This window comes from Oncorhynchus masou, chromosome 27 (genome assembly GCF_036934945.1).
Source record: "Oncorhynchus masou masou isolate Uvic2021 chromosome 27, UVic_Omas_1.1, whole genome shotgun sequence".
Lineage (NCBI taxonomy): Eukaryota > Metazoa > Chordata > Actinopteri > Salmoniformes > Salmonidae > Oncorhynchus > Oncorhynchus masou.
In genome coordinates, this window is record NC_088238.1 from 23,618,188 (window position 1) to 23,762,366 (window position 144,179).

Below are 144,179 nucleotides of genomic sequence, written 5' to 3' on the forward strand. Positions count from 1 at the left end.
TAGTTCACTCCTGTAACAGTACAGGATGATGATGATAATAGTTCACTCCTGTAACAGTACCAGATGATGATAATAGTTCACTCCTGTAACAGTACCAGATGATGATAATAGTTCACTCCTGTAACAGTACTGGATGATGATAGTTCACTCCTGAAACAGTATGATATGATGATAATAGTTCATGTCTGTAACAGTACTAGATGATTATAATAGTTCACTCCTGTAACAGTACTAGATGGTGATAATAGTTCACTCCTGTAACAGTACTGGATGATGATAGTTCACTCCCGTAACAGTATTTGATGATAATAGTTCACTCCTGTAACAGTACTGGATGATGACAGTTCACTCATGTTACAGTACGAGATTATGATGATAGTTCACTCCTGTAACAGTACTAGATGTTAGTTCACTCCTGTAACAGTATTTGATGAGAGTTCACTCCTGTAACAGTACTACATGATAGTTCACTCCTGTAAAAGTACTAGATGATGATAATAGTTCACTCATGTAACAGTACTGTATGATGATAGTTCACTCCTGAAACAGTACTAGATGATGATGATAGTTCACTCCTGTAACAGTACTTGATGATAATAGTTCACGCCTGTAACAGTACTAGGGGAGAGTTCACTCCTGTAAAAGTACTAGATGATGATAATAGTTCACTCATGTAACAGTACTGTATGATGATAGTTCACTCCTGAAACAGTACGAGATGATAATAGTTCACTTCTGAAACAGTACTAGATGATGATAATAGTTCACTCCTGTAACAGTACTAGATGATAATAGTTCACTTCTGTAACAGTACTAGATGATGATGATAGTTCACTCCTGAAACAGTATGAGATGACGATAATAGTTCACTTCTGTAACAGTACTAGATGATGATAATAGTTCACTCCTGTAACAGTACTTGATGATAATAGTTCACTCCTGTAACATTACTAGATGATGATGATAGTTCACTCCTGTAACATTACTAGATAATGATAATAGTTCACTTCTGTAACAGTACTAGATGATGATGATAGTTCACTCCTGTAACATTACTAGATGATGATAATAGTTCACTTCTGTAACAGTACTAGATGATGATGATAGTTCACTCCTGTAACAGTACTAGATGATAATAGTTCACTCCTGTAACAGTACTAGATGATGATAATAGTTCACTCCTGTAACAGTACTAGATGATGATAGTTCACTCCTGTAACAGTACTAGATGATAATAGTTCACGCCTGTAACAGTACTAGGGGAGAGTTCACTCCTGTAACAGTACTAGATGATAATAGTTCACTCCTGTAACAGTACTAGATGATAATAGTTCACGCCTGTAACAGTACTAGGGGAGAGTTCACTCCTGTAACAGTACTAGATGATGAGAATTCACTCCTGTAACAGTACTAGATGATGAGAGATCACTCCTGTAACAGTACTAGATGATGATAATTCACTCCTGTAACAGTACTAGATGATAATAGTTCACTCCTGTAACAGTACTAGATGATCAGAGTTCACTCCTGTAACAGTACTAGATGATGATGATGATAGTTCACTCCTGTAACAGTATTTGATGATGAGAGTTCACTCCTGTAACAGTACTAGATGATAATAGTTCACTTCTGTAACAGTACTAAACAATGAGAGTTCACTCCTGCAACAGTACTAGATGGTGAGTTCACTCCTGTAACAGTACTAGATGATGGTAGTTCACACCTGTAACAGTACTAGATGATAATAGTTCACTCCTGTAACAGTACTAGATGATGATGATAGTTCACTCCTGTAACAGTATTAGATGATGTCACACCTGTAACAGTACTAGGGGAGAGTTCACTCCTGTAACAGTACTAGATGAGGTCACACCTGTAACAGTACTAGATGAGGTCACACCTGTAACAGTACTAGATGATGAGATCACACCTGTAACAGTACTAGATGATGAGATCACACCTGTAACAGTACTAGATGATGATAGTTCATTCCACCTCCTCCTCAATTGAAGATGATGCTTTAGTAAACAGAATTTGAACTGAGGGAAAAATGGCCAGCATTTTGACAGAATAAGCTTAACTTTTATTGAACACATGACAGTAACTGGTTTTACAATAATAAATCCATACAATATAAATGTAATCCGTTTAAGGATTTCTAAGGCATGAAATCGAACCTCTTTCCCATTACTCTATTTTGTGTTCAAGCCATTCTATTCTGGATGACTGAGGGGTGTCCCTATTCCCATACACACAATCCAACCCCCCTTCCTCCCCCACCTTAGTCCCCCCATAACTGAACTTGGGCCAGGATTCAATCCGACTGCAGGTTGTCGACAATTCAGCTTTTAAAGGGAATTTCTGATTAAGCTATATGTAGCATTTGGGTCCTTCCACAAAATGATAACACTTTGGGCAGTTAAAACTGGTCAAAACAAACTAATTTCACATAAGCGGTTGAATAAAAAAATGACTAAGTGTCTTTAAAGTAACAGGGTTGACCATATAAGGGTTGAGGTTTTCATCTGAAATCAGCCATAAATCCACTTGTGACAGGGGGAATGGACACTTGTGACAGGGGGAATGGACACTTGTGACAGGGGGAATGGACACTTGTGACAGGGGGAATGGACACTTGTGACAGGGGGAATGGACACTTGTGTGCAACAGGGAGGGGAAAATAAATGCAAGTCTCACAACACGTTTGGCTAGAAATGTTTTAACAAATCCAATCTATGGGGAACGTGTATGACGCCCAATTTTTCAGTTTTTGATTTGTTAAAGTTTGAAATATCCAATAAATGTCGTTCCACTTCATGATTGTGTCCCACTTGTTGTTGATTCTTCACAAAAAATGTGCACTTTATTTGTGGAATAACCCATTTACGGTGCATTGTTGACAAACCGCGGTTGGATTGAATCCCGGCCAAGAACACTGATTATAATGATAAAGATGATAATTAAAAAACAATATTGCCTTTGTGCACAAAATGATACAAGGGTGTGTAAATACAAAACACAAAATAAAAAGCTGTTTTGTGACATGTGTGTGTCTTTTTAGAGTATAATTTTGTATACAAGTAATGGGTCTCAAACTGTGTATTTGTGTTCTAAGCTTCGTACTTCTTCCCGGATCGGTGGATCTGCTGGTACAAAGTCATGGAGAAGGCCATACCCAGGAGCTGCCGACAGAAAGTTGCATCAATCACACTGCAACATCATTATATGTACATCTGTATGTCTTCCTGTATGCGCGCGCACGCACGCACACACACCTTACCTGTATGACCAGAACACACATGGCAATGGTTCCCAGCAGGTGTTTATTGTCATCCAGCCACTCCTCCACCTTCTCATAGCAACCCTGACAAGAGAGAAACATACAATTCTGAGAAGTGAAAAAGGACACTCCTACACATGCAGATACACACACTCCCTGATGGGAGGGAGAAGATCAGACACACACTCCCTGATGGGAGGGAGAAGATCAGACACACACTCCCTGATGGGAGGGAGAAGATCAGACACACACTCCCTGATGGGAGGGAGAAGATCAGACACACACTCCCTGATGGGAGGGAGAAGATCAGACACACACTCCCTGATGGGAGGGAGAAGATCAGACACACACTCCCTGATGGGAGGGAGAAGATCAGACACACACTCCCTGATGGGAGGGAGAAGATCAGACACACACTCCCTGATGGGAGGGAGAAGATCAGACACACACTCCCTGATGGGAGGGAGAAGATCAGACATTTTTAAACAAACACAAACTGACCTGTGTCCAGAACTGATTGGTGGCATTGCGCCCACAGTCCTGGTAGATATTCTGGCAGCAGTGGTCAGGAACCACCTTCTCCTGCAGGGCAGTGTGCCAGTCTGTGTACACATTCACCCCACAACAATGCCACTGACAGAGAGAGAGAGAGGAGACAGGATTACATATTGCACCTCTCCCTTGATGGAATGCTATGCTATTAGTGTGGGGTTGTATGGTAGATCATTAGTAGTTAGGTACCGTACCTCTGTCTGTATGGTGTTCCAGGCATTGCGGAGGCCCGCGTTGTTGTTGGTGCTGTACAGAGTAAGTCCCTCTTTCAGGTCCTGTCTGGCGTTCTCACTCACCTGCACACAGTGGATCATGAGAAATGTAGGCAGAGGCACAGAGCACTATGGGAACAGGAACCATAGGTGAAAGGATAACAAGGGGTTGAATTGACAGGTGGCTTCTATGGGAGTCTTACATTGTCTGTGTATACGAAGAACAGGATGAGTAGGATCAGCTCCACCAACAGAATAACCAACAACGTGATGAAAAACTACAGGGAACACGAGAGAAGAGAGAGAGGCAGGTGAGGTTGCCAATGTGCCAAGCAATGTAGTGTGGTGCATCGTGGGTCGTGTAGTTCACTCACACTCAGCAGCAGACACTTGTTCTCCTTGATGGCACCCAGACAACCCAGGAAGCCTGTAACCATGATGACAGCACCCAGGGTGATGATGAGGTTGGCAGCAGAGATGGAGGGGAAGGATGGTGATAGGGTGGCAAAGCTGCCCTGGGACACAGACAACCACACTCCCACACCCAACAAACCACAGCCCCCCAACTGAGAGGCAGAATAAAATACATGAGTGTCATTACTCTAATCATTATTATACATTTAGTATACTATGATTTAATAATAAAATAGAATTCAGAATCAGAAGATCAATTTGTTTGAAAACGATGTGTGCAGTGAGTTTATTCACCCACCCAGAAGAGCAGGTTGAAAAGGAACAGCATGTATTTGACGCAGCAGAGGCAGCCGCGAGCCATAGTGAAGCTGTGACGATCTGCAAATAAAAAGGGCAGTGTTTATTATGCAAAACTTTTGTGAAGAATTTGTTCGTTTCTCCCTTGCAAAATTATCAGCAATCGACTACAATTCAAATGTGAATATCTATATTACTTCAAACACTGCTCAAACTTGTTTCCTTTAAGTCGTTACAACCGAGTGTATTTCAATAGGTACTAGTAAATAGTAATACTGCACTCACCTCACTTGCGAAACTCTTGTAATTCCTCAAGAAACCACCAGTGCTGCGTTAACAAAGTAAACAAATCAAAACTCGCATGTATAGAAGGGTTGGTTGTTTTGCAACAAAATCAACGCTTGCACAACTATAGGGCAAAACACACGGGGTTGGCTTTACATTGCTGACAACATGTAAACTCTATTTCGAATTCACTGTTTATTAAAAACAGAAATACATGTGCACAATGAGCACTTGTTGTCTCTCAAATACATCGTTACAGTTGTTGACTAGCTTGCGAATTTGGGCCATATTAGCATTGACATGAAATCTGTCAAAACAGGACATGGTATCAAGAACAAGCCACTTACGATTCCCCACATGGCACTTCTCATTCTTGCAAGCAATCTGGCCATCCAGAATCACAACAACACACTGACTTCTGCCCCCCATAGAAACGTGCACATTTGTTTTCGTGACATTTCCAGCTAACCCATCTATTAAAACGTCATGTTCTTTTTGCTCGTCCCTGTAAAAAAAACACTTCGTTGATCTCTTGAGGGATTACAACAAACGAGGGCCTACATTTTCCCAGGTGAATGTACAGTTTGACACAAAGATTATTAGCTTCTATCCATCTGTTTGACATTTACCTGTGAAAATATTACCCCGCTGTAAATTCTTCAACGGAAACACAAGAGGGCAGCGTTTGCTCAAGAATTAAAGTGACTGGAGTCCTAAGGACTAGAGCAACGTTTAAATAATTGTGTATGCTATTCAGTTCACTCCTGATATAAAAGTGCTTGTGAGCGTCGTATTTACGAGCACAACGCCAAAACCTCCAGATAGCCCTGGAGAAATAACAGAAAATGCATTTGAAAAACTAAAGAACACAATGAACAGTGTTTTGATTTAGTCACTTATTTCCTGGGAAAGTGCTGCCCCCTTGGGGTTGTGTTGAGGCATGACTATTGATACTATTTGAACATGTAAATTGTTCTCAAAATTCAGAATGATTAAAAGTAATTTCCCTCTCTCTGAATAATTTTACCACTTAGATAAGGAATTATGATGATGCCGTCGAGCTTTCAGCGGAGGGACCTGTAAAATAAAGCACACACACACCTCTTTCATGTAGGCCTACTGTTGTTCTATGTAGTAGTAGTTAAGTTTTTCTGGAAATTATTTTCTTAGCCAATCACAGTGGACACACACAAAGAGCGAGAGATACATCTACCATCACTTTTAGGCCAACTACAGAATAATAAATCACAGATTGCACTCCCCCTTCATCTTTTTTCTACATCGCCACCACAGGAAGTGACATTTGGTCAGGATCGAGAAAGAAGCATTGTTGCTCGCTCTAGAATGTGTTATGTTACTGTTTGAATCTGATAGTGTTATGATGTAACTTCTGTTCAAAGAAAATGTCATCATTGTTTAGCAGCCAGGTCCAATGGTTTTGGCTACACCTCTAATTTAATTCGTTGACGTTGTAAACAGATAACGTTGGTCGTGCGTGAATCTAACATAATTTACAAGCATATATTCTCATTTTTTGTAAAAATTACGGACTGGATTTGATACCCAAAACTGCTGGGATGATTTTAGACTTGTCCTAAACAGCATGGCCGGAGTATCCAGACCAAAGAGATGATTCCGTACCGTAACTGCACCAGCTCGAGTTCAGCTCATCCTCATTTCAACCATCTCCTGACCACTGCGACCGACGTCTATCCGGTTTTCCAGCGTAGAATCCGCGATAACGCAAAAGTTAACCCCGATTGTATTCTTTTTGTAGGCTATATTTAAACTTTCCTGTTGTCGTCAATGAATCACATGCTAAGTATTTTCTCTCGGAAGGGCGGAAACTGGTCTGGTGGCGGGGAGGAATTACGTTTCCGAATGGAACTGCAACGAGAGTATGGGACGTCCTGGGAGATAATGGATCTATTTGACAGAGGTAAAATTTCAATAGCTCTTTAACCATTACTCCTAAAAAATATTATAATTTATAACTTTCAAAACTGGTTGTAGCTAACCCGATGGCATAGACACACATTGCACACATGTTTTGTTGTTGATATACATCTCGCACTATTTAAAATTATTTATTTACATTTTTGAATTTCAATAGCGCTTTGGTCATATGACCTACTGACTTCTAACAAGATTCAGAAAGTACACTCAGTGGCCCTACACAGTGCATACCCTTTAGTTTGTCAATATTAATCTGACGCGTTTTTTTTACATACATTTCTCAAACTTTCAAATTTCAATAGCTCCTTGGTAATGTGACCTACTGACTTCAAACAAGGTTCAGAATGTCCACTCAGTGGGCCTACACATTGCATACCATTTAGTTTGTCCATTTTCATCTCAGGCAATTTTACACGAATTTTCAATGTTTTTCAATGTTTCTAATTTCAATAGCTCCTTGGTCATGTGACCTACTGATTTCAAACAATGTTCAGAATGTCCACTGACTACCCTTATATAGTCAGTGGACTATAGTTATTCCATTGTACTGGATCTAATACATTCTAGCATTTTACATACATTCATAAGTGTAATAATGTTTTATGACATACTGTGAAAAACTCTCTTGGCTGCTGGCACTTTCAGACATGCGTAGAGCAGACTGGAAGGGAAGCTCTTGACTTGAACCCCAGGGGTTCTCTGTAAAGATAGAGTAATCCAAAAGGCACAGACACACCCCTTGAACTACCAATTATTATATATAAATATTAAAGACAAGGGTAAACACATCACTGGACTGAACCCCCTAATTGTCAAACTAATATTCATGTACAACAAAACAGAAGATACATGACTAGCGTTTATGCAATATGGGTGTTTATCCACTGCACGCTTCTTAGGTGTGTAATTGACATGACCAAGGAGCTATTGAAATGTAAAACTTTGAAAAATGTATGTTACATTGTGTGATTTTACAGTACACAAACAAGAGTGTGCAATATATAAGGCTAGTTCGTGGACATTATGAAATTTGTTTGAGTCCAGTAGGTCACATGACCAAGGAGCTATTGAAACTTTAAATGTTGAAAAATTAATGGAAAATCCTGTGAGATGAAAATGGACAAACTAAAGGGTGTGCAATGTGTAGGCCCACTGAGTGGACATTCTGAACCTTGTTTGAAGTCAGTAGGTCACATGACCAAGGAGCTATTGAAATTTGAATGTAAAAAATGTTTGTACTTTGTTTACGCTCCCTAACTAATTCAATTAGGAATATAAAATGCTGCCCACATTTCCACATGTTTATTAGGTTTGGAGAGAAAATGAATGCCCAAATTGTGAAAATAAGACCTGTGCAATGTTGTGCTCAATTGGTTTGAAAGCTATTGAGGTTTGAAAGCGCAAATAGCCGTCGAATATCCAACAAACTGGTCTAATTCTACAAGACATGGTATTCTCTGGAGCATTCCAGGCCCCATTAACTATTGTTGTATTACTATTATTATTAATAATAATAATAATAATGTGTAGCCTAACACAACTGCACACAAATACAAACACGGCCCCAAAGGCAAGTGAGAATTTAATAAAGATAAATCATAACACCACTAATAATTATAAATACTTTGGACATGACTGTACAGATAAACTCCAAATGACAATACAAAATATACAAAAACAGTGAGAGTTTCTTTCATTTGCAGCCCTTCAATATCCATGGCAATAAGCATGGTTGTGTTCCCATGTGTGGTAGGGTCTAGGGTGGGGAGCCAAACCACTTTCCAGTTTCAGTCAGAATCATGGGAACAGGTACATTTGCAGAGGAAACTGGAGCAGCTGGAGCCATGATGGAGTCCTCAGGAATAAGCAGAGTCCAGGAGACATGAAGAGGAGTGGAACTCAGTGCCAACCCTACCAACTCTTGCTTCTTCTTTCTCTCTCTATTTCCCTTTCTCTCTCCTTCCTTCCTTCCTTCCTTCCTTCCTTCCTTCCTTCCTTCCTTCCTTCCTTCCTTCCTTCCTTCCTTCCTCGTTACCCCCAGACCCATCTCTCAGACTGGGATGACTTCAGCTGTACCGACTCACTGCTGTCTCCCTCCCTCTGCTGAAGGATAGAGATACACACAGGGTTAACACACACATACACACACAAACACACATACATACACACACACACACACACCTTGTTGGCGATGGCCCTGAGCTTGCCGAGCAGTGAGGGTTTGTGGGAGTAGACCACGTCATCCTCAGGCTCCTCCCCCTCGGCCAGGGCACAGCTATCTGCCACCGGCAGCTCACACTCCTTATTGGCTGACATCACCAGCCGAGAATACTTATACTCCAGCCTGAAAGGGGGTGCCATAGTGACACAGAAACACACAGGACACAGAGATGCAGGAGTCAGGAACGTTGTACTACAGCCTATGGTTATTTGATTAACAGGTGTCAGTCAATCACCTCTTGTTCTTTTTCCAGAAATAGCAGGTGAGAGAGACGAGCAGCACAGCTAAGAAGGCCCCGCCCCCTACCCCCACCTTTAGCCATAGAGCAATGGCCTCGCAGGGGGCGGAGCTCTTAGCTGGCAGGGAAATGCCTTTGATGCACAGTTTTGGCTCATTCCACACAGACAGAGTCTCCTACAGAGAGAGAGAGAGAGAGAGAAGGCGGGGGGAAGGAGGGAGGAAGTGACGGAGAGAGAGAGTAGAGAAGGCGAGAAACTAGGTTCAATTGAAATACCAAGAGTTGAAAGTAAAAGTAGCATGAGTGTGTTAAAGGAGATGAAGAGAGAGGGAACAGGTTACCTGGGCTCCTCCCTTACAGGCTCCCTCTATCTGGTGATAGTCATCCTGGGTGCAGCGTGGACAGGCGCTCCCACTCTCCCACAGGAAGTGAAACGTACAGCCGTCACACGTACCTGCAGGGCACGCACTGCACGCACACACAGTGGATACATGTAGAAGGAGCTAATGAAAATACACAAACGTTTTCAGCTGAGTTGTTGAGCAGACAGTCAGACAGGTGACGTTGAGCAGACAGTCAGACAGGTGACATTGAGCAGACAGTCAGACAGGTGATGTTGAGCAGACAGGTGACGTTGAGCAGACAGGTGACGTTGAGCAGACAGTCAGACAGGTGACGTTGAGCAGACAGTCAGACAGGTGACGTTGAGCAGACAGTCAGACAGGTGACGTTGAGCAGACAGTCAGACAGGTGACGTTGAGCAGACAGTCAGACAGGTGACGTTGAGCAGAGAGTCAGACAGGTGACATTGAGCAGAGTCAGACAGGTGACATTGAGCAGAGAGTCAGACAGGTGACATTGAGCAGAGTCAGACAGGTGACGTTGAGCAGACAGTCAGACAGGTGACGTTGAGCAGACAGTCAGACAGGTGACATTGAGCAGAGTCAGACAGGTGACGTTGAGCAGACAGTCAGACAGGTGACATTGAGCAGAGAGTCAGACAGGTGACATTGAGCAGAGTCAGACAGGTGACGTTGAGCAGACAGTCAGACAGGTGACGTTGAGCAGCCAGTCAGACAGGTGACATTGAGCAGAGAGTCAGACAGGTGACGTTGATCAGACAGTCAGACAGGTGTGTGTACCTGGGCACTGTGAGTTTCCCGCGGTCCGTCTTCTCTGGGTTGCAGCGTATGGTCATGACCGCACTCCGACCACGCTGGCAGGATCCAGTCGCCTGAGTAGACCTGAGACAGTCAAACACACACGCACAAATCACATTTTATTTGTCACATGCACTGAATACAACAGGTGTAAACCTTACCATGAAATGCTTACTTACAAGCCCTTGACCAACAATGCAGTTCAAGAAAGAAAGAAAATTTTTAAGTAAAAAAAAAAAAAAGTAACACAATAAAATAATGAGGCTATATACAGGGTCAATGTGCAGGTTAGCCGAGGTCATTTGTACATGTACGTAGGGGTAAAGTGACTATGCATAGATAATAGACAGCGCGTAGCAGCAGTGTACAAAAAATACATTTTCCACCCACTTTCAACCACAATGACTGATCTTCACTGGAACCATTAAACTTTGAATGCTGTTCTATGGCATCTAGCTCTACGCTGGCCTACCTGTAGAAGAAGTTGATGTCTGGTATGGTTTTTGAGATGTCAGAGAAGAGTTCTGGTCTAGCGTTTATTCCGTCTAAATCACTGTCCACTGTCGCTCCTGAGAGAGAGACGGAAAGAGATGGAGAAAACAAGTTTCAAATGAAATTGTTGAAAATAAATGTGTTTTTAGATGAAGAGTATACTTTGTACTCTGGCTAGATGACTACTTGTGGTTGTGGCACTGTCCTATAATCATTATGAAGGCACTATTCTATTGCCATCTCACCGAGGAAGGTATCAGCCAGACTGATAGACTGGGATGCCAGAGCCATCCTGAAGCCCCGCCCATCCGCAGGAATGATGGTTGATTGACAGATGAAGCTGTCCACTGAGTTGACGAACTGGGTGGAATCACTCCCCATGTCCTTGTTGGCGATATCGGTGACATTATCTGTGCAGACAGCTGCCATCTTCCCCTGAAACAGAACACACAACGACAACCCTGAGGTATGTGTGTTATCTCGTGTCCACACAACTGATGTGTGCCTGCATGAATGTGTGTGTGCGTGTGCAAATGTGTGTTACCTGGTGTCCACACAGGCTGACGTTGAAGACGTGGAGATACTTTGTGCCTTTAGAGGTGAAGCTGGGGCCGATGGTGAGCGAGGCCACGGGGCTCAGAGAGCTCAGGTCAAAGGTCAGGGTGCGGTTGTTCTCCTTGTGACTGAAGGAGCAGTCGCTATAGCAACGAGAGTGCTCCTAGGAGGGGGCACAATAGCATCAAGTCAACACACATCGCACAAATAGCGGCTCACATGATACACACATGATAGTACCAATGCTAAAAACATTCTTATCCAGACCAGAGACTGTTAACTGTTGATCTGGATGAGAGTAAAACTCATAACTATGGCCCTGAGATTTTAGATTAGGAGGATTTAATGTTATAAAGTGGTTCTAATGATTATAATGGTTACACAAGGTTGGTTTGTAAGGTTGTAACTTATGGTTGTGTGATGATATGAGTTGTGTTTGTGTGTAATATAATACCTTGTTGCTCTTACTCCCGGGGCCACAGGGCAGACACGCGTCTTCTCCATATGTGTGGTGACCAGACAGGTATGTGTTGGGGGGGCACTCCTGGCACCGGTTGGTGTCTCTGTCAATGTAGAACCCAGCTGGGCATGGAATACACGACCCAGGCCGCTGAGAACTCTGGGATAAGAGGGCGCAGGCCCGGCACGCAGATGCCACGCCATCCTGGACATTTGTCACGCTCACCGAGTAGAGTATCACCACGTCACTGATGTACCGCCGCACCTAGATACACCCACGTCAATATATTATAGTGCAGTATGTGTGTGTGTGTGTGAAGTATGTGTGTGTGTAGTGTCACTGTGTGTGTGTGTGTGTGAGAGAGTGTATGTGTGTATGTACTCACGTCCTGAGCCTGGTTGGTTCTCTGGAAGGCCCAAGTGTATGATACGGATGCGTTCCTGGTCATGATGTGTGTGTAACTCTGTCTCTCCTTACTGCCCTCCCATGACTCCACCACCGTGGTGCTCTTCCTGTTCACATCCTGCAGGGGGCGACACACACACAGGGTTTATATGGGAGCGGATCACTCCAGTTTACAATTTACACAGTGACGGGTTTATCTGAAATCTCACTGCTTTACTGTGATTTAGTTGTGTATATTGTGTACTGTGATTGGCTGTGTTTGTTCAAATATACTTTGTTTTAATTTAGATACATGGATTGATTTAACTGAGTCTACTGCAGGGATTATCAACTAGATTCAGCCGAGGGCCGATGTTATCCTGAGCGCAAGAAGCACAAACATAACATTTGACTAAAACATAATAACACTCTATTATACACGGGAACAGATTTCCTAAATTAAAATCACTTGGAGCTGATTTTCTGGTGTTTTAACAGTGTTTATTGTCCAACAATTACATTTTGTCTTATTTCTTTGGGCTCAGAAAATTTGGGGGGCTGCGGGCTGCTAGTTGGGGAACGCTATTCTGCTTTATATGGCTTTACTAACAAACATAGATATTGATATGTATTTATCCAAAAGCGGGATGAAAGAAGGTCACTCATGTATTGGCTATGTCATACTGACTATGTTGGGTTGGGTAATATTGATTTACTGGCTAAAACACTGTTGATATTGTCAGTAACATTTCCCTGAGATCCTAGACACACACTCGTGCAGATGCGAATGAATGATCCGACACACACCATCATGAAGTAGAGCTCACAGTCGGCAGAGCAGATTGTCTCGAAGACGAAGGTGATCCGGCCAAACTCAGTCCCGGTCATCCCAGCAAGTGATGTGGGTAACCTGACAGAACACACACACACACACAGGGCCAATAAAATAATGTTTCACAATAATCATAGCCATGTGTTCATTCTGACCATATGACCTAACCATGAAAAACCTGAGCGCTCTAACTATAATACACAGTCAAGCCAAGACTAACTTGAAGCCAGGAACATGCAGGTTCAGGATGAGGTAATCGTTATCCGAGCCTCCAGCACCGCTGCGGATGTGATCCCCTGCCACCTCCCAGCCTGAACAACAACATATTACTGTGATTACACATTCTATTAAACACACATCTATATTCCTTACAATCTGAGGGACACCACATATCTATTAAAAAGACATCTATGCACCCATCAGTCAGAGAGACACAGAGATAATACATACCCAGCAGGATGTCTATATTAGACATATTTACTATTCACCCATGTGTACTACTACAATCATATCACATATCTCTTGACCCTAATCACCCGAGACATGTTTCTGTCTCACCGTTCATGTCGTCACATTTGGAGTTGCCCACGTTGAAGCAGGAAGTCTTCATGTTGGAAGGGAGGACGTTCCACCATTTATACTCATACCCCAGTACTGGCTCTGTCCCCGCAGGACACTCCTCACACACTGGGACAGACACACACATCCGTCAACAACACATTTCATTATACAGCAATACAAACGTGAGTGGCGTGTGTGTGTGTGTGTACTGTAAGTGCGTGTATGTACACTGTTAATGTATATACACATGTGAATATACATATATAGTGTGTGTGTGTGTGCGTGTGCGTGTGTGTGTGTGTGTGTACCTGAGGTGCCGTCAGAGTGTGTTCCAGGAGGACAGGGGAAGCAGGTGGAGTCGTCGGTGTTGTAGTAACCAGGGTTACAGGGTGGGCAGGCCTCTCTCTCCCCTGTAGGGGGCAGTGCCACAGCGCCCGTCACATTCTCCTCACAGATCCTCGGCTCCACCCACCGGTACATCACCTGCGTCTGTCACCACGGCAACCACAGCAGTTACATCACAACCATAGAGATACTATACATAGAATGTCCTATGTATTGTAATCTAATGTATATGGCCACAGCCTTCTCTCTATATATGCACACTATGTGTGTGTGACTTACCTTTCCCTCGCTGTCGCAGGCTGTGTGGATCTGAAAGTAATCCTTCTCTGAACATGGAGGCCTCTCCTTACACTGTGACCATCCTTCATCTGAGGGAAAGAATGAAAGAGAGAGAGACCGTGGATATTTTTGATACATTTGAATGTGTGTGTGCGTGTGTGTGTCTAGTACATACGTGAGTACTGTGTGTCGGGGCAGGGAGTACAGGAGGCGGCTCCCTTGTTAGATGATGTGTTCCTGGGGCAGGGCTGGCAAGAGGAGGAGCCAGGGGCGGAGCTAAACCAGCCTGGTCGGCACGGGAAACACTCCGAAGTGTAGGCAACACCTAGACAGAGACACTAATTAATTAGGATGTAGATTCTGCTGTCGTCTCACACTGTGGTCTCATTTCCTAGATCTAAGAAGGGCGAGTTCTGGAGTAGGTAAGAACCTGTGATACTACCCTGCCTTGACCAACAACATTACAGAGGCATGCAGAATGGGAGAGAGAATAGAGGTGAGTGTGAAGATAGGGAGTAGGGGTACGAGCGCTCTTTACCCTCAATCTGGATGTTCCTGAGCAACACTGGTTTAACCATCTTCCCTCCAACCAGGATCCCTGTCGTCCTCCAGTACAGTATGTTAGTGCCAGACTTCAGATTCACCTGAGTCACATGTCACACAGTATGTTGCACACAGATGTTACACACATCACACACACCAATCATATAACACACACGTATCACACACACTGCCTTCCTCCTCACCGTGTGTGTGTCCCACTCTCCGTTGGTGGTGAGTTTGATCCACTTCTGATCGTCGGTCTGGGCCATCTCCTGACACTGCTCGTTCTGGACCTGAACACACATCACCACGGTAACCACTCAAAACATTGCATCACATGATGCTCTCGCTGCCAATCTCCTCATGGCAGAAAATCACTCAATTGCCCACATTTACTAATGTAAAGCCATCGATGTAAAACCCATTAATTGTAAAGCCATTGATGTACAAAAATATATAAATGTACAATTAAAGTCTTCCCTGCTGCCGCAAAACAGACCCACTTTTCATCTCTACGGACGTCAACCAGCTAAATAAAAGGGTAATAAATTAACTGATATAAACTTTATCAGGGAGGAGAGAGTCAGACTCACATAGAACTCAAAAAAGATGTTGTTGTCAGGGTACTGGTAGCTGAAGGAGACAGAGCCCTGCTGCTCCAGATGCACAGCGTAGACCAGAGACACGGTGCACTCATCACGACTAGACTCCAGATACACACCCTGCGGCGTCCACGACGAGCTACAGTACAGAGGGAAAGAGAATACAGGATGACTGTGATTTGTGTGTGTGGCTGTATGTGTAGGACAGGTGTGTGTAGTATATGCGTGTGTATGTATGTGTGTGTGTGTGTTTTGGGTTTAACTATCCTTGTAGGGACCAGAAGTTCTCACTAGGATAGTAAAACAAGGAAAAAATGTAAGATTTTCACCACAGGGAAATAGGCTATTTTATGTTTATTGTTACAATTAGGGTTAGGGGTTAAGGGTTAGGGTCAGAATTAGGTTTAGGCGTTAAAGTTAGGGTTAGGATTTAGGTTTAGGGGTTAAAATGAGGGTTAGGAGTTAGGTGTTAAGGTTAGGGTTAAGAGTTAGGGTTTTGAATGTGAATCAACTGTTTGGTCCCCACAAGGACAGTAAAACAGACATGTGTGTTACCTATTACAGGCCTGACTCTCCTCTCCACTGGGTCCTGGGTCCATGTAGGTGGCCAGGCTGGTGAAGCCGGCAGGGATAGTGTCCCATTGGTCGAAACGCACCCCACTGCCCAGCGAATAGGAGCCGGCCGCACACGTCGTGCATTGCTGAGCGGACATCTCTAGGAACTCTCCCGCCGCACACGAGAACGCTGACAGACAGACAGACAGGCAGACAGACAGACAGACAGACAGACAGACAGACAGACAGACAGAGAGACAGAGAGACAGAGAAAGGAGGGTCACACACACAATGTGACAGACACATTCACACCTAGACAGTACCTCTCTCTCATGAACATACGCAGCTATCTTGAACAGGTCTCTCTGGAAAAATAGATTTTTTATCTAAATGAGGAAAACCTGAATAAATAAATGTGAATTAACAAACACACGCGCACTCACACCCGCACACGCGCGTGCACAGTACTCACAGCAGTCTGTTCCTCTGGTGGGAGTAGGCAGGGCTGAGCAGGTGCCCAGATTGTGGGGGATGGCTACCCTCCATCGAGACCCTGCACTGTCACACTCTGTATACTCATAGTAGTAGTCTGTCTGGAAGATACACAATCTCACAGTAGTCATATTAGAGCACACACTCACCTAAAACACAGTCACAATCAGTCACACATGTCCCAGTAGATGAAACAATCTAAGATGCACTTAAATCTGCAGTGACAGAACAGGCTGCAAGGATTTAATTTTAGTGACGCTTCCTTGTCACTTTGTCAATGTGCCAGAACACCCATTCACTCGTCATATGCAGTTGTTTTTCAAGACAGCATGCACCAAATGAATCTAATAAGCTGCATAGATTGTCATCAGTGAGGCTTGGCAGATAAGGAAAACAAAATCAGATGGAAAGAAAAGAAAGCTCCTTTAATAATGACAGAGAGTCACCACCAGGGTCTCTGAGTCAGAGACTGGGGTCGGCTCTGCTGTATGTTAAGTCAATACTCTGGGTTATCACCACTCATCTTTGTCTCAGCCATGTGCATTTGTTTTTCTGTTTGTTTACTACTGAGTAGTAAGCCAGGTGTGAACAGGTCACTTCGGGTAAATAACATTATAACTTCTACCGGAAAAAAACAGTTAATCCACACAACCAAGCATGTGTGTGTGTGTGAGTGTGAGAGTGAGAGAGAGAGAGAGAGAGAGGGAGAGAGAGAGAAAGTTAGAGAGAGAGAACGTTAGAGAGAGAGAGACAGAGAGAGAGAGAGAGAAAGAGAGAGAACGTTAGAGAGAGAGAATGTTAGAGAGAGAGAGAGAAAGTTAGAGAGAGAGAGAGAGAAAGTTAGAGAGAGAGAGAGAACGTTAGAGAGAGAGAGAGAGAGAGAGAGAGAGAGAAAGTTAGAGAGAGAGAACGTTAGAGAGAGAGAAAGAGAAAGAGAGAGAGAACATTAGAGAGAGCGAGAGAGAGAAAGAGAAAGTTAGAGAGAGAGAACGTTAGAGAGTGAGAACGTTAGAGAGAGAGAAGAGAAAGTTAGAGAGAGACAATGTTAGAGAGAGAGAGAGAGAGAGAGAGAGAGAGAGAGAGAGAGAGAGAGAGAGAGAAAGTTAGAGAGAGAGAAAGTTAGAGAGAGAGAAAGTTAGAGAGAGAGAACATTAGAGAGAGAGAGAGAGAGAGAGAGAGAGAGAGAGAGAAAGAGAGAGAGAGAACGTTAGAGAGAGAGAAAGAGAAAGTTAGAGAGAGACATTAGAGAGAGAGAGAGAGAGAGAGAAGATTAGAGAGAGAGAACGTTAGAGAGAGAGAAAAGTTAGAGAGAGAAAGTTAGAGAGAGAGAACGTTAGAGAGAGAAGAGAGAGAAGAAAGTTAGAGAGAGACAATGTTAGAGAGAGAGAGAGATAACGTTAGAGAGAGAGAACGTTAGAGAGAGAGAGAGAAAGTTAGAGAGAGAAAAAAAAAGATTAGAGAGAGAGAACGAATTAGAGAGAGAGAAGAGAGAAAGAGAGAGAGACCCAAAAGTTAGAGAGACAATGTTAGAGAGAGAGAAAGAGAAAGTTAGAGAGACAATGTTAGAGAGAGAGAGAGAACGTTAGAGAGAGAGAGAGAGAGAGAGAACGTTAGAGAGAGAGAGAGAGAAAGAGAAAGTTAGAGAGAGACAATGTTCGAGAGAGAGAGAGAGAACGTTAGAGAGAGAGAGAGAACGTTAGAGAGAGAGAGAGAGAAGTTAGAGAGAAAGTTAGAGAGAGAGAAAGTTAGAGAAAGTTAGAGAGAGAGAGAGAGAGAGAGAGAACGTTAGAGAGAGAGAACGTTAGAGAGAGAGAGAGAGAGAGAGAGAGAGAGAGAGAGAGAGAGAGAGAAGATCCCCACAGAGAAAAGGCATAAGGAGACTGGATGGCCATCTTGTTTTGGAGGCCATGGTGGTTTGTCTCTAAGCATTCTAACTGCAGCCAGTCATGTAACACTTCACTTCCACCACCATGTTGCTCACCATCCCCTTCCCCCTTCCCCCATCCTCCCAAACCTTCTGTTCACCCAGCATTGCCATGGCAATCATTCAGGACCACCGACAAACAGCTCACTGCCACCCAAATCATTACTGCATTCAAAGTGGGATAGTGTGTGTATATACTGACTGTATGTGGTTCTGTTAATGTTAAATGTGTGTGTTTGTTTGTGTGTGAAAGAGTGAGAGAACGAGAGTGAGTGAGTGAGTGAGTGAGTGAGTGAGTGAGTGAGTGAGTGAGTGAGTGAGTGTGAGAGAGAGAGGGGTGTAGAATCTGAGGATGGAGAGAGAGAAGGGTGGAGAATCTGAGGATGGAGAGAGAGAGGGGTGGAGAATCTGAGGATGGAGAGAGAGAGTGAGAGACAGTTTAAGGTTGTGTGTGGAGTATAGATAAGCCTGCGCTCTTTTGTATAGATCATCATCTCTCTCTCGTTCTACAAGTATTGTTCTTGCCATTTCCACACAAATATTGGGAACATGGGCACACACACACACACGCAAACACACGCATAACAAACTCTCAATAGGTGTGGCCATATATTAGGATTCAAGCCGACAAGAACCCCTTTCAAATGGACTGCACCTGCTGGTGGGTAAATGTTGGTACTGTGGTGGATATGGGCCTTGTGCAGGGGAATTGGAGGTAGATAAAAGGGGATTGAGATTAATGTGCATAACTTGTCTCCTTGTGACTCATCATGGTCACCATGGATACAGAGGAGACCATGTGCCACAAGATATTTAGTGCCAGAGTGACCTATCCATCATCCATGAATCCATCAGAGAGTGTGTGTGTGTGTGTGTGTGTGTGTGTGTGTGTGTGTGTGTGTGTGTGTGTGTGTGTGTGTGTGTGTGTGTGTGTGTGTGGATCTGGCAGTGTAATGGGACACACTCTGGGGCACAAATCTGACAGCACTCAATAATTTTCAGCTCAAATAATATGGAGAAGGCTGGGACAGAGATGGCTTCCTGGCAGCTATTGTCCTTAGAGAGCTGATATCATAGCCATAATATATACATCTAACCGGATAACGCAATGCCAGGCCCTTGCTGTTCAGCTGTCCTTCCCCCTTCCCTTACTCAGCGGTAATATTACTCCCGCACATCGATGGAAGGCAGCACGGACGAGGATGGATGCCAAGTGATCGGCTCAGTGCGCCGCGTCATCATATTATGGAGCCTTATATTTTGTCAACATGCTTAGGATTTAAGCCGATAAGAAGAATAGGCGACCAACACATTTTAAATCCCACCATTAACAAAGAAGGCCTCCATAACATCGTATATTTCAACTCCATTTCACGCCAATATGTATTTTATAACAACGATTGGCAGAAGGTTGTAGCCTATAATCCCCTGGTTAATGTTTATTCTTGACCCTTATGATAACGTTCGTAACATAAATATGATAAATATGGTTGGGACATAGAATAAGATGATTACACATTGTGCGTGCAGCGCACTTGGTGGCAATGTCATGGCTTGCTTATTTATTGTAGTTTAATAACAGTGTTCTAAATAACAGTGACAGCCGATGCCGTTCGTGTCGAGCTGCGCGGTCTTACCTCATTGCACGGGCGCAGGTTCCTGCTCGCGGACACCCATTGCCGGGCGCTGATGATGAATAAAAAACATTTAAGAAAACAGAACCCGCGTGACTCTTCCCTCATCCTCGTTTTGTTTTAAGAAAGTCCGTCAAAAGCTTCAGATGAAGACCAAACGCATGAATGACAGTGCGTGATTTTGGTTATGGTACCCACTCGTTATGAATGCGCGCGGTTCTCTCCACCCACTCCGCTACGCCGCGCTCAAGAGCCAACCAGTCAGAGGCACGCGGCGACGTCACTCTGCTAAAGTACTGGCTTTGCGTTATTTTAAGACAGCTAATTGACACCGAGGTAAAGTTGCTTTTATACTCACACATTCGTACATTCAACAGACATTCATCAGACATTCGCCAAAATGCCATTCACAAATGTAAAAATCAATAACTAATTCACAGTTTGTCACAGAATCATCAAACTAGATATGATGTATTCTATAAATGTCTAGCAGGCTTTTACAACCTTTGTTTTGAATACAGATGCCAGTTTAGATTTGATAGAAATACATCAAATCTATAAAATGTCATTTAAAGCTGTATAAATCAATAACTAATTCACCCTTGTCACAGAATCTTCAAACTAGGTATGATTTATTCTGTAGATGTCTAGTATAATTGTACAACCTTTGCTTTGAGTAAACATTCCAGCTAACACAACGTGCCATTGGAACACAGGAGTGATGGTTGCTGATAATGGGCCTCTGTACTCCTATGTGGATATTCCATTAAAAATCAGCCGTTTCCAGCTACAATAGTCATTTACATTTCTGATCAATTTGATGTTATTTTAATGCACCTTTTTTTTTGCTTTTCTTTCAAAAACAAGAACATTCCTAAGTGACCCCAAACTTTTGAACGGTAGTGTACATATATACTGTATATATATATATATTAGGTAGTGAAAGATAAGAGGGTGGATGACAAAAAAAAACACTAATATAAGAAGTGGACGGTACATGTTTTGTTTTTGGGCTAAATGTATACATTATGATTTGCCTCTGAACTGTATGTGAACCCCTCTGCAATCTACTGGCACTAACCATTAAAAATGAGGACTTCAACCGGGCTGTCCCTATGCTATTGGCTCGCTTTCTCTCTTAAACTGCTAGCACAAAGCCTACATCAAAATGTGTTTGTTTTTTCACAAAAGATCATGAAAAAAAAAATCAGCTGGCCCAAATCAGCTCTTCATAATTCAGCAGGGAGGTGTGCAACTACCACACATTATACCCATTATACCAGTGGAAAAATATGTCACCTACATAGGTATTACCATATCCCTTTCCATTCACATTCCTTGCAGAAATAACTATTTGCAAACCTTTTGAAAACGTCCATAAAGACAGTGGTCTTAGAAGGGTATTTGTTCTTTAAAAGACAGACTTTATGTGAATGGATGTGGATGAAAGAATTCTGCCAGTGTTTTAAGGTCCTAGTTTAATATTTGTTATCTTTACCTCCAGCTATATATATCCAAGTGAGCCTATGAGGACCTCGGGGATCAGATTGACTTGATTAGGTTCACCACCGTATTCACGAAAATAAATTGCTCCTCCATACACCAAGTCCATAGATGTTATATATTTCTATCAAGTCAAAGCTGGAATGCTTACTCAAAACAAAAGGATGTAAAAGTATGCTAGACATTTATAGAATAAACCATATTTATTTGTATGTTTCTGTGACAAACAGTGAATTAGTTATTGATTTATACAGCTTTAAATGGATTTTTGGTGTATATCTGTTGAATGTCTGTTGAATGTCTGATGAATGTCTGTTGAATGTCTGAATGTGTGAATATAAAACCAACTTTACCTCGGTCTAATTGACAGCAAGAACAATGTGTTTTGTTATTAAGTCCACCATCTGTGTATAGACCTTTTACCATCAGTGTTCACTGTTCAAATATATTACTTTTTATTTCCATAAATGATTAGGCGAACATTCCAAAAAATCTTCCAGCAGCCCAATAACATGGAATGGCGTGAATGTTGGTCAAAATGGGGAGTCTGAATAGGCAGACAGATGGGTCAAGCATTGGGTCAAGCAGCAGACCCTGGCACAACACACCACTTTAAATGAAGCACCAGGAAGCAACCTTAACTGGGACACATTTAGGCAGTTTTGCCCTGGAAACATGTATGCCATACATGTATGCATAGGAATACAATTTCTATGGTATGATACATGGGAAGGAGGTGCCAGATAGTTGTCTGTAGAGGTGCAGCAAGCCACAGTTCTGGGGCAGTGTTTATAACGTGTGGACACCTGACAGTCCAGCTCATAGGACCCATATAGGGTAGACCCATTGCAGGTGTGAATATCTGTTGTAAGTCCCAGCCTGAAGTAGTTGGGTCTGCCATAGTGTCGTGTCATCACCCATCCCCCCTCCTACCAACACACACACACACACACACACACACACACACACACACACACACACACACACACACACACACACACACACACACACACACACACACACACACACACACACACACACACACACACACACACACACACACAAGCTGCCTGCCCCTATACATGGCCATCCGCATTCTTTAAGAGTGCAATCAGCCATTATCTAGACTTGTACTCCCTCGATGAGTGTTTTTTCCACGGAGCAGAAGGGTGAAGAATGCAGAAAGTCTCTCTGTTTTAACTCTCCCCAAAACCAGATGCCCCCGAGAAAGAGAAAAGTAGAGCGGCAAAATAGTCATGCCAAACAAAAATATCAGATTCAGCTTCCTACTACTCTACTGTTAAAATATGATTTAAATATATATCATTGGTACTCCAAAAGGCCTACTCAGCGAAATGCAAAACAGTTACATATTTCATCACTGGGTAATGCTTGCCTCCAGTCCATATAGCCATTAAGTTAACAGTAAAATACTGTATCCTACATCAACCACCAATAAACATGTCCTTGTTGGGTAGGCGCAGCCTGAGATTGGAGGCTAGATGAGCTGTGTGTTGGTTGCCACAGAGGCTATACACTGATATCTTACTTCATTGCAAGTTTATGTTGTTGATAGCTGGAAACTGTGGGATTTAATGTACCTGGTTCCCTGAAAATTTCGGGAAGCAAAGTATAGGAACATGTATTACGGGTGGCTTGCACCTGTCGATGGCAGGTAGAGTATACCCCAAGCCAGCTGGTGGCAGCAACACATCTTGTACCAATCTGCATGGCATTGTCTTTACACGAAGAAGAAAACAGTGGTTTCCGGTTGAGCAAGCAAGTGACGCAACCCACAGGATCAAAATAGGAAATATGCTGCTAATTTCTCCTCAAAAACCAACTGTAGCTTTCTGCAGATTATCTCGACAATGCAAGGAAAGTGTGTTACCCAATATAAACATCTTAAAATTGACCACATGGTCCAGCAAAACATCTTCTTTGGATGTACGTCGAGATAATACCTGGTGTTTTTGAAAGATAAAGTGGCTAGCAAGATTTCCAAGTCACTCTTAGCCTCTTGCTAGCTAGCTAGCTAGCCAGCCCACTCATGACTGAGTTGAAATTAAACAGGCATCATCCAGACGTATGGGCTGAACATTACCATATATAGGGCTGGTGACTGCGGTGCGACTAGAGTTGCAGACCACCCCTGCGCCTGAGAAATGTAAACTGTGACAGGCCGTCATTAACAGATCGAGGCCGGAAGAAGACAGTCAACAGAACAGATCACTTGACAACATTAGCTAGCTAACCCAACCACTAAACATGTCATCTGAACAAATAATCGTAATTGTCATGGATGACAAAACGTACAACGTCAACAAAGGCAAGTTGATAGAAAAAAGCGACTACTTCCGTGCACTGTACAGCTCTGGGATGCGCGAGTCCAGAGAGGATTCAGTGCAACTGCAGGGGCTGAGTGTGCCAGGGCTCGAGCTGGTCCTGGAGTTTATCAACACCTCCAAAGTGAAAGTAGTCAACGAGACCCTGGAAGACCTGATTGAGACTGCATCTTTTTTGCAAGTCACCTCTATCCTAAAACTCCTTTCGTCTGAAATTCGACAAGAGAATTGTGTGGAACTCTACAGCCTATCTGAGGTATATGGAACTCATGATCTACGCAACGCTTGTCTCAGATATATGAGCTGCCACTACCACCCAATGCTGCGGAGACCAGAGTTCAGCGACTTACCTGCGGCCCTGCGCAACCAGGTTAGAGATATGCGTATGAAAGGCACAGCCACTCTGGTGGCTATCGGACTTTTCACCTGTCTGGCTCTGGACCTACCAGACCAGGACGAGCCCTGGTCCATGCTGAGGTATGGGGAAGTAGAGCAGCGTTGGAAGCCACTCGCTAACAACCTGCCCTCTGACATGGTCAATGTGAGAGGCTACGGCTCGGCCGTGTTGGACAACTACCTGTTCATTGTCGGTGGGTACAGAATGACCAGCCAGGAGATCTCAGCGGCACACTGCTACAACCCCTGTAGAAATGAATGGAACCAGGTAGCCCCCCTGAACCAGAAGAGGTCAGTACAGGTCAGCTATATGAATAGATCTCTATGCAGTCTGTCCTAGTCTTGAGTTCCAATATCCAGTCTGTTCTGATGTCTTGAGCTTCAATCTGTTTTGATGCTGAGCCAGCAAACTACATAGGCTACAGTATGTCTCCGTCCTGTAATGTTGTTGTATATCCGTCTCTCCTCCGGTCAGGTCCAACTTCAAGCTGCTGGCGGTACGAGGGAAGCTGTATGCAGTGGGAGGCCAGTGTCAGGGCACTGTGGAGTGCTACAGCCCTGAGCAGGACTGGTGGACCTGTGTGTCGTCACTACCCGACCCCCTGGCAGAGTTCTCTGCCTGCGAGTGCCAGGGCATGATCTACGTCATGGGAGGATATACTGCCAGAGGTTAGTGGGGGTGATTTTCATTCCCAGCAGAAGTGAGAACATTTTCTAAAATGTCCAATGTATACACACAGCAGACATAAAGAACTGTAGGCTACACAAATAGTGCTTGTCCATTTGACAAAATATCAACTGTTTTTTCAATTATTTGAACAAATGCTGTTCTCTCTCTCTCTATCCATTAGACAGGAATACTAGCGTACTCCGCTACTGCCCCACCTCTGACAGTTGGACAGTGTTCCGCTCCTGCTCGGCCCACGTGCGTAAGCAGCAGATGCTCTCGGTGGAAGATACCATCTACCTGGTGGGGGGGTACACCCACGAGCTGGAGCCGGGTCCGGGGCGGCGGGCCAGCCAGACGGAGGACATGCTGACGGTGCAGTCTTACAACGTGATCACGGGGGAGTGGCTCCACCTGAAAGACAACACCTCCAAGTCGGGCCTGAACCTCACGTGCACGCTGCACAACGACGGCGTCTATATTATGTCGCGCGACGTCAGCCTGCCCACCAGCCTGGAGCACCGCGTCTTCCTCAAGTACAACATCTTCTCAGACGCCTGGGAGGCCTTCAGACGCTTCCCGGCACTGGGCCAGAATATGCTACTCTGCTCCCTCTATCTGCCCAACGTTCTATGAGCGTTGCGGATGGAATGAGAGAGACTACATCATATGCCACAAGAGGCTTGTTTGTGCGTGCTGCGGCTACATAGCTCCCATGAAGAGAAGTGGTAGAGCTGTAGATGGCTGCAGTATGAAACAGTATGGCCAAATCCCCGTTGGTGGGGCAAAATCTAGAAAGACACAGACTTGTTACATTATTTAAACCTTAAAGTAGCTACAAGCACAGGCAAAGCAACAGTCATGCATTGTGGGTCAATGTCTATGTTAGCATAGCAGCATTGGGCTACTATCGAGATCCATTTTCGGATTCTTTGATTAGAAGTAGACTTGAATCATATAGAACATTCCCTATTGTTTACACTGCAAATTAAAAATTAAAGATTTGCAAAAATCTTTGTTTTAGTGTTCACTACAAACCTTAAACGCTAATGCAAATAAGTAATATAATTAATACGCCATATTGGATATTGAAGAAAGTTTAAAGCCAAGAAGTGGCTTTGGTGTTACACTGCTTGTTTTGCAATGTGCAATTGAAGAACTTAAATAAAATGCTAAGCTGATGCCGGACCACAATTAATAACTAAACAAATGTTTTAACTCTTGCGTGAGAAGATATAATGGTAGAATCATGAACGGGCAAAATTGAGAAATTCATTGACTTAATTTATGAACATTGTTTAGAAAACAAATGCTAAACTCAGCAGCAGTACAGTTCAATGAAATGGATAAGGAACGTGCCTTCTCCCTCACCTGGGGGGATTTTGTACAGATGAAGAAGAGTTGAATTGTAAGTGACCAACCAAAACTGTGTATTTTTTCCCAATTCACTGTTGAATTATCAGGAAAGGGCTTTCATTGGGCATTAGGGTCCGTTAAGGACAAATTGATGAAAGACAATGAGAATGTAGTTTTGGTTTAAAGGTAGACTCCGCGATATTATGCAGGAAAGTAAACAACATAGTGGGTCAATTTCCACAACTAAGAAGCGTAGGAGCGTGAGGCTCGACTTCTCAGCTATTTTGGTGCCCTGGCTACCCTGTGAACAGGGTGACGCGATCCCGTGCACAGATACTGTGTGTGACTGTCGCTCATCTCAATATCTCCGGCGCTGCTTGTGGCAACGTAACTTTGCTGAGTCTACTTTTAATTCAAGGGGATTGCAGACCTTTTCTGTGGAGATGGTTTGTCTTTCTGCTGATAATACAACTACGTTGTTTGGCTTCTAAAGATGTGTTGGAGTTTGATGAAGGTACTGTATATTGTTTTGTCACCTCTGGTTATGTTCTGACAGATGCCTTGGACTTTGACTTAGAAGAATAAAGAAAATATTCAGGGAGTAGGTGTCGTTCTGTTTTATTGTAAAAACATTGAAACCATGCATTCGGTGATTGTGCCTTTTTGGATGTAGAAGGCTTTGTCTTTTCATCTCTGCAAGTGAAGCGACATAAAATACTTTGAATCAAATCTAAACTTTCATAGTCTGGCCATATTAAGGCCTTAAGGATCATTTAGTTATCTTTGGTTTGGTCCTCGCTTCTGTACATCCCGGTACTTTGTCCTCTCTCTTCTTTTGTAGGGGGAACTAACAGCCTTTCTGCTGAAACTATTCCCCTCTTCCCCTTTGTAGGCGAAACTAGCGTCCTCTATTCCTAAATTATTTCTCTCTTCACATTTGTAGGTAAAATTAGTGACCTGTTCCTAAACTATTGTTGTCTTTTATTTTGTAGGTGGGACTAGTGTCCTCTCTTCCTAAACTATTCTGCTCTTCCCATTCGTAGGTGGAACTAGTGTCCTCTCTTGTCTAAATGACTCATCTCTTCCCATGTGTAGGTGGAACTAGTGTCCTCTCTTGTCTAAATTATTAATTTCTTCCCATGTGTAGGCGGAACTAGCATTCTCTCTAAACTATTCCCCTTGTCCCATTTGTCGTCAAAACTCTAGCTTCCTCTCTTACAAAACTATTCCCTCTTCCCTTATGGAGGCGGGACTAGCTTCCTCTCTTACAAAACTATTCCCCTCTTCCCTTTATGAAGGCGGGACTAGCTTCCTCTCTTACAAAACTATTCCCCTCTTCCCTAATGGAGACGGGACTAGCTTCCTCTCTTACAAAACTATTCCCCTCTTCCCTTATGGAGGCGGGACTAGCTTCCTCTCTTACAAAACTATTCCCCTCTTCCCTTATGGAGGCGGTACTAGCTTCCTCTCTTACAAAACTATTCCCCTCTTCCCTTTATGAAGGCGGGACTAGCTTCCTCTCTTACAAAACTATTCCCCTCTTCCCTTATGGAGGTGGTACTAGCTTCCTCTCTTACAAAACTATTCCCCTCTTCCCTTATGGAGGTGGTACTAGCTTCCTCTCTTTCTAAACTATTCCCCTCTTCCCTTATGGAGGTGGTACTAGCTTCCCCTCTTTCTAAACTATTCTCTTCTAACATTTTGGAGGCGGTACTAGCTTTCTCTTTTTCTAAACTATTCCCCTCTTCCCTTATGGAGGTGGTACTAGCTTCCTCTCTTAAAAACCTATTCCCTTTCTTCCCTTATGAAGACGGTACTAGCTTCCTCTCTTTCTAAACTATTCTCTTCTAACATTTTGGAGGTGGTACTAGCTTCCTCTGTTCCTGAAGGATCTTTTGCCTTGAGGATGTCCACATCGACAGAGAAGACAAACTGCTCGTAAGCACTGTAATCGATGATATTACAACTTCCCAGTATATCGGTTGCATCGTCAGTCTGTCTGATTGGGGAGAAAGCCCTTATAAACTCCAGGCCTCTGTAGTTCAGAGGTCCACTCCTTCCCTGGGAAATCTGTCACAGAGGAATCAGTCAGTGTTACTGCTGCTCTCGCTATCCTCTTGAGAGCTATGGAACTGGTCCTCAGGAAGAGACATCTTGATCAGGGGAATAGTCTCTCTGGAACATTCCACTATCTCATGTCTGCTTTCTGGGATCCAGGGTTGGTCTAGCTGAAGAGCTATAGTCCAGGAGTAGAGGGTCTGTCTGAAGGTGGATGAGACCCGGGGCATAAGGATGGCCTGTGAGATGGTAGTGGAGGTCTGGGATGCTGAGGGCCACACACTGCAGGTTCTGCTGTGTCAGAGGCTTCACTGCTGTATTGGACAGTCGCACAGTCGTGTTTGTTGGGTAGGAGTTTCCTTCATGAAATCTGCCCAATCATGAAACAAAGAATGGAACTAGGAAATTGTTTGAAATAACCCTGACAGAAAAATAATAAATTGGTGGCTATGTCACAATTTACATAAAACATTTTTTTTATACCTAAATTGAAAGCAGGATTGTCTCCTGCATAGAATGTCAGCCTCATCAGATATTTCTCTGCATAGAGCTAAACCACCTCCATGTCTTGCAGTGAATCAACACTTATTTGAATTAAAATAATTTTTATCTACACTCTTGGTTTGTAATGTCTCTATGGAAACACTCATTTGGAAATCATTCTGAATTCTAATGGAATGGCCCTGCACATTAGTAGACTTCTAAAATAGTGGCCATTAAAACATCTGGAATTCGTCTGCGTCCTTTGAGATTTTAATCTACAACATTTGTGCAACTATGTTTACTATTCTACACAGCTGCAAATCAATGCTAAAAGCACTTTGCAACCCCCACCAAACACATCCATTTAGATTACATTTCTCTTAAACTATGTAAACAAAACTAGGCTGGTCTCAGATTTGTTTGTGCTTTTGGATTTTTAGACAATTCCATAAGGAGATGGCAAGAGAGCAAAAACAGACTGGCGCCAAGGCTAAAACACAACCGCAAATGGCAGTGTGTGAGCGTGCACATCTTCGACAAAAACCCCAATTAACAATCCACAATGGCCAAAGAAAAATATCACCAGAAGGTGGCAGTATATCCCTGTCTGAGTATTTAGAATTTCAATACAGTCCATTTCCAATCAATCACCTTGGGAAGTCCAACAGTCCCATAAATAAAAACTGGTAAACAGGTTAATTGGATATGTGAAAACAATATTCTTTGCAGGGGGACATTTTAAGGACATTATACTCTGTTTGACATGTAAATGTTGAGTACATTTACATGTATTGAGTAGGCTACATGCATTCTTGCTGAACCAGATAAATGTAGTTTATGACTTCACCTGCTTAGCTCAAGGTCAAAAGCAATGAGTTGCAAAATATATATGACCATTTTACTGACACATCAAGGTGCTATTACACCGATGCTCATTGAGGGATTAATTTCTTGCCTTTTGATAGTTATATATAGATGAGGTTATATATATATAAATGAGGGGGGTCTGAACTGAAGGGGTTTGTGAATCTCATGCTGGAGCCTGTTCATTTATTCATGGAGCTTGATTGAGTGGAGATCAATGCTGGAGCAACCACAACAATCACACACACTAATCACAGGCACCAATCACAGACACAACCGTAGCATAGGTGCCGGAACCACTGAAAACCCAGGGGAACTAAATGACAACGGGTTAGAACTCAGCTAAATACACATATAGCTGACCGAGTGGATCCCTCAATGTGTTATCCATCACATAGAACTACCACTGTACAGGAGTCTCTATTGGTTGACTGCATTATGACATGTTACATCTCTGATGTTCTATAGCAGCATGTTCAGCATGTCAGCCAGGGCAGAAAGGTATTCCAGCTCTGTGTGTGGAGGGGAGGGAGGTAATAAGAAGGCAGCTGGTTGCTTTTCTACTTCTTTGTGTTTCCCCCCCTCACTACCGAGAACATGTGGGTGTCGTGTTTTGAAACTAGGCGAGATGTTTGTGTGTGTGTGTCAGAGTGTGTGATGGAAAGAGGGCTTGGGGGGATGGACAGGGGGTGGGTATGTACTCCTCTAGAGAGCAGCAATGAGAGAGGAAGAGACAGTCACAGAGAGAGAGAGAGGAGATAGAAAGAGAGGAGCACAAGCGACCAGAGAGAGCACAGAGAGAGCCGAGAGAGAGAGGAGAGAGAGCGAGAAAGAGGGGGGGAGAGAGCAAAGAGAGAAAGAGAGCGAGACAGAGAGAGCGAGAAAGAGAGGGGCACAGTTTGCTCCTGCAGCGCTGCAAGGACAGACTCCACTGACAGAGGAGGGGACACACACACAGCCCAGCCTGAAGAGAGACATGTCTACATAACAGGACCATCAGCACACTAATCATTTCTGGACACTGACAGCAACACAGAACACAAATAGATGCCAAGGACTAGCACCTCAAAACAACCTCACCCTCACAGAGAGGGAGGTCACATTTTGAAGGTGGAACAGTTTGAAGACGGACACGGTAAAGGTGAGGGAAGACATTTGTTCTAGAAGAGACCAACTAAAACAGGAGTAATCAACAGTATCATCTCCTCTCTGCGATCTAGCTCTTGGAAGTGAAAAGGAGAGACTTTACAGTACAGGGCACTGGGCTGTGCTGCTCTGCCTTCAACACTCATACCCTTCTGTGCCGCTACTGCTGTTCCTGCTGTTCCAAACCAGGCTACATCAGACAGAGGTACGCTGAACTGAGCAGCTCTGCTCTACACTCTAGCTAGCTGTACTGCACTGACTAACGGATTGACTGACTGACCATGAGTGAGTCGAAGAAGGGTGATCTGGCTATCCGGGATAAAGCCATCCTGGGCCAGCAGAGGCGTCTGAAGCAGGCCACCCAGTTCACACACAAAGACTCAGCCGACCTGCTGCCCCTGGATGGGCTCAAGAGACTGGGCACCTCCAAAGATCTGGTGAGTGGCTGTCAATGTCCCATTGGGCTATTCTTATTCTGTTATTGGTGGCACTGTCACTTACATGAGTTGTATCTATTAATGCCCACTGTAGCAAAATGTTTTGCAAGGAAAAACGTCTGTTTTGTGTTGTAGAATGCTTTACTACAGTGTGCCCTGCTCTTATTGAACAAGTTCAAATAGTCCCTCCCTGTTACAGTCTTTACCTAATGAATACGACCCTGGTCAGTGGCTGTCTGAAAATCCCATTAGATCACACTCTATTGCTTGTATTGTGTCACTTTGACTCTTAGTGGTGGTGGCTAAATGCATTTTGGATGAGACTTGGCAGATAGAAGATGTTGAAATAAGCTTATTTGGATAGTTAGTTGAAGAGGCTGTCCTCTGCTTGCCACCAGCTGCTTATCATGGATCTACCGTTCACTGTTATCGCTGCAACATCAACTGCAATTTCCATTATCTGAGGAGGTGTAAAGAGAAGAAGGTAGGCCTTGTAAGAGACTCAGTACAGTAGATGAGAGGACTGCCTGTCAAACCCCGTCAGAGAACATGGAGCCTCAAAGACACAGTGTGGTCGTCACACGTCTACTTCCATCAGTACACTAGCTATGAGGCCAGAGGGACAGAACAAACAGAGCGAGGCAAGTTAGATTAAGATGTAGGCGCACACCCACACAGCTACCCACGCAGCCACCCACGCAGCCACATTCTTCTAATCAATGCATGACACAGTGACAGAACACACTGTAAGACAGAGCGACAGTCCCTGTTAGGAAGTGTCCGCCCGTCCCCCAACACCCTCCCACTTCCTGCTCAATCAGTCCTCTCTCTCCCAGTCCTCCTCTATGGACACAAGGGCTTCCTGTGATAATGGCTTCGTTGCCCCACTGTCAACTCCTGACACAGTCTTGATTAGATGGCTGCCTCCCAAATTCCCAGAACTCACTCCAAAAATCTCCAGAATGACTGGAGCAGAGAGCATCAGAAGTGTGCTGTGTGTGTGTGTGTGTCTGTGTGTGATTACACTGTGTATTTAAAGACAGATTTCGCAGAAGGCAGCAGCATCTCCATGACGAACTTCCATCTCTCTCAACCCTCTCACGTTATATCTAAATCTATTTCCCTTTGCTCTCAGAGTTGAATTCTCTCACACGAGCATTGTGGGAGGATAACAAGCTGTTATTTAGAGCAAAATTAAATATTTGTTGGAGCCTGTCTGGTGCTGTGGATTCTATTTACACTCTGAGAAAATATGAAATCCCTATGCAGTGAGAGAACCTGAAGGTAACCATCTTCTGTATCCTAAATGGACCTCTATGCCCTATACACATAAGGCTCTAGTTCAAAGTAGTGCACTATATACAGTAGGAAATCAGGTGCCATTTGGGATTCACCCATGGTGTCTGACTTGTAAACGAGTGTCTCCATTCTTCTGAATACAAACCAGCAATACTCAGGGGAATATTTGATTACAAGGGTGACAACAAGAGAGGATGATGCCACTGACACACTCAGGCTCTTCAGTGTATTTACAGTCACATCTTTAACTTCATGCCACTTTGTCACGATGTAATGCAGTCAGAGCTGAATCTGTTCTGCATCACCTCCAACATGCAGACCACATCTCCTGAACGGCAGCATTTAATTCATCGACGCAACTGGGATAAATCCCTCTTATGCTAATACCAATTATCTGCTCATAGGAAAGAGAAAAGAACTCGCTCTGATTCATACCTCATCTGCTAGAAACCCCATTCGATGGAGGCAACAGGCCCCAGGGGTTACAGAATGATTTGCATGTAATCTCACGGCCCTGCTTCGCATTGTAATGGCCTCGGAGCCTGGACGGCAGAACGCCAGAGAGGCAGCCATTGTCACAGCTCCCCCGCCGTGCCTCGCTCTCCGTACTGACTGTCAAAAGCAATCACGCTCCAAGTGGAGACATGGCTAAAGTGAATTGTAGAAGAGCAGCAGGAGTTTCCCTAAGGTGCGTGGGGCTACTCTGAGATAAAACAGAAGCCAGCTGATGGGCACCAACAGAGTAGTGATGTCACCTCACAACTGAATAGACAAAGTATGTGTGTATATTTTTTATTTATTTAACCTTTATTTAACGTTGCATTGTCAGTTAAGAACAAATTCTTATTTACAATGACGGCCTAGGAACAGTGGGTTAACTGCCTTGCCCAGGGGCAGAACAACAGATTTGTACCTTGTCAGCTCGAGGATTCGACCTAGCAACCTTTCGGTTACTGATCCGACGCTCTAACCACTAGGCTACCTGCCGCCACATATGTGGGTCTGTCTGTCATTCTGAAATAGTGTTCATATCTCAAGAATGCTTTACTATCAGTCTCATGGGTTCCTTCCCTTATTAAGGAATGATGAAGACATTTGTCCTCATTATCATTCTCAAGTCATTAAAATAGAACTAATCCTGGTGTAAAAGCGCACATTGAACCACGCAGGGCTTCTTTAGATGTAGCCTGGTTTGCCCCTCCACTTCAACTGAGCCAGTACATCATTTAACAGTAAAGGGCCAGTTATATAAGAGTGAATGTGTTTGGTCTCTCTCTCTCTCTCTCTCTCTCTCTCTCTCTCTCTCTCTCTCTCTCTCTCTCCCTCCCATCCTCATCCTAGATCAGAGCCAGGGAGCAGTGATCATGAAAAGGGCAAAGACAACCCACAATTCAATCGCAAGAGCGAGGGAAGGGAAAAGCAGAGTGGAGGAGGGTGGGGACAAGAGGGGAAGTGGCAGACTGTGGCCCCTTTTAGCACAAGTGTTATTTATATCAGAAAGCCATGAGTTCTAGAAAAACAGTGAGGAAGAGAGGAAGCAGCATCCCTCTCGCCACTCCTCAGTTATATCCCTCCATCTGCTCTGCCTCCCACTCTTTTTAACTTTGTGTGTGTGAATAAGCTGTGTGTGAGTGTTTCTGTGTATCCTCTTTCCTGACACACCCAGTGAGGCTTGTCTAAATGGGAGGCTCCAGGTGTCTCTGTCAGGTCGGAGCCGGGCTGCAGCGTCCGCATGCTCCAGTGTGGAGCAGAATGTAGAGCACCTTCCCTTCTCATCACCTCACTGCAGCATGAAGCTCAGAGGAGTGCATTACAGCACCAGGCAAACAAACCCAGCAGGGCATATCCTTCTCCACATCAAGTGGAAGTTTCTGGGCTTGGATTTAATTGGTGGTAATTATCTCATTAAATTGTTTATAACATCCAAGGACGACAACATTAGACCGAGTTCTCTCCCAGGCGGCGACATGGCACCTTCACTCACTCAATGGGATCCCTTGACATTTCACTAAGAAGTTTGAGAAAAGTGCCCTAACTCTGACTGTGGAGGGCCATGGCGAATTGATTCAGGAGACATCTCAAGAAGGTTCTAGTGATTACCATTAGAACCCAGCACTGAGCCAATTAGCCTGGCTGACGAGAGCGGAGGTGAGGACCCTTCTCTCTATCCCTCCACCCTCTCTCCACACTCTCTCTATCTGTTTCTCTCTCTCTTCTCTGCACTCTCTCACCTTCCCTGCTCTCTCTCATCCACTCTTGCTGCCAGTTGTCAGAAGCTTTGATGGGCGGCAGCGTTGGTTCACCCAGAGCTGGTCCGCGCTCCGCAGACAGACAGCCGGCTAAAAATACCTGGGCGAAACAGACCGGCACAGAGACCGAGGGGATGGCAGAGGGAGAGATCGAGAGTAGAAAGAGAGTGAGATGAGAGAGAGAGTAGATGTGTTGCTGGCTACACCCTGATGGTTTGTATGACAGGAAGCCAGCGGCTGGGGACCTTGATCCGAATGCGAAAGCAGGCATTAGCAGAGTCATGTGACTTCAGCCATGACAGAGAGAGGAGCCTGTTGCAGTCAGATAATTAGCCCACACGGTAATTAGGCTCTAATCTCTCAGAGAGAGTGAGAGAAGATAAGAGGAAAGAGGACATGCCATTACAAAAGGGAGGGAGAGTGAGAGAGAGAGAGAAAGAGTGAGCATCATAGTGACCGGTTTGAACTGGAACACTGTGGACATGTTCCGAGGGAGGTCACTGCAGGACACTCAGCAGCAGAATCAGCAGTCTGCAATATGTATTAAGAACACAGAGGAACAGTGTGTGTGTGTATGTGTGTTTGAGGAGGGCTTGAAAAGATGCTAGATGGAATGCTAGAATATGACAGACAGGATACAGACAGGAAAGGACAAGGTCATTGATATTCTATAAACATCCCAGTTTGTTTTTCCCCTTTACCTATTGTGCCATGTCTAGTGGTTTGACTGGACTGGTTGTCTAACTGGGTCAGTTTGCTTCTGTATCTAGTCAATTCAAATATAACATTTTTTATAAAATAAACAATGGCCATCTAGCCTACAGAGGACAACAGTTGGCCTTCATCAATAGTGTCATACAGTGTTAACAGGGACGCCAATTCCAAGTGAACCACTTAGCCAATAAAGACTACCACCTTACAGCCATAAAGGTTATCCCAGGGGGGATTCAATAGGGGTAACTCCATATTTAGTGTGTCATATGAAATAAAAGCCTTGTATGAGCTATTTGGCAAATCGAGACAGTTTTACATGTACTCATGCTTTTGCCATTTGACGGTTGGCACAAAAGTGATGAACATGTCCACGGTGATAGCTGAAATTGAATAGATAATCAACGTTCATTCGCGGCATTCGGTCAATATCTTATTTTGTTGTTGTTGCAAAAGCCCTGAAATCATACTGCTTACCTTAGCACGCCATCTTGTCTCTGAGAATGTCATGGCTAGAAAAGAGGCCAGACAGATGCAACATCAGACATTATTATAATCTTTGTCTCCAAACGGGTTATTTTTTATAGCCACTTTCATCCCTGTCCCTGAAACCAGGCAAAAGACTAAGCACATCCGCCAAAGTGGAGCGCTAGAACAGTGAATTGCATTTGAACTTTATAAAAAGGCCAGGGCACCTACTGTATGGCAGTTCACAACCACTGCACACAGGCCGCTTGTTGTGGACAGAGGATCTGCATCCAAACAGTCTGACCTCGCTGTAGCTGCAGGGCAATCGGAACCTACAACAGCCAGCTGCCTCCTCAGTCACACGGAGTAGGGGGAATTACATTGGGTACACTGCAGTCAGCTTCAATCTGCTCTGCTCTTTGCCAGTCAGAGAGGAGCACTGAGGAGGGGAAGTATGGGTAATGGAGTTTTTCGATAACTGATTAATAATAATGGGATTTAAAGGAGGGTTTTCCCCTTGGGAGGGGAGGCAGGCAACCAGGCAACTCTCTCTCTCTCTCTCTCTCTCTCTCTCTCTCTCTCTCTCCCTCCCTCCCTCGACTACTTAATGCTTGTCAAAGTGTCAAAGAGAAATATGTTTATTTCTTCATTTTTTAAATCTCCTCCCAAGAACCAAACAAAAACTCCATAAATGTAAAAAAGTAACACACTGGGACGAAGTCAGATAAATCAGCAGTAACACAGACTGTGTCTGTGTCTGAAATGACACCCTATTGGGATACTATGGGGCTCTGGTCAAAATAGGGAACAGGGAGCCATTTGTGGACGCAGCCTGTGACTCCTCCCTCCAGACTGTGACTCCTCCCTCCAGACTGTGACTCCTCCCTCCAGATAAACCTTTAGGAGTTCGCCCAGGGAAGCCCCTCCATCAGCCAGCCAGCCATTTACCTGGGTTCATTATCTCCCTGTGTGTGTTTCCATACACATGCTGTTCATTACAGCAGGAAGGAGCGGGGTGGATACGTGTTGAAGTACCCTTAATCATTGTCGGATTTAGATAATAAATTATCTGATCCTGCAAGCTTTGAGAAATGTAAATGAGAAAAATTTGCTGAAATGACACCTTTTCTGTGTTGCCTTCAACAACGCTCGTGCTGATGGAAGATAGAAGACTGAATGGTGGGGGTCAAACACACAGTACACTGCTGGTTTTCCAATGACATCTTTGATAAAGGGCTGCGGACATCGAGATAAAACCCGTCTCTATGGGTGTTGATAGCTGGGAAGGTGAGTGTGAGGTCAAAGGAACCACATGGAGCTTGATTTGAACGGTTGTCAGATATGACAGAGTCAGAAAACACTGTCCCCTTCGCTCCAGGACCAGAAGGGGGTGAGTATGATTCAGGCCTGGTCCAAGTGACCCTGTTGATTGATGGGGAGTGGTGTGGAGCGGACGTCGAGCTGCTCATTGTGAAAAGACTATTCTGCGGCGGACTCCTGTGGAGAGGCCTTCTTCACAGCTTGTGTCAGAGCTGACTAACACAGCTCAGCCTAGCAACTACATGATCAGCTAGAACTGAGGCTGGGTTGGGAGGACAATTCTACAGACTGGTAGCTTCTAAAGTACCCAGATCAATTGTGTAATGCCCAAACTAGTTGCTTTGGAACAATACAGAAGGATTTTTACACGTTCCATGTCCTCTGAGAGTGATTGAATACCCCTCACATCTTACCCAGTCGGTTCCCGTATCCACAAACCTTGGCTGGACTATGAGGTAGCAACAGCAATAATATACTTTTGCCTTCGCACTGGCAGACAACAGTGAAGGAGGGGAGAGATGGAGGCAAAATGGTAGGAGATGTGGGAGGGGGGGATAACGGGATGACAGGACTGGGAGAGGAATACAGTGTGATCCCTAGGTGACCTCTAGGATGACATGGTGTGTTACTGAGAGACAGATGTCAACCAGTGTTGTGGAGCAGGAGGAAAGCCATTATAAACACAGTGTATACACACACAAACACACGGGAGTACATGAGAGGACAATATTATAGCCAGGATCTACTGGGATCTCTCTATCCCTCTTATTCTCTCTTTCTCTCTCTCCCTCTCTCTACCCTCCTATAATTCTCCCCTCTTATCTTCATTCATATTGTAAACAGACAGAACAAGCTGCAGCTTCCAGCCCCGTGTAGAGAATGGTAAATTAGCCCTGCACGTTGCACAATACAAAACAAGGATGAAATGATGATGAACACAATACAATCAGCTGAGAAAAGAACGGGACAAAATACCAGCGTGGCATTTATCCTCCTCATTCCTCTCCGTCTTGCTCCATCTGTTCCTCAGGCTATTGTGTATGATTGCACAATCGCAGTATTTGGACAGTCAACCCTCTGGGGATTTGTGCTCTTCGTATCTGGGTGCAATACAATACAATACTGTGATTACAGGAGTGGGCCATGTAATACTTCATTTATGTGCAGAGAAAGGATACAAGGTACCAAGGTTTTCTATTAACACAAACATACGGAGGAAATGTAAAATTTACATGATTTGTTATAGAAATATAAAATAACTCTATCAGTGGCATTGTATCACAACATAGTAATGAGGCTGTTTGTGATGTGATGTCCTGCAGCTGCTCTCAGTAATAGTATCTTTTAGAGGAGGCACTAGACTACAGACTCAAGGCTGTATACACAACGGACACCTGCTCGTCTACTGAAGGTGCTGAGGAGGTCAAGGGTCATGTCTGTGTAAACTCTCACCAGACACTTCCGGTGTGACACAGAGCTTTTAGAGAAACTGCAGTCTCCCACAGTACCAGCAGCAGAACCCACCTACAGATGTAGGATCTTAATTTGAGCCTACTCCCCTAATGCAATTTAGCTGACTTCACAGTAGCCATCACTTAAGAGATTTTGAAAGGAATCGTGAATAATGATGAGAAAGTTATAAATGCACAAATATCATACACCCCCCCCCCCCAAAAAAAAATGCTATTATTGTAATTGTTAGCTTGACATTTGTGAGTCAAACTTTCTCACTCATAATTATTCATGATTAATTCAGGACTATCCGTAATCATGGTATCATCCACGTTAATGTAGAAAGTGTTTAGAAACATATTCTATTCTTATTTACAATAAAAGTGACTCCAAAATGACACAATATATTATTTACCATTAATTTCTTTTGGGCACAAAATAATCTGAAATGCAACCAAAACAACCAGCAAATGCATCCAACAAGTTTGTAGAGTCACAAGCTTGATGTAATCATCGCGTGCCGGGAATATGGGACAAAATAATAACCTTTTGACTACTTTAATACACATAAGTGAATTTATCCAAATTTATCCCTAAAATGGGGGGACTATGTACAAAAAGGGCTGTCATTTCCAAAACAATTCACCCGATATGGATGAAAATATCCTCAAATTAAAGATGACAGTCTGTATTTTAACCTCATAGTCATTGTATCATTTCAAATTCAAAGTGCTGGAGTACAGAGTCAAAAAACAACAAAAAAGCCACTATCCCAATACTTTTGGAGTTCACTATATACAGTATACCCACTAAATGTCTCAGAAAAGTCAGAGCAAACAAGCTTCTTGTTTTTGTTAACCACATGAACATGGTCAAATGAATAGGTTATCACACATACGCAGACTTGCTTCTGTGTGCGTGTGAGAGTGTGTGTGAGAGAGAGTGAGAGAGAGAGTGCATATCTGCCTGTTTACAGTGTCAATAAGCCCTATAACAGAGAAGCTCTTAGCAAAACTGGCCCCTCCAGAGAGTACTTCCTCCCTGATCAATAGAACGCCTACCCACAGAGGTATACAGAGGCCTGATACGATCTATTGTGTGAGCCAGTGTGAGAGCACTGACCAGTCATCACTTTGATGGGCTGACAGGGAGAGCTGGAGCACAGGGTGAAATGAGCCCAGGAGGAGACTGACAGACAGTTCGGCTCGGCTCTGATATGCTCTGATGTTGTGGTCATTACCTGAAACCTTCAACACCTCAACTGAACTCACAATGAGGCCCCAAAGGTGATATTTGAGACCAGCAACTGTGTGATACAAGCAGAACAACTATTTTGTAGGCTACATACTGTACAGACATGCACAGTGCAGATAACACAGATTGGAGGCGCGCCTACCCACACATAAGCGCGCACACACGCTATTTACAGCTAACGATGTGCCTCTGGCATAGAGAGAATGGATGTTTCCATCCCGTCAGTAGCAGCACCGTTTTTCAGCAGCAGTTATATCTGAAATCACTGACATCCTCCATCCTCAGACACAGATTAAGCCTCGTCCAAGACTAAAAAGCACTTTCAATGGAGATTCTCTAGTGACATCATTTTGAGTCACCCTGCCCCCACCCCAATGGACATTTATCATTGCCACAGTTGTAATATGTATATATTATTATTTTATTATCGATTTGTATTCATTTATTTTTCTCTTTGTCCAGCATTGTTGGAGCTCGGAGCGCAATCATTTCACTGTACCCTGTAATTACATCTGCCAGCCTATACATGTGACTATAAACTCTCTAATCTAATCTAGTTCAGGACTAGGCTTAACCCAGGCTTAACTCAGCCCTAAATGCATAGCTTTTTTCTGACTCCCCTGAAAATGTTGTCTGACATCCCTCTACCTGCCCTGTCTCCTGGTTACAGCAGCCCCACAGTATCGTGCAGCGCCGCCTCATGGCGGGAAACATCACACAGCTGCGTGGCGAGGCCCGCGTGGGGAGACCCTCGCCCCTAGTCGACAGCAAGGAGGGGGGCGCCGGCGACGCAGAGGAGAAGAGCGAGAGCACGGCTGACGACTCCACGGAGGAGAGCGAGAGGAGCCTAGAGACGAGGTCGGACGAGGAGGAGGACAGCAGCGAGGCCGGGGGGAAGACAAGCAGCACGGCGGGGAACGATAAAACAGAGGAGGGGAGGAAGGAGAGGCCTCTCACTACCCTGCTGGTCCAGTGCAAGGTACGCTTGAACACCCATCCTTCCTTCCTTCATTTCGGCGTCATGTTTTTTTTTTATTAACCTAAATGAAATCTCAAATACTATTCAGTTCCACTCCATATGAAGATAAAAGAGGAGTGAAAGGGGGAGATAAAGGGATAGGAGGAGAGAGAAGCACTCAGAGAGAACACAGTGACTCATCATTTATCCAGATGATTTATTCCCTCATTTTATTCCACTGAGCCCGGTCTCGACAATTCTAATTGGCTATGATTCTAGGGTTTGTAGAGTCCCCATATCGACCCTCTGCACCCCTCAGACACTCTCGTCACACTGTGTCTGTGGCTAAATGAAGAGCTAACGTAACACACTGTAACAGTGACTCCTCCACATGCAGGATCAGCAACAGACTCATAATGAAGTCAACACACAGCTGAAGACCCCATCATACTAACATCATAAGATAATCATACGAACAACATTGGTAGAATCAATCTATATGCAAGATGGGAAGACAAACCAGCAATGCAAATGCATTGAGTTCACTGGCAGCATCATTCATTTCAGTGAATGAATAGCAGTCATTAAGATGTTATTAGTGAACATGAGCAAACGTACCATCCCAAGTCATTTCTGACTCAGTATGTTCAGGCTATATTTTTTCTGCAGACAACCCACGGACAACCCACCTACTGCAACATAATAATTGGACTAACTTTAAAACACCATACTGCAAGTATTGATTGTCTGGAATACAGGTTCAGACTGATGAAACAACACCTACATACACGAGACTAACCAGGCATCAACTCCACTGAGAGGTACGGAAATATACCCCCAAATAAAGGAGTTTGACCTTGGGGAGTGGGTGGGCGGGCGGCAGAGACTACTGTGTTCTTTCCCTCCTCCAGATCGCCTCACCTGAGTCACATGATGACTGCCACACAAAAAAACACCCACTCAGTTGCATCATTTCTGGCTGTCATCTCAAGGTAGTGTTGTGTAGCATTTTAACTGACTGGCTTTCTGAATCATACCTGCCTGAAGCAGGTTCCAACAAATCAATGTGATTTGGGATAGATGTTGATGAACTCATACACATACAGTGTCTTCAGAAAGTATTCATTCTTGACTTATTCCACATTTTGTTGTTGAAGCCAGAATTCAAAATGGATTAACTACAATAAAAAAAAGAAATTGCACCCATTTACACACAATACCCCATAATGACAAAGTGACATTTTTGGGGAAAATGTTTGCAAATGTATTTAAAATCAAATACAGAAATAGCTAATTTTCATAAGTATTCACACCAGAGTTTAATACTTTGCAAATGCACCTTTGGCAGCGATTACAGCTTTGAGTTGTCTTAGGTACAGTTGAAGTCGGAAGTTTGCGTACACCTTAGCCAAATACATTTAAACTCAGTTTTTCACAATTTCTGACATTTAATCATAGTAAAAATTCCCTGTCTTAGGTCAGTTAGGATCACCACTTAATTTTAAGAATGTGAAATGTCAGAATAATAGTAAAAACAATTATTTATTCCATCTTTTATTTCTTTCATCACATTCCCAGTGGGTCAGAAGTTTACATACACTCAATTAGTATTTGGTAGCATTGCCTTTAAATAGTTTAACTTGGGTCAAACATTTCGGGTAGCCTTCCACAAGCTTCCCACAATAAGTTGGGTGAATTTTGGCCCATTCCTCCTGACAGAGCTGGTGTAACTGAGTCAGGTTTGTAGGCCTCTTTGCTCGCACACGCTTTTTCAGTTCTGCCCACAAATTTTCTATAGGATTGAGGTCAGGGCTTTGTGATGGCCACTCAAATACCTTGACGTTGTTTTCCTTAAGCCAATTTGCCACAACTTTGGAAGTGTGCTTCGGGTCATTGTCCACTTGAATGACCCATTTGCGACCAAGCTTTAACTTCCTGACTGATGTTTTGAGATGTTGCTTCAATATATCTACATAATTTTCCTTCCTCATGATTCCATCTATTTTGTGAGGTGCACCAGTCCCTTCTGCAGCAAAGCACCGCCACAACATGATGCTGCCACCTCCGTGCTTCATGGTTGGGATGGTGTTCTTCAGCTTGCAAGCCTCCCCCTTCTTCCTACAAACATAACGATGGTCATTATGGCCAAACATTTCTATTTTTGTTACATCAGACCAGAGGACATTTCTCCAAAAAGTACGATCTTTGTCCCCATGTGCAGTTGCAAACCGTAGTCTGGCTTTTTTATGGTGGTTTTGGTGCAGTGGTTTCTTCCTTGCTGAGCGGCCTTTCAGGTTATGTCGACATAGGACTCGTTGTACTGTGGATATTGATACTTTTGTACCGGTTTCCTCCAGCATCTTCACAAGGTCCTTTGCTGTTGTTCTGGGATTGATTTGCACTTTTTGCACCAAAGTACGTTCATCTCTAGGAGACAGAACGCGTCTCCTTCCTGAGCGGTATGATGGTCCCATGGTGTCATGTGTGGTCCCATGGTGTTTATACTTGCGTACTATTGTTTGTACAGATGAACGTGTTACCTTCAGGCGTTTGAATATTGCTCCCAAGGATGAACAAGACTTGTGGAGGTCTATAATTATTTTTCTGAGGTCTTGGCTGATTTATTTTGATTTTCCCATGATGTCAAGCAAAGAGGCACTGAGTTTGAAGGTAGGCCTTGAAATACATCCACAGGTACACCTCCAATTGACTCAAATGATATAAGAAGCTTCTAAAGCCATGACATTATTTTCTGGAATTTTCCAAGCTGTTTAAATGCACAGTCAACTTAGTGAATGTAAACTTCTGACCCACTGGAAATGTGATACAGTGAAGTATACTTGAAATAATATGTCTGTAAACAATTGTTGGAAAATGTACTTGTGTCATGCACAAAGTAGATGTCCTAACCGACTTGCCAAAACTATAGTTTTTTAACAAGAAATTTGTGGAATGGTTGAAAAACGAGTTTTAATGACTCAAACCTAAGTGTATGTAAACTTCCAACTTCAACTGTATGTCTGTATCAGCTTTGTACATCTGGATTTGGGTATTTGGGTATGCAGATTTTCACAAGGTCTGTTAAGTTAAATGGGGAGCAGCAGTGAACAGCAATCTTCAGTTCTTTTCACAGACTTTCAATGGGATTCAAGTATGGGCTTTGGCTGGGCCACTCAAGGACTTTCCCATTCTTGTTCTGAAGCCATTCCAGCGTTGCTTTGGATCCATGCTTGGGGTCATTGTCCTGTTGGAACGTAAATCTTAACCCCAGTCTAAGGTCATTTGCACTCTGAACCAAGTTCTCATGAAGGATTTGCCTGCTGTCATGTGCCTTTTTCTTAGGGGTGGCTTCTGCTTAGCCACTCTCCCATAAAGCCTAGATTGGTAAAGTGCTGTAGAGACTGTTATCCTTCTGGCAGGTTTTCCCTTCTTGGCCAAGGGAACTATGTAATTCTGTCAGAGTGGTCATTGGGTTCTTGGCCACCTCCTTCTTGCCCGAGTCTGGGTAGTTCCATATTTTTTCAGTTTCCCAATGCTGGAGACCCCTGTGCTCTTGGAAACGTTGAACACTTTATACCTTCCCCAGATATATGCCTCCCCATATTTATATCACAGAGATCTACAGACATTTCCTTGGACTGCATGTTATAGTTTATGCTCTAACATGCAATGTCAACTGTGGGACCTTACTGTATATAGACAGGTGTGTTTCTTTCTATATCATGTCCAAACAATTGGCCACAGGTGGAATTCATCAAGGATGATACAAGGAAATTGGATGCACCTGAGCTCAATTTGGAGTGTCATAGCAAAGGGGTGTAAACACATACCAGTCAAAAGTTTGGACACACCTTCTCATTCATGGCCTTTTCTGTATTTTTACTATTTTCTACATTGTAGAATAATAGTGAAGACATCAAAACTATGAAATAACACATATGGAATCATGAAGTAAACAAAAAAACTATTAAACAATTAAAAATATATTTTGTATTTTAGATTCTTCAAAGCAGCCACCCTTTGCCTCGATGATAACTGTGCAAAGCTTTCTTAATTTGTGCTCTTGAAAACCAAACGCAGAATCAAACTGAAAACACATTTGAAACCTTTAGACATGCCTCCTCGTCCTTCATTTCAAAATGTTAAGCATAAAAGAAAATGTCAACAAAGTTGAATTTCATAGTGGTTTTATTAACACCATAAATTTGCCAAGTGCAAGATGAATTATGATATGCTGAGATAAATTCATGAAGTGCCATATGAAAAAAGAGTTATACAAGGGACAATAAAAACATTCATTAATCATTATCCGTAGGCATTAGATAAACAAGTATGAAAAGAGCTGTGCAAGGCAAGATAAAAAAACACAAGAATTATGCAAATATAAAATCAGGTAAATGTGCATATGAAGGTGAACTGTGACAGACAAAAAACACCAATCAAGAGTTATGCTTAGATAATAAGGCAGAGCTTTACAAGACAAGATATATGAGCCATTTAAAAACAGAGAAGTTTAAGGCCCCTAGATACCACATAGATGAACATATTTGGAGCACAGGGTTGGTCTGCCTGACTGGAACTCATCTACTATCCTTGGCAGCATGTGTGTGAAATAGAATGCCTTTAGTTTAGGGATAAGATCAGCACAGAACTTCACATCAAAAGGCACATCAATAACAACCTGCTCAGATGGAGCCCAGACAAGCAGTTTGCATCTGTACGAATATTCAAAGATAAATACACAACGCAGAGGACTAAAGGTCAAGAGGGAATTCATTATCAATGGAAATAGTTGTTTTTCTCTAATGGGGAACTGAAGATTAATGGGTCAGGGACACGGAAGGAATTTCAGTCTGGGACTCATAGCTCCATGTGTCAAGTTCTCAATGGTCCGAATTGTCTAAACATTGAGCCTGAAACAGGATATTTGTTATTTGGCCATTGGCCCAGTTTTATTGCAAGACATTCTAATTGGTCAACCACGGGCTAGGGTTGGGTTATAAACTCCATCCAGTCTCTTTGTTCAGAGGAGAAACATTGAGGACAGGGAAGAATAAACATCTACCATCTACTTTCAACTATGATTTGTTCTCTTTAAATAAATATATTTTTCTCCCCCTGATTTGCTTTGGGGTCTGTGTTATTGAAGAATAACATCAACTGCTAGCACATCTCTTCAGTCCTGTGCAGAACATGCCCATTTGCATCTGCATGTAGTACCCACAGGCTCCATTAGGTTGAGTAACCCCATGCACCAGCTTCACATCGGTGAGTTTGCCAGAGAACATTTCAGTCAGAGACTCACACTTCTTAATCAGAAGGGGACATTAGATTTCTAATAGTTCTTGAGAGTTTAAACACTCGATCTGGGCTTGCAGAAAAAAAACATGGCTCCTTGACACTCACTACTGTGCCTCCACTCTCCAGACTAAACCCTCAGCTCTCCATCCATGTGTAGGCCACCTGCTCGTTCTCCTTGCTATATGTGGTTGCGGAACCCGGGGGAAGAGATGCTCCCGCACAAAGAAGTCTGGATTTGTTGAGGTGCGCACAGGAACCTTCTTTGCTGAGCTAGCAGTGATCCAAAGCTAACGCGCATCATACAATACATGGGAGGCATTCTGTGCTTTAGTGACCTCCTCCAAGCTGGCACATTTACACTCCTCCAGCTTAACATAGATGCCATAATATGACAAGCATTTCTGACACTGCATGTTGATGCCATGTTCACCATAAGGCTGTTGTAGCTGTGTGGCTGCTGCTGGAACCTAATGACTGTTTGGTTAAGCTTTGATGCACTTGTGTAGAAAGCTCAACACTGGAACATTGGCTCCTTTCAAACTTTTAAGTGCGTTGTGGGAATGGCATCCAGGAGTTGGAGTTCGAGGTGGAGAAGCGGCTGTGGTGCTGTCAGAGAACTCGTCACTTGTGACGTTTGAAACAGATCTCGCTCAACCTTTTTGGAGCTAAATTCCGCTGCGTCCCCGAGTTCCACTGGTATTGCTCATCTGTACAGGACACCCCTGTCAATCCTCCATACACAGCATTCTGCACCTTCAACAAAACACTACTGTTAGAATAGTCAATTACAGTACAGAACACTAGTTTACATGGTGTTCACAGCTGACTAGTTTACAAGGTCTCCTTTTAACTAGTAGATTTAGGTTATGCTGGTAATTTTATATTTGATTGTAAAACTCACCTTGATTCTGTACCTACCTCATTGCCATTCGAGATTAGACTGATATACTTACACAATGAGCCTGTAATAGTTAACGTTATCAGTCCTGGTCAGTGATATGGTATCATCCCAATTATTTAGCTAGCTAAGTAACTAGCTAACGTCAAACATATCATTCATAGAAAGGGTTATGATAAACAAAAAGCCAGCCAGCTAACTACCTTCCATAGTATTGCAGCTGCATGACTGCAAGACTTCCTCTGCCCTGCAACACAAGAACACCCTGTAGTCTCCACCTTACGGACAGATGATACAAGAATCCAGGCAGAATGATGGTGTGTTTTGCTCTGACTAGGCTGGACATCTGCTTTGAAGAACACCAGGTTTTCATCCTCAAGACAGTGAATAAGCACCCGTCCAACTTTGCCGCTGCGGAGGTATTGATATGCCTCTGCGGAGGTATTGATATGCCTCTGCGGAGGTATTGATATGCCTCTGCGGAGGTATTGATATGCCTCTGCGGAGGTATTGATATGCCTCTGCGGAGGTATTGATATGCCTCTGCGGAGGTATTGATATGCCTCTGCGGAGGTATTGATATGCCTCTGCGGAGGTATTGATATGCCTCTGCGGAGGTATTGATATGCCTCTGCGGAGGTATAGCTCCTCACCTCTGATTCATCCACACCGAGATACGAGACTAAATATTTGAAGATGTCTTCATAGGTGATATGTGGCCATTTTTTCATATCGCCCTCCTACCCTTGAATAATCCATGGATGTGGCACAGACTTGCCATTAGACTTTGAAAGGTTTTTCTTGGTAAGATCCCACGACATTTTGAGCTAGCTAGCTAACGATCACAAAACGGCAAGAACGCCACAACGAAAGTCCTCCACAAAACAGAACATTCGGACATTGTTTTGTTTCCGGGTTCTTAAATAAGGTGAATACTTAAAGCCTCCTATGGCTGCGGTCCCTGTACAGGTATCAAAATCAGCGGAAATTCCAGAGCGCCAACTAATAGTACTCGATACAACTCAAACTTTCATTAAAACACACATGCAGGGTACTCAATTAAAGCTACACTCGTGAATCTAGCCAACATGTCAGATTTTTTAAATGCTTTTCGGCGAAAGCATGAGAAGCTATTATCTGATAGCATGCAACCCCCAGAAATACACGAAGGGGACGTAAACAAAAGAATTAGCGTAGCCGGCGCTACACAAAACGCAGAAATAAAATATAAAACATTCATTACCTTTGACGAGCTTCTTTGTTGGCACTCCTATATGTCCCATAAACATCACAATTGGGTCTTTTTTCTCTCGATTAAATCGGTCCATGTATACCCAAAATGTCCATTTATGAATACGGTCAGATCCAGGGAAAAAACTCAGTTTCAAAACGCAATGTCATTTTTTTTAATTAAAAAAGTTGTCTATAAACTTTGACAAAACACTTCAAACTACTTTTGTAATCCAACTTCAGGTATTAGTAAACGTTAATAAACGATCAAATTGATCACGGGGCGATCTGTATTCAATAGCAGCACGTCTTGAAATCATCGTCCATATTCTACTTTTCATAACTTCCTCCGGTATACCCGACGACAGGAAGTGCCTATTACTCATTTGACCAAGGATGAACTTCAATACAATTCACAACACTGGCGACATCGTGCGGAAGCTGTAGGAACTGTAAACCGGTCGCTATCTATTTTCCCTTGCCATAGAAAATACAGAGACTGGCGGATTGATATTTTTTTTCGTGTTTTTTTGTGAACAGTTTTCCTTGGGATTTTGCCTCCTACACACGTTCTGTTATAGTCACAGACATAATTTAACCAGTTTTATAAACTTCAGAGTGTTTTCTATCCACACATACTAATCATATGCATATATTATATTCCTGGCATGACGTTGAAATTTTGCGCGATTTTTAACAAAAAGCTGCGAAAATTTGCAGCCTCCTTAAGAGGATTTATTAAGCAATAAGGCCCGACGGGGTGTGGTATATGGCCAAAATAACACGGCTAAGGGCTGTTCTTATGCACGACGCAACGTGGAGTGCCTGGACACATCCCTTAGCCGTGGTATTGGCCATATATCACAAACCCCAGAGGGTTCATTAATTGCTTATGGTTCATTGAACAAGCATGGGAAACAGTGTTTAAACCCTTTACATTGAAGATCTGTGAAGTTATTTGGATTTTTACGAATGATCTTTGAAAGACAGGGTCCTGAAAAAGGGACGTTTCTTTTTGTGCTGAGTATATATCCTCAAGTTACGTCGCAAATAGTACGGTTAGTCTGAGTATGCGAACACAGCTACTGTGTATGTGTTTGAAGTAAGTGGTTCGCCAGGGAACATTCCATGGGGCTCAGCTTATCTTTGTTTAATTCTGTTTTTAAAAGCGGTTACACGCTCCATATTTACCCATTAATTCCGGAGCCATTTTTAAACTTCACAGAAGGGAAGGAATTTTTCACCACTCAGGCAGAGACAAAAACGTACGTTCGCAGTTCGCAGGCCTGCTGAGAAGCCTGGCCGTGAGAAGCCTGCAGGGATTAAGAGGGAAAGCTCAACTATCACCATATTGTGTGTCGGGGACTACATTTTTACACCCAGCCACAGCAATGGGATTTGATGTCCTAGTGGGCTTTAATCTAGGGGGTAAAAAACACCCTAAAGCCAAGTCGATGTATGTACTGTGATACACAGTGATAATATGGCAGGAAAAAGACAAGTGAAAACATGCTTTTCTCAGGATGTTTTATCCATCCATACATCTAGGATCCATTTATCCACCCATCCAACCCTTATTCATCCTTCCATCCATCTACCAATCAAACCATTCATTCAAAACATGGTGGATGTTCGAGAAGGCTTGAGATTAGGTACACTGTCTCAGAAACCACAAGGTAGTACTGCTGACCTAGCAAGGACACAGAGGTTGTCACTGGGTTGTGTTAACTCGTGTTCAGGGAAGCATATCATTATGTGTCCACTCGGCGTCTTTCCCTCTCCATCGAGAGGGGGCGGGTGTGACATCTTGTTCCGTTCTCACTCACGCAGATCCACCATATGCTGTGAAGTGTGAACATGTTTTAAATCCTCCCTCCAGAGTTGCATGTTTTCAGCAACATTGCCTGTTCTGCCTTCCACTCGCAGAAGTATGATATGCTAACTGACTTGCCTAGTTAAAAAAAAGGTTACATTTAAATGCAATATTCTAATAAGAGCCTTGAGATTTACAACAGAAACTTCATTAAAGAACATTTTACATTTATGGGTTTAAGTGCCTTGCTCAAGGACACATCGGCAGATTTGTCACCGAGTCCGCTCGGGGGAATCAAACCGGCGCTCTTTCGGTTACTGGCCCATTGCTCTTACCACTAGGCTACATGCCGCCAGGCCTCTGCAGTCATTAGAATCTGCCGCAATGTCTGCTTCCCCTTTACCATGAATCACTGCATTGTGACATGAAGTGCCCTACGACAGAACCACTGGGAGATGTGGAGGAGGATAAAGGACCACCACCCTGGCTGTTAGCAGCTCTGCTGGGTGGGTGAACACACACACACTCACACACACACACACACACACACACACACACACACACACGGGATTGAGACAGATAGGATGCTTTAGGCACCCAGGAGAAGACAGCCCTGCTGGGTGGGTGAACACACACACACACACGGGATTGAGACAGATAGGATGCTTTAGGCACCCAGGAGAAGACAGCCCTGCTGGGTGGGTGAACACACACACACACACACACACACACACACACACACGGGATTGAGACAGCCCTGCTGAAACACAGGATCCTCACTTCAGAAGTATTGTTGTGTTGTTTACTGTTCTATGGTTCTGGCTCAGAAGACAACAGCATGTTGCTCTTGTACAGAAGATGTTGCCCTTGAGCATAATGGTTTTGGACGAGCACTATTTTCAAAACAGGAACTGACCGGTTCGCTGATTAGTTGAAGAATATTCCACAGGCTCTGCTGATTGGGCTAATATTTCACTGTCTAGTAATGTATTCAGGATTATAAAAGCATGGACAGGCCTCAGATAAGATCTCTCAGATCTTTTTCAGAAAACAAAACACAGTCTTTGGCTCTAATGGTTGAACTAATAGTCAACACATCCACTGGAGTGAGACTAATGATTTCATAGGTGTTTTTTTCTAAAACAGTCATGGTTGGTTTGGTATTATCTCTAACCATGAGGCAGAATAGCTAAAGTCCTGCAACATCAGCACAGGCTTCATGATCTAATAGTCTCTGACTCAGACAGAGGATCAATACAAACGTGATTGCATATAAACAACTATGCCAAACCTAGAAAACACCTAGTCTTAAACACTACCTGTAATTGGTTGGGACATGTGGCTTAATAATGGACTACTAGCACAAATTTGACCAAAACTCTAGAGTCGGTAAGCCTTTAATTCAGACTTTATATCGTAGTTTGGCAGTTTTTTTCAACAGCAGAGCTGTTGGGACCCATATGGTGAGAAGCCTTTTGTAATCAAACTGATATATTTCCCTATAGCTGCAGGATAAATATACGCGTTCCTGTCTGCTGTTCTCTCCTTTGTGGGAGTATAAGTGTGTTGACTATACACTTATACTATCAGTTAACACAGTAGTTGTTATGTTGTATTTCCACAGTGCTGCGACACTGAGGTGAAGGCTTCCATCAACACCGGGAGTCAACACAACCGCATCTCCAGCTCTTGTTGCAGGAGGCTTGGGTGAGAGGCCTTATTCTCCCTCGCTATCTCTCTCTCCGTCGACCTCTACCACACCCACGAATACCACACCCATCACATAACACTCCTGGGTCCAGGTTTGCCAACTAGCACCGAAATACAGAGCCCCAACAAACACATTTGAGTTTCACAGGCACTCACACAACCACAACCAACATCAGACTGCATCAGCATCAACAAACTGGCCTGTGAGAGACAGAACAAAGTAGCGTCCTAATAACCTCTACCATGGCCGTGTTGTGTGTTGCCAGATTGGATCCCACCCAGGAAGGTCCACCCTGTGAGCAGGCAGAGGGCCAGGGCTCTGTGAGGGGCCTGCAGCTGCAGCTGGGCAGACAGAGTGTCCAGGTCTCTGCCCACGTCACCGGTAAGGAAGGGGAGACCACATATTACGTCACATAAACATTTAAAGCAGCATTGCAGCCAGTTGTAATGACTGTCAATGAAGCAAGAGAGAGTCCACTCATACAGGGTAGGAATACAGGTGTTATGGCAGTGTCAATGAAACACTTTCGTTCAGCATTATCTGGACTGAAGGCGTGGCAAACAACATTGAATCGAATAATGCTATGGATTGGATAAGTAAACTTGATTTCATAAATCGCTGGGGTTAAACAGTAATGTTCCTGTCAGTGATCAATACAAAACGTCTGGGTGCTCTCTCACAATGACCACAAGCCATTTTCCACACCGTCAAGATTACTTCCCTTTACCAATGTCAATACAAATCCCCTTGGTAAAACTCCCCCAACAAATCAGTGCCTGGGTACAAAGCGGTGTTTAAGACAGTAACATTAACAGATGGTAATAGATTTGCTTACTGGCTGTGTCATTTCTGAATGCTTGCTCTAAAAAGGCAGCGGTCTTAAAAGGTGTTGGAGATGTGATTGTCAGCCAATGTGTATGTGACAGCGTGTGTGTGTGTGTGTGTGTGAGAGAGAGAGAGTGTGTGCGTGTGCGAGAGAGAGTGTGTGTGTGCGAGAGAGAGTGAGTGTGTGTGAGTGTGTACTCAGTAAGCAGCATGTGCTCCTGACCTTTCCTATTCAGCAGCCAGGGACAAATCACAAAGACAAGCAGAGAGAGACTAATACCTTAATGGTTGAACACACACACACACACACACACACAATGCAGATGGGAAAATGGAGATGTGCTGATGATTCCTGTTAGTTTTGAGCTCATTTATACAGTGTTAATTAATCAGTCAGTGAGAGACACGGCAGGTTAGAAATTCACTGTTTCTTATTCTGCTCCCTCTCTCCTCTTTATCTCTCTCTTCCTCTCTTTGTCTCTCCTCTCCATCTCCCCACAGAGGATGAGGTGTTTGAGCTGTGCCTGGGTCTTCAGACTCTGCAGGAACTCAAAGTAAGTCCTCATTAGTGTCGCAAATATGTAAATGCTGTGTTTGATCTGCCGTCCTACGTCTTATTTACACACTTTATTCGAATATTTATGAAATGGTTATATTTGGTAGCACTTGTTTGTTTTTCCTTTCGCCTCCAACCCCTTTCCATGCGTGGAACGGATGTGGGTGGGGCTAGGTCTACCTAAGGGTGCTGATTTTTAAAAACTCACAAAAGCTCTGACGGAGGCCGTGAGGCCGATACGTAAGCTTATTAAAGATCAGTGATACTATCAAGAGCAGTATGCGGTTTCCTTTTTCATTCATCTTGATCAACTGTTGCCATGCACCTGCAAAACGTTTGCTCAGATGTGCGAGTGCCTTTAGTATTTTGAATCTGCCATCCTCCCTAAATCTCTCCCAACTTGAACTTCACAGATAACGGAAACTGCTGCTAAAAATAATCATAGGGAAAAAGGAGGCAGACATTGAGCTGTAGCGATTAGACTAAGCAGAGACCTTAGTAACACAGTTCCTGTCAGAACACATCAAGTAATGCCAGGTTAAGACAGAGGTAGAGACAGACAGGTTTGTGTTATGTTATCTGAGGGTTACGGCTGCCCTGCTGGCGCTTCCTGGTGAGGACAGGGCTGCAGGTGAAAGCAGACAGATAAGACAGACTTCAGATCAACACATCTCCCTGAGGAGGTTTAGAATGCTGCCATTTCCCCAGGATATCCCAGGAAATGGCAACACAATGTGACCGTCAACAAACAGAACAGAAGGGGAAATTACATGGACAGAATTCTGTCTTAGAGGGTCTGAGAGGGAAAGTAGAATTAGGCACGAGACTAATTGCAACCATTTCTCACAGAGAATCTAATTAGACTTTAAGGGTGCACTGCAAACCAGATCTATGATTACGCAAAAGCACCCCAGGGGATCTGCGATACCGGAGACAATTTCCCTTCCAAGTGCACCCAGTCTCAGTATTCTGCTCCCTCGGCAAAACTCAAGATGGGAACATTAACTCAGTTTAATCATAGCTGAAAACTTTTCAAAATACTCCTTAAATAGACCGGTGGCTTGGAAAAAAGGGTGAATCCTAATTTAATTATCACGTATGCCTGCAAGGAAAGATACCCATATATGGAGATGGAGGAAGCCTGGAGTTAAAGTTAAAGACAACTGTTAGAACAGAGACAAAATGTTCAGTTTAGTCCCTGGGCCGTTCTGGTGACCTGGAAGTAAAACACAAAGCTCAGTGGAGTCTGTTAGGCCCAATGGAAAGCAGAGAGCTAGACTCAGGTGCATCTCAGAGCCAATGTGTGAATTGTGATGACATATGCATGCGCACTGGGGCATATTTAATGTTGTGCCCCTCAAGAGAACCATTTGGATGGAAAAGTACATAACTGAAAAAAGTACAGTGTCTCCCTTTAATGTCACCATGTGCAGACCGATTGAACTGCTATTTGGAGCAGACGAGGCGACCTTTCCAAGGATATTGGTTTACATAACATTATTAACCCTCTGTTGTCTAAAATGGCACTTTGTTGGATGATGGCAGTACTACAAACAAATGGCGTTTCCATGGCACTGCACTCTATCTGTAGTAGAGTTGATGTTAAACCATGTTTTGACCCTATAGTCAGTCACGGTCACCCATCTGACGTCTCCCTTATCCATCCTTTATCTCCAGTGCTGTGTGGACCTGAGCAGTAGAGTCCTAAAGCTCCAGGGCTCAGGGGAGGAGCTGCCTTTCCTGGAGCCGCCATTGGTCAGCCAGTGCCATCACCAAGACAGCAATGAGAACCTGTGACGCTGGCGTGTCACAACCTCCCAGCCAACCCACGCCCTCCTCTGATTGGCTGGAGCTGAAAAAACACAATGCGGTCTGGGTCGGGACTGTCCAATCAGTGTCTCGCACTGCCAGGAACATGGTTGACCACCCCAATTCTCTTCAGTTTACACCATTGTGTTTGTTTCTGTGGAATTAAGACATTACCATGATGTTACCCCTGTATTGAATTAGACTAGTTTTATTGAGCAGATGGAGCTCAAGGATTGGGACAATTCTATGTAACAATCTTCATAATTATGTACTTAATCAAGGTGTTTTTTATCTGCCAGACAGTGCATCATTGTTCAATGCACTCATGGAAAAAAGGAATCCAAAAGGGTTCTTTGACTGTCCCCTTAGGAGAACTCTTTCTGGTTCCAGGTGGAACTATTTTGGGTTCCATGTAGAATCCTCTTTGTAAAGAGTTCTACATTGATCTAAAAAAAAAATGGAACCAAAAGGTTTCTACCTGGAACCAAAAAGGGTTCTTCAAAAAGTTATCCTATGGGAACAGGCGAAGAACCCTATTAGGTTCTAGATAGCACCTTTTTTCCCCTAAGAGTGTACTGAAACATACGGAGGAGTCAGACGATTATTATCATTTGAAATGAACATATTGTGATTTGGAGGTATAAAATAATTTACATTGATCATCAATTAAATGCTCAAACTGTTTAAAATCAAAATCAGTTCAGCCTAGAGGAAAAAAATTGTATCTCCCTCACATCCCTTTACAGAGAGATAGTCTTCTAGATGTCCTCTCACACGTGCTCAAGAGAAACGGTGAAAAAAACCCAGGTCTTATGAAACCTTTGAATCTGCCTGTTAAAAAATCTAATTGAGAGTCAGGACAGACAGGGAATTCTGGAAGAGATGTGAGGAGACTACTGCTACTCCTGAACTAACTGCCTTCAGCCAAGTGAAGACTCTCTCATTTATTTTCCCAAATGAAGAGTGCTCCTAAGAATGTCACGATGACCCACATCAAAACTAGTTCTCAATAATTCCACTTAAAATGTTAAGAGTCCTGGAGCTAGTTGTGTGTGTCAGACGGACAGCACAGCAAAAAGATCCAAACATTCCATAATTCCGCATGATTTTTGTAGAAGTCTGCTTTTGTATACGTCTGGATGTTAGTGTTCCTGTGAGTGTGTGTCAGTGTGTGTGACTTGGAGATGTGCGAGTGTGTGTACGTACTGGTAGATGTGCACTTTGTGTGTGTGGGTGTGTTGGATGCATGTCAATCGAGGGGCTTTTCTGTTTTGATATGGTTAGTGGCTAGTGTTTCACATGGGAAAGAAAAAGGGATGAATTCTATTTACTTCTCCTCCTCCTACTCCTCCCAGCTGCTCCTACTCCTCCCAGCTGCTCCTACTCCTCCCAGCTGCCCCTACTCCTCCCAGCTGCTCCTACTCCTCCTCCCATCTCCTCATACTCCTCCCAGCTCCTCATACTCCTCCCAGCTCCAGTCAGAGGGAGCTGCCAAAACGGAGCTGACCCCAGCTGCCTTCCTTCCCTCGTCTTCTTCGGGGGACATTAATCACTCTGCTCTGAGGCTGCTCTTTGGGCCAAGGCCCTCATAGATGTTTGTTTAAGCATATTCTCTCGCTCTCCCTTAATTTTTTATGTTCAGGAAACAAATCTGCTCGGTACATTTTACCTCTTCTCATTTGGTACGTTATTCACTTCGACAAGCCTTGCTTGCTGATTTGGTATTTTACTAGGACCGGTGCAGCAGCACAGAATCATCATCAGGACCCTGCTTGTTGCCTGACTGACAGTTTCAAAACAAGTCACATTTTCTTAGTCACATGCGCCAAATACAAAAGGAATGCTTACTTACGAGCCCCTAACCAACAGTGCAGTTTCAAAAAATACATATAAGAGACAAAAGTAACAAGTAATTAAAGACGAGCAGTAAAAAATAACAATATATACAGGGGGGTGCCGGTACAGAGTCAATGTGCAGGGGCACCGGTTAGTTGAGGAAGTATGTACATGTAGGTAGAGATAATTAAAGTGACTATGCATAGATGACAACAGAGAGTGGCAGTGGTGTGGAGAGGGGAGGGGGGCAATGTGAATAGTCTGGCAAGCCATTTGACTAGATGTTCAGGAGTCTTATGGCTTGGGGGTAGATGCTGTTAAGAAGCCTCTTGGACCTAGACTTGGCGCTACGGTAACGCTTGCTGTGTGGTTGCAGAGAGAACAGGCTATGACTAGGGTGGCTGGAGTCTTTGACAATTTTCAGGGCCTTCCTCTGACACCGCCTGGTATAGAGGTCCTGGATGGCAGGAGATTGGCCCCAGTGATGTACTGGGCCGTTCGCACTACCCTCTGTAGTGCCTTTTAGTCGGAGGCCGAGCAGTTGCCATACCAGGCAGTGATGCTCTCGATGGTGCAGCTGTAGAACCTTTTGAGGATCTGAGGACCCATGGCAAATCTTTTCAGTCTCCTGAGGGGGAATAGGTTTTTTCGTGCCCGCTTTACGACTGTCATGGTGTGCTTGGACCACGTTAGTTTGTTGGTGATGTGGACGCCAAGGAACTTGAAGCTCTCAACCTGCTCCATTGCAGCCCCGTCGATGAGAATGGGGGCGTGCTCGGTCCTCATTTTCCTGTAGTCCACAATCATCTCCTTTGTCTTAATCACGTTGAGGGAGAGGTTGTTGTCCTGGCACCACACGGCCAGGTCTCTGACCTCCTCCCAATAGACTGTCTCATTGTTGTCGGTGATCAGGCCTACCACTGTTGTGTCATCGTCAAATTTAATGATGGTGTTGGAGTCGTGCCTGGCCATGCAGTCATGAGTGAACAGGGAGTACAGGAGGGGCACCTGAGGGGAGAATCAGTGTGGCGGATGTGTTGTTACCTACTCTTACCACCTGGGGGGCGGCCCGTCAGGAAGTTCAGGATCCAGTTGCAGAGGGAGGTGTTTAGTCCCAGGGTCCTTAGCTTATTGATGAGCTTTGAGGGCACTGTGGTGTTGAACACTGAGCTGTGGTCAATGAATAGCATTCTCACATAGGTGTTCCCTTTGTCCAGGTGGGAAAGGGCAGTGTGGAGTGCAATAGAGACTGCATCATCTGTAGATCTGTTGGGGTGGTATGCAAATTGGAGTGGGTCTAGGGTTTATGGGATGATGGTGTTGATGTGAGCCATGACCAGCCTTTCAAAGCACTTCATGGCTACAGACGTGAGTGCTACGGGTCGGTCGTTATTTAGGTAGGTTACCTTAGTGTTCTTTGGCACAGGCACTATGATGGTCTGCTTAAAACATGTTGGTACTACAGACTCGGACAGGGAGGTTGAAAATGTCAGTGAAGACACTTGCTAGTTGGTCAGCGCATGCTCGCAGTACATGTCCTGGTAATCCGTCTGGCCCTGTTATTTGCCTCGAAGTGAGCATAGAAGTGGTTTAGCTCGTCCGGTTGGCTCGTGTCACTGGGAAGCTCTCTGCTGTGCTTCCCTTTGTAGTCTGTAATGGTTTGCAGGCCCTGCCACATCGAACGAGCGTCAGAGACGGTGTAGTACGACTCGATCTTAGTCCTGTATTGAAGTTTTGCCTGTTTGATGGTTCGTCGGCAAGCATAGCGGGATTTCTTATAAACTTCCAGGTTAGAGTCCCGCTCCTTGAAAGTGGCAGTTCTATCCTTTAGCTCAGTGCGAATGTTGCCTGTAAACCATGGTTTCTGGTTGGGGTATGTACGTACGGTCACTGTGGGGACGACGTCATCGATGCACTTATTGATGAAGCCAATGACAGATGTGGTGTACTCCTCAATGCCATTGGAGGAATCCCAGAACATGTTCCAGTCTGTGATAGCAAAACAGTCCTGTAGTTTAATATCTGCTTCATCTGACCACTTTTTTTTAATCAATCTAGTCACTGGTGATTCCTGCTTGAATTTTTGCCTGCAAGCAGGAATCAGGAGGATAGATACATTTTTCCTCTTCTCATTCGTTCCACTTTTGCTGATGTACGTTATTCACTTCGACAAGCCTTGCTTGCTGATTTGGTATTTTACTAGGACCGGCGCAGCGGCACAGAATCATCATCAGGCCCCTGCTTGTTGCCTGACTGACAGTTTCACACTACAGGGTCAACTACAGGGCCGAAATGTACTGTGCTGGCTTGAATATCATATTTTCTCATTATCCTTTACAGCACAGTTCCAGTTACTATGGTGGATACGTAACGAGTCCAATCCAGTACTGTACAGCTCGGCTTGGTTCAGTTTGACCCTATGGTGTGAATCAGGCATGTGAGAAAGCCAAAAGGCCACGCTATAATCTTCCCACTAACATGCATTACACTCTGCCTTGATCCATTCGCATTGTTTGGACAATCGAGAAGCGCTTCAGACGCCCTCAAAAAGGTCTTCATACTCTGCTTTTACCATCTGGACCTGTATTCAAAGAGTCTCTGAGTACGGGTTTCCACTAGTTAGCACAGCCACAGTCAAAATTGTCTATATCGGGGAAAAAAATTAATGAAAACAAAAATGAACTTTTTGGTCTTTAATTCAAGGTTAGACATACGTTATGCAGTGTGGTTAGGTATAAAAATCTGATTTCAGGAAGAGACGTAGAAATAGGCTGGGTTTACGACTTTGTGGCTGTGGTAACTAGTGACTACCCCGAGTAGGTGTTGATATCGGATCAGTCATGCCTTTCAGCTCATAATGGACGATATTACATGGACCTGATCCTAGATCAGCACTCCAACTCAGACTTTTTGTGAAGATGGGTCCTGGACAGTGCCATGCTCTCAACTGTGTAACAATATCCATCTGACCTCTAGCTCTTTCTATGGAGGTCACCCACAAATAATTGCTAATGTTTCGTACTAGTGTACTTCCTAATATGCTGTGCGATGGTAATTGACGTATGAAATACATTTATTTTTTGTGTTTTTCTGAACAGTATTTTCTCTGCCTATTAAAAGATGTATTCTGGCTAGCTATGCTTGCAGTTTTTTTATAGGTCTAATTTGCACACATTTACTATGCCAATACTAAGATGTGCCAGTCACATCTTGACAAATGCCTGTTATAACACAAAAACAAGACTAAGCTACAGTTCAACCATTTATCTGCTCAAAACACATCAAACCACAAGCAGTATCACTAATATCCACCACCTGATCAACTGGAGGGAAGAAGGGAGGATATGCAGCGCAAACTAAAACATGAGTCACTGTGCTGCCATTTTCTTTTTTTTAATAGCTCTGATATTCTCATGGTTGTGTTGCTGTGACGTCGTTATAAAAATAACCTTTTCAAGTTGGCGCAGCAGAGAAAGCAGATGTTCCCACAGCGAGGGACTGGGGGGCTGGAGGGATGACTCCTCTGACTAGGGAGCAGGTCCCTGGCTGGCTGCGTCCCTGTGCTAATGCTAACATGTGTAACAGATGTGATCGTACTACGGAACACTTGCATTGTGTTCTTAAACTGTTAAGCCAGAGATCCCAGTTGATTGGTGTTTATTCTGACAATAGACAAGGGAGCACATAAGATATGACGGACAGTAGGTTGACTGCTGTAGATTCGTTATTAGTCATTTGCATGTCAATATCAGACTGGGTATTTTGTAATCAAACGTCATAACAACAAAATGAGTACAAAATACAATAAATGTAAGTACCTGACAAGACACAAGGAGGCACATTAGAAATGCAGTAGCAACAGTATGTTGATGGCTGTAGATTTGTGATTCGTCTGTTAGCATGAAAATAACTGAATAAGCAGGGAGCTAATGTGTCCACTACAATTAGAAAATGCTAGCTAACAACCCTCTTACAGCGCTAACATACAAAAGCAAATCCCAAGAAGCCCGCAATATCTAACAGGTACGCACGCACACACACCGAGTGTACAAAACCCTAGGAACACCTTCCTAATATTGAATGCACCCCCATTTGCACTCAGAACACCCTCAATTCGTCGGGGCATGGACTCTTCAAGGTGTCGAAAGCGTTCCACAGGGATGCTGACCAATGTTGATCCAATGCTTCACACAGTTGTGTCAAGTTGGCTTGATGTCCTTTGGGTAGTGGACCATTCTTGATACACACAGGAAACAGTTGAGCTTGAAAAACCCAGCAGCGTTGCTGTTCTTGACACACTCAAACCGGTGTGCCTGGTACTTACTACCATACCCCGTTCAAAGGTTCTTAAATATTTTGTCTTGCCCATTCACCCTCAGTCAGACTGCTTAGAATTTACGTTTCACGATCTCCCCCTATCTGCAAGCATGACCAATGGCATAACACCTTATTGATATGTAAATTCAACCAACCAATAGGAATACATACACTGAATACATATTTCTTCAGTGGCAAGTGGAAACATAACCAACCCTGTTACGCATGCTCCCACCCCCCCCAAATCAGAGAGGAACCAGGGAGGCAGGCTGCCTCTGTTGGTTAATCCCCCATGCTAGCCCAGCCCCCAGGTGCTCTGCTGAATCACTGCTACCAACAAACAGCCTTAGGACTAGAGCCACACATATTACACAGATGTATCTCTGACTGCAAAGGACTACAAGCTCAAAACAATGCTACTAGCAGAGGTCTCTATGACCAAGTTGTTACCTTGGCACCCAGAACCAATGCTTCAATGTTAAGGCTGTCACAAGAGACTATTTTCTCACTGTTCTCCATGTCCACAGTGCTGATGGAATAAAAACAGGTACTGCAGTAGACAGGATTCAGAATAACATTGCTAATGTCAAATTTGAAAGAGAAATGGACCTCAGCTAAGGAAACTTCTAATCAGATCAGAGTCAATTTAAAAAGCTACTGTCCTGTGCTGCTGCTGCTGTCTGCTGTCTGTTTTACAGATGTATCAGCTGTCATGTCACAAAAACAGCCAAGTCCATTCATCTCATCTGAACTGTCTCTCAGTAACTGTTTCATCTGAGCCATGGGACGTCCCTGGCTTATCCTAAGTTTAAACACAACACGTGGGCTCAAAAGTGTAGGCACACAGAGAGAAGGAACTCTGCGGAGCTACATTATATCAAAGCCAGGTTCAGAACGTCCCCCGAGCACCCTACAGATAACCCAAAGAATAGTCATCTGTGCAAAACTGTAGTTTGCCATCGCAGCATGCTTTGGGAGGCCAGTAGCAACTTTCCTTTGCTATTCATTGACCACAGGCCACATCCTGTCACAGCTCTAAGACGCCATATCATTTGTTCCTCTGCAGAGAACAACGGCATAATTCAGGGGTGTAAACGCTGAACACAGGAAACAGTAATGGTAGTCTCCGTTGTACTTTGGGGCTTGTGACACCTTTGGACCTCCGCCAAGCTATTTTCTTGCTTGATTACTTGAAAACTGCTGTGAATAAAACAGATGACATGAAAATAAATATTGGACAAGACAGCACAGTTGCAGTCAAAATTACAGGCCAGTGTTGACAAGCAGTATTATAATTGACATGTTACCTGCTCCTATTGTCATAGACCTGAGAATAAACAGACAGGGTTGGTGGGGTGGAGTTTGTCGTTTGTCTGTATTCTGCACGCTGTCTGTCTGTATTCTGTACGTCAACTCACAATATGATGATTTGTCTTTCCTGTCAAAAGAGAAATGACTCTCTGGGTTTCGATTCCTCTTCTCTCTCTCCGCGTGGTGGGGGCCACGGGGGAAACAGAGACTAGCCCTCACATCAAGGACCCTTGTGAGGTAGATAGCGGCCGGTGGGCTATCAGTCAGGATCAGAACCCGTCACGGTGACACTGGGATCAAGCTTGAGCGAGAGCGCACGCGCGCGCACACACACACACACACACACACACACACACACACACACACACACACACACACACACACACACACACACACACACACACACACACACCAGCATCAAGCCTAAGCACGCACACACACACACCAGAATCAAGCCTAAGCATGCACAGGGGTACCATGCCAGTTTGGAACAGACTGTAGCCTCCACAGAGACTCAACAAAAGCACAGTAGTACATCTCCATCAAGATGAGTGTTGTCTCATGGGCTAGGGACTTTGTTATGGCTCATCTTTCTAACAGCTCTCATATACTCACAAGGACCAGGACTGATTACAGTACACTACCATGTCTATTCAGGTTGAGACAATGCATGAAGCGTCTGTAAACAACACTACTTCAATATTCAGCCTGTATGGATGCTATTCAGCCTGTATGGATGCTATTCAGCCTGTATGGATGCTATTCAGCCTGTATGGATGCTATTCAGCCTGTATGGATGCTATTCAGCCTGTATGGATGCTATTCAGCCTGTATGGATGCTATTCAGCCTGTATGAATGCTATACAGCCTGTATGGATGCTATTCAGCCTGTATGGATGCTATTCAGCCTGTATGGATGCTATTCAGCCTGTATGGATGCTATTCAGCCTGTATGGATGCTATTCAGCCTGTATGGATGCTATTCAGCCTGTATGGATGCTATTCAGCCTGTATGGATGCTATTCAGCCTGTATGGATGCTATTCAGCCTGTATGGATGCTATTCAGCCTATATGGATGCTATTCAGCCTATATGGATGCTATTCAGCCTGTATGGATGCTATTCAGCCTGTATGGATGCTATTCAGCCTGTATGGATGCTATTCAGCCTGTATGGATGCAACATTGCAGCGATATTATGTGAAAATCAATACGGCTTTATTGTACAAACAGACCCAGATTATGCATGGAGGCTCTCACAGAGGGACTACTGAGCATAGATACATGCATACTTTACTGTTCTATTTCATTCTGTGCTACAGAGGTCAGGGGAGCATGTGGGCGAGTAACACACAGAATGGCACATAAAAACTGTGATATAGAATGGAAATGGGGTAGGTAGGCTTATAGAGATATAAAATTGAGACTCTGCATGCAGACTTCTGCAAAAATATCCTCCGTGTACAAAGTTAAACACCAAATAATGCATGCAGAGCAGAATTAGGATGATACCTACTAATCCAGAAAATAACCGCTAAATTATACAACCACCTAAAAGGAAGCGATTCCTAAACCTTCCATAACAAAGCCATCACCTACAGAGACATGAACCTGGAGAAGTGTCCACTAAGCAAGCTGGTCCTGGGGCTCTATTCACAAACACAAACAGACCCCGCAGAGTCCCAGGACAGCAACAAAATTAGACCCAACCAAATGAGAATGAGAAAACAAAAAGATAATTCTTTCCAATGTGTCAAGTAATTAACAACAAAAAAACTGAGCAAACTAGAATGCTATTTGGCCCGAAACAGAGTACACAGTGGTAGAATACCTGACCACTGTGACTGACCCAAACTTAAGGAAAGCTTTGACTATGTACAGACTCAGTGAGCATAGCCTTGCTATTGAGAAAGGCAGACCTGGCTTTCAAGAGAAGACAGGCTGTGCACAATGCCCACAAAATGAAGTGGAAACTGAGTTACACTTCCTAACCACCTACCAAAAGTACGACCATATTAGAGACACATATTTTCCTCAGATTACACAGATCCACAAAGAAAGTGAAAACAAACCCGATTTTGATAAACTCCCGTATCTACTGGGTGAAATACCAGTGTGCCATCACAGCAGCAAGATTTGTGACCTGTTGCCACAAGAAAAGGGCAACCAGTGAAGAACAAACACCATTGTAAATACAACCCATATTTATGTTTATTTATTTTCCCTTTTGTACTTCAACCATTTGGACATCGTTACAACACTGTATATATACTGTACATAATGACATTTGAAATGTCTTTATTCTTTTGGGACTTCTGTGAGTAATGTTTACTGTACATTTTTATTGTTAATTTCACTTTTGTATATTATCTACTTCACTTGCTTAGGCAATGTAAACTTAGAGTTGAAGTCAGAAGTTGACAAACACTTAGGTTGGTTTTTCAACCACTCCAAAAATGTCTTGTTAACAAACTATAGTTTTGGCAAGCCGGATAGGACATCTACTTTGTGCATGACAAGTAATATTTCCAACAATTGTTTACAGACAGATTATTTCACTTATAATTTTCAATTTTCAATTTCCAAACGCCTGAAGGTACCACGTTCATCTGAACAAACAATAGTATGCAAGTATAAACACCATGGGACCACGCAGCCGTCACACCGCTCTAACACCTGGATATGTTTATTTTTGAACCATTCCATTGTAGATTTTGCTTTATGTTTTGGATCATTGTCTTGTTGGAAGACAAATCTCCGTCCCAGTCTCAGGTCTTTTGCAGACTCCATCAAGTTTTCTTCCAGAATGGTCCTGTATTTGGCTCCATCCATCTTCTCATCAATTTTAACCATCTTCCCTGTCCCTGCTGAAGAAAAGCAGGCCCAAACCATGATGCTGCCACCACCATGTTTGACAGTGGAGATGGTGTGTTCAGGGTGATGAGCTGTGTTGCTTTTACGCCAAACATAACATTTTGCATTGTTGCCAAAAAGTTCAATTTTGGTTTCATCTGACCAGAGCACCTTCTTTCACATGTTTGGTGTGTCTCCCAGGTGGCTTGTGGCAAACTTTAAACAACACTTTTTATGGATATCTTTAAGAAATGGCTTTCTTCTTGCCACTCTTCCATAAAGGCCAGATTTGTGCAATATACGACTGATTGTTGTCCTATGGACAGAGTCTCCCACCTCAGCTGTAGATCTCTGCAGTTCATCCAGAGTGATCATGGGCCTCTTGGCTGCATCTCTGATCAGTCTTCTCCTTGTATGAGCTGAAAGTTTAGAGGGACGGCCAGGTCTTGGTAGATTTGCAGTGGTCTGATACTCCTTCCATTTCAATATTATCGCTTGCACAGTGCTCCTTGGGATGTTTAAAGCTTGGGAAATCTTTTTGTATCCAAATCCGGCTTTAAACTTCTTCACAACAGTATCTCTGACCTGCCTGGTGTGTTCCTTGTTCTTCATGATGCACTCTGCACTTTTAACAGACCTCTGAGACTATCACAGTGCAGGTGCATTTATACGGAGACTTGATTACACACAGGTGGATTGTATTTATCATCATTAGTCATTTAGGTCAACATTGGATCATTCAGAGATCCTCACTGAACTTCTGGAGAGAGTTTGCTGCACTGAAAGTAAAGGGGCTGAATAATTTTGCACGCCCAATTTTTCAGTTTTTTATTTGTTAAAAAAGTTTGAAATATCCAATAAATGTCGTTCCACTTCATGATTGTGTCCCACTTGTTGTTGATTCTTCACAAAAAAATACAGTTTTATATCTTTATGTTTGAAGCCTGAAATGTGGCAAAAGGTCGCAAAGTTCAAGGGGGCCGAATACTTTCGCAAGGCACTGTATATCCACAGTAAAAATGAGTCCTATATCAACATAACCTGAAAGGCCGCTCAGCAAGGAAGAAGCCACTGCTCCAAAACTGCCATAAAAAAGCCAGACTACGGTTTGCAACTGCACATGGGGACAAAGATCGTACTTTTTGGAGAAATGTCCCCTGGTCGGATGAAACAAAAATATAACTGTTTGGCCATAATGACCGTCGTTATGTTTGGAGGAAAAGGGGGGATGCTTGCAAGCCAAAGAACACCATCCCAAACGTCAAGCACTGGGGTGGCAGCATCATGTTGTGGGGGCGCTTTGCTGAAGGAGGGACTGGTGCACTTCACAAAATAGATGGCATCATAAGGAAAATGATGTGGATATACTGAAGCAACATCTCAAGACATCAGTCAGGAAGTTAAAGCTTGGTCGCAAATGGGTCTTCCAAATGGACAATGACCCCAAGCATACTTCCAACATTGTGGCAAAATGGCTTAAGGACAACAAAGTCATGGTATTGGAGTGGCCATCACAAAGCCCTGACCTCAATCCTATGGAAAATTTGTTGGCAGAACTGAAAAAGCGTGTGTGAGCAAGGAGGCCTTACAAACCTGACTCAGTTACACCAGTTCTGTAAGGAGGAATGGGCCAAAATTCACCCAACTTATTGTGGGAAGCTTGTGGAAGGCTACCCGAAACGTTTGACCCAAGTTAAACTATTTAAAGGCAATGCTACCAAATACTAATTGCGTGTATGTAAACTTCTGACCCACTGGGAATGTGATGAAAGAAATAAAACCTGAAGTAAATAATTCTCTCTACTATTATTCGGACATTTCACATTCTTAAAATAAAGTGGTGATCCTAACTGATCTAAGACAATGAATTTTTACTAGGATTAAATGTCAGGAATTGTGAGAATCTTCCGACTTCAACTGTATGTTTCCCATGCCAATAAAGTGCCTTGGATTGATATACAGTGTTTGATAGAGAGGAGACCTTGAAGGGACAATGATGGCTGAACTGGAAGATGAATCAGTCTCAGTCCTAGTGATCAGGGTGCTTCTTTAGTGTCACACAAGTGCTATCTGACCCACAATATTATTATTAGTCGTGTGAGGAGACTGCCATGACAACCAAGTGACCTGATGACAAAGGTGAAGGATTTGAGGGGGATACTCCCTTACACAAAAAACACATGATTCGACATGTGACAAATCACACGATATTTCACGTTGAAATCATGTTTTTGGAACACTTCACGTGATCACATTTTCATGTGTCGGTTGATGTTATCACATGTCGCTTTACACGTTGTCACATGTTATCACACTCATTTCACATAAGATCACGTGAAGTTCATGGGGTTTTTCCGTAAAGGCTGTTTGTACGAGAGGCGGCTGTCAGTTTTCAGAGTAGGACCATATTCTTTTCCCGCATAGAGGAAATACTATTTCCGACAGTACTTATTATTAGCCCCGTCTTTGAGCTTAGATGGGACTCAAAGGGAAAAGTTTTCCAAACCCTTTTATGTTGGCCAAAGCTCTTACAGCCTAATGCCTTCAACACCATATCACATTTTTTCCCCCCTACAGCTTTAACTTCAATTATAACTCGATTATTATCATTTGTAATGACATTCAAATGTACCCATTTCTTCTCAGGTAATTATAGCTGTTGACGCTTTAACCCAAAATGATATTATGTAGTGTAAATAAAATGACATGTTGCAAATCAACTTCAATAACAGCAGACAAAAAAAATCAAATGTATCCTTCATTTACAATGATACAAATACATCCATTATAGTGTGGTTAGAGAAGCCCTGATCATAGCCTCACCATTCTGCTTCATCAGAACAGTTGTTCAACCTTCCTGCGATTACACTAACCCGGTAGCCATGCTCTGTGGAAGCACATGAAATGATAACATTCTCTATCTCTGAGAGAGAGAAAAGAAAGTCCTCTGTCCATTACACACAGTCAAAAGAAAGTGCTGTTTTTCTTATGCCACGGTAACGGGAGCGACAATCAACGTGAAAACATAATCCCCAAACTTGTTGAACAGCCTGGTCAGACCCATGAATATAATGATTAACAGAACGGAAGGAGGACATAGAACACACATCATTCTACAGTCCCCATCGTTGCTTTACTCTATTCCCTAATGAACTTCTGTTACGAGCTCTAACTTCTAACCTGGACAAGTGAGACTAAACAGATGTCAACACTGACTATCAATATACATTGTAAAAACTACAGGAGAGTGGAGACAAGAATAGCTCCCATTGCTTAAATACACACACACACACACACACACACACAGCTGGTGGGGACATTACCCCTGGGTGGTTAGTTCCCAGGGTCATCTGTCTGCTGCTTCTGTATTAGATAGTGTAACATCCACCCTGATGGCATTGGGGAAATATCAGGGCAAAGGTCAAATTCACACAGGAACCATTCCACTCCTCCATGTTGCATTTATTATACCAGGCCAGCTGTGCCCTATGTGGGAAATAAATAAATAAATAAAATATGGAACCAATTGCTGGTCTTGACATTACTCTCTTTGCAGGGGCTTGACACACATCTACATAAAGTAGACAAACACTTAAGAACCTAACATTAGAAGATTTGATATTTTGAATAACCACGTGATGGAGCAAGTACTGGGACTGCAGTCAGAGGCCTTAGTCGGCAGACGGAGTCAAAAGTCGAGACCCAAGTGGAACCCAGTTATAGAATGCAGTGTTTTTCTGTCCCTTCAGTCTTGACGCACAGAGACACAGGTCCTGGGAAGCAGCGTGACACACGGACGTGCCAACCGTTTGACCATTAACGGGCAAAACAGGAACAAGTCTCGACAAAGCTGATAGGAATGCTGCTGACCAATGAGCCGGCTCCATATAAGGGCATATATCAGCGTTGTTTCCCTCATGCCACAGTAACGGGCGCAACGATCAACCTAAAAACATAATCACATAACTTGTTGAACAGCCTGGAAAGACCCATGAATATAATGATTAACAGAGAGGAAGGAGGACATAGAACACAGACATCATTCTACAGTTCCCATCAGTGGTTCATTAAATACCTTTAATGAACGTACAGGAAACTGCCAAAATAAAGGAAACACCAGCATAAAAATGTCTTAATAGGGCGTGGAACTCTATTGGAGGGATGAGACACACCTCCTCCACAAGAAATTCCATCCTTTGGTGTTTTGTTGATGGTGGTAGAAAACGCTGTGGATGGGGGCATTGTCATCCTATGGGGGCATAGCCACGGTAGGCGAAATAATGGCCTGCCCAGATTTTTTTTTTTTTTTACATGACCCTAAGCATGATGTTAAACACTTAACTAACTCAGGAACCACACCTGTGTGGAAGCACCTGCTTTCAATTTCTCGTTGTTTCATTATTTTGGCAGCTACCTGTATGCAACTTCTAACCTTGAGAAGTGAAACTAAACAGATAGAAAAACAAAGTGTCCATGCTTTGGTACACACTGCACTGCAGGGCCTTGGCCCATAAAGGGGAGGGGAGCTCCAGGGTATGATACCCAAGAGACACCTGAGCCCAGAGTCTAGACACACACATACAGTACACACTTGAGGCAGCCACTGAGTCCTCCACTCGTCCCTCCTCATTTATAATACATGAGAACCAGAGTAGACAGACTAGAGGCTGATATAGGATCTTCCCTTTGGGATTAAGGAGGATTCCCCTATAGACCCATCCAGCAGTCAGCCAGCGTTTACGCTTGTTGCCTCGACTTAGAACTCCTCTGCAATACAAAACTGACAAACAAGAGTACAGTCTTGCTGCTACGCTGATGGTCAAGTTACATAACGCTGTTGGTAATTATGTAACAGCAGTACCACTCCAGATCCTTGAGGATCAACGATCACAGAACAAAAAGACAGAGAGAATGGGACTAAAATGGCCGACATTTGGTATAACTTACAAGATGAAAAACCGGGAATAAATATTGGTGGTTGAACCCATCGCTACATTAACTCTGTCAAACCGGCACATTGCCTTAGGGCAGGGAAGGGCCGCAACAAAAAAACTGAACTCCTCATGAAGGACCGCAGTGGCTCGACCGAGTCGCTCTGTATTAAACTCTGTCTTTAGTGGGGTTGAGTCAGAGTGGGTTTTGAAATGTAGATGAGAGCACTGCTTTAGATGAATAAATCACGGCTGAGCCAGTGGAGGAGCTCCCTGCTGCTCTGAGGAGCTATTCTACCAGCATTCACTTAAACTGGGGACTTTAGAATGCATGACCATGGTTGCTTTAGGGAAGGTAAAACAGAAAAAGTGTGACATCATCATGCAGAAGCAGGGTGGCATGCATTACGGATGGACCCTTCATATATCTGGCCCCTTAAAGAAAATGCATTAGGGCAGGATGTTAAATCAAGAGATGCAGACAGGTAGTATGTAGTAGCTGCATGTCTGAGCTTTCTTGTTGAGGGTCCAACTTTGTAAGTGCTGTTCAAACCCATATTTACATAGTAATGACATACTGCAGACAGGTACACAGGTTCACTTAACATAAATGTTTCAGCTTGCCACAGTGAAACACCCGAGAGTGGTGGTACAAAGTAAACTGTACAATCTGCATGGCAATGCCACTGAGAAGACACTCAGGTTATTCATTTACTGCTGAAATAAGCACAAGCAGAGAGAGATACAAGTCCCCATAGGTATAACAACATGCATCTCTCCTCACGACGCCTTGTACAGCAACAGCCAGAATTATCCTGCATTGTCACATTGTGAAGCCAGAGAAAAGAAGATGATAAACATGATAAACACACTGTAGATACATTTACTTTACTCCCTTCCGTGTTATTAAGCAATGACTCATATATAATACCTCAGGTCTGTCGACAGTCAGAGAAGGGGGATGCGTTTGGTTGTTATTTGTGATGGGTGGGTGAAGATGTCTACCATTGTGTGTGGAACTCAGACTTGGTGACAGGCGACAGCTACACACACACAGGCAGCGCTATCTATCAGCAATAAACTGATGTCGCACTGCAAACTGGGTTTAGCCATAAGGACCTCTCTCTCTCTAGCTACAGTCTGTCGCTCCTTTTCTCTCTAACATCTCCCTCTCTTTGAGCCTCTTTCTCTTCCACTCCCTTCTCTCTCTCCCAACCCCCTCTCCCTACTTCTTCCTTACTCTCCCTACCCCTTCTCTCCCAACCCCCTCTCCCTACTTCTCCCTACCCCTTCTCTCCCTACCTCTCCTCTCTCTCTCTCTGTCCCTACCCCCTCTGTCTGTCTCTCTCAACCCCCTCTCCCTACTTCTCCCTTACTCTCCCTACCTCCCCCCTCTCTCTCTGTCCCTACCCCCTTTGTCTCTTTCTGTCCCTACCCCTTCTCTCCCTACCTCCCCTCTCTTTCTCTCTCTGTCCCTACCCCCTCTGTCCCTACCTCCCCTCTCTTTCTCTCTCTGTCCCTACCCCCTCTGTCTCTCTCTGTCCCTACCCCCTTCTGTCCCTACCCCCTTTGTCTCTCTCTGTCCCTACCACCCTCTGTCCCTACCCCATTTGTCTCTCTCTGTCCCTACCCCCTCTGTCCCTACCCCCCCACTCTCTCTCTCTCTCTGTCCCTACCCCCCCACTCTCTCTCTCTGTCCCTACCCCCCTCTGTCCCTACTCCCTCTGTCTCTGCCCCCTCTGTCCCTTCACCCTCTATCTCTCTGTCCCTACCCCCTCTATCTCTCTGTCCCTACCCCTCTCTGCCCCTACCCCCCTCTCTTTCTGCCCCACCCCCTCTCCCTCTCTGCCCCACCCCCTCTCCCTCTCTGCCCCTACCCCCCTCTCTCTCTCTCTCTGTCCCTACCCCCTTTGTCTCTCTCTGTCCTTGCCCCCTCTATCTCTCTGTCCCTACCCCCTCTCTCTCTCTGTCCCTACCCCCTTTGTCTCTCTCTGTCCTTGCCCCCTCTGTCCATACACCCTCTATCTCTCTATCCCTACCCCCTCTCTCTCTCGCTCTCTCTGTCCCCCCCAGCCCCTTCTCCATGACCACTATGTGTCTCATGATGAGTTAGGTAACAGTTCTCTGAAATCGCAGGAAGGAGCACCAACACGCCCAGGGGTTCAATTATTAACACGCCGCAGGAACAGGAAGCTACTAGGCTTAGCTGCTGTTAAAAATAAAATTAAAACATTTCCTATGAATAAGGCCTGAATAAGGCCTGAAATGGCTATCTGCAGAATATGTAATCATTTAGGCGAGCAGTCAGCTCACCAGACCTTTGATTTAATCAAGAGGCTAATTAAGGGATTAATGATCATTTCTTTGGGCGAAATTGATTTACCCTGCTAGTGCTTCATTCTGTTGTTGAAACAGGAGACAGTTCAACAGCGTGTCTGCCCTGTAGCCAGGATGGCAGTGTTTATATAGAAGCTGTCAGTGTCATGCACAGGTGGTTGGTGGTACCTTACTTTGGGAGGACGGGCTCGTTGTAATGACTGGAGCAGAATCAGGGAATGGTATCAAACACAAGGTTTCCAGGGGTTTGATGCCATTCCATTTGTGCCGTTCCGGCCATTATTATGAACCGGCTCCGACAGAGTGGGCCATGCAGAGCAGCGGAGTATAGTACAAACGAACAGTCACATAGTCCGTGCATACGCAGCAACACACACATAAACAGACAGGAAGCTAGCTACTGTATTATGTAGTGCAGTCTATGTCATTCATTGGTGGGACAGCCCAGGGACAGATGGAGATAGTGCTCATGTAGCAGAAAGATAAGCCTGAATAGAGCTCGGCAGCTTGTCGTCCCAAAAAAAACGGAAAAGAGATACCTCTGGTTCGTTTCTTTGGGGGAAATGAATGGGAAAGAACGGGGTTTTGGGATAAACGCCGAAAATAAGGTCTGAGGTTGACACAGGCTTAGGAGATCTTCTACGTTTTGTTCGATGAGATAATATCAGGCAGTAAACATGGCCTTTATGAATTATGAAGCCTTTAATGTGCACTGTGTGCTTTTTTTGATGACATAAATGCTTCAGAATTCACAAAAAAAAGTGATGTTAGCGGATGAAGATCATCTCATAGAACAAGATCTCCTAAGCCTGTGTTTACCACCAACCTTGTTTCATCGCGTATATCCAAAAACTCCATTAATTTACCCATAGGCCTTGCCCAACGAACCATGGCAGAGTGGTGCCTACAAACCAACCACTCCACAAATTTCTTGTTAACAAACTATAGTTTTGGCAAGTCGGTTAGGACATCTAAGTTGTGCATGACAAGTACTTTTTCCAACACTTGTTTCCAGACAGATTATTTCACTTAATCACAATTCCAGTGGGTCAGAAGTTTACATACACTAAGTTGTCTGTGCCTTTAACCTCTTTGAACTCTAGGGGCAGTATTTCATTTTTGGATAAAAAAAACGTTCCCGTTTTAAACAAGATATTTTGTCACGAAAAGATGCTAGACTATGCATATAATTGACAGCTTTGGAAAGAAAACACTCTGACGTTTCCAAAACTGCAAAGATATTATCTGTGAGTGCCACAGAACTGATGCAACAGGCGAAACCAAGACGAAACTTCAAACAGGAAATGAGCAAAATTTTTGAAGTGCTGTTTTCCAATGTCTCCTTATATGGCTGTGAATGCGCAAGGAGAGAATTTCTGCCATTTCCCCAAGGTGTCTGCAGCATTGTGACGTATTTGTAGGCATATCATTGGAAGATTGACCATAAGAGACCACATTTACCAGGAGTCCGCCCGGTGTCCTGCGTCGAAATTGGTGCGTAAACCTCAGCTGCAAGTATTTTTCCATTTAATTCAGAGAAGAAAGCAGACTTCCAAGAACGATATATCAATGAAGAGATATGTGAAAAACACCTTGAGGATTGATTCTAAACAACGTTTGCCATGTTTCAGTCGATATTATGGAGTTAATTTGGAAAAGAGTTTGGCGTTTTTGTGACTGAATTTTTGTGTTTTTTTTGGTAGCCAAAAGTGATGTACAAAACGGAGCATTTTTCTCCTACACACAGAATCTTTCAGGAAAAACTGAACATTTGCTATGTAACTGAGAGTCTCCTCATTGAAAACATCTGAAGTTCTTCAAAGGTAAATTATTTTATTTGAATGCTTTTCTTGTTTTTGTGAAAATGTTGCTGGCTGAATTCTAGGCTTATAGCTATGCTAGCTATCAATACTCTTACACAAATGCTTGTTTAGCTATGGTTGAAAAGCATATTTTGAAAATCTGAGATGACAGTGTTGTTAACAAAAGTCTAAGCTTGAGAGCAAATATATTTATTTAATTTCATTTGCGATTTTCATGAATAGTTAACGTTACGTTATGATAATGAGCTTTAGGCTATAAATAGGATCCCGGATCCGGGATTGCTCGACGCAAGAAGTTAAACAGCTTGGAAAATTCCAGAAAATGACATCATGGCTTGAGCAGCTTCTGATAGGCTAATTGACATAATTTGAGTCAATTGGAGGTGTACCTGTGGATGTATTTCAAGGCCTACCTTCAATATCAGTGCCTCTTTGCTTGACATCATAGGAAAATCTAAAGAAATCAGCCAAGACCGCAGAAAAAAAAATTGTAGACCTCCACAAGTCTGGTTCATCCTTGGGAGCAATTTCCAAATGCTTGAAGGTACCACCTTCATCTGTACAAACAATAGTACGCACGTATAAACACCATGGGACCACGCAGCCGTCATACCACTCAGGAAGGAGACGCGTTCTGTCTCCTAGAGATGAACGCACTTTGGTGCGAAAATACAAATCAATCCCAGAACAACAGCAAAGGACCTTGTGAAGATTCTGGAGGAAAATGTAAAACCAGTCCAATATCGACATAACCTGAAAGGCCGCTCAGCAAGGAAAAAGCCACTGCTCCAAAACCGCCATAAAAAAGCCAGACTACAGTTTGCAACTGCACATGGGGACAAAGATCGTACTTTTGGAGAAATGTCCTCTGGTCTGATAAAACAAAAATAGAACTGTTTGGCATTAATGACCGTCGTTATGTTTGTAGGAAAAAGAGGGAAACTTGCAAGCCAAAGAACACCATCCCAACTGTGAAGCAAGGGGGTGTCAGCATCATGTTGTGGGGGTGATTTGCTGCAGGAGGGGCTGGTGCACTTCACAAAATAGATGGTATCATGAGGCAGGAAAATTATGTGGATTGAAAATTATGTGGATATATTAAAGCAACATCTTAAGACATCAGTCAGGAAGTTAAAGCTTGGTCGCAAATGGGTCTTCCAAATGGACAATGACCCCAAGCATACTTCCAACATTGTGGCAAAATGGTTTAAGAACAACAAAGTCAAGGTATTGGAATGGCCATCGCAAAGCCCTGACCTCAATCCCATAGAAAAATTGTGGGCAGAACTGAAAAGCGTGTGCGAGCAAGGAGGCCTACAAACTTGACTCACCCAACTTATTGTTGGAAGCTTGTGGAAGGCTACCCGAAATTTTTGACCCAAGTTAAACAATTTAATGGCAATGCTACCAAATACTAATTGAGTGTATGTAAACTTCTGACCCACTGGGAATGTGATGAAAGAAATAAAAGCTGAAATAAATGACTCTCTCTACTATTATTCTGACATTTCACATTCTTAAAATAAGGTGGTGATTCTAACTGACCTAAGACAGAGATTTCTTACTAGGATTAAATGGCAGGAATTGTGAATAACAATGTATTTGGCTAAGGTGTATGTAAACTTCCGACTTCAACTGTATATCCCCAGTCTGTCCTGTGCATGTCCACCCACACCCTACAATGAACAGCTGTGTGATGGAACTTCTGTACGTCTCTAGATGTGTCCCTCAGTGTGTGTGTGTGTGTGTGTGTGATGTGTTTGTGAATCTGGGCAGCCCTTTGACAGTGTTGCTAGCCTGCTGAGAGAGAATTCCCCTGGGATATAGAGAGCAAAGAAGAGAGAGGCAGAGAGAGGGAGATGAAGAGAGTGGTCCCGTCCGCTCCACAGGAGTGAATGCGTGGATTCCAGCCTCTGCCTCTATAAATACTCCAGTCACGCATCAGAACAACAGTCTGCTGGCGGGGACAGGTTTTACATACATTTAGACGAGTAGAGGACACACACATTTAATCTGTTTCCCTTACTCTCAGTTAGAGGACATGAATACAGAACAGTACATGCACTGTTTGTGTGTCAGGTAGCATTAGCTGAGTTAATGGGGAACTAAACAAAATGGTGGACAGGGAAAACCAGGAGCTTTCTACCTGGTGCTGTGTTCTAATTAAATTACATGCAAGATTATTTTTGTATTTTGACCTACTTTGCCCACCTGTCGGCTCTCTCTAGTAACGAGCCTGCGGAGGAGGTTAGAACTAACTCGTTTTTTTCCTTGATATGGTTTGAGTGAGAGTAGCTTTTAGGTTTACATTGTTGTTTAACTCCAACTCACCCACTCCCAGTTGCTCCAGCCGGGCCTTGAACTCTGGTCTCTCCTCCAGGACCCTAAGGAGATGGGTGGGCTCCATGCGCTCCAGCTCCACCCTCCAGTACACATAGATCTTGTGGTTGAAGCTGACGTACACCAGACAGGGGCTGTTCTTGCCATCCTTACAGGTGTACTGACCTGTTAAACACCAACATGTAAGGCCGGTTAGACAACAAGAGTTTCCTCTAATCACATGTCTTAATCAGGAAAAACTCCAGGCCCTAGTCATTACAGTAAAATATACATTCAGTGACAATAGGAGAGGCTTAGAAATAGGATTGTTCAAATCAAATAAATAAAATCAGATGTTATTTGTTACATGCGCCAAATACAACAGGTGTCGTAGACCTTACCATGAAATGACAAGCCCTTAACCAACAATGCAGGTTTTTTTGTAAGAAAATATTTGCTCATCACTGTGGCCCTGTGAACACTGGCCCATAATAATGTGTGTTTCGCAAGCAATGCCAACAGTGGTGAGGCTGAACTAATTCACTCCAATAACCACAGAGACAAAGCATGGATGACCCCTGAGTGTGTGTTGTTCACACACCGACTCTGATAGCCCTGTCTGTAGTAGCTTCAACATGCGTTCATCGTTACACATTCTGCATTTATTCCTTGGGGTATTATTATTATTTGTATTATCCTCTGCGCTGTTGAAAAGCGCCCGTAAATTAGCATTTCACAGTTACTCTACACCTGTTGTTTAAGAAGCATGTGACAAAAATAATTCAATTTGATTCTCTCTTGCCCATTTCTTTAATCCTCTTATTAGATAACAATAGGATCTCTCTCTGCTCTCAGAGGCACTGGGGCTCGTGCAGAAATTGGAGAGACAGCATTTGACAGAGAGTGGGAGATAGAGAGGATGTAGCTTGTTTATGTGAGCCTGAAGTCCAACACTGCCATCTAATGGTGACATGAGCTGAAAACATTTTTTTGTATTAATACTGTCAATATCATTTGCTTAGTCATCACGTAAATCAGGTATACATATGTGAGGGATCTGACAAGAAATTGTGGTTCAGAATGAGATCTCACCTGCACAGAAAGCATTGACGATCTCGTCAACCTGAAACCGCACCACCATGCGGTTGTGGTCGATGATGTAGGTCTGACCATCCCAGGCACACGCCACCTCCTCTCTGCCGTCGCCCTGGAGACAGAGGCACAGTCAAAAACCGCACGGTCACAGGCAGTCACTAAAAAAAGCGTATACTGTTTTTATAAACTCACTGTGATGTCCAGCTTCTGCAGAGCAAAAAGCTGGTGATCCACCTGCACTGACCACTTCAACTGCTCTGAACTGTCCATCAGTTTCAGTGTGCCTGGAACACAAAAAAACACACGATCACATTGTTCACATACTAAAATTACCAACATTTTATGCTTAAAATTGTTAATGGCATCAAGAGTATTGTTTAAACTGCATATAATAATAATAATAATAATAATAATAATAATAATAATAATACGACAGTCTGATAAAAAAAATTAAAGAACTAAAACAGCGCAAGACCTGCAGATCACTGGTTCTCACGGGGTTAAGGAAAACATTAAAGCCATAGAAATGGAATTAATTATTCATACGTTTACAGCAGCACTCAGTGCTGGACACCAACATAGTCATCTAAAGATGTATTAGGTGCTCTGCATATGTATTAGGTGCTCTGCATATGTATTAGGTGCTCTGCATATGTATTAGGTGCTCTGCATATGTATTAGGTGCTCTGCATATGTATTAGGTGCTCTGCATATGTATTAGGTGCTCTGCATGTCCAGTGGTATGTACCTGCCAGGAGTGGGTGGAGCCTCCTCCCCCGGCCCTGCCTCAGAGGAGCCCTGTTGTGTCCATGTGCACAGCAGGATGGCAAAGCCACAACCAGGCTGGGACACCATCAGTTCAGGAAGACCCTCTAGGTCTGGGTTTACTGACAGGCTGTCCACCTGTCACAGGAGGAAATAATGGATTAGAAATAGTAGAGTGTACACTTTACAGGATGTGAAGTCATCCAGTGTTATGTGGGGTTTATATGTCGGGCCAGAGTTCAACTTGGGATAACCGGTCATACAACAGTAGCTCAGCTTTTAGCCAGGTCAATTTCTATGGCAACGAATCTTTCAGAACGAACCTGCTCCTGGGCAAGCTAACTCCACTTACCCTGAATGAAATGACTGGGCCACGAGTTGAGGATCAATTAACTCAGATTCACTCCCTCTTGCAAAGACTGCATCATCCCCTCCATTTGAGGAAGACGACTGACTCAATATTTTATTAATCAAATGTTTGTTGTGTGCTACAAAATACTTATGTTAAGATATCACATTTCACATTTAGTAATGATAGAATGCATTTTAAACTTCACGCAATGTAACACTTTTGTGTGACTTAATAAATAACAAATATCAATAGGAGTGGGAAGGTGCTTGTGCATTGATAAACACACCAAAGACGGCCTTAACGAAAAGTTGGAAAATAAAGACGCCGCTTTTAATAGCCTATTTCAAACCATTGCCTGCTGAACTTGCAAGAGAAGTTCTCTCTCAGAACAAATAAAAATGTGTCACTGATTAATTCATAGATGAAGGTTTCAGCATTGTCTCAATGAAAAGTTCGACTAGCCATGTGCGACATGCGCAGTTACTAGCCTGTTAGAGTTAGCGGCAGGCGGACGAGCAATATCCACCGTCGTAGAACGGACCAAGCCTGAGCTGGAATGCAAAGCTTGCTGAAGATGGTCAGAAAACCCTGAGTAGAGTAATCTAGATTACTCCGTAGGAAACCCCTCAGGAGTTTTTCAGCCTTTGATTGACATATCCCATGTTTGTCTATAGACCTGCCTGTCCCTCCAGAAGCCACTTCTTCAGCAGGACCAGCTGTCCAGAGCTCAGGTCTGAGGAATCGGTGGGCTCCTCCCAGCGGAACGCTCTCACCACACGGTCTGTGTATCCCACTACAAGCTCACTGCGCCCATCCCCATCTGCAAAGCGCGCACACACACACACACACACACACACACACACACACACACACACACACACACACACACACACACACACACACACACACACACACACACACACACACACACACACACGGCTGAGAATAAAGCAGTCAAAACAGAAACAGTCAATTGCATTGAGGGTCCCTACATCTAGGATGAAATGGGTGCAGAACAGAGAGGTTACCTATGTCACTAATAAGGATGACTTTGGTGCTGGCAGGAATGTGCTGAGAGAAGCAGGGTTTCTGGTCGTCAGAGAACAGCGCCTCCTGCTGGCTGGATGAATCTGACTTGGCTCCTGCCACTGCAGACAGGTCAAACATGTGAAACCATCCCTCTGCACCCACAGCAACTACAAAGTTCTGATGGATAAGTTAAGGCGGTGAATAGTTAGGTGATAGCACTCATTGGATGCAAGGGGTGAAAAACACAAATATTCCTCATCTGACTGGAGGACTATGCAGTTTCTGCACACCCAGCCTTCCGTTGTTGCAGATGTCTCCAACACCAACACAGGTGAGCTAAAATATAACCAAAAATATAATTCATTAAATATTTGTCTAAATCTGCTAAAATAACAACAGAAATCAGATGTGCAGGCAGGGGTGTTCAAATTCCCTCTTTAACGCCACTACAGTTGTACTTAAATGTGACGATATTTGAACTCAAAGAGAGGTGATCAAATGCCCTCTAAGCAGCCACTTACCATGCCCACACATGTTCTAGTGATCCAAGGCTTGGAGTCATTGTTCTTGTACACATGCAGCTTTCCACTGGTGTCACCCACGATAATTTCATTCAGCTGTTCAAAAATAATAACAATTCATGTCAAGGTTTTGGTGTCAAGGCCATGGGTACAGTCAGGACATTTTGTTTCCATAGATATAAGATATGTTGTCATAAATATGTTGAAGGTCAAGGAATGTGATAAGAGGACTGTTATGGCATCTACTATTTCACTCTTGACCCTCTAATCGTGACCGGAGGGAATGAGTCAGAGACCCTCTAAAGCAAGAGTTGTTATTTACAGTACAGGGACTAGAAAGGCACAGCTGGACAACGAGTGGGCAAGTGGAGAGTGGGCAGAGCAGTTTATGACTTCTGGAAAATTATTTAGAAGTTGCCACGTAGGTGGGTAAATAACTGGCAAAAACCCGAGTTGATACAGGTCATTGGTAGGCTACAGTATGTATAACTGGCCCTAGGAGGTGGATACACTAACGCCGTGAGCATTGAGACTACACACATTTTTTCAATGATTGCCTATGTCTGAAAACATGGACACAATGAAAGATCGCTGAATAATTGTCCAGCTGCTGATATTTTACCGAGTCATTTTCCGCCTCCCCAAGACAAATTGCACGAGGGAAAAGGGTTCCGGTGAAATCCAAACTAACAAGCTGAACATAGCTCAAGGACCGCATATCACCAGATAACAGTTTGACAGCTGAGCTGGACACTGACAGCTGCCATTTGCACCATCCAGATGCAAGTTAGAGAAACGTCAAGTAGTTAGCTGTGTTAAAGCGTATATTTAAGCGTTGCTTCTGCGTTTTAAACTTGGCGTGATAACTATTATCAACCATAACCACTAAAAATAACAGAAAACTATACTAAACTTGTAAGATGTGAGGGTTTGTACGCTCCTCCTTAAACAACGTTCTCATGACAAAAACAGTACGGAAACATACTTGAGACAGACTTCACGCGATATTTATTATAATCCCACAGATATCGTTAGTTATTGAGAAGTAAAGAAAAAATGAAACAGCCAACGGAAATGTGATATTGTAACATAATCCCTGCATTTGTATTTATGCACAAATACTGAATCCCACCTAGCTGATTATTCAATTGTTCATAATATAGACTAATGTCACACTCACATGTAGCCTAGTAATTCCAGAATATTCTATGAGTGTAAATGATCAATTATAATGTCAGTAAACTAAAAGAATAACGTGGTAGACTGCTGAGGGCATTAAATCAAAATATTTAAAAACTAAGTACAACTGCCATCAAGTGGTTACTCGTCGGGGTGCATTTGGGTGATGCACAGTCAATCCTCTAGAGGGTGCTGTTGTACAAGACAAAATATTTTCCAACTATTTGGGGACCCAAGGCCCTTCTGACCCATATGACCCTTTGAGTGAGTAACCCAAGCCACCATTGGTTTGCCTTTATGTTAGGCCTACATGTTTGAAAGACCTACATTTGTTGGTATATTCTCAGAAGTGCGGAATAATTTCAGTGCACAGCCTGTGGATATTTACTGCAGCAGAGCTGCTGTTTTCAGTGATCTCCAGTAAGAATACTTTAAAGTACTACTTAAGTCGTTTTTTGGGGGTATCTGTACGTTATTTTACTATTTATATTTTTGACTACTTGCACTTTTATTTCACTACATTCCTTGAGAAAATATTGTACTTTTTACTCCATACATCTTCCTTGACACCCAAAAGTACTCGTTACATTTTGAATACTTAGCAGGACAGAAAAATTGTTCAATTCATGCACTTATCAACCAAACATCTCTGTTCATCCCTACTGCCTCTGATCTGGCGTACTCACTAAACACACTAATGCTTCGTTTGTAAATTATGTTTGAAGGTTGGAGTGTGCCCGTGGCTTTCTGTAAATAAATAAAAAACAAGAAAATGGTGCCATCTGGCTTGTTTAATATAAGGAATTTGAAATGATTTATACTTTTACTTTGATACTTGTATATTATATATTTTAAACCAAATACTTATAGACTTTTACTCAAGTAGAATTTTACTGGGTGACTTTTACTTGAGTCATTTTCTATTAAGGTAGCTTTACTTTTACTCAAGTATGACAGTTGGGTACTTTTTCTACCCCTGGTGATCTCTCTCTCTAACTGTGTGTGTGTGTGTGTGTGTGTGTGTGTGTGTGTGTGTGTGTGTGTGTGTGTGTGTGTGTGTGTGTGTGTGTGTGTGTGTGTGTGTGTGTGTGTGTGAGTGTGTGTGTGTGTGTGTGTGAGAGTGTGTGAGTGAGAAGACCAGAACAGGTAGTCACGACCCATTAAACAGCTGCACATCACTGGCCACAGACAGGACTGGATGATTGTCCACATAGCCTGTAGGGAATTTCAGATAAATATTCAGTTCAGCATCTCTTCAATAGGCTAACTGCTGAGAGAAGTTGATTCAGATTACTCAGATGCCTTGTGATGGCATGGGTCATTACCATTCACTCCAGATGTTCTTGACAGGTCTCATTAATTAATTGATGCATAGCACAACAGTTTTCTTTTACTCAATAAGTAAAACAAAAGCATCAGATAGATGTTTAAAGTAGCCTAATTTTAAACCTCCAAAACGTTCAAAATTAAAGTCCCCTATACTGTCATGTATGCCAGCGAGACAACACTATGCTATAGTACACTTCAAATGTTTTATTTCAGATATGGTCTTTCATCTAAAACTCTATTTTTAGCCCAATTGAATAGTTAATGCAGCTGAATATAGGCTATACCCTTCAAACTTTTTTATTTAGACCTATTCATGTATATAAATTGCTAGTAAAGATAAATCAGAATTTTGATAACCGTGATCACTGTTTGAATCCTTCAAAATGCATTCAGTAGGGGCTTTTCACTTTATTATAAGACTGATCTGTTGTAATGCACCTGCATAAATGATACAAAGTAGAGTCAGTGCCATGGGCGACCCCAAACGACCACATTATTTAAAAAAATAAACACCACAATTTAGTTTAACAGCGAACAAATTGAAAATGAATCCCGCATATCACATAGGGATTATTTCCCAAGACAAATGGGCCCTTATGAGTTTTGTTTTATGATGTCTCAGTGAACTCCAAAAGCAGAAAGACAGAGGTGTTTCAATGGAGACTCGGGCGCCCAGATGTCATATTAATTATTACACTCGGCTATGACTGGAACCCTCGAATAGAGGGAGCGCTCTGCCTGCCTCTGGAAGATCTGCAGTAGAAACAAGTCTTTACAAAGCGCTAATTGGACTCTGGAACCGCACTGACAGGGGATGGTAGATAGGTTTCAGAAAGCCGACGACGGCGAGGGGACTGGGGGAAACTGAATAGAACCCACGCTTATTTTCTAAACTCTCTTGCTGTGCAAAAAAAAGGAGGAAAAAGAAAAGAAAAGTTGGTGGGGGCTGGGTTCTTCAATGCAGGCTTGATTTTGAATGCCACAGCCAACACAGAAAAATTTCACAATTTACCCCCTCCCCTCAAACACACACACACACACACACACACACACACACACACACACACACACACACACACACACACACACACACACACACACACACACACACACACACACACACACACACACACACACACACACACACACATCCCCATGAGTGGAGTCGGTTGGTTTTGTTCTGAGTGAAAGACATGTTCTATTATGCTGCCCTTTAAAAGAAAACAAAATTGTCGAAATACACTGTGTCGAGTCGTTACTGTAACAAAATAGGGTGTATCAAATCATACACAACACATCCTCGAATGCGTCCTTCTTATGGCCCCTTCTCAGATTTACCCTTCCGTTCCGCCTCTCCGAGGGTGATGATTAGCTCTAGCCTAATGAAAGTGGGAAATTCGCCTCTGCTGGACAAAGCTCCATTCTTCGAAAGACGAAGCATTCAAATGCGGTTGTAAAAGTGTTAACAATAAACTGTGGGTCATCCAAGACTGTGGGGTCTGCTTGTGCCTGCCAACCCGACAGTGTTCCAAACAACTTACAGTCAATGGGGTCTATAAGGTATACCTTATAGTATACTGCCCATACTGTATGGACCGCAAAGACAATGCAAACAACTAAATCTTAACATCTTTGATAAGCGCCTTTAAGGTCCGCCTGAGTTTGAGAGCTGCCTTTCAGCACTACTTTTCGGTCCACTTGAGAAAGTGGTTATCTGCATGCGTAAACAGCTAGTATAGCCTAATAGGTTCGCTTGTATAAGCTAATTTAAAAAAATGATATATTAAAAAAAAATATCAACAGTTGTTTGAGTCACCCATAAAGGGACACGTTTAACTCATTTTACGCATAACATGAAATTACGCCTTATTTGTCTTTTGACCTCGATCTTATTTTATATTCTATCACATTGTGGCCAACTTTTATGAACAAGACCCCCAATCTCTTATTCGCCATGAAACAATTCAATATATATATTATATAAGGTCCATTTCTGAACCAAAGACGATCTATTTTTATGCATTTTATATGAGGAGCATTTTGGAACCTTTGCGCGTCATCATGCGATCCGGTGCAAGATTTTCAAAGCAGAGTTGAATGAAAACTAACATTCTATTAGTGCTCAAAACTCTCAAGACATCTGGAACAAGTCGTCATGCTGCAACCAGTTGTGCTTTGGTGACTGTTTGTTCAGTGGTTCAAGTGGCACGCGACCGGCGTACGCATTGCAACAGCACAGGAGCCAAGGTGAATACAACTAGCACGAGGAGGAGGCGTGGTCAGGTCCAGCGCGTGGGGCTGCCAGTGTATAAGCCTCGCTACTAGCCTTTCTCAGGACTCAGTTCAGACTGAGGAGTGTGCGAGGCAGAAGCCCAGAAGACCGCCCATTAAACACGGCTAAAGTGAGCATTAAACCACACGTGAACGCCACGAGCAGGACGCAACTGCTACGGATCAATCCAAAGAAGAACTCTGAGATTCTCTGCAACTCTTATTTTTTATTTTTCAATACGTGCCAATGGACATCACAGCAAAGATGGAAATAAATGTGAGCCAGCAGCAGTTCATGCCGCCCTCCTGCTTCTTTGCTGCCGCAGCGCAGAGTATCCAGCTCAGCCCTACCAGCAGCCAAGGGAGCGGCAAGTCAGCATCCAAGGTGAAGAGACAGCGCTCATCCTCGCCCGAGCTGCTAAGATGCAAGAGGAGGCTGAACTTTGCCGGCTTTGGGTACAGCCTACCGCAGCAGCAGCCGCACACTGTGGCGCGGCGGAACGAGAGGGAGCGCAACAGAGTGAAACTTGTCAACAACGGCTTCGCCACTCTCCGGGAACACGTCCCCAATGGCGCGGCCAACAAGAAGATGAGCAAAGTGGAAACGTTACGGTCGGCGGTGGAGTACATTCGCGCACTACAACAACTTTTGGATGAGCACGACGCCGTGAGCGCAGCGTTTCAGTCCGGGGTCCTGTCGCCCAACAACTACCCCAACGAGATGAACTCCATGGCAGGCTCTCCAGTGTCCTCCTACTCGTCCGATGAGGGGTCTTACGACCCTCTCAGCCCCGAGGAGCAGGAACTCCTGGACTTCACAAACTGGTTCTGAGAAACTGTATCCTATAAGGTAAAAATGTTTTTATAATAGGCCTATCATTCATATTCTACAAGTACTGTATTATGCTTTGTTATAATAAATATTTGCATTATTAGGTTTTCAAGATCAATTGAAAATAACTGAACTAATGTCTTACCCCCTTTTCTTGTTCGTTACTATAGGAATATGGATCAATTGAATGATGTAAGCTCTCAGCATGGCTCGGGAGGATTACAGAGGAGCTCGCGCCCTCTAGAACAAGACGCACTGAGCTGGCGTTCTGCTCCGGTCGTCCACGACCCAGTCCACCTAAAGGAACCGCCTTGCAACCAGAGAAACTGCGGACATGCAGGCCAGTGTTGAGCAAAAACGCCAAAGGACTAAAAAGAAAACGGGCTCTCCATGTCTGACAGCGTGGGAATCCAACCTTCCAGCACATTCGCCCACGAAAACAACATTTCAAAAGTGATTTTACAACAGCACACAAAACATAATTTAAAATGTTGTTCTCAAACTATGCTTAATCCAATCAAAGAACATCAACCCTTCTTTGTAAACTCATGTGACATTTAGTTCTAAAATGCTTCCAATGTGCGGATTTTATTATATGAAATTCTATATCAAACATGTTTTTGCAATATATCAAGATATTTTTGTATGTAAAGAGATTTTTTTTAGATGTTTTCTTTTGTATATATTTATATTGATAAGTTGCTCTTACCTCTTGCCTATTTTAGACTTGTATAATGCTCTGCAGCTGGCTATTCTGTGTATGGTCATTGATTAATGAGGTTTCAAGAAGGGGTTTGACACTCCGACGTTTGAATTTAGCACCAATGTGTCTTATTTAATAGGAAATACATGTTATTGTACATGGAGTTCACGATGATCAAAGGTTATGCAGCTATTGTCCAAACAGAGCACAATGGCGATTCATTGTCTATTGCTATACTGCCAGCTCCACACTGCCTTTACTTATATCATGTTGGTTGAAAAGAGAAAAGCCTATAACCATATTTTCTACACTCTAGTCTCATAATAAAACATTTTCTAGTATTTCCTTTTGTACCTCAGACATTTTGACGTTTGCATTTTACATTCACTTTTAGTTGCAGTGTGTTTTGACTGGAGATGGAATGGGAGAAAGGATATCGGAGAGGGGGGAATGAAATATATTTCTGTTACATTTTTTAATACAAATATTACCCATTTTACGCACACTTCCACCAACGAACACATTTTATGCGCGTCTCCATTTGCGTAAAAAACGGTACATTCTGTAATATAAGTTATTAACATACAAATAGAGTAATATAACAATAGCAAATTCGAATCCTCAAGAATCAAATAGCCCTGGTTCTAGCCCGAGGATACTTAATGGGGGGATAATACGCCTTGCCTGGCTTTAGGCTAGCGGAGACGTGTCATGAATATTGGAGCGTTCATGCTGCATGTCAATTCTGTTGTGCACCAGCTCAATGCTGAAGCGCGCAAGCGCGTGCATATCAGAGTGAGAAAAATATGTAGCTAAGCCCAGCACCCCAAAATAGCACTTGAATAAGTCGCCGTTGTGACGATGACTCCGTCAGTCCGTCTATGCCATCCTCTTTGTCAAATCCATTACAATAAACTCTAAAAACAACTTTATGTAAACGAAACTGTATAAATAACTGAATGATATCAGTTTAGTATTTTTTTGGAACCTCTAATATATTGTGCAATTCTGTAAAACAAACAATCATATTTCTAATTTAAACATACTTATTTCGTTGGCAAACCATCAATATTAGGATTCTGGATCATATAGAACTGTAGGGTTTTAAGCTCTGAAAATAAAGTTCATTGCGATGACAAGAAAAAACGCTAAGCTTAAAACGTTATTCTTGTTTAGCCTACATGTAAATGATCTCACCTGTAGTAAATTGCAGGTGCCTACAGTGTAAAAATAGACATACAAACAGTTTTGCAAAGAGCACCCATAACATTCTGCTCCATTTCACTCGGTAAAGTGCTAAGGTGACAGTATATTTGACCGTAACTGTGGGCTATATATTGAAACTCACATTAAGCATAATCAAGGAGAAGGAAATCATTTGTAGTTGTTTGATTATATTGATTACAAAAGTTGGCACTTGGTAGTCTTGTTTGCCTTGGTTCATAAGATTTAATCAATGAAACAGAGACTGATTAAATATTTTAGATGAAAATATGTTTAGTTCAGGTACCTATCTATTCCCTGAGGGGACGCGTTTGCTTCGAGGCGCGTGCCTGGTTTAATGAGTGAATGCGGTTGTCTGGTGGTGGAGTGGAGACAGAGCATTGAATTGGCTGACGGCGTGTGCCTTTCCTACAGCAGCGCGCGACGAGCACTCAACAAATGTCCTTGGGAAGAAAAAAACAGTTTGGCTGAAGTTAAACCATTTGTTGCGTGCAGCTGCCAGAGGGAATATCGTCCAAGAGTGCCAGGTATTGTTCACCACTATCTCTAGCTGAAAGGGTTATTGCTCAGCAGTTATGAACTTGTGATGTTACCACAATACAATTCCTTGACACCAAGATAAACATCATAGCTGATGCTTCATTAATGATTTATTCGGTAAAATGGTAGTCACATAAGAACATATTCTAAGGCGTGGCTACTAGGCCTACATATTATTTGAGTGGAGCCTACTATTACATCAAGCCTGTGCATTGTGTATAATGCACCATTATCTAACTCTCTAGAGGGACAAATACTGATTTGAAATATATTGTTGGGACCAAGTTCTTTATAGACAGGACACAACGTGTATTTTCTGATGGTGTTAAGTCAGGTTTCCTTGATATTAGGAAAGGTGTCATACAAGGTTTGATTTTGGCCCTGTATATTTTACTAACTACTGTACAGAAACAATATTGGTTTGTCTGTAAAAAAAATGTTTTACCTTCACTTGTGTGCGCGGGCATACAGTTGTGTGTTCAGCTGCCCTTTCTGTTGACATGGCTCTATCTGATCATCAATCTGCCTTCATTGATTTACAGAAAAACTTTATTGACCTCAAACTAGTATTTAATTATATGTTTTCTAGAGCACATCTACTTTAGATTGTGCTAACATCGACTGTGTCCCTGCATGCAAATATCTGGGCATCTGGATAGACGATGGGATGTCTTTTAAAAAGCATATTGATGATTTAGTGAGGAAGCTGAGAATAAAAATGGGCTTCTACTATAGAAATAGGCCCCGCCTCTCGCTTAATTGTAGAATGCAGATCATTTTATCGACGTTCCTACCGTTCCTAGACTATGGTGACATCTATATGAATGCAGCAGCCACTTCATTAACGCAGTTAAATGCAGTTTACCATAGCGCACTTCGTTTTATTACTGGTGACAGGTTCAATACACATCACTGCCTTCTTTACCAAAAAGTAGGCTGGCCCTCTTTGAAGTCACATTGGTCGATTCATTGCGCTTTTTTAATTTATAAAGCTATCTTACAAAAACTCTGGCCGTACCTAGCATAATTAATAACTTTTAGAGACATGAATTACAGTATCATACCTGGTCTCAGGGATGGCTTACTCTGGAAATCTCTTCGGTCTCTGCTTTAAATTTGTTAGCACCCTATGTATGGAACAATCTATAGAGTTCCCGGATGTGGTGTGGTGCCTCTCGTTCAAATTGTTGATTGGGGACCTCTTTGCTGAGGAATGTGATTGTTTTTCTTGAATGTGTTTGTAATTTTGTATAGGCCTATTTGTATTATATTTTAAATTGTGTATATGCTGGGCTTGCTTGGTAAATAGACCTTGGTCTCAATGGAACTCCCTGTTAACCTTTTACCTCAGTGGGCTAAGTCAGGGTCACACAGTCAGTCTTGGTAGTCTCAAACAAATCTACTGTACTTTGAAACAAAAGTATGCACTTCACACACGGTTATGGGCTTAAACAATAAATAAAAAAATTGGCAACTGAAAACATTAACGCTTTCAGATGAAAAGCGTTAGCGAAAATGTATTACATTTTGACTTTGCATCCCAACATTATACATCACAGAAGACTGAATATATAACAAAACCGTTTGACATAGAAACACCGGAATTCTGGACGTAAAAAACAGAAAATGTTTATTAATTATGAAAAAAATAACATTACACCCATAATTGCTCTAGAGGGCGATTTGATCATTTGACTGCAGGAAAGGGTTACAATAAGATGAAATAAAAATAGAGCTTACCAAGAAGGGCACAAGACACAAAAACGACAGGCAATATGTATAGCTCTCTTTAGTACCCTTATTAGGCATTATAGAATTTCTATGACACAGCTACTCGAAAACAGCAATGAATGGTCCGAACAATTCCGTGACCGCCTGTCAGAGTGCGTTAACGCTTCCCCCCCGACTCTGTCAAGCCTGAGGGAAATTAAAGAAAGAATTGCTGTATCTAATTTGTAATTTCTTGCCGGACCCTCTCACGTAAAGCTGAGGGAGCTGATTGAAAACACATAGGAGATTTAGGTTAGGTCATGCTTCATTTATTTTATTTTCATAATGCCACATTACTCAGTTACTAAAGCGGTGGAGAGCCATTATATTCACCCCTCTATCTGAAAAACCCGCACAAAGGTTTGGCATAAATCATGCATTAAATCAATGCTTGATTTGTGCAAAAGTTCGAAGTTGCACCTGCATCTTGCATTTTAGGATTCGCCCCCCCATGAGCATCAATTGTGTATCCCTTGTCTAACTGGAGTCTAAACGTGTTATGTTCCTATTCAGTGCATTACTGATTCAGCATGAACCGCAACTGAAAAGCCCTGCATATTTCAGTACCATAGACAGCACCCTTCTCAAGCTTAGATGTCCACCTTCAGTAGGCTATTTATCAATGCATATTCCAAAGGGTGTCTCCAAAGCCCTTTTGAAGAAATGTCTCAGAATGTCAACCTTATTACATGAAGTGCCCCCCCCCCCCAAAAAAAACATCTAAAAAACATCTTTAAGTGCATTAGCTAGCATTTTAGAAAGAGAACCCTGGAACCCTGATGCCACAGTGTGTGGTAGCTAATGACAAATAGGGATCAAGCCTGTGTAGCCAATGACAACACAGGTTTCTGGAGTCATCCAGTGGGTTGGCGATGACCGAGTTGTGGATTAGAACGAAGAGGGGCTGGTACGCCAGGAAGTCCAGCAGGTCCAGGGAGCTGATGTGTCGGAGCTCCTGTTTGATGGCTTCTTCTTGTTCTGGTCGGATGCCCCCGGCCTTTAGCTCCACCAGGAGCTGCTCTGCGCTGATACAGCCCTGCTGGGCCACAGCACCCCCTGTCTGCACCTCCAGCAGGAACAGGAACAGCTGCTGTGGAGGGACAAACACCATGGTGGAAAAAAGAGGGGCCCTTTCAATATGTAATGGTGTGGACTTGGTTTAGACAGGGCAGAGGTGTGCGTGTGTGTCTCGTATATGTGTGTGTCGGTCGGTGTGTGCCTCTTCTAGCGCCTCATGTTACATCGGCCTGTTTCTAGTCTTGTATGAGTGCACCTGTTTGCACAGTTAAATGCATTCTAGGTAATAATTGGGGGGAGGGGGTATAATCCTCTGGCAATCAGCCCACTTCTACCCTCCAGCTCCTGCAGCCCTGTTAACAACCTTATCCCTACCACCAGCTCTATAATTACAAAGCCTTCCTCCACCTAGACCAGGCTCAGTTTCCACACCCATGGCCACATGCTTTCATGTTCCCTATGTGCCTTTCAGCAGCCCCGTCGGCCTTCCCTCCCCATTTGAATGCGACGGGCTGCCTTGCCTCTTGTGAATGGCCATCCTATAACCCTGGTCCATCTGAGATGAGTGGTAGTGTGTCTCAGGGCTGATTAAAGGGAGGGAGGGGCGGAGCGGCGCGGGAGGTACACCGCTGGGCACTTTAATGAGATTAAGGCCCCGCAATCCATGAAAGCGAAAAGGAGCCTCTCTCTCTAGCTCTCTCTCTCTCTTTCTATAGATGCATTTGGTCCTTCTGGAAAAAGCTAGTTTTACTAAGATTTCATTTGAAATGCCCTTCAAAGTGTTTACCAAGTCTTTATTTCACTGTAATTACCCCCCCGGGGCCATGAAAGAGGGAGAGGTACCGCAGGTTGGAAGAGATTGTGATGTAAGCATGAAAATACCTTCATGAGAGTGATTATGGTAAATACTAAACTATACTGTACATGGTAAAGATGGGCTTTACAGTTAGGGAGTAAGCAAACTACCTGAATTATATTGAATATTATTACCACATGAATAGTGCCTTCAGAAAGTGGGATTAAAATGGATTTCATTGACATTTTTTGTCAGCAATCTACACAAATTACTCAGTAATGTAAGTAGTCAATACATGTTAGAATCACCTTTGGCAGTGATTACAGCTGTGAGTCTTTCTGGGTATGTCTATAAGAGATTTCCATACCTGGATTGTGCAACATTTACCCATTATTCAGAATTCTTCAAGCTCAGTCAAATTGGTTGTTGATCATTTCTAGACAACCATGTTCAGGTCTTGACATAGATTTTCCAGCAGATTTAAGTCAAAACTGTAACGAGTAAAATTCAATGTCTTGGTAAGCAACTCAAGTGTAGATTTGGCCTTGTGTTTTAGGTCAGGGTTTTCCAAACTTGGTTCTGGGGCCCCCGATGGGTGCAAGTTGAGTTTTTTCCCCCAGCACTACACAACTGATTCAAATAGCCAACTCATCATCAAGCTTTGATTATTTGCATCAGCTGTATAGTGCTAGGGCAAAAAACTAAAAGTGTACCCACGGGGGGCCCCAGGACTGAGTTTGGGAAACTCTGATTTAGGTTATTGTCCTGCTGAAAGGTAAATTAATCTCCCAGTGTCTGATGGAAAGAGACTGAAACAGGTTTTCCTCTAGGATTTTGCCTGTGCTCAGCTCCATTCTGTGTTTTGTCTTTACTGAAAAACTCCCCAGTCCTTAATGATTACAAGAATACCCATAACCCAATGCAGCCACCCCTATGCTTGAAAATAGGAAGTGGTACTCAGTAATGTGCTGTATTGGATTTTCCCCAACCATAACACTTTGTATTCGGGACAAAAAGTTAATTGCTTTGTCACATTTTTTTGCAGTATTACTTTAGTGCCTTGTTGTAAACAGGATGCATGTTTTGTAATATTTTTATTCTGTACAGACTTCCTTTTTTTCACTCTGTCAATTTGGTTAGTTTTGTGTAGTAACTACAATGTTGTTGATCCATCCTCAGTTTTCTCCTATCACAGCCATTAAACTCTGTAACTGTTCTAAAGTCACCATTGACTGCATGATGAAATTCCTAAATAGTTTCCTTCCTCTCCGGTAACTGAGTTAGGATGGACGCCTGTAACTTTGTAGTGACTGGGTGTACTGATAAACCATCCAAAGTTTAATCAATAACTTCACCATGCTCAAAGAGATATTTAATGTCTTTTTTTTTTTTTTACTTACCCGAGGCATTGGAAAACCTCCCTGGTCTTTGAATCTGTGTTTATAAAAAAAAATGTATTTAACTAAGTAAGTCAATTAAGAACAAATTCTTATTTACAATGACGGCCTACCCCGGCCAAACCCGGACGACACTGGGGCAATTGTGTGCGGCCCTATGGGACTCCCAATCACGACCCGATGTGATTCAGACGGGATTCAAACCAGGGACTGTCACCTCTTGCACTGAGATGCAGTGCCTTAGACCACTGTGCCACTCAGGAGCCCGTGCTTGAAATTCATTGCTCGACTGAGAGACCTTACAGATAATTGATAAAGACTATCATTGCACACAGAGTGTCTCCCTGCAAATTATTATGTGATGTGTTAGGCACATTTTTACCCCTGAACGTATTTAGGCTTTTCCATAACAAAGGGGTTGAATACTTATCGACTCAAGACATTTCAGCTTATCATTTTGAATACATTTTTACAAATTTCGAAAAAACATAATTCCACTATTGACATTATGGGTTATTGCGTGTAGGCCAGTGACACAAAAGAAAATCTAAATTTAATATACAGTATACATTTAAAATTCAGGTCGTAACACAAAATGTGGAAAAAGTCAAGGGGCGTGAATACTGTCTGAAGGCACTGTAGACCATCGTTCATACTGAAGATGTTGCTTCAACAGGCATGAGATAATGGCAATATGTGGTTTGTATTACCTTTGCTTTGTAATAGCTTTAATGCCAAAGAATGGAAGTCCATTTAGCTTATCAGGGAACGCTTCTCTACAGTGTCACTGCAGTGTCAGGGTAAAGGCGAGAAGGAGAGAGTAAACAGAAAAACAGGAGTGGTAGCCCAGTTGGTGAGGTCTGGGTCCCTGTGGCGGGTGTTTTTTGGCGGGGCTCTCCCATGTGACGCTGTTTGGGGAGACGTGATGGTAAAGTGTTCTGAGCCCATTGTGGTTGCTCACAGTGGCCTGTCCTCAAAACAATGACCATGGATAAGGGGACATCCCGCCACAGATAACGGATAAAACTGCTCTGGATGGAGACAGTGAGTGGGTGGTGAGGGGTAGTAGGGTTGGGGGGTTCAGTGGAGGTAGATTAGAGGAAGAGGAGGGAGAGACCGGGATCAGGGCACGCTCTGGTGCAATATGACCACTCGCTGACCGGCACAATCTAGTCCCCGTTCAGATAATTAGACAGAGACACAGACGATTGTGTTGGGACAGACCTCTCCTGTCCAGCGTGTGGCACAGCGACGGCCGTCCCCCGGTCTCTAACGAGCCCCCCGTGCTAATGAGCCCTTGTCCCTCCCCGGCCAGGCCCACGCGCTGAATGGCCTGTTAGGGGGAAAGAATGGAATCAGCACTCTGCCATCGAGTTGAGCGCACGCCTGAGTGCTCACAGCTCTGCGATTGGCCCACTTCCCCAACCGGGGCCAAGACGGGAGGGGCTTGATGGGAACGAGGGGAGACAGGGCAGCTAATGATCATTAATTGCACTTGGTTTGCAGTAAAAGAGCCCAAACGACAGTGCAGGGAAGGACAGTCATGATAATGGCCGCCCTAAACATGGGTCCGGGAACAACCAGTGAGGATAATAGCAGCCTAACCCACTTCTTTTGTTGGCCCTCCTACGGCACCCTGCCATGGACAACCACGCAAACTTCGTACTTACGCAATGTCCAACATTTTGGTCACTCCTCCATTAGGGGGGCAGGGGCATGATGAGGTTGGGGGTCAGTGTTGGAATGCAAATGCATGCTGACCCAGTTAAAATCGAGTGACAGGAAGAAATTGAGACTTGTTTTTGGAAGAGGGGGATTTGAGCAGGCCACAGTTGGTCTGAATGCAGTGTGAAGGAAGGAGAGAATTAATAAAAGCATGTCTGAGGGAGAAGAAGAGGAGAATGCATTTGGAGGGACTCAGAAGTGACACAAACACAGGTCAGAGTGAGGAAAGACTACTAGGAGTGAAATTCTAATACAGATCTTCCAGGTTCGGGGGGGGTCCACTGGTGTCCTGTAAGGGAATGCAACCCTGGCTCTGATGGGCTGCTGCTGTATGGAAATGTGTCTCTCAGGTCATGTGACCTGCCCTGAGGGAATTGCAATGTACAAGGCAGGCTGAGAAGCACAGTGTTATACAGGGACAGATGGACTGAGTCAGGGGGCAACACGCCAGAGAGAGAGAGAGACATTGAGAGAGATAGAGAGAGAGAGAGAAAGAAAGACATTGAGAGAGCGAGAGACATTGAGAGAGAGCGAGAGAGCGAAAGATACTGAGGCACAGAGGGGAGAACAAGATTGAATAGTAGAGTGACATTGCGAAGGATATAAAGGGAATTGTGGGGGAAGGGGGAAATAAGGGCATGGTACATCATTATTTGGTATACTCATACTGGTCAATCCTCAAAGGCAACCAGAGAGTAGAATTTTTCGGGTACCGTTACAGATTAGTTTTACGCTAGGACTAAAGTCAACAGGATTAGAGCAGGTAACAGGATCAATTTAGTTCAGCTAGGACCAGATGAGAGACTGACGCTATTTTTTTTTAGGGAAGGGTATTAAGATGACTAATCTTGGTCTTGAAGCTTGTACTTCCATCTAAGGACCTACAGATGAAAATCGGCGGTTTAGGAAACTCTGGAAGTATTACATGCCAGTATTATCTGAGATGTTAATGATTGGGCATGGTCCCTGTTAGAAATATCCAGGAACTATTTACAAGATCCCTGAAAAGAGTACCATTTCCATGCACAGGGCGTTAAAATGAATCACGATCACAATTACTTCTTTCCAGACTAAACACCCCAGTTAGTCCCTCTTCATTTCTGGAGAAGTCAGACAGTCTATAGTCATAGATGGGATTGAGTAGGAACCTCTTCTCCTCTTCACCGGGCAGCACAAAGGGCCCGCCGTAAATCAGGGGACCCATGACCCTGGCCGCGTCCACCCTTCGAGGGAGCTCTCACACTGGACTGTGTCTCCCTGAGCAGCCCCTGACCCCCGGAGACCCCTGGAGCTTCAGGCGGGCCCTGCTCACAGTACTTAGTACGCAGCCATAAACCACGGCCAGAGAGAAACGTGCAGTGTGTGGGAATCTGTGGCATATGGGACATAATGTAGTGACAGAGGCCCCAAACTCTAATCAGTGTGATGGGGTTCTGTATTGGGATCATGACTGCCCGGGTCAGATTTAATGGCCTGACTAGGCGTGTTGTAGTCTTAATATATTCACAGACATACACAAACACACTCAAAACAGTGCACACGCACTGAGGCATACACAGTGGACAGACATACCGATGCACACACAGTGGACAGACATACCGATGCACACACAGTGGACAGACATACCGATGCACACACAGTGGACAGACATACCGTAGTGACTTGGACTACTCACTCCATGGTAGCTATTTTCTGAGCCAGGCTCGCAATCACAGCAAAGAGCCTCAGGTCTGTAAGTTCATCTGTCACCCTGAAATCCACCATCTCCAGGATCTGAGAGAAAAGCCATCATGGTCAAAGTGATACGGAAGGTGTTGTGTGTGTGTGTGTGTGTGTGTGTGTGTGTGTGTGTGTGTGTGTGTGTGTGTGTGTGTGTGTGTGTATTTACCCTGTGGACGTATATCTCTTCTTCATCAGAGGGCAGCTCTGGAGGAATTACCTTCTTTAGTGCCATCGGCACTTACAGGCAGGAGATGTAACCATCAGCATCGATGACAACCTGAAGAGATCATCATGAACATGATCATAATCAACAACAACATCATCATGTAAGCAAAGTTAGGATCACGAGAGACAGGAAGAGTGAAGTGGAGAGAGAGAGAGTAAGAACTAGAGAAAGAGAGAGACAGGAAGAGTGAAAAGGAGAGAGAGTAAGAACTACTTTTTTAATTTTAAATTTTATTTAACCTTTATTTAACCAGGTAGGCTAGTTGAGAACAAGTTCACATTTGCAACTGCGACCTGGCCAAGATAAAGCATAGCAGTGCGGACGGACAACAACACAGAGTTACACATGTAGTAAACAATAAACAAGTCAATAATATAGTAGACAAAAATAATCTATATACATTGTGTGCAAAAGGCATGAGGGGGTAGGCAATAAATAGGCCATAGGAGTGAATAATTACAATTTAGCAGATTAACACGGGAGTGATAAATTATCAGATGAACATGTGCAGGTAAAGATACTGGTGTGCAAAAAAGCAGAAAAGTAAATAAAATAAAAACAGTATGGGGATGAGGTAGGTAAATTGGGTGGGCTATATACCGATGGACTATGAACAGCGGCAGCGATCGGTTAGCTGTTCAAATAGCAGATGTTTAAAGTTGGTGAGGGAGATAAGTCTCCAACTTCAGAGATTTTTGCAATTCGTTCCAGTCGCAGGCAGCAGAGAACTGGAAGGAAAGGCGGCCAAATGAGGTTTTGGCTTGAGGGATGATCAGTGAGACACACCTGCTGGAGCGCGTGCTATGGGTGGGTGTTGCCATCGTGACCAGTGAACTGAGATAAGGCGGAGCTTTACCTAGCATAGACTTGTAGATGACCTGGAGCCAGTGGGTCTGGCGAATAACATGTAGCGAGGGCCAGCCGACTAGAGCATACAGGTCGCAGTGGTGGGTGGTATAAGGTGCTTTAGTAACAAAACGGATGGCACTGTGATAAACTGCATCCAGTTTGCTGAGTAGAGTATTGGTAGCTATTTTGTAGATGACATCGTCGAAGTCGAGGATCGGTAGGATAGTCAGTTTTACTAGGGTAAGTTTTGCAGCGTGAGTGAAGGATGCTTTGTTGCGAGATAGAAAGCCGACTCTAGATTTGATTTTGGATTGGAGATGTTTGATATGAGTCTGGCAGGAGAGTTTGCGGTCTAGCCAGACACCTAGGTACTTATAGATGTCCACATATTCTAGGTCGGAACCATCCAGGGTGGTGATGCTAGTCGGGCGTGCGGGTGCAGGCAGCGAACGGTTGAAAAGCATGCATTTGGTTTTACTAGCGTTTAAGAGCAGTTGGAGGCCACGGAAGGAGTGTTGTATGGCATTGAAGCTCATTTGGAGGTTAGCTAGTACAGTGTCCAAGGAAGGGCCAGAAGTATACAGAATGGTGTCGTTTGCGTAGAGGTGGATCAGGGAATCACACGCAGCAAGTGCAACATCATATATATTTACAGAGAAAAGAGTTGGCCCGAGAATTGAACCCTGTGGTACCCCCATAGAGACTGCCAGAGGACCGGACAACATGCCCTCCGATTTGACTCACTGAACTCTGTCTGCAAAGTAGTTGGTGAACCAGGCAAGGCAGTCATTAGAAAAACCGAGGCTACTGAGTCTGCCGATAAGAATATGGTGATTGACAGAGTCGAAAGCCTTGGCCAGGTCGATGAAGACGGCTGCACAGTACTGTCTTTTATTGATGGCGGTTATGATATCGTTTAGTACCTTGAGCGTGACTGAGGTGCACCCGTGACCGGCTCGGAAACCGGATTGCACAGCGGAGAAGGTACGGTGGGATTCGAGATGGTCAGTGATCTGTTTGTTGACTTGGCTTTCGAAGACCTTAGATAGGCAGGGCAGGATGGATATAGGTCTGTAACAGTTTGGGTCCAGGGTGTTTCCCCCTTTGAAGAGGGGGATGACCGCGACAGTTTTCCAATCCTTGGGGATCTCAGATGATACGAAGGAGAGGTTGAACAGGCTGGTATTTTTTTTATTTTTTTTTTATTTCACCTTTATTTAACCAGGTAGGCTAGTTGAGAACAAGTTCTCATTTGCAACTGCGACCTGGCCAAGATAAAGCTTAGCAGTGTGAACAGACAACACAGAGTTACACATGGAGTAAACAATTAACAAGTCAATAACACAGTACAAAAAAAGGGGAGTCTATATACATTGTGTGCAAAAGGCATGAGGAGGTAGGCGAATAATTACAATTTTGCAGATTAGCACTGGAGTGATAAGTGATCAGATGGTCATGTACAGGTAGAGATATTGGTGTGCAAAAGAGCAGAAAAGTAAATAAATAAAAACAGTATGGGGATGAGGTAGGTGAAAATGGGTGGGCTATTTACCAATAGACTATGTACAGCTGCAGCGATCGGTTAGCTGCTCAGATAGCACATGTTTGAAGTTGGTGAGGGAGATAAAAGTCCCCAACTTCAGGGATTTTTGCAATTCGTTCCAGTCACAGGCAGCAGAGTAATAGGGGTTGCGACAATGGCGGCGGACAGTTTCAAAAATAGAGGGTCCAGATTGTCAAGCCCAGCTGACTTCCTGACTTCCCTGAACAGTTGCATATCGCAGGGACTATTCGATGCCATTGCAGTCCGCCACAGGATGTTTTTGTGCTGGTCGAGGGCAGTCAGGTCTGGAGTGAACCAAGGGCTATATCTGTTCTTAGTTCTGCATTTTTTGAACGGAGCATGCTTGTCTAAGATGGTGAGGAAGTTACTTTTAAAGAATGACCAGGCACCCTCAACTGACGGGATGAGTTCAATATCCTTCCAGGATACCCGGGCCAGGTCGATTAGAAAGGCCTGCTCGCAGAAGTGTTTTAGGGAGCGTTTGACAGTGATGAGGGGTGGTCGTTTGACCGCGGACCCGTAGCGGATACAGGCAATGAGGCAGTGATCACTGAGATCCTGATTGAAGACAGCAGAGGTGTATTTGGAGGGCAAGTTGGTCAGGATAATGTCAATTAGGGTGCCCATGTTTACGGATTTAGGGTTGTACCTGGTGGGTTCCTTGAAGATTTGTGTGAGATTGAGGGCATCTAGCTTAGATTGTAGGACTGCTGGGGTGTTAAGCATATCCCAGTTTAGGTCACCTAACAGAACAAATTCTGAAGCTAGATGGGGGGCGATCAATTCACAGATGGTGTCCGGGGCACAGCTGGGAGCTGAGGGGGGTCGGTAGCAGGCGGCAACAGTGAGAGACTTATTTCTGGAGAGATTCATTTTTAAAATTAGAAGTTCGAACTGTTTGGGCATAGACCTGGAAAGTATGACAGAACTTTGCAGGCTATCTCTGCAGTAGATTGCAACTCCTCCCCCTTTGGCGGTTCTATCTTGACGGAAAGTGTTATAGTTAGGTATGCAAATCTCAGAATTTTTGGTGGCCTTCCTAAGCCAGGATTCAGACACGGCAAGGACATTAGGGTTAGCAGAGTGTGCTAAAGCAGTGAGTAAAACAAACTTAGGGAGGAGGCTTCTGATGTTGACATGCATGAAACTAAGGCTTTTTCGATCACAGAAGTCAACAAATGAGGGTGCCTACAGAAAGAGAGACACAGGAAGAGTGAAAAGGAGGGAGAGTAAAAACTACAGAAAGAGAGACACAGGAAGAGTGAAAAGGAGGGAGAATAAAAACTACAGAAAGAGAGAGACAGGAAGAGTGAAAAGGAGGGAGAGTAACAAGGAGAGAAAGAGAGAGACAGGAAGAGTGAAAAGGAGGGAGAGTAAAAACTACAGAAAGAGAGAGACAGGAAGAGTGAAAAGGAGGGAGAGTAAAAACTACAGAAAGATAGACACAGGAAGAGTGAAAAGGAGGGAGAGTAACAAGGAGAGAAAGAGAGAGACAGGAAGAGTGAAAAGGAGGGAGAGTAAAAACTACAGAAAGAGAGAGACAGGAAGAGTGAAAAGGAGGGAGAGTAAAAACTACAGAAAGATAGACACAGGAAGAGTGAAAAGGAGGGAGAGTAAAAACTACAGAAAGAGAGACACAGGAAGAGTGAAAAGGAGGGAGAGTAAAAACTACAGAAAGAGAGAGACAGGAAGAGTGAAAAGGAGGGAGAGTAAAAACTACAGAAAGATAGACACAGGAAGAGTGAAAAGGAGGGAGAGTAAAAACTACAGAAAGATAGACACAGGAAGAGTGAAAAGGAGGGAGAGTAAAAACTACAGAAAGAGAGACACAGGAAGAGTGAAAAGGAGGGAGAGTAAAAACTACAGAAAGAGAGACACAGGAAGAGTGAAAAGGAGGGAGAGTAAAAACTACAGAAAGAGAGACATAGGAAGAGTGAAAAGGAGGGAGAGTAAAAACTACAAAAAGAGAGAGACAGGAAGAGTGAAAAGGAGGGAGAGTAACAAGGAGAGAAAGGGAGAGACAGGAAGAGTGAAAAGGAGGGAGAGTAACAAGGAGAGAAAGAGAGAGACAGGAAGAGTGAAAAGGAGAGAGTAAGAACTAGAAAAAAAAGAGACAGAAAACAAGGAAGAAAGAGGGAGTGTATCTGAGGCATAGTGTGAACAGAGAGGGTTTAAATCCCCTTTCACTTACCGCTTCAAAAGCCCTTTTGTATTCTGCCAGCTTCTCCTGGCTGAAAATGCAATACTTTGCCAAGAAGTCGACTGCAAGAAAGAAAGGAAGAGGAGAAGAGAGAAGAAGAGAGTAAATACAAACCTCTGTGTTTAACAGGCTCTCTAGCGGGAAGAGAAGCCACACACAACCCTCTGCTATAGTGTTCAATTCAAATCAACTGCTTACAAATCCTCACACATCACCAAACTGAAATATAAACTTAATATTATCTCAAACTGGGTTTATATCTTATTTCATACTGATCACGAAACATCTGTGAGCATTTTGAACATTTTCTAATAATATCTAGATATACAGTATGCCAGGCTTCAGGTGTATGTATGTGTATGTGTGTGTGTGTGAGAGTCTGTTCTTTATCAATGCGAGGCCAGCAGCATCCCTCTGGTGGTGAGTGGGGGGAGGGGGGGGGCAATAAGGGCCAGTGTGTCCACTGGGGTTCCCAGCCGGGCAGGCAGCACACTCAGGGGCCTCCTGTGGCACTTGGCTGCTAAATCTTCATGTGTGTAGAGAGAGAGGAGTTTTTACAGACCTGGGGTCGGCTGAGGTCAATGTATTGTTTAACTAAGAGAAACAGGCATCATAACTCACTTTAGGGGAAACGTTTAATACAAGTACAAGGGGTTGAGCATGTAGTACACGTTTTAGAGATGATATATATGGATGTTAAGGACGCCACAAGTCTACAGTGGTCAACATTTCAGATAGCAACTGAAGGGCTTGTTTGCTATGATAGCTAATCACACATCCACGTCAATTTCAGAAAGCAAATCTGGAGGAGAAGAAGAGAAAGCAGCAGAAAGGAGAAACGGGAGAGAAGAGAAGCGGAGAGAAGAGAAACGGGAGAGAAGGGGAGAGAAGAGAAACGGGAGAGAAGCGGAGACAAGGGGAGAGAAGAGAAACGGGAGACAAGGGGAGAGAAGAGAAACGGGAGAGAAGAGAAACGGGAGAGAAGAGAAACGGGAGAGAAGGGGAGAGGAGAGAAACGGGAGAGAAGAGAAACGGGAGAGAAGCGGAGAGAAGGGGAGAGAAGAGAAACGGGAGAGAAGGGGAGACAAGGGGAGAGAAGAGAAACGGGAGAGAAGGGGAGACAAGGGGAGAGAAGAGAAACGGGAGAGAAGGGGAGACAAGGGGAGAGAAGGGGAGAGAAGAGAAACGGGAGAGAAGGGGAGACAAGGGGAGAGAAGAGAAACGGGAGAGAAGGAGAGACAAGGGGAGAGAAGGGGAGAGGGGAGACAAGGGGAGAGAAGGGGAGACAAGGGGAAAGCACTTTAAGCTGCTTCCACTTCAATTCAGTAGAGATGAGAAAGAATCCACTGAATAATGGATCTATTCATTGGGTAGCAGAAGAAAGTAGCAGAAACAGAGTTTATATCAGTCTGACTTAAACCCCTGGACCTCTGGGTTGCTCCCCGGTTGCAGGGGGCCGTTTCAATCTGCCATTTATCTGCTTAGGCCTAATCAAAACCAGGCCTTCCGCAGCCTCCGCCTTTCACATGCAAAGCATTACATTCGCATCCAGTCAACTTGACTTGTTAAAGCTTGATTGATCAAAACCTGCGGTGGAGCTGTGTACATCTGTTTGCAAATATCTGTGACGAGAAGGGGCTTTCGCTGAGACCCACGAGTCACACGTTCGGTCCCAGAGCAGCATCTGGGCTGGGTATTAGCTAGCCCCCAGACCCCAATCTAACCCTCTTCAATAGACACACACACACACACACACACACTCCACTGCCTGGATCAGTGCACTGATCAATCCAATGAAGTGAATTGACAGCTTATGTGACAGAGTAAATGGATCCCCCGTCTCCTCTCTTTAGCATGGTGGCGGGTTGAGGCAGGTCCCATCAGTCCTGTCCCTGGTAGGTAGTGCTCCAACCCCCTAATGGGGACTCTATTCTACCACACTCCCTCTCTTTCTCTATCCTAGGCCTGCCTCTCTTTCCTGGGCCTCTGCCTTGCACCTCTCAAGCCTGATGTGTGCCCACAAGCACTCACTTTTACACACACACACACACACACACACACACACACACACACACACACACACACACACACACACACACACACACACACACACACACACACACACACACACACACACACACACACACACACACACACACACACGCACGCACACACACACACACGTCCGTGCTGAAGGGAGATCAGGGGGTCTGCAACTGAGGGGGCCACTCCGTCGGGAAATCAGCCGGACAAAAGGTGCAGTGGAGTGAGAGATTGAGGGAGGAAGCGAAGGCGGGTGGAGGAGCGGGACAAAGCCCAGGCACTAAAACCTCCTGCCAGATAGCCTTATCTGATTCCACTCCAGCGCATGATGGGTTTTTTTTCAGATGGCCTTTAAAGCACACAGGTTGTGCCTTTGGTGTGAAGCCTAGCAGAAAATGTTAATCAAGAGAAGGACCGTGGCACAGAAAGGCGAGAGAAAGGGGACAGTCACTCCGCTGAAGCTGTAATCTGTAATGAGAGTGAGGCGATTCAGTAGCGATTTAGGGAGGAACAATGGGGCCACGATGATGATGATGAGCAAGGAGGTTCACTTTTACTGCCGTTTGTTTTGCTTCTTTTTGTTCAGTTTCTTCAGTCACCACAAAGACGTCCACCGGTTCTGCAGACGGCGAAAAGTCACCAGTCACATCTCATTTAACACACACTTGGACATCACTGTCAATGTCTCCAGCTGACAGATGACAAACGGCCTGATTGCTGATCTGACACCGTGTAGGCATTCATGAACGCATGATTCATATTTTCTCACAGAATCACAACCTGAACAAAACAACATCATTCAAAGTGAGAAAGTAGTTTGCATATAACCGTTATTTTATCGAAATCAAGGTTAAGTCAGAATAACTGAAGGGCTGCAACAACATTTCTCAATACCGTACATTATAGTCAGGAAATACAGTTGGAGGTTTACATACACCTTACCCAAATACATGTAAACTGTTTTTCACAATTTCTGACATTCATTCCTAGTAAAAATTCCCTGTCGTAGGTCAGTTAGGATCACCACTTTATTTTAAGAATATGAAATGTCAGAATAATATTAGAGAGAATAATTTTTTTCAGCTTTATTTCTTTCATCACATTCCCAATGGGTCAGAAGTTCACATACACTCAATTGTATTTGGTAGCATTGCCTTTAAATTGTTTAACTTGGGTCAAACATATCGGGAAGCCTTCCACAAGCTTCCCACAATAAGTTGGGTGAATTTTGGCCCATTCCTCCTGACAGAGCTGGTGTAACTGAGTCAGGTTTGTAGGCCTCATTCTTCCTGACAGAGCTGGTGTAACTGAGTCAGTTTTGTAGGCCTCCTTCCTCCTGACAGAGCTGGTGTAACTGAGTCAGGTTTGTAGGCTCCGTGCTCGCACACGCTTTTTCATTTCTGCCCACAAATTTTCTATGGGATTGAGGTCAGGGCTTTGTGATGGCCACTCCAATACCTTGACTTTGTTGTCCTTAAGCCATTTTGCCACAACTTTGGAAGTATGCTTGAGGTCATTACCCATTTCGAAGACCCATTTGCAACCAAGCTTTAACTTCCTGACTGATGACTTGAGATGTTGCTTCAATATATCCACATAATTTTCCACCCTCATGATGCCATCTATTTTGTGAAGTGCACCAGTCCCTCCGGCAGCAAAGCACCCCCACAACATGATGCTGCCACCCCCGTTCTTCACGGTTGGGAGGGTGTTCTTCGGCTTGCAAGCCTCCACCTTTTTTCTCCAAACATAACGATGGTCATTATGGCCAAACATTTCTATTTTTTTTCTCCAAAAAGTAAGATCTTTGTCTCCATGTGCAGTTGCAAACCGTAGTCTGGCTTTATTATGGCGGTTTTCGAGCAGTGGCTTCTTCCTTGCTGAGCGGCCTTTCAGGTTATGTGGATGTAGGACTTGTTTTGCTGTGGATATTGTCACGCCCTGGCCATAGAGAGGCTTTTATTCTCTATTTTGGTTAGGCCAGGGTGTGACTAGGGTGGGCATTCTAGTTTCTTTATTTCTATGTTTTCTGTTTCTATGTTTTGGCCGGGTAGGTTTCTCAATCAGGGACAGCTGTCTATCGTTGTCTCTGATTGGGAATCATACTTAGGCAGCTTGTTTTTCCACCTTAGTTGTGGGTAGTTGACTTTGTTAGTGGCCTGTATAGCCCTAGTAAGCGGCACGGTCGTGTAGTTGTTGGTGACATTCATAATAAGAAGAAATTCACGCTCACCACGCTGCACCTTGGTCCGGTCATTTTCCTGACAACATTAGTGACAGATATAGATACTTTTGTAACTGTTTCATCTAGCATCTTCACAAGATCTTTTCCGCTTGTTCTGAGATTGATATGCACTTTTTGCACCAAAGTACGTACATCTCTGGGAGACAGAACTCGTCTCCTTCCTGAGCAGAATGATGGCTGCGTGGTCCCATGGTGTTTATACTTGTGTACTATTGTTTGTACAGATGAACGTGGTACCTTCAAGCATTTGGAAATTGCTCCAAAAGATGAACCAGACTTGTGGAGGTCTACAATATATTTTCTGAGGTGTTGGCTGATTATTTTGTATTTTCCCATAATGCCAAGCAAAGAGGCACTGAGTTTGAAGGTAGGCCTTGAAATACATCTACAGGTACACCTCCAATTGACTCAAATTATATCAATTAGCCTATCAGAAGCTTCTAAAGCCATGACAACATTTTCTGGAATTTTCCAAGCTGTTCAAAGGCACAGTCAACGCAGTGTATGTAAACATCTGACCCACTGGAATTGTGATACAGTGAATTCTAAGATTATTTCACTGTCTGTAAACAATTGTTGGGAAAATGACTTGTGTCCTGCACGAAGTAGATGTTCTAACCGACTTGCCAAAACTATAGTTTGTTTACAAGAAACTTGTGGAGTGGATGAAAAACGAGTTTTAATGACTCCAGCGTAACTGTATGTAAACTTCCAACTTCAACTGTCTGTAAACAGTGTCGGGACTGTGGTTAGAATAGATTGTGTTGTATGACGTGTTGTCCTGTTGTTTATTTCTAATCCCTCTCTTCCCCGCTTAATCCCAGACCTTTGTTTCTGCTCATCATCACATGTATAAAGTGTCCATAATTCCCCAAACAAAGGTCACATTCAGTGCTAGAGGAGAAATGACCCCATTTTTCCAGCGGGAGAATGTCAGAGCCCCACCTAACCCACATTGTGTCTGATTAAAAACCTGTATTTAGATTAATTACATTCATGTAATGAGCATGGTTTTTCCATGGCGTTGGCTTGGCTCAAACGTTGTCCACTGTGACGATAACAGACAGACTTCATGGGAACATTTGGGGATACGTTGGGTTTTAAGCTCTTTAAGTGCTATGATCTTTTAATTCTGTAGCGTCAACATGACGAGTGCTAGTCCTACATTCTTAAAATAAACCAAAGCTTCAGTATAGTTTGAGTAGCTTGACATGTTGTATGATGATGATAAAATCATCCAGTCACTGTCATTAATTCAACCAAACTGGTCTAGATTATTTCATGATATGATTCTAGAGTATATATTGAGTGTATTAATTACACAATGGAGCAACCAATGAGGTTTATATGAAGGCTACATGTTACAGTAACAGCATTACACAAGCAGGAAGTTGAGAGCTTCAGTAGGCCAGTAGGAGGTGCAGGAGGAGATGCAATAATCCATCCTTTAATTCCTGAGCTCCATTCAATGTTTAAACTCATTAACAGAGAGTGTGTATCTAAGACAATGTCCACATCCACACACAACTGTTAGCTGAAGACAGGGGTCTGGACATTACTTAAACATACAGTACATTTCCTCTAGTCTTGGAACAGCAGTGGCCAGACTAGCCAATTCATCAATGACGATTCCGTGATGTTAACGTTTTACAGGGAAGCAATTTAGAAACATATTTACAGGATAGTTCATCAACTTTGTGATTCTTTAATAACCCAACCAAATATTATTCAACATCTCTTTTGAGTCTGAGAATTTGGCACTGTGCTCCAGTCCCTTTGAGCGTGGTGGATTCAGGAGGGGGGCAGAATTTGGCAACAGGCCTCATTATTTCTCCATGGACCCGTGGCCCCGCCCCTACACTTTCCCCAAAAGGATGCGGGGGAAAACTCTGCATCAGGAAAACAAACAAAGACACACGCAGCGGCCACACTCCCGACCCTGGCAGCACGCCACCCACCCACCTCACCACAAACCACGGCGCGCTCACACGCTTACACACACACACACACACACACACACACACACACACGCCTACATCCAATCACCTAGCGCTGCTACGCACGCACACAGATCCACAAAGATAAGTCCTCAAAGCCTCTAATCATCTGCTATAACTGATCTGTACTGATAAGCTGACAAAGCCAAATGATGTGTTATTATTTCACAGGCTCTCCTTGACATTATGCCATTAATAAAGCCATTGTGGAGGGCCCTCTCTGAACAGACACCATATAATAGACTCTTTGACAGATTCACTTTGCCGCTCTCTGCCTCTCTCCTTCTCTGCTCTCTTTGAAAATAATCAGCAGCTAACGTGCATATTCCACGCTGATGCTCATCAATAGGTTGGCTGTTTGTTTGTCCAGTCGTTTGGCGCTAATGGTAAATAGACAGGTATTCTAGACCAAAGGCTGAGCAAACAGCCGTTACATAAAGGCACTGTACCCTAGCTCATGGGCACACACACACACACCGACACACACACAGATACACACAGACACAAGCACATGTGTGCAGACACGCACACACACACACCCTCTCTTCTAAGTGATTGGTCTCCCTTGCTCATTCATTGAGAAGCTATTCACCTCGGTGAAAACAACCGAGCAAACGACTGCAGTGGATTCCCCACCTACCTGAATAGAACACTAATACACAGGAGGCTGAGTGGCGTCCAGGGGGCGGGGCTGAGGTGGTGCAGTCACGGGGCCGCCAGGTGTTCCCCATCAACACTGACATTCATCAGAGACCCTGGCAGAGTGAGTCACTGACGCCAGCAGCACAGGTACAGCTACTGAGCAGCACTCCATGGGACAACAGCACACAATGGAGCTCCGAGCGGACACCAGTCTCCCTGCATGCACTTAGTCATCCCTCGTGTATCTATCCATAACAATCATGCACTCAGTCAACACAGGCATTGTATGTTCCTAGCCTACTAGGAAAACATTGAGGTTCAGACCTGACCCCGCTCTTATCTGTATGAAAACAATCATCACTCTGTTATTGCTTATACTTACTTTTTACAATCTACAGTCTATCTACTACTGTGCTAGCCCAGTCATGTACTCTCGTTGGGAAACAGGGAGTGTGGCACAAACAGGCTCTAGAGAAAGTGAATGTCTAGGGGCAGGAAGGATGGATGAGTGGGGAAATAAAGGAAGAAAGTGGGAGAAAAGTGCATAGAGGAGGAGCGGAAGAATGAGGGAGGGGTTTCTATTTTAGGAGTGCTTTGGCCAGTGGTCAGTGCCAGACGAGAGGGCGCCAATTAAGGCCAATTAGTGCCTTTCAGCCAATAATGAGGGGACACGTTTACACGTGTCTGAGCGAGGGGCAGCAGCACACAAACACACATGCAAACACACACACACAAACCCATGAAGAAAAACATAAAGTAACACCAGCAGACAAACATGATGCTTGAAGACGACTGCTAAAAATACAAAACGAGCTGAGAACTGAGAAATAGTTGAAGCCAATACACACTTATGAAAGAGAAACAGTTCCCTCTCCCCACCACACACACAAACACAAAAGCTCATCATTGGTAAAAAAAACTACTTTCTTTTGTTGTGTGGAAGGACAGCTGCAGGGTTCTTCCTCTTGGTTTATTACTGGCTGAATAAACCTGTCCAATCAGACAAGTGGCTGTGCACACAGGAGAAACCCTGACCCTGTGACCATTCTGGGGGTCCCACCCCCTTAACCTTGACCCGAGGTGTACAGGCTCATTGTGGGACTTGCCAGGCTCGGTGCAGTGACAATGGGTGGCATGACAGAAAGTAGACATTTGGGAGAAACTGAAGAATTTCAGGGTAAACTCTTGTTTACAAAGCAGCTAATGGAAATGGTGAAATCAAGTGCTGTGCTCTGGACTAAAGGAAAATTGTGTTGGGGAGAATAATTATTTTTTTAAAGTAGAGAGGCCGCAGTGTTGAGCGTAGATGCGTTTGCGTTTTGCTAACATGCTCCCTTACGGTACGAGGCAGTGGGCATATCATCAGTATGTGTCGGTTGGCAGTTTGGGGTTTTAAATGTGTGAGGGTGGATGGATACACTGATACACTCACAGTCCTCAAACCTGGAGCGGCCCCTGTTGTGGCTGGGCTGGAGGGGCCCGCTGTCCTGGAGTCTGGAGTAGATGTTTAGCACCTTTGTCTTTCTCGCCTCCCCTTTTCACTCCTTCTCCCTCATTATGCACTCCAGCCTCCCGGGCCTTCTCCTGGCCCCTGTGGAAGTCCAGCCTCCCGGGCCTTCTCCTGGCCCCTGTGGAAGCCCAGCCTCCCGGGCCTTCTCCTGGCCCCTGTGGAAGCCCAGCCTCCCGGGCCTTCTCCTGACACCTGTGGAAGTCCAGCCTCCCGGGCCTTCTCCTGGCTCCTGTGGAAGTCCAGCCTCCCGGGCCTTCTCCTGGCACCTGTGGAAGTCCAGCCTCCCGGGCCTTCTCCTGGCTCCTGTGGAAGTCCAGCCTCCCGGGCCTTCTCCTGGCACCTGTGGAAGTCCAGCCTCCCGGGCCTTCTCCTGGCCCCTGTGGAAGCCCAGCCTCCCGGGCCTTCTCCTGGCTCCTGTAGAAGTCCAGCCTCCCGGGCCTTCTCCTGGCTCCTGTGGAAGTCCAGCCTCCCGGGCCTTCTCCTGGCCCCTGTGGAAGTCCAGCCTCCCGGGCCTTCTCCTGGCTCCTGTAGAAGTCCAGCCTCCCGGGCCTTCTCCTGGCTCCTGTGGAAGTCCAGCCTCCCGGGCCTTCTCCTGGCCCCTGTGGAAGCCCAGCCTCCCGGGCCTTCTCCTGGCTCCTGTAGAAGTCCAGCCTCCCGGGCCTTCTCCTGGCTCCTGTGGAAGTCCAGCCTCCCGGGCCTTCTCCTGGCCCCTGTGGAAGTCCAGCCTCCCGGGCCTTCTCCTGGCCCCTGTGGAAGCCCAGCCTCCCGGGCCTTCTCCTGGCCCCTGTGGAAGTCCAGCCTCCCGGGCATTCTCCTGGCTCCTGTGGAAGTCCAGCCTTCCGGGCCTTCTCCTGGCACCTGTGGAAGTCCAGCCTCCCGGGCCTTCTCCTGGCTCCTGTGGAAGCCCAGCCTCCCAGGCCTTCTCCTGGCCCCTGTGGAAGTCCAGCCTCCCGGGCCTTCTCCTGGCCCCTGTGGAAGCCCAGCCTCCCGGGCCTTCTCCTGGCCCCTGTGGAAGCCCAGCCTCCCGGGCCTTCTCCTGGCCCCTGTGGAAGTCCAGCCTCCCGGGCCTTCTCCTGGCCCCTGTGGAAGCCCAGCCTCCCGGGCCTTCTCCTGGCCCCTGTGGAAGTCCAGCCTCCCGGGCCTTCTCCTGGCTCCTGTAGAAGCCCAGCCTCGCTCCCCCCGAACAGGGCAACCAGGCTCCTCCTTCACTGGAACCCCCTGGTCTGGGCTGGGGCCTGGATGGGGACACAGAGATGGAGAATAAGAAGTCGTCATATTGCAGTCATATCCCCATTAGCAGATCTATGAAACTAACACGGTTTATGGTTATGGTTCGGTACCTTCTTGTTTCTGGTGCTCATTCACTGGTTATTGTATTTTCATGATGCTGAGCCCCTAATTTCAATATTACTATTGTGTGCCTAGTAGAGTTCCACAAAGCACTTTGAAAGTCAACATGCTAGGTGTTCTGCATTTGAGTACATCTATCTTGCTACTTAAGAAATCACTTTGCAACCACTTCTCCTTTTTGTCCCCCCTCACAAACACACGTTCACCTCTTTGTCCTCCCTAAACATCCCAGTCACATCACATCTCCACTCCTCTGTTCTTTACACATCCTAACTGAAAGAGGGACACTCCCTTCGAGAAACTTAACCACTCAGTCGATTTGGCACTGGCCCCCAATTAGGAGTCCCATTATCTGCCAATGAAAAGTCTGAATAATGCACTTCCTGGCCTGGAAGCGCAGGAACAAAGAGTGCCATCAATGAAGACTCACGCTACATTGACACTTGGATTGTTTGTACAATTTCCTTATATATATATATAAAAGAAATATATAGTAGTCATTCTTTACCATAAGTGTTACTTGTGTTACTACCACATAAAACAAATGAGTTTCAAGCATTTCAGCATTAGAATGGTGTTCATTAGACATTACGATCGGGAGAAAGCTTGACCAACAGAGTGATAGGGTTTCGATCTATCTTTCATCAAAAGCGTCACAGACTGTCATCTTACATTGTGTGAAAGGTCAGAGGTCAGCAGCTCAGATGGATATAGTCATGTCTCATTTGACAGTCCGTCTTCCACCACAGTGAACACAATCACATCTCTACTTCAGTTTCTGTGTCGGGCACCATTCTCAATGTCAAAGGCTTCTGGGTAGTAAGATACTGTCCACCGATACAACATAGAATTTATCATTCGGTCTAGAATATTTATTTGTGTGCAACATCAATCATGTTCAGATGATTTATTTAAACAAAATTGGAAGGACCAAGGAGATGGATAATACAAATGTTATCATACTGTATAGAATGCATGCCTATACACCATGAAATTAGAAGGAACGGTGACAAAATGTTAGTTCCAACTGCTTCAATTGTGCAAGCGCTTTAACATCTTACATAAACACATTGCATAATATATTTCTGTTCATTATTGGACAAGATGTACCCAACTAGACTGGTCATTTTAAACATAGTGACTCTGAGACATGCTTGATACAAAGTAAAAGCTTTTGCCCAAATGATTCATGATGTGGTACCTTCCTTTCTGACAGCTCCTATTCTAACATGGCCTAATCCGTGAATGCTGGGGAGTGATTACTGGTCAGTTCAAGCTGGAAACAAGACAGTGGCCTGCTTAGAAACCATCTAAAACACACAGACCAGGTTACCATACCAACAGAGCCATCTGAATCGTGGCAGATAGCTGGATTTGGCTGTGTGTAGCCAAATCAAATCCCCTCCCTGATCTCGAAAAGGCCACCGAAGACAAAAAGAGAAAGTCACACACCACCCTCCCTCTGGCCGGCTCTGCCCCTGAACACAAAAATCCACACATCGACTGCTCCTCCACACAGAAACACCCCAACATCCAGTCCACCAGGAAGGAGGCAAGAAGGTCGGACTTGTATCTTTTTCTTTGTGTGTTTGAGAAAGGGATGAGCGTCAGTGAGACAATCAGTGCCATTCACCGATGCCACCCAGAGCCTGGACTCCTCTATCTGTCCAGAAGAAAGGCTGGAATAAAGGGAGGGGTGGAGGAAAAAGGCAAATCCTTCCAGATTATTATTCATGGGGAGGGATTGGCCTTTTCAGGTCTCCTTTATTGGCCGGTTCGTTTTCCAACACGTCATCCTCTCTATCAGCCGCTGACAAGTGCCAATCAAAGGGCCTGGATGAATCCAGGTTTGAAAAAGGGCAAGGAGGGAGAGAAAACGATGGTGGATTTTGGAGGAGACAATGGCCGCTGAGCCCACAGTAGCAGTGGTTTAGAGACAATGGTGACACAGCTACATTGTCAGTGTGTGGTCCTCAGGGGAGTGGGGGGGGGGGGTGCAATCCTGCTTGGAACACGACTAATCTTTGCTCCAGTGTCTTTCCCTTCTTTTTCACCGGCCCTAATCTGTCCAGCTAGTGGCTCCCCGAAGCCTTCCGGAACAATCTACCAGGGTCAGTCCAGATTAGTCCTCTTTGTGGCCCCGGCTCATAACGATATTCACTTAGGGCGCTAACGTCTTCAGTCACAGCTGAATGCTAAACTCTGGGGTAAACACAGGAGTGACGGGGCCGAATTGAAACAGTCATGAAACAATTATGAAGGGGATTATAGTACCTATGAATTAATTATGACAGAGAGAGGGACAAAGACCTTATCAGAGAGCTCACTGGGGACAGACCACATAGCTTACTGACTTATCTTATTGCATGATGTTTCTGACTGGGTAAGTCATTGGCCTAAGTGCCATTGGCCTGTATTCTACCTAGTGGTTCATGCACAGGTGGACATTGTTTGGAACAAGCCACATTATAAAGCTATAAAACTGTTTTAACAAAAAACTGATAATGACGACAACAAGGTCTGTATTTCACATTTGTCGTATATTCTTTATTTGCATACATACTTTTAGGTCAAAGTCCATTGGATTCGTAAATTCATACTGGAACGCCATGCTGTCACCCTACAATGCTGTCCCCATAGTGTCACATTGAGTTCTAACAGTTTCATTCTATAGACTACTTAGGGAGCTCTATTGAGAGTTTTAACAGCGCCGTTCCTCCGCTTGGAAACCCAATTTCACCTAACCTATGGCCACACAAAGCCATTCCACACACTGGGCACCTCTCAAAGTCTCGCTGACCCCGGGGCTGACCCCTCAGCGCCCTCCCCATGACCCTCTCCTGGGCTCTGACCATGTCTTTGGCCTCCCAGAGGTCATTGTGCACGAGCACACAGACCATCACCAAGGATACCTGGGATGATCTTTTTTTATGTGACAAGTTTGTTCTCGCAGAGCTGCAGTAAATAAGACCGTCTTTTGGGGTTTCGGGATGTTTAGGTCTCCACCACAACAAACGTCTGTCTTATGTCCAATGAGCATTATGAGCGTTCCATTGCAGGCGTGTAAAATAGAGGTAATAATACAGTGGGAAAACTTTACTATCCCACATTAAGACATCTCACTAAAATGTCACTCACCCCTGTCTTTTAAGGAGGTAGGGGCCTGGCAGGTTTGGTCACTTCCCTCGGACTCCACCCCATCCCCCATCTGTAAGTTGACATAGATGTAGTCATGTGACACAGCTCCTGGTATCTGACCAGTGAGTGTAACCCACCAGTCATGGTGTCCTGACATCAGACAACAAGCAGTGGAGCCAATAGGACATGTTAAAAGTTGCTGTGGCCTTGGTCGTAGTTAACGGCTGAGCACGGTGGCCTTCATGCATGGCCGCCGAATCACAGGTATGACAACTGGGTTTGTAATGGTGCTGTCGCTGAGCCGTGACACAGCGAGCCATGGGCCATTGGTGTCTCCCGACCACTCCCGTCTCAGCCTCCAGTATTTATGCTGCAGTAGTTTGTGTGTCGGGGTGCTATCCGGTGTCCTGTGTGAATTTAAGTATGCTCTCTCTTTTTCTCTCTCTCGGGGGACCTGAGCCCTAGGACCATGCCTCAGGACTACCTGGCCTGATGACTCCTTGCTGCGCCAGTCCACCTGGCCATGCTGCTGCTCCAGTTTAAACTGTTCTGCCTGCGGCTATGGAATCCTGACCTGTTCACCGGACGTGCTACCTGTCGAAGACCTGCTGTTTTCAACTGACATTTACTCTGACATTTACTCCTGAGGTACTGACCTGTTGCACCCTCGACATCCACTGTGATTATTATTTTGACCATGCTGGTCACCTATGAACATTTGAACATCTTGGCCATGTTCTGTTATAATCTCCACCCGGCACAGCCAGAAGAGGACTGGCCACCCCTCATTGCCTTGTTCCTCTCTAGGTTTCTTCCTAGGTTCTGGCCTTTCTAGGGAGTTTTTCCTAGCCACCGTGCTTCTACACCTGCATTGCTTGCTGTTTGGGGTTTTTGGCTGGGTTTCTGTACAGCACTTTGAGATATCAGCTGATGTAAGAAGGGCTTTATAAATAAATTTGATTTGGTTAGGGCCAACGTAACACAATGACTAATACAGGAGTCACTCAGCGTTAAAACACATGGTATGATCTCAGGCTGAGGACAGATATAGTGAAGGTGGAGGTGGAGAAAGTACAAAAAGGACAAAGAAGAACGTGATGAGAGGAAAGAGGGAAAGTTTTAGCTAAAAAATGTATCTCTCTGTTTCACAGAAGAGAGAGAAATGGGAAGGGGGTAAGTCAAACCCAGTTGATCCTTCCTTTCCCTTTCCTTTCTGTGAAGCCTGTTTTCTCTGTGTTTCTGGTCCTACAGTACTTGCTCTGCCTTTGAACCCATTATTCATCAGTGTACACAAGACGGCCACACAGGAGAGGACCACTCTGCTCGCCAGCCGGCTCTACGGAGGATTATCAGGCTTAAGTGTACCGGACGCAGAGAAACACGGCCAAACACAGCGGTGACAGTAAGAACACAATGGCTTTGAATATGACCCGCTCTAGTATGGACAGAGGGGGCTTTTACGGAGACCAAACCCTCATGTTAAGGACAGCCTCTTGTAGGTATTGACTGATTAAAGATAGCTGTTAAGCGTTTCCTGAGCTGAATGCTTCGTTTCAGAGAGAAGGGTCGAATGCATAATATGCAGAGCAAGCTGAAGCACAACGATTTAGGAAATCAAATCATTAAGGTTGTTAAGCGATCATGTTCATTAAGTGTGGATGTGACAAGAGTTATATGATGCAGGACTCGCATGGGGAACTGGTGGATCCGGATATGATGCCTGACGGACTGGAATCACTGATCCACGACGACGGTGACCTGGAACCATCCTCGGTGTGGCACTGCTGAAAACACAAGCATAAAACCGCGACACGACGATCACATTATTCAGTCTGACCTGTGTTCAAACTACATTGAACAATCAAGCATGACTATTACAAAAAACAAAACAAACATTATAACCACATAATGAGGTACAAATCCCGTACCAGCACACTAGACTCTAACCCTGTGGTGTAGTAGTGGTCCATTATGCAAATAGCCTAACATGAATCATGCCCCGTGTACTCAGAACGCTTCATTGTGGTTAGACATAATCACAGGGGGCTTATAAGACACATTGAGCCTTTCAGAGAGCAGAGGAAGCTCTCTCCTCCATCATAAAGAGGAGATGAATAGACTATCGCGTGGAGCACCTGCATCCATTCCACTGCACCGCGGCACTCGCAGCGCTGCGTTTACCCCCTGACCCCTCACCCCTGACCCTGTCTGATCCATCCCACCAGCGGTGCATCCTCCAAAAGAGTCCCCCCTGTATAGAGCCACATCTAAGTGTCAGTGAGTGGACCCCCTTTGGATAGAGCAGTGGGCTGAGTGGAGCGTGGTGTAAATAGGCTGTCTGCTCTTTGGTACAGTCACCAGCCTCTCCCTCCGGTGGCCTGTGACTGATTAACTACACACCTGCTGCACTGAACGCTTCTCTCACTGTTGTTATAGTGTGTTTCAATTATCAACAACAATTTGGCTGCTTGATCCGGAATGGCAGTTACAAATTCACGCCAGTTCAAGTTTATACTGTAAATAGAGGTCTTTGTCTCAGTCAGTGTCTGTGTGTTTACATAGTCCGTGTTTAAACAACAATGTGCAATAGTCATTTAAGGAGACGGATGAAAGCTACAAGGGAGAGTTGTTGTGAGGGGTAGTTTGAGGAGGGGCTACAGACACTCACCATTGTGTGGTCCCCCTGTCCCTGGACTTTGCCTGTGGTGACACACCTCTCAGACACACTGTCGTCTCCACAGCTGCCAGCTGTGAGGGGTTGCAGGACGCCTGACAACACACACACACACACACACACACATCCATACAGGCATGCACACACACACACCAATTTGAAGACACAAACTGGATAGATAGTCTGTGCGCGTGCCAATGTGCCCGGTGTACACGCTTGCGTGTGGGTTTTCCTTTGTGTTTGAGTGCTTGCACCGATATGAGTAATGCCATGTATTAGTCAAAAGTATGGTTCCTAATCTCTCTGCAAACACTGATATAAAAAGAGGGGGGGAAAAAAACATGGAGGAGCACCTGTCTCGCAGAAGCATGCCAGGTGCAAACACAGAATGGGAAAACATTGTTCTGGAGACACACCTAGGAGGACAGACAGACAGACGAGCTCCCTGCAATGTCTACATCTCCAGGCAGGCCGCAGTGATACGTCAACGAGTGAAGAGGATTTAGTTTGATTCAATGACTGTATTCAAGGCCATTGCCAATTCAGAGGAGAAGCATCACACTGAGCATTAGTACTGTCAATGTCATGGAAAACAAGTTACACATCCTTTGTTTGCCTATAAAACTACAATAGGACGTGCTTTTTCCCAACTGTTTGCTCATCGACCACTTACGTTCCTTTCACCACTTTACTGGACGTTTGTTCTACTTTCTATGCCATTTCTTGCATCACCCAGACTGATGTGCGCCTGCCGCACAGGCATAATCACATCCAGATTGTGCCATTGTTAAAATAGATATTTTTAACTAGTTGTCGGTGTGTCTGGGCTCAGGTCTCCAGGTTAATGATCAACGCGAGGCGGTTTGATCTTTATTAATATGGCATATCATATCCCAATAAAACGTTTTGCCAAAGCCAGAAATGAGCCTCCATATCTTTATGGCCTTTCAGTTAAGATGCTGCAGCAGCATGCCTGGGAGCAGATGAGAGGCGGTTCACACTGTAAAGACATTACTCTCAAGGCCGGCCAACGACTGGCAGGCACACACCCATAACGCTGTTTGGTATTCCCCTGTCCAGCCTATTCTACAGAATACTCCTCTGTCTGGATTTTCCCTGTTGTGAAATCAACGGTTTTGCTGTTTCTATCAAAGGTCATAGTTTGGCTCATTGTAACTGTCAAAAGAAACTGTCGAAGGAGTCTACTAATCTAGTAATCTTACTGAGACAATGTCTCAAACACAGTGTGTATATAAAGACATGTGCCAGTTCAATCACATTCACTGACACGCAAATGAATCACAGACTGGGTTGGGTGTTGAGTTGTAAATCAGGGATACCTGTAGTATACAGCGTTGGACTAAGAGGTTTTCTGGCTCTGAGCGCCGCTGTGTGGCCTTTTGTTCCGTCTTCTGTTGGGGAGTACATGTCCTGACCAGCGAGCCAGTGGGGCTCCACAGAATCCGACCGGTCCAGGAGTTGCACACGGGACAGGGAGACAGGTCCCCTGAGTCACAGCCCACTGTCAGAGCAGCCAAGCCTGTGGACATCTCTGCAGAGGTGGCATACGGTATACAGGACAACTGAAGCATTATGTGAAACAGCATATCCAACACATCTGAACTAAAGCATTAAAAAGGGACTATGGGAGTCCATTGGATCAATCCATCTACTAACTCCTTTTTATTTGAATTATTTTGTATTTTCTTTGTCATTTAGCAGACACTCTTATCCAGAGCAACTTAGAGTAGTGAGTGTATAGATGTTTCATACTGGTCCCATGTGGGAATCAAACCCACAGCCCTGGCATTGCAAGTGCCATGCTCTACCAACTGAGCCACACAAGACTCAACAAACAATACATTAGTCAGGACCAGAGTGACCACCTTCTCTGATTCCCTACATTCAGGGGGTTATCACAGGGATTCCATTAGACATGGATAACCAGAGATAGTGTAGGCCAATGCCAGGGATAGCCTCTCTGAACCAGATTAGAGGTAGAGGAAATAGTCCTGTATGGATCAGTGAGGTGTGTGTGCAAATATGACTGACAACCCTCAAGCTCCACCCCCTCAGTCCTAGGCTCCAGAGTTCTCTGTCACCGCCAATTAAAAGGGGATCAGTAACAGTGTGGGCTCCCTGCCCATGCAAATCCTCTGCCCACGCCGTCCAGGCAGAGAGCAGGGTGTGGAGCTGCTGTTCCCTGGGAGGGGATTTCACACAGCCGCTGGGCTGGAGATGCCTCATAACACGCTCCGCTGCAGGTCAACCCTGCTTCTCCTCTCAATGCACTCTCAGTCCCACCATCTTAGCCAACCACACAGCAGCCATAGTGGAATGCATTGTGTTTTATAGCACATAAAAAGTATCACATCTGTTTTCTAGACAAGTACAGTACTGCATCTTTACAGTATGCCCTTAGAGATGAACCTTTAGAGACTTTGAGCGACTTGAAATGAATTCCACCTAGATCAGGGGAAGACAACCCTGTTCCTGGAGTGATGCAGGTACTGCAGGATGACGTTCCAACTAGGCACCACACCTGACCAACAGAGCTAATTACGCAGTTCAGTGATTGCCTACATTCAACACACCTGGTCTTCCAGGTCAGTTAAATCAAAAACATGACGTGCCTGTGGACCTCTAGGACCAGGGTTGCCTACCCCTATCATAGGGAGTGCGCCTGCCTCTACAATGTGTTGTGTGTGTCTCTGGGTGTGTTTCTGTTTGTCAGGTAAATCCCTTCAGGTGAGAAAAAAAAGGAACTGACTGGCTGTCTGATTGATTAAGGAGTTGTGGTGGAGGAAGTCCCGTGGTGAAACACATTGTGATGACACACTTTCAGTTAGGCTGGGAGTTAACCCCCTCATTAGCCATGAGAATGCAACCCATTGTAAAGACACACTGTTACAGATAACAAGGGTCTAACCCAGTGATTAAAGTGTTAACTAGCTATACTGCCACCCAGACGGGGTCACAGGAGTTTTGACAGACACATATGGATGCCTGTGAGTCAGTAGCAAAGTTTAAGTAGTCAGTCATTCTAAGACAGTTTTAAATTTCTTTGCTTTCCAGGCTCTATACGGATGGTAGATGTCTATATTTGTCAATTGAGGAAGATGTTACAGCACAGAACAGAAGAGTGGAATTAAGCTGCTGCAGCAGTGGTGGTAGCTGACATGATCCCATCACATCCTCAGGGCAAAGGTCATGGAGGTCAGACGGAGGTTCAGGTCAAGCGAGCAGGTTAAACATCCTAAACACCTTGTCAGGGATTAGAGGGGATTCACCGTCACACCCCAGTCCATTACACGAGAGAGGCTGAGGAAGGAGTGCATGTCCAATTGAGGCATTAACGGCGGTCAGACAAACATGTCCACAACAACCACAAACAGGAAAAAGAAATCAGGTGCCGTGACCTTTTCATTGACATAACTGTTTAAATAACGCTAATTCATTTTAACACCATGGACTGCCCAGGTAGAAACAACTCTAAACATCAAGTGCATTCCACAAGTAGGTAGTTAATCGTTCACCTGCTATAAAAAAATAAACGGTTAATTCACCAACTTTGATGCAAAGTAAAAAGCCTTGTTTTTCAAGTGTCTATACAGTTTGAGGAGCACATGTATGCATGCATGACATAAATATAGAGAATGTTTCTGATGTAATCGTTGTGTAGACCCTTGACAGGTGTGACATCTGTGGTATTTTATACAATCTACTGGACATAATCTGGGTGCTCTGTACAGGACCTGTACCAGGTGGGCTGCAGTCTGCTGGGCTGAGTGGGTGGTCTAGGGACAGACAAGAGCCGGTCCGCGGGGCCATGCCCTCCTTTTACACATGGGACTGGCTAGAGCTGACCTGAGAACAGCAGGACGAGGAGGACACTGTCACCGCCATCTGAAACAGCACAAGCAGGATTGGCATATCACATAGAGAATATACTACTGTACTGTGTTACATGATGCAATAGAAAGAGAGGATCCGTTCCGAGCAGAACCCCTATTTATTTACAGTGTTCCATCCAGCATAATAAAGTTCTGAATCGGTTCGATCCTCCTAAAAAAGTAATGGTTTGTTCATTTTTTAACCCTGTGAAATCAACATCATTCTTTCATTTAGTCCACCGATAAGCGTGGATAGAGCAGCTTGCTGTGGAACGTGTAAGCTAGTTGTTTACATGTTTTGAGGACAGATAAGTGCAGGCGAGAGATGTGACTGACGAGAGATGTGACTGAAATTTCACGGGTGGGGAGAGAGCGAGAGAGAGGAGTGGACGTGGAGGGGGCTTGGCTTGAAGTGTTGAGCACCATGACATGATGTGAATTGGAATATGTTTAACTTCACTGTATTACAGAATTACAGTATATACTAGACACTGGTTCTCAAGATGTAAAAGTAACGGTTCTGTACCGCAACACTAGAGATCACTTTCTTTCCAGGTTCTGTTTCTGTTCCTCTAAAAACAAAATGGGTTTATGCTGCTCCCTGAACCAGTTCCAACACCTGGTTGTAACTCAATTAGTGCCAGACTGCCTGTCCCCTCAAGGCTTCAGAGACGGCTCGGTATCGTACCCATGCACACACAACAAACACACACTTCACCCAGGCACCCAACAAACTCCCATTCCTCCTTGCCCTGAGCCGGTGTCATCAACCATCCACCACCACCACGATACCAGGACCTCCACGGGAGAGGATGCCCCCCCAGGTGGAGTCTGTCAGCCTACACAGAGCCAGTCAGACCCTGGGGCTATGGGAGATGGTACTATACACACAGGAGCAACGCTCTCCCTCTAAGCCCTCATTACCACATACCTCACTCACAGGACTGGCCAAACTGTCCGCCCTTAAATCACTCAATACTTGACTCTTCTCAAAACACACCTGTTTTCTTTGCCTTTTTTGTAACGGTAACTGAAAATAGTGTGCTGAGGGTTTCTGTCATGATGACAGCCTTAGAGAATGAACTCTTCTTCTCTCATGTGGACATGTAAAAAAAGATAGCAGACAAACTAGTAATATATACACAAGCAAATAAAGAACATGCAAACTCAGCTCCTTTACGTCTGACTACACACACACACAATTGTGCATTCCAGTGCCTCGGCTCTCTACTCAGAGAGACAATGGAGGGACTTGACTTGACACTTTAAAGCATATTGCTGCTGTCAAGTCAGCTGTCATTCCGAGGAGTGCGACGGAGTCGGGAGGTGGTGTTTTGGGAAGGGGAGGTGGATAGGGGGGCGTAGGGGCAAGGCCAGGCAAGCCAGGAAGGAGTCAGTCCAGACAAGGCTCCTCTATGTCTCCATGTACCCCCCTGTCCCCCCAATCTGGCCACATCGTGGGGCTGAAAGGCTGGGTGGTGTCCTGGGTCTGGGTGGTGGAGCGTCCGGGCCAGGGCACCACAATAGGCCAGCGTCCCGCTCCATCCTGATCCATTGTCAAGGACAGTTACACTCTGGAGATGATGCTCAATGAGGGGTCGCCTTGGGGTCACCCTCTGATTGTTGGGCCCTGGCTGGGGATGTTAAAGGGAGCTGAGGGGAGCACACAATGGGAGGACCCTGTCTGAAAAGGGCAGCAGAGGGTTGAGGGGTTTCTGCACACCCATACACTGCACACACACACACACACACACACACACACACACACACACACACACACACACACACACACACACACACACACACACACACACACACACACACACACACACACACACACACACACACACACACACGGGATCATTAGCTTGTATAACACTCTGCCCAAGGCATTGACATGACTAACTATGGGAATGAAATCCAGCAAGATTTCTATTTTGTTCTCACATACATATACTGTAACATATATATTTTTTATATGGAAAAAATAACAAACTTAATATTGAATGAAGAATTGTTGACTGTTGAAATGTTTTCACAAAAACCTGGGTCTGCCTACATATGTTTCAAATATTTTTTACATTTAACCTTTATTTAACTAGGTACGTCAGTTAAGAACAAATTATTTTTCAACATTTATTTATTTACTGTATTTTTCTCCCCAATAGAGAACAGTGTATCACCATATAGATGTATCTCCCCATAGAGAAGAGTGTATCACCATATAGATGTATCTCCCCATAGAGAACAGTGTATCACCATATAGATGTATCTCCCATAGAGAACAGTGTATCACCATATAGATGTATCTCCCCCATAGAGAACAGTGTATCACCATATAGATGTATCTCTCCATAGAGAACAGTGTATCACCATATAGATGTATCTCCCCCATAGAGAACAGTGTATCACCATATAGATGTATCTCTCCATAGAGAACAGTGTATCACCATATAGATGTATCTCCCCCATAGAGAACAGTGTATCACCATATTGATGTATCTCCTCATAGAGAACAGTGTATCACCATATAGATGTATCTCCCCCATAGAGAACAGTGTATCACCATATAGCTGAATCTCCCCATAGAGAACAGTGTATCACCATATTGCTGTATCTCCCCATAGAGAACAGTGTATCACCATATTGATGTATCTCCCCATAGAGAACAGTGTATCACCATATAGATGTATCTCCCCCATCCATAGAGAACAGTGTATCACCATATAGATGTATCTCCCCCATAGAGAACTGTCATGTCTTGTTATGTCTGTTCCTGTCCTTTCTCTTCACTCTGTCTCTCTCTGCTGGTCTTTTTAGGTTACCTTCTCTGTCTCTCATTCTTCAGCTGTTCTACATCTCCCCTAACTAGCTCATTCACTCCTTCCCACCTGTTCTCTCTTCCCCCTCTGATTAGGTCTCTATTTCTCTCTCTGTTCCTGCTACTTTCAGTGTCTGATTCTTGTTTGTGTTTTTGATGCCAGAAGCAAGCTGTCGTCCCGTTTGCTTCCACCTTGTCCTATCCTGTCGGAGTCCGCCTGGCAGGTGCATCCTGCATTATACTAACGTTCTTTTTGTTCCATTGACTACGTTGGAAGAGGATTTATGCCATTCCTGTTTTTCATTAAAGAACTCTGTTTTCTGTTAAAACCGCTTTTGGGTCTTCACTCAAGTACATAACAGAAGAATCAGACCAAGAATGGACCCAGCGGCTCCGGACCCTTTTCACTCCGCCGTCGAGATCCAGGGAGCGATGCTAGGCAGACACGAGGAGGAATTGTCTGCTGCTCGACATGCCGTTGAAACCCTGGCCGTCCAAGTCTCCGACCTCACAAGACAGGTTCACCAACTCCACCTCGATCCACCGCCCACTTCCAGGGTTTCCGAGTCTCCGGAGCCCAGGATCAACAACCCGCCGTGTTACTCTGGGGAGCCCACTGAGTGCCGCTCATTCCTCACTCAGTGTGATGTGGTGTTCTCTCTCCAGCCCAACACTTACTCCAGGAGCGCAGCCCGCATCGCCTACGTCATTTCTCTCCTTACCGGACGGGCGCGTGAGTGGGGCACGGCAATCTGGGAGGCGAGGGCTGAGTGTATTAACCAGTATCAGGACTTTAAGGAGGAGATGATGCGGGTTTTTGACCGTTCTGTTTTTGGGGAGGAGGCTTCCAGGGCCCTGTCTTCCCTGTGTCAGGGGAATCGATCCATAACGGATTATTCTATTGAGTTTCGCACTCTCGCTGCCTCTGGTGACTGGAACGAGCCGGCTTTGCTCGCTCGTTTTCTGGAGGGTCTCCTCGTCGAGGTTAAGGATGAGATCCTCTCCCGGGAGGTTCCTTCCAGTCTGGACTCCTTAATAGCTCTCGCTATTCGCATAGAGCGACGGTTTGATCTTCGTCGCCGAGCTCGTGGAAAGGAGCTCGCGTTCTCCGTTGCTCCCCTCTCCACATCACTGCCACCTGCCGCATCACTGCCACCCTCCTCCGCCGGCTCGGATGCTGAGCCTATGCAGCTGGGGGTATCCGCATCTCGGCCAAGGAGAAGGAACGGAGAATCACCAATCGCCTCTGTCTCTACTGCGGCTCCGCTGGTCATTTTGTCACCTCATGTCCAGTAAAAGCCAGAGCTCATCAGTAAGAGGAGGGCTACTGGTGAGCGCAACTACTCAGGCCTCTCCTTCTGGATCACGCACTACCTTTCCGGTCCATCTCCGCTGGCCCGGTTCATCTGCTTCCTGCAGTGCCTTGATAGACTCTGGGGCGGAGGGCTGTTTTATGGACGAGACCTGGGCTCGGGAACATGACATTCCTCTCAGACAGTTAGGGAGCCCACGGCCTTGTTCGCTTTAGATGGTAGTTCTCTCCCCAAGATTCAGCGTGAGACACTGCCTTTAACCCTCACTGTCTCTGGTAATCATAGCGAAACCATTTCTTTTTTAATTTTTCGTTCACCTTTTACACCTGTTGTTTTGGGTCATCCCTGGCTAGTGCGCCATAACCCTTCTATTAATTGGTCTAGTAATACTATCCTATCCTGGAATGTTTCTTGTCATGTGACCTGTTTAATGTCTGCTATCCCTCCTGTTTCCTCTGTCTCTTCTTCACAGGAGGAGCCTGGCGATTTGACAGGGGTGCCGGAGGAGTATCACGATCTGCGCACGGTGTTCAGCCGTTCCAAGGCCACTTCTCTCCCTCCACACCGGTCGTATGACTGTAGTATTGATCTCCTTCCGGGAACTACTCCCCCCCGGGGTAGATTATACTCTCTGTCGGCTCCCGAACGTAAGGCTCTCGAGGATTATTTGTCGGTTTCGCTCGACGCCGGTACCATAGTCTCCTCCTCCTCTCCCGCCGGAGCGGGGTTTTTTTTTGTTCAGAAGAAGGACGGGTCCCTGCGCCCATGCGTGGATTAACAGTTAAGAATCGTTATCCGCTTCCTCTTATGTCTTCAGCCTTCGAGATCCTGCAGGGAGCCAGGTTTTTCACCAAATTGGACCTTCGTAACGCCTACCATCTCGTGCGCATCAGGGAGGGGGACGAGTGGAAGACGGCGTTTAACACTCCGTTAGGGCACTTTGAATACCGGGTTCTTCCTTTCGGCCTCGTTAACGCTCCAGCTGTCTTTCAGGCACTAGTTAACGACGTCCTGAGACATGCTGAACATTTTGTTTTCGTTTACATGGACGATATCCTGATTTTTTCACCGTCTCTCTCGATTCATGTTCAGCACGTGCGACGCGTCCTCAGCGCCTTTTGGAGAACTGTCTTTATGTGAAGGCTGAGAAGTGCACTTTTCATGCCGCCTCTGTCCCTTTTCTCGGTTCCGTTATTTCCGCTGAGGGCATTAAGATGGATCCCGCTAAGGTCCAGGCTGTCATTGATTGGCCCGTTCCTAAGTCACGCGTCGAGCTGCAGCGCTTTCTGGGCTTCGCTAATTTCTATCGTCGTTTCATCCGTAATTTTGGTCAGGTGGCAGCTCCCCTCACAGCCCTTACTTCTGTTAAGACGTGCTTTAAGTGGTCCGTTTCCGCCCAGGGAGCTTTTGATCTTCTTAGGAATCGTTTTACATCCGCACCTATTCTTGTTACACCTGACATCTCTAGTCAGTTTGTTGTTGAGGTTGACGCGTCAGAGGTGGGCGTGGGAGCCATTCTTTCTCAGCGCTCTCTCTCTGATGGCAAGGTCCATCCTTGCGCGTTTTTCTCTCATCGCTTATCGCCGTCAGAACGTAACTATGATGTTGGTAATCGCGAACTGCTCGCCATCCGCTTAGCCCTAGGCGAATGGCGACAGTGGTTGGAGGGGGCGACCGTTCCTTTTGTCGTTTGGACTGACCATAGGAACCTTGAGTACATCCGTTCAGCCAAACGACTTAATGCGCGTCAGGCTCGTTGGGCTCTGTTTTTCGCTCGTTTCGAGTTTGTTATTTCTTATCGTCCGGGCTCAAAAAACACCAAGCCTGATGCTTTATCTCGCCTCTTCAGTTCTTCTGAGGTCTCCACCGACCCCGAGGGGATTCTCCCTGAGGGGCGTGTTGTCGGGTTGACTGTCTGGGGAATTGAGAGGCAGGTAAAGCAAGCACTCGCTCACACTCCGTCGCCGCGAGCTTGTCCTAGGAACCTTCTGTTCGTTCCCGTTCCTACTCGTCCGGCCGTTCTTCAGTGGGCCCACTCTGCCAAGTTAGCCGGCCACCCCGGCGTTCGGGGTACGCTCGCTTCCATTCGCCAGCGTTTCTGGTGGCCCACTCGGGAACGTGACGCACGTCGTTTTGTCGCCGCTTGTTCGGTCTGCGCGCAGACTAAATCTGGGAACTCTCCTCCTGCCGGCCATCTCAGACCGCTTCCCATTCCCTCTCGACCGTGGTCTCACATCGCTTTAGATTTTATCACCGGACTGCCTTCATCAGCGGGGAAGACAGTTATTCTTACGGTTGTCAATAGATTCTCTAAGGCGGCTCATTTCATTCCTCTCGATAAGCTCCCTTCTGCTAAGGAGACGGCTCAGATCATTATCGAGAATGTTTTCCGAATTCATGGCCTTCCGTCTGACGTCGTTTCCGACAGAGGCCCGCAGTTCACGTCTCAATTTTGGAGGGAGTTTTGCCGTTTGATTGGGGCTTCCGTCAGTCTCTCGTCCGGCTTTCATCCCCAGTCTAACGGTCAAGCCGAACGGGCCAATCAGACTGTTGGTCGCATTTTACGCAGTCTTTCTTTTCGTAACCCTGCGTCTTGGTCAGAACAGCTCCCCTGGGCAGAGTACGCCCACAACTCGCTTCCTCGTCTGCTACCGGTCTATCCCCTTTTCAGAGTAGCCTCGGGTACCAGCCTCCGCTGTTCTCATCTCAGCTCGCCGAGTCCTGCGTCCCCTCCGCTCAGGCTTTTGTCCAGCGTTGCGAGCGCACCTGGAAGGGGGTCAGGTCGGCACTTTGCCGTAATAGGCGCAGACTGTGAGGGCCGCTAATAAGCGTAGGACCAAGAGTCCTAGATATTGTTGCGGTCAGAGAGTATGGCTCTCCACTCAGAACCTTCCCCTTAAGACAGCTTCTCGCAAGTTGGCCCCGCGGTTCATTGGTCCGTTCCGTATTTCTCAGGTCATTAATCCTGTCGCAGTGCGACTTCTTCTCCAGCTATCTTCGTCGCGTTCACCCGGTCTTCCATGTCTCCTGTGTTAAGCCCGTTCTTCGCGCCCCCGCTCGTCCCTCCCCCCATCCTTGTCGAGGGCGCACCCATCTACAGGGTTCGTAAGATTTTGGACATGCGCCCTCGGGGTCGTGGTCATCAGTACCTAGTGGATTGGGAGGGGTACGGTCCTGAGGAGAGGAGTTGGGTTCCCTCTCGGGACGTGCTGGACCGTTCGCTGATCGATGATTTCCTCCGTTGCCGCCAGGTTTCCTCCTCGAGTGCGCCAGGAGGCGCTCGGTGAGTGGGGGGTACTGTCATGTCTTGTTATGTCTGTTCCTGTCCTTTCTCTTCACTCTGTCTCTCTCTGCTGGTCTTTTTAGGTTACCTTCTCTGTCTCTCATTCTTCAGCTGTTCTACATCTTCCCTAACTAGCTCATTCACTCCTTCCCACCTGTTCTCTCTTCCCCCTCTGATTAGGTCTCTATTTCTCTCTCTGTTCCTGCTACTTTCAGTGTCTGATTCTTGTTTGTGTTTTTGATGCCAGAAGCAAGCTGTCGTCCCGTTTGCTTCCACCTTGTCCTATCCTGTCGGAGTCCGCCTGGCAGGTGCATCCTGCATTATACTAACGTTCTTTTTGTTCCATTGACTACGTTGGAAGAGGATTTATGCCATTCCTGTTTTTCATTAAAGAACTCTGTTTTCTGTTAAAACCGCTTTTGGGTCTTCACTCAAGTACATAACAGAGAACAGTGTATCACCATATAGCTGAATCTCCCCATAGAGAACAGTGTATCACCATATTGATGTATCTCCCCATAGAGAACAGTGTATCACCATATAGATGTATCTCCCCCATCCATAGAGAACAGTGTATCACCATATAGATGTATCTCCCCCATAGAGAACAGTGTATCACCATATTGCTGAATCTCCCCATAGAGAACAGTGTATTACCATATAGCTGAATCTCCCCATAGAGAACAGTGTATCACCATATAGATGTATCTCCCCATAGAGAACAGTGTATCACCATATAGCTGTATCTCCCCATAGAGAACAGTGTATCACCATATAGATGTATCTCCCCATAGAGAACAGTGTATCACCATATAGCTGAATCTCCCCATAGAGAACAGTGTATCACCATATAGCTGAATCTCCCCATAGAGAACAGTGTATCACCATATAGATGTATCTCCCCAATAGAGAACAGTGTATCACCATATAGATGTATCTCCCCCATCCATAGAGAACAGTGTATCACCATATAGATGTATCTCCCCAATAGAGAACAGTGTATCACCATATAGCTGAATCTCCCCATAGAGAACATTTTATCACCATATAGCTGAATCTCCCCATAGAGAACAGTGTATCACCATATAGCTGAATCTCCCCATAGAGAACAGTGTATCACCATATAGCTGAATCTCCCCATAGAGAACAGTGTATCACCATATAGATGTATCTCCCCAATAGAGAACAGAGTATCACCATATAGATGTATCTCCCCATAGAGAACAGTGTATCACCATATAGATGTATCTCCCCATAGAGAACAGTGTATCACCATATAGCTGAATCTCCCCATAGAGACAGTGTATCACCATATAGCTGAATCTCCCCATAGAGAACAGCGTATCACCATATAGAACTGAAGATTTCTCTGATGGAGAAATGGTCACATGGTGTATGTAAAAGCAATAATTGATGATATTCCTCTATCTGCTTTTGTATATTCTGTATAACATGTAGATCATGCCGCGTCTATTGTACTAGGTACCGATTTATCGATTTTCATGATCATGAATTATGCAATTATCCTTATCCTTGAAATAGAAGCCAGGTGTCTCTGCTGACTATTTACACTGAGAAAGACCAAAGGCCAATTATTATTTTTATTTTTTCCCATCTTTCATTTATGCACTTTATTGATTTTTGGGGCACCATGATGTTCTAATAAACATATTTAAGTTACATTCAAGCCTCAGCTTTGAATGTATTCCTTTTTTCAACAGTGTGCTGGTCGAAATCTCTTTCAGTGTTCTTACTTTGACTCCTACGCACCTGGAACCGATACTAATCAGTAGTAAGGACCTTAGAAGAGCGCAGGCGGCATCATCATTTTTGATAGAGAAAGAAAATCCATACACAATTTCCCAATTGTTTGCTCTCTTTTCATAGTCTTTCATAAAGCCCCATAAAAGTCAGATGTCAGTGGCCCCGTCCTTTATCTCTATTCTAAACGCTAAATTAGCTGCGACGGAAAGCCGCTATATTCTATTGTGGACCGTAGCTCTAACTGTTCCCCCCGTCAGCGTGCGGTGGTCAGTGTGGATTTATGACCATCGGCTACACGTCTCCCTTTCAGCGACCGGGAGAATGGCGAGAGCGCGGGGAAGCCGCGGCTGAGTGGGGACGGCACACGAGGCAGGGAACCCCCCACTCCCTCCTATTGTGAAGGGGCCTCGCGCGCCTTTGAACTGGGAATCAAACGGTACCAGCTCTTCATCAAAAGAGTCCTCTTTCTATTGCTGCTTTAAAGGGAAAAGAAAAGCTTTCTGCGTTATTTATTATGAAGGGAAACAAAACAGGGCTGACAGCAGAACCTCACAATGCAGAGCGGCGATGGGGACAGGAGCATCTGATCTGAGGAGGGCGTCTCTATAGAGCCAGGCTTTGATTTCCTCTGTTGTCTGTTGGCTGCCGTCTCTTTGTACCAGGGAAGATGTCCAGCCATGTTGTGGACAATCAGCCCCGTGGCGCTAGGTAAGGGGCACCAGTGTAGGCTGCTGCTGGACAGGGAGGGAGGCTGGGAAGGAGGCTGGGAGGAGGCTGTGAACGGCCCATATGGGACAGGCAGGAATCATTCCTCACCTCTGACAGGAGAGATGGGGGGGGAGGACTGACCAGCAGTGTGATGTCCAGTCCTGCCTCTCCACCACAACAGGAGATGAGGTCAAACCTGACCCTGACCCTAACCGTGACCCTGGCCGGGGAGTTATCCTGCACTGTGGGCTGGGGCAGGACTGCCAGGTGTCTGAGGGGAAAGCTAGGGTAGTAGGGTCTGGGTTGGGATCCAGGGATGGGTCTGGGTAGGGTGGGAGGACATGGCCTGGCTGGGGCTCCGTGGTGGTCCAGTCAGGTGGGCAGAGTTGGGCCTGGGGAGGGAGGGGATGGTGTAGAGGGTGGTGAGGGGCTGGGTTTGGGGGCTGGTGTGTTGGGGGGGTCCTGTGGGGTTGCATGAGGCCAGAACAGACAGGGACATGGAAGAGGAGCTGTTCTGGACGAGAGGAGAGCCACCCTCTGAGTCCAGGTCACTCAGATTTGCTATAAAAAGAAAAAAGGTTATATGGAAAAATTATCCTTCCATTTGACATGATAGGAAAGCAAGCCTTGGCAACAATTACAAATTCAAGTCTGTTACAGTAATTATGAATTTCTAAATTAAATGAAACAACTAATTGGCCCATGGGGAATGCAACAGCTTCAAATACATTTCACTTCAATTGCTTCAAAGCAGTGTAGGTACAATACCACATAGAGGACTGCTCAGGCCACTACCCAGGTCAGTGCTTCGGCTGTACTGGCTGGATGGTGGGCTGTCAAACTCAGAGAGATCCCTCATAGACACTAGGGACTGGAGAAACCCATCTCCTCTGTTTCCTTCTCTCCTTTCTGAGTATGGCCATGAGGTAGGGCTGAGGCTGGAGCAGGGTTGGATCCAGTCCCCTGCTGCCCAGAGTCAGTGACAGTGGAGGATGTTGGATGGGCAGACTGGGAGCTCAGGGGAGGCTCTACTGGGAGAGGGGGAGACTGGCACTGGAACACAGGGAACAACAACAGCTAAGCGCCTCCCTCTGGTGGTGCTGCAGTGCTGCAGGCCCTTGCTCCTGGAGTCTGCAATAGACCGGGATAACATTATTTAATTCAAGCAGATATGACCCTACTTTATCACATTCAAATATAGGTTTTACAGAGTTCAAAAAAATGTCCTCTCCTGTTTTCAATTCAATACAGATTTCGATTAGTCTAATTTATGATGGTACGGTCTTGTCAGAGACAGGGGTATGCAGGGGATACAAGCTTTTAACTTTTGGCATTGGGCATTGTTCAGTACTGATAAAGAATGGTGGTGAATACTCAACACGTGGGGTCCTCAGAGAGGGCCATCTATAAATGATATTCATCATCTTTTACAGCTCAAAGGCGTCTCTGCCAAAATCTGCCGGTGACATTTTCTTTCCCACTTTAGTGAGGCCCGGAGCAAACACTGTTTTCCCTGCTGTGTGGGTCAGTGCTCTAACAAAGACTGAAGAAACCCCACCCTGTTGGACCAGCTGCCCAATTCCCATCTTAATATTATATATTCAGAATGCTACCCAGTCCTGGAGGCAGGGCTATTTATAAAAACTTGATTCATCATGATTTGTCATTCATTTGACATTATTCCACCCACATATTAGTTAACTGATCCAAATCCTGCATCTTGTCCTCCTGTCCTGAGAGCAGCATTAGAATATCCTGATAATATAAGATGCCTGTATCCCCTAGAAGACATCTGCGTTACCTCTACTCTGTCACACACCTCTTCTCCTGCACCTGAATCTGAACTTCACACTACCTAGGAACTCCCCTAGGCCACTCCCTCTCTTCTCCACACTCTCTCCACACTCTTTTCATCCCCCGGGGGGGGGGGGGGGGGGTGTAAGACAATGTGCTCTTGTTTCCTGGGGGATACAGAGCGCTGCACTGGAGGAGAGCACATTTCTGCACTATTCTCCTCTCACAATGCCCTGCACTTCCCATCTGCTACACACACACATAAAGTGTGTGTATGTGTGTGTCTGCCTATATATGAATGACATGTGTCAGGGGCACACAGCTACACACACCCCCGCCCGTTAATACCGCACAGCGCGTTTCCCTCAGGGACCAGGGTCAGGGACGATTGTGTTGAAGCCGACCACCATATGGTAGAATAATTGGTTTTTGGAACCCGGTTCCAGAGCAGAGAAATACCTCAATCCCCCTGGTTCCCCATTGGCTCCTCACACTCGTCTCAAAGCCGTGCGCTGTATTGTGGCTATGGCCCTGGCGAGAGGGGAGGACAAATGCCTTCACATCAGAGGCAGGGCCCTGAAAGGAGCGGCAGGTATGCTGGCACAGCCTTTCATTGGCTAACACCCTAGCAGAGGACCACCAGGAGGGCGGCGCTATGGACACTTCCTCCCCAGAGCAGAAAGAGAGGGATTAGGCCTTAACAAAGTGGGCCGAGGGACGGATTAAGGACTAACGAAGGCCCAGGTGGTTACCTCCACCGCTCTAACACTGAGACCTAGTTCCCTCATGAGCAACGGTGTGGGGTCAACAGAAAACAGTGCCCTATGATACCACAAGATAATCGTTTGCTGAAGATAAACAATACAGACTTTATCAGTCACTGAGGGGGAATTCTGGGATTAATAGACTATTTCTTATCTTATCTTGTATGTTGTTGTTGTACAGTATATTGTATTGTCCATGCAGCAGGAAGGCTTTTGCTGTGGCTCACCTGCACATGAACACGTCTTCAAGCCGCTAAAGGCTCGTCTTTGTTTTGTCGGTTCCTGGCGAGGAGGACGTGGCCTGGGGTTACTGGATAGGAAACGTGGGGGTCTGAGGTCTGTAGGACAGGCCTTCATGTGAACCAGGAGATGAGGACACAGAGAAGGACGTCCATCACGGACAGTGTGGTCCTGAAAGGGACAACAAAAACATAGTGTGGTCCTGAAAGGGACAACAAAAACATAGTGTGGTCCTGAAAGGGACAACAAAAACATAGTGAGGTCCTGAAAGGGACAACAAAAACATAGTGTGGTCCTGAAAGGGACAACAAAAACATAGTGTGGTCCTGAAAGGGACAACAAAAACATAGTGTGGTCCTGAAAGGGACAACAAAAACATAGTGTGGTCCTGAAAGGGACAACAAAAACATAGTGTGGTCCTGAAAGGGACAACAAAAACATAGTGTGGTCCTGAAAGGGACAACAAAAACATAGTGTGGTCCTGAAAGGGACAACAAAAACATAGTGTGGTCCTGAAAGGGACAACAAAAACATAGTGTGGTCCTGAAATGGACAACAAAACATAGTATGGTCCTGAAAGGGACAACAAAACATAGTGTGGTCCTGAAAGGGACAACAAAAACATAGTGTGGTCCTGAAAGGGACAACAAAAACATAGTGTGGTCCTGAAAGGGACAACAAAACATAGTGTGGTCCTGAAAGGGACAACAAAACATAGTGTGGTCCTGAAAGGGACAACAAAAACATAGTGTGGTCCTGAAAGGGACAACAAAAACATAGTGTGGTCCTGAAAGGGACAACAAAACATAGTATGGTCCTGAAAGGGACAACAAAACATAGTGTGGTCCTGAAAGGGACAACAAAAACATAGTGTGGTCCTGAAAGGGACAACAAAAACATAGTGTGGTCCTGAAAGGGACAACAAAACATAGTGTGGTCCTGAAAGGGACAACAAAACATAGTGTGGTCCTGAAAGGGACAACAAAACATAGTGTGGTCCTGAAAGGGACAACAAAAACATAGTGTGGTCCTGAAAGGGACAACAAAAACATAGTGTGGTCCTGAAAGGGACAACAAAAACATAGTGTGGTCCTGAAAGGGACAACAAAAACATAGTGTGGTCCTGAAAGGGACAACAAAAACATAGTGTGGTCCTGAAAGGGACAACAAAAACATAGTGTGGTCCTGAAAGGGACAACAAAACATAGTGTGGTCCTGAAAGGGACAACAAAACATAGTGTGGTCCTGAAAGGGACAACAAAACATAGTGTGGTCCTGAAAGGGACAACAAAAACATAGTGTGGTCCTGAAAGGGACAACAAAACATAGTGTGGTCCTGAAAGGGACAACAAAACATAGTGTGGTCCTGAAAGGGACAACGAAACATAGTATGGTCCTGAAAGGGACAACGAAACATAGTGTGTGGCAGGGAGAGAGAGAAAGATCAGATGTATCATGTTTTTGATCAATCAAATAAAATCACAGTTTCCAAATACGTTAAATAAAGCAACATAAAGTCATTCTCCACATGCTACATGATGGAGAATCACAGCATTAATTAAATGTGATCTCCAATGTATTGAGAATTCAAATAATGCATGTCACCTTCAGTGCCCCCTTGTGTCTGAAGATCAGATCTCAGGCTACACACATTCTCAACACAGCAAAAGAAATATTCAACCTCTCCCTGCCTTTTTTAATACCTTTCTTGACCATACACCCACCCAGCCAGCCACCCACACACACACCCAGCCACCCACACACACACCCACACACACACCCAGCCACCCACACACACACACCCAGCCACCCACACACACCCAGCCACCCACACACACACCCAGCCACCCACACCCAGCCACCCACACCCACACACCCACACACCCACCCAGCAACCCACCCACCCACACACACAGCCACCCACACACACACCCACACTTCTGTGAGGACGATGAAGATTCTTTGAGCACACAGGACATGGTCCTATTGCTATTTAAACAAGGGTCGTGCTGAGATAAAAGAAGGCGGGACGGTCAATATTAAACTTGAGGGGGGTGGGGCTGTACACGCCACGCTACCCGCTGCACGACAAGGGAAATCCAAGGGAAATTACTCAGCCCACAGACTCAGTGCCAGGGACTAATTCACTCCCTCTCTGGCCTTTAGAGAACAAACACCCAAATGTAATACAATACCCACTGACACACACACACACACGGAGAGAAGACATCTATTGGTCTTGGATTTCGACTACATCTGAGACACCTAAACAAAGTTCACCTCGTCTTTCACCTTCGCCAGTTCTATCCCTAAATCCTAAACACATATGCACATAAACACACAACCACAGATGCAGGCATGACTACGCACACACACAGCATGCCAGGGAGTGTGTGGAGATGAGCTCTCAGCGGTGAGCCCACACTACCCCTCAGACACAGAGAGAGAGGCTGACTGTCTGACTCACACAGGGAGGATCAGCCTTAAATCCCTCCACCATCTACACTCATTCCCTCTCCTCTGATCTGAGGGTTTACACATTTGCATTCTTGTGAAGAAAAGAGGAATAAGTGAGGTAGAAGAACAAGAGAACAAAGGTCCAGGAGCACACCCTCCTCCTCGCTCCTCTTCCTCACTCCCTCCATCTCCCCACACTCCCGCCCACTGAAGAGCTTTATGAGGTGAGAAGGGTGTCATCCAGCCCACAACCTGTCAGAGGGCAGGTCTCAACACGCCCTTTACAGCAGGACCCTGCCATTACAACCCCACAAACACACGCCTCACCTTCTAAGTCCGCCTTAAACTACCACCCCTAGTAAACATGGTATTTTTTTTTTGTGGGGGAAGGGGGGGGGTGTACCTGACCCCCAAAGCTGTAGTTGTCCTGGTCTCTTTCATCGGTCTCTTTCATCGGACACACCCATCGGACACACCCTGACGGCCCACTCTGAGACACCCACTCTGACACACCCATTCTGACACACCCACTCTGACACACCCTGACGGCCCACTCTGACACACCCACTCTGACACACCCTGACGGCCCACTCTGACACACCTTGATGACCCACTCTGGCGGCCCACTCTGACACACCCTGACAGCCCACCCCAATCTGGTTGATCTTCTTAGAGCAACAGAGTAGAGCCTATGACTGCACCTAGGAGTCCTCTGGGCTCCTGCAGGGCCCCAGGAAACCGCCTGACCTCCTGGCGTCAGGCAGCCCACACGCCGACCTCACACAGAACAGCCCAAAGCCAGCCCTGGCTAATGTCATTACGGGCCTGTTTGTGGTCAACAGCTCCCTGATGGGGATGTACAAGCACTGGAAGATGAATGTAGGAAGTCTATTAGTCAGAGTCCCAGATGGCCGGCAGAGGAGAGGCCGGCGTGCGCTCTCGACCCCCTCCAAACACACACACGCTAACACACAAGCTCACACTCAAACACACTTAATTGCACTGCCTCTGAGTGAACCCACTGACAGGGAGACGACTCGAGGCGAAACAGAAGTGTGTTTCTGTGCCGTGTGTGTCTGTCTAGAGGAGGAACAGAGAATTCCTCACAGAGAGCCTGGCGTATAAGAAAGCCTGGCTAAGGCTCTAACAAGGTTAAACCCATGAAAAAGAGTGACTTTTTAAATGATGGAGATTTGTGTTTCTGCGGGGTGTAATTAGCTTTGCTCTGGTAGAGGAGAAGTTTGGGGTGGGGGAGGTTTGTGGGGGGCAGAGGGGGGATGACAGTGGAGCGCATTGTGGAGTCCAGCGGATTCAGCGGAGTAAATCTGATTATCAGCTCGTGTCAGAAGCCAGGCTCAGATGCAGCTTAGCATTCAGAGCAACTGTCTACTTTCACTGAGAGACAATGACCCTGCTTTGCTTCTCAGGCCCCTGCAGTAGTCCTAGTGGCCCCGCCAACTCTCACCCCACATCCACCATCCATGCCTGGCACAACAGGCCCACTACCCCAACACAACAACACGACAGGCCCACTACCCCAACACAACAGGCCCACTACCCCAACACAACAGGCCCACTACCCCAACACAACAGGCCCACTACCCCAACACAACAGGCCCACTACCGCAACACAACAGGCCCACTACCGCAACACAACAGGCCCACTACCCCACCACAATAGGCCCACTACCCCAACACAACAGGCCCACTACCCCAACACAACAGTCCCACTAGCGCAACACGACAAGCCCACTACCCCAACACAACAGGCCCACTACTGAAACACGACAGGCCCACTACCCCAACACAACAACACAACAGTACAAAGCGGGCATGGTAGAATAGAACAATAAAGAACAAGGGCCAAGCTTTGGCATTACGTCTTGGCATAATGATCAGTGTTAGTCCACCGGTGTGGTCACTGGTTACACTGATTCAGCAGCACCAGGCCCTGGTATGCAGAGAGGGCAATACTACTGCAACCACTGGCAGAGCCTGAGACAACTGAACACTATACAAGACAGATCCTGGAACTATTAAACTGACAGCTAACTCCCTCTGTAAACACCCATGTGTATAAATAACCTATCCTGGAACCAGTGCTCTTGTTTGAGCACCTGTGGTTGGTTTGTATCCCTGTGCATTCTGCAGCCTACTGTCTCGGTACTCCCTGTGTCCTGGGTGACAGTAGTGGGAGATCGGAAGCATCGTGTCCTGGGTGAAAGTAGTGGGAGATCGGAAGCATCGTGTCCTGGGTGACAGTAGTGGGAGATCGGAAGCATCGTGTCCTGGGTGACAGTAGTGGGAGATCGGAAGCATCGTGTCCTGGGTGACAGTAGTGGGAGATCGGAAGCATCGTGTCCTGGGTGAAAGTAGTGGGAGGTCGGAAGCATCGTGTCCTGGGTGACAGTAGTGGGAGATCGGAAGCATCGTGTCCTGGGTGACAGTAGTGGGAGATCGGAAGCATCGTGTCCTGGGTGACAGTAGTGGGAGATCGGAAGCATCGTGTCCTGGGTGACAGTAGTGGGAGGTCTGAAGCATCGTGTCCTGGGTGAAAGTAGTGGGAGATCGGAAGCATCGTGTCCTGGGTGACAGTAGTGGGAGATCGGAAGCATCGTGTCCTGGGTGACAGTAGTGGGAGATCGGAAGCATCGTGTCCTGGGTGACAGTAGTGGGAGGTCTGAAGCATCGTGCCCTGGGTGAAAGTAGTGGGAGGTCAGAAGCATCGTGTCCTGGGTGACAGTAGTGGGAGATCGGGAAAGCATTGTGTCCTGGGTGACAGTAGTGGGAGATCGGAAGCATTGTGTCCTGGGTGACAGTAGTGGGAGATCGGAAGCATCGTGTCCTGGGTGACAGTAGTGGGAGATCGGAAGCATCGTGTCCTGGGTGACAGTAGTGGGAGATCGGAAGCATCGTGTCCTGGGTGACAGTAGTGGGAGATCGGAAGCATCGTGTCCTGGGTGACAGTAGTGGGAGGTCGGAAGCATCGTGTCCTGGGTGACAGTAGTGGGAGATCGGAAGCATCGTGTCCTGGGTGACAGTAGTGGGAGGTCGGAAGCATCGTGTCCTGGGTGACAGTAGTGGGAGATCGGAAGCATCATGTCCTGGGTGACAGTAGTGGGAGGTCGGAAGCATCGTGTCCTGGGTGACAGTAGTGGGAGATCGGAAGCATCGTGTCCTGGGTGACAGTAGTGGGAGGTCGGAAGCACCGTGTCCTGGGTGACAGTAGTGGGAGATCGGAAGCATCGTGTCCTGGGTGACAGTAGTGGGAGATCGGAAGCATCGTGTCCTGGGTGACAGTAGTGGGAGGTCGGAAGCATCGTGTCCTGGGTGACAGTAGTGGGAGATCGGAAGCATCGTGTCCTGGGTGACAGTAGTGGGAGATCGGAAGCATCGTGTCCTGGGTGACAGTAGTGGGAGATCGGAAGCATCGGCGGAGTGGTAGACCACTGATTCAACAGCATGTCATCTGCTTGGCCTGTCCAATGGGCCTGTTTGGACTGGGACGGTCCATAAAGTTCAGTGTGGAGTTGAATTGTCACTGTCAGACAGGAGCTGTTGACCGTTACTCGTTGCACTCTGATGATTTATCAGGTATTTCCAGTGCATAGAGAGGAGAGATAATGAGAGCAGGGTGATGCCGGGCTGATAAACTTGGTCAATACAGAAGTGCTGAAGGCAGTTGAAGATGTAAATGAGGCTGTAAGGACCAGCGAATGTCTTTGTCCCTCCTTTTCACTTGTTTGTTTAACCAGAGGCCAAGACAGGAAGCCAGCCCACACAACTTTGCTGTCCCCATGGCAACCCCACTGTTAATTGTGGCACAACTACTCACAGAGCTCTTTAGAGAGAAGGGGAGAGGTGGGGACAAGCATGTGTGTGTGTGTTTGTGTGTGTGTGGGTTTGCAGGTTTGTTTGCGGGTGTGTATTATGCATGCCAGTGTGTATGTTTGCAGTCTTTTGTGTGTAATGTAACAGTGTTTGTTCACCTTATACAGATTGTGGTTGTGTTACTCTACATATCTGTACATGTGCTGTGTATAGTTAGAGTTGTATTTTGACTCTCACTGTGTAGTGGTAAAGTCCTCGATCCCACAAGATGGCCTTACTGACAAAGGACAGATAACAAGGTGCCTGGGAAACAGACAGGACAGACAGAGATACAGAGAGAGAGAGAGAGAACTAGACAGAGACACACAGAGAGAGAGAGAGCTAGACAGAGAGAGGGAGAGAGAGAGAGACAGAGAGAGAGACAGAGAGACACAGAGACACAGAGCGAGAGAGAGAACTAGACAGAGACACACAGAGAGAGAGAGCTAGACAGAAAGACAGAGAGAGGGAGAGAGAGAGACAGAGAGAGAGAGAAGGAAGGTTATGGTTATTTTGACCCTTCGTTATTGTTGGGTCCCATTGACAATTTTGATTCTTATTATTTTCATATTGTAAATAACCAAAGTAAGCTTTGGAAATATGTACATTGTTACATCATGCCAATAAAGCAAAATGAATTTAATTGATAGAGAGAGACAGAGAGACAGAGATACAGAGACACAGAGACATCCCTGTGAAACTCCTCCTGGTGCATCAATCGCCCCTCTGTCTCTATAATGAGCTGGTCTGTACCACTATTCCACTACTCCAGGCTCCAGCAGTGGGGCTCTACTGTAGCACAGACTGGACACTTCATCATAGTGAAAGCCAATTGTAATGTCTCCATTCAAACACATCTTTGCTCTATCTGTTCAGTTATCAGACTGCTTTTGGTTTGACACTTTTTGGTCCATGTGTGACTTAACAGGCCTTCTTTTACCAGCTCGACTCCATGGGATGGACAGAACAGTGTCTGGGTGTGTCCATCAGTCTGACCCATGGGGCATGGGGCATTATGTTAAGCTCATCAATCACCAAGAGACGTGCACACATCCCCATCGGAAACCCAGCCGCAGTCCCCAGTGGAGCTCATCCATCTCTCTTTGCAGCGGATGGCAGCTCCCAGAGCCCCTGAGTCAGCTCAAGGCCTGGGCCACTCCAGGGTGTGAGAGGGGAGATCGTCCCAGGTCTCACCCCTCATTCATGGGTCGTAACCCCGCACCGGAGTGGGTGACGGGGCACAAGGGCTTCAGAAGGAGGAGTACAATGGAACTTGCCTTGTGAGAGGACTGCTCTGACCCCCAGCCCCCCTTTGAGAGTTGTGTGGTGGACCTTCCTGACCGGTGCCAGCTTGTGCCAGTCTGCTCTCAAGATGGGAAATGAAATGTTAAATTAACCAACCCATGCTTTGATGCAGCAAGTGGCTACAAGGCAGCATCGGGTCTGCCCATCTCCAAGACCTGGAGTTACAGGGCAGCGGTCGGGTCCGCCCATCTCTAAGACCTGGAGTTACAGGGCAGCGGTCGGGTCCGCCCATCTCTAAGACCTGGAGTTACAGGGCAGCGTCGGGTCCGCCCATCTCTAAGACCTGGAGTTACAGGGCAGCGTCGGGTCCGCCCATCTCCAAGACCTGGAGTTACAGGGCAGCGTCGGGTCCGCCCATCTCCAAGACCTGGAGTTACAGGGCAGCGTCGGGTCCGCCCATCTCCAAGACCTGGAGTTACAGGGCAGCGTCGGGTCCGCCCATCTCCAAGACCTGGAGTTACAGGGCAGCGTCGGGTCTGCCCATCTCCAAGACCTGGAGTTACAGGGCAGCGTCGGGTCCGCCCATCAACAAGACCTGGAGTTACAGGGCAGCGTCGGGTCCGCCCATCTCCAAGACCTGGAGTTACAGGGCAGCGTCGGGTCCGCCCATCAACAAGACCTGGAGTTACAGGGCAGCGTCGGGTCCGCCCATCTCCAAGACCTGGAGTTACAGGGCAGCGTCGGGTCCGCCCATCTCCAAGACCTGGAGTTACAGGGCAGCGTCGGGTCCGCCCATCTTCAAGACCTGGATTTACAGGGCAGCGTGGGGCCGCCCATCAACAAGACCTGGAGTTACAGGGCAGCATCGGGTCCGCCCATCAACAAGACCTGGAGTTACAGGGCAGCGTCGGGCCGCCCATCAACAAGACCTGGAGTTACAGGGCAGCGTCGGGTCCGCCCATCAACAAAACCTGGAGTTACAAGTTACTTTTGTATGTATGAGCCTCTACTCCTCTGTGCAACTTATTAGAAAAACACACTACAATATGCTCAGCCATTAATGGCGGACCATCTGAATAACTTGTCCAGGAGATGGACAAGGACCAATTTCCTCATAAATTGTGAGTGTCTTAGTTAGGACACAATGACCTTGCTGTCACTAATTACACATTGAATGTGGATGTTCAGTGTTTTACCCACACTCCTTTTGCACAGCTACCAAATATGTCCTATTTCACCAAACTGCCAGACCAGTGCTGTGATGAATAAGGACCAGAACTCATTCTCAGTCATGAACAGTGCTGCTGGGAGAGGCCCTGAGCCCTGAGCCTGTTACTAAACATGAGAGTTGAGCCAGAGGGCAAGAGGGCACACAGACAGTAATTACATGTCATATTAATGGTGTAAAACTACACTCCAGTGAACATGGCAGGGAAGTGGGGTCAATCTATCTTCTTCATAATTTACGTTTTTATTATTATAATTTTTTAGTCCCAGCACTAACCAAGCATGTTCAGGGTAGTACGGCCACCAGCATATTTTTTTTTACCCTGTTTCCTCCCTGAATTAGGTCCCTTGGCTCATCTCTGCAACTCCTCAATGGGCTCAGGAGAGGCGATTGCGAAGATGGAGTCATGCATCCTCTGAAACATGATCGCCTGGTTGACTACTTCTTATCACAATGCTCGTTTAACCCAGATGTCAGCCGCACCAATGTGTCGGAGGAAACACCGTTCAACTGACGACCGGAGTCAGCTTGCAGGCACCCGGCTCTGTCACAAGGAGTTGCCAGAGCACGATGAGCCAAGGAAAGCCCCACCGAACAAACCCTCCCCTACCCTGGACGGCCCTGGGCCTATGGGACTCCCAGTCACGGCCGGTTGTGACACAGCCTGGGATCAAACCCTAAGTTGTAGTGGCGCCTCCGCACTGCCGTGCAGTGCTTTTGACCGCTGCGTCACCCAGCACCCCCTCCTAATTTACTTGTTGATGCCATTTCATCATAATTGACCCGTCATCACAAAACACATAATCCCGGTGAGGGTTGCCTAAAGTGATTGGCGTTCCATTTTCCTTGTCCAATTCAGATGATGAGATTAGGTAGATTACCGGCAGATGGAGTTTCCACAAGTTTGTGTCTCAAGGACGGCCCACCACCCCTCCTCTCCACCGACATCAGACCCTTCCTGCCAGGGGGGGCGCTGTTTACCGTTG

General features: G+C 45.0%; 7 protein-coding genes across 13 annotated transcripts; 3 read left to right on the top strand and 4 right to left on the bottom strand.

Annotated features, from left to right (window-relative positions):
• Window positions 1-2,060: 2,060 nt before the first annotated feature.
• LOC135515831 (tetraspanin-9) lies at window positions 2,061-6,932 on the bottom strand. 5 transcript variants are annotated; one of them, XM_064939603.1, is made up of 11 exons: window positions 6,682-6,932; window positions 6,068-6,117; window positions 5,388-5,545; window positions 5,041-5,083; window positions 4,757-4,836; window positions 4,419-4,610; window positions 4,248-4,322; window positions 4,027-4,128; window positions 3,782-3,913; window positions 3,281-3,364; window positions 2,061-3,182 (listed from the first exon to the last, which is right to left on the bottom strand). In XM_064939603.1, exons 5-11 carry the CDS (start codon window positions 4,817-4,819, stop codon window positions 3,111-3,113), a joined length of 720 nt encoding a protein of 239 aa, XP_064795675.1. In that variant the 5' UTR covers window positions 4,820-4,836; window positions 5,041-5,083; window positions 5,388-5,545; window positions 6,068-6,117; window positions 6,682-6,932; the 3' UTR covers window positions 2,061-3,110. The 5 variants fall into 5 exon arrangements, with proteins under 5 accessions (XP_064795675.1, XP_064795673.1, XP_064795674.1 ...); XM_064939601.1 differs by lacking the exon at window positions 5,388-5,545; XM_064939602.1 differs by lacking the exons at window positions 5,388-5,545; window positions 6,068-6,117.
• A 1,627-nt stretch (window positions 6,933-8,559) lies between these two features.
• Window positions 8,560-20,492, bottom strand: LOC135515832 (endosome/lysosome-associated apoptosis and autophagy regulator family member 2-like). 3 transcript variants are annotated; one of them, XM_064939608.1, is made up of 22 exons: window positions 20,277-20,492; window positions 16,696-16,816; window positions 16,224-16,413; window positions 15,660-15,807; window positions 15,270-15,359; window positions 15,062-15,155; window positions 14,699-14,848; window positions 14,524-14,612; window positions 14,208-14,388; window positions 13,897-14,025; window positions 13,559-13,649; window positions 13,314-13,416; window positions 12,508-12,645; window positions 12,117-12,386; window positions 11,652-11,825; window positions 11,353-11,542; window positions 11,088-11,184; window positions 10,598-10,699; window positions 9,797-9,923; window positions 9,453-9,631; window positions 9,178-9,340; window positions 8,560-9,099 (listed from the first exon to the last, which is right to left on the bottom strand). In XM_064939608.1, the coding sequence occupies exons 1-22, from the start codon at window positions 20,379-20,381 to the stop codon at window positions 9,028-9,030; spliced, it is 3,003 nt and encodes a 1,000-aa protein (XP_064795680.1). In that variant the 5' UTR covers window positions 20,382-20,492; the 3' UTR covers window positions 8,560-9,027. The 3 variants fall into 3 exon arrangements, with proteins under 3 accessions (XP_064795680.1, XP_064795679.1, XP_064795678.1); XM_064939607.1 differs by having other exon boundaries at window positions 8,560-9,096; window positions 15,062-15,167; XM_064939606.1 differs by having other exon boundaries at window positions 15,062-15,167.
• Window positions 20,493-23,551: 3,059 nt separating this feature from the next.
• On the top strand, window positions 23,552-27,141 carry LOC135515833 (kelch-like protein 42). Its single transcript, XM_064939609.1, has 3 exons — window positions 23,552-24,808; window positions 24,993-25,186; window positions 25,369-27,141. The coding sequence occupies exons 1-3, from the start codon at window positions 24,045-24,047 to the stop codon at window positions 25,818-25,820; spliced, it is 1,410 nt and encodes a 469-aa protein (XP_064795681.1). The 5' UTR covers window positions 23,552-24,044; the 3' UTR covers window positions 25,821-27,141.
• A 3,517-nt stretch (window positions 27,142-30,658) lies between these two features.
• LOC135515835 (nuclear receptor-interacting protein 2-like) lies at window positions 30,659-60,352 on the top strand. Its single transcript, XM_064939610.1, has 6 exons — window positions 30,659-31,528; window positions 40,952-41,260; window positions 52,106-52,188; window positions 52,458-52,573; window positions 53,519-53,571; window positions 55,251-60,352. Exons 1-6 carry the CDS (start codon window positions 31,373-31,375, stop codon window positions 55,368-55,370), a joined length of 837 nt encoding a protein of 278 aa, XP_064795682.1. The 5' UTR covers window positions 30,659-31,372; the 3' UTR covers window positions 55,371-60,352.
• Window positions 60,353-68,028: 7,676 nt separating this feature from the next.
• LOC135515416 (KICSTOR complex protein ITFG2-like) lies at window positions 68,029-80,608 on the bottom strand. The gene is made up of 9 exons (XM_064939090.1): window positions 80,594-80,608; window positions 80,349-80,526; window positions 80,001-80,140; window positions 78,952-79,106; window positions 78,750-78,769; window positions 78,396-78,487; window positions 78,201-78,315; window positions 77,121-77,294; window positions 68,029-68,108 (listed from the first exon to the last, which is right to left on the bottom strand). The coding sequence occupies exons 1-9, from the start codon at window positions 80,606-80,608 to the stop codon at window positions 68,029-68,031; spliced, it is 969 nt and encodes a 322-aa protein (XP_064795162.1).
• Window positions 80,609-85,707: 5,099 nt separating this feature from the next.
• On the top strand, window positions 85,708-87,525 carry LOC135515301 (achaete-scute homolog 1a). The gene is made up of 2 exons (XM_064938989.1): window positions 85,708-86,499; window positions 86,652-87,525. Exon 1 carries the CDS (start codon window positions 85,897-85,899, stop codon window positions 86,479-86,481), a length of 585 nt encoding a protein of 194 aa, XP_064795061.1. The 5' UTR covers window positions 85,708-85,896; the 3' UTR covers window positions 86,482-86,499; window positions 86,652-87,525.
• Window positions 87,526-110,696: 23,171 nt separating this feature from the next.
• Window positions 110,697-114,901, bottom strand: LOC135515417 (filaggrin-2-like). The gene is made up of 2 exons (XM_064939091.1): window positions 114,802-114,901; window positions 110,697-111,886 (listed from the first exon to the last, which is right to left on the bottom strand). The coding sequence occupies exons 1-2, from the start codon at window positions 114,899-114,901 to the stop codon at window positions 110,697-110,699; spliced, it is 1,290 nt and encodes a 429-aa protein (XP_064795163.1).
• Between the last annotated feature and the right edge of the window lie 29,278 nt (window positions 114,902-144,179).

Coding starts and splice junctions, on each gene's coding strand:
- LOC135515416 (XM_064939090.1), bottom strand. Junction 78,488..78,749: donor CACTGAGTGCTGCTGTAAAC/GTATGAATAATT, acceptor TTTGTGTTCCAG/GCACACTGAAACTGATGGAC. Junction 68,109..77,120: donor GCTGGAGCAACTGGGAGTGG/GTGAGTTGGAGT, acceptor ATGCGGGAAAAG/AATATGGTCCTACTCTGAAA.
- LOC135515833 (XM_064939609.1), top strand. CDS start 24,045: ATGTCATCTGAACAAATAATCGTAATTGTCATGGATGACAAAACGTAC. Junction 24,809..24,992: donor GCCCCCCTGAACCAGAAGAG/GTCAGTACAGGT, acceptor TCCTCCGGTCAG/GTCCAACTTCAAGCTGCTGG. Junction 25,187..25,368: donor GGGAGGATATACTGCCAGAG/GTTAGTGGGGGT, acceptor TCTATCCATTAG/ACAGGAATACTAGCGTACTC.
- LOC135515417 (XM_064939091.1), bottom strand. CDS start 114,901: ATGGTCTGTGTGCTCGTGCACAATGACCTCTGGGAGGCCAAAGACATG. Junction 111,887..114,801: donor GCTGAGGGGTCAGCCCCGGG/GTCAGCGAGACT, acceptor GTCCCCATCCAG/GCCCCAGCCCAGACCAGGGG.
- LOC135515831 (XM_064939605.1), bottom strand. CDS start 4,819: ATGGCTCGCGGCTGCCTCTGCTGCGTCAAATACATGCTGTTCCTTTTC. Junction 4,611..4,756: donor TTTTCAACCTGCTCTTCTGG/GTGGGTGAATAA, acceptor TCTGCCTCTCAG/TTGGGGGGCTGTGGTTTGTT. Junction 4,129..4,247: donor TCTTCGTATACACAGACAAT/GTAAGACTCCCA, acceptor CACTGTGTGCAG/GTGAGTGAGAACGCCAGACA.
- LOC135515301 (XM_064938989.1), top strand. CDS start 85,897: ATGGACATCACAGCAAAGATGGAAATAAATGTGAGCCAGCAGCAGTTC.
- LOC135515832 (XM_064939606.1), bottom strand. CDS start 20,381: ATGAGGGAAGAGTCACGCGGGTTCTGTTTTCTTAAATGTTTTTTATTC. Junction 16,414..16,695: donor CACCAGAGGAACAGACTGCT/GTGAGTACTGTG, acceptor TCTGTCTGTCAG/CGTTCTCGTGTGCGGCGGGA. Junction 12,387..12,507: donor GAACCAACCAGGCTCAGGAC/GTGAGTACATAC, acceptor GGGTGTATCTAG/GTGCGGCGGTACATCAGTGA.
- LOC135515835 (XM_064939610.1), top strand. CDS start 31,373: ATGAGTGAGTCGAAGAAGGGTGATCTGGCTATCCGGGATAAAGCCATC. Junction 52,189..52,457: donor TCTTGTTGCAGGAGGCTTGG/GTGAGAGGCCTT, acceptor GTGTGTTGCCAG/ATTGGATCCCACCCAGGAAG. Junction 53,572..55,250: donor AGACTCTGCAGGAACTCAAA/GTAAGTCCTCAT, acceptor CTTTATCTCCAG/TGCTGTGTGGACCTGAGCAG.